This window comes from Lepidochelys olivacea (assembly GCF_965140295.1).
Source record: "Lepidochelys olivacea isolate rLepOli2 genome assembly, chromosome: 15".
Classification (NCBI taxonomy): Eukaryota; Metazoa; Chordata; order Testudines; family Cheloniidae; genus Lepidochelys; species Lepidochelys olivacea.
Window position 1 is genome coordinate 27,651,503 of NC_140425.1, and position 122,922 is coordinate 27,774,424.

The 122,922-nt window shown below is 39.4% G+C and overlaps 1 protein-coding gene and 1 long non-coding RNA gene across 3 annotated transcripts; one reads left to right on the top strand and one right to left on the bottom strand.

Moving 5' to 3' along the window:
- Positions 1-7,453: 7,453 nt before the first annotated feature.
- On the bottom strand, positions 7,454-87,006 carry ATP2A2 (ATPase sarcoplasmic/endoplasmic reticulum Ca2+ transporting 2). 2 transcript variants are annotated; one of them, XR_014714254.1, is made up of 21 exons: positions 86,671-87,006; positions 85,646-85,663; positions 85,463-85,545; positions 75,220-75,324; positions 64,173-64,311; positions 46,286-46,366; positions 40,600-40,685; positions 37,964-38,428; positions 34,487-34,575; positions 29,802-29,904; positions 28,603-28,734; positions 28,384-28,506; positions 27,957-28,175; positions 26,585-26,920; positions 24,150-24,370; positions 22,789-22,991; positions 21,504-21,589; positions 20,933-21,066; positions 19,705-19,822; positions 17,981-19,535; positions 7,454-10,515 (listed from the first exon to the last, which is right to left on the bottom strand). XR_014714254.1 is itself a non-coding variant. In XM_084649172.1 (20 exons), the coding sequence occupies exons 1-20, from the start codon at positions 86,786-86,788 to the stop codon at positions 19,266-19,268; spliced, it is 3,129 nt and encodes a 1,042-aa protein (XP_084505298.1). In that variant the 5' UTR covers positions 86,789-87,006; the 3' UTR covers positions 17,884-19,265. The 2 variants fall into 2 exon arrangements, 1 of the variants encoding a protein (XP_084505298.1); XM_084649172.1 differs by lacking the exon at positions 7,454-10,515 and having other exon boundaries at positions 17,884-19,535.
- Positions 87,007-87,054: 48 nt separating this feature from the next.
- Positions 87,055-118,392, top strand: LOC311531634. Its single transcript, XR_014714255.1, has 4 exons — positions 87,055-87,336; positions 115,185-115,434; positions 116,501-116,577; positions 118,127-118,392. It is a non-coding gene; the product is annotated as an uncharacterized lncRNA (long non-coding RNA).
- Positions 118,393-122,922: the final 4,530 nt, after the last annotated feature.

Below are 122,922 nucleotides of genomic sequence, written 5' to 3' on the forward strand. Positions count from 1 at the left end.
GGTATAACTCTGGGTATTACCCATTAATGCAGGTGCTAACTGGCCTGGAACAGCTGGATCTGAATTCCAGACCTGCTGCTGACTGAATGCCCAGAACTATTATCAACTGCAGAACAGAATGTGGAGATGGTACTCTGATCCTTTCTCCAGCTCTGCAGTAGGGTTTTTAATAGGTGTGTGGGAAGCTAGTTCCAATTAATCTTGCAAAGATTGTTCTGTAGAGGAGAATGTCACACTGCTAAAGTTTGTAAAGTTTTGACTATGCTTCTCCCCCCCCCCCCCTTGTCTCCATTTAAAGTCAAAGTAGTCCAATGTGTGGGCTGAACTGTAACCCAGGTCTGCCACATACCTGTTCTGTGACTGAAGGTGGTACCTAGCCTCTGGACTTAGTTTCCCCATCTGTGAAAAAGCAATAAATACATCTAGCCTGCCAGGTGTGGCTTGAAGATTGTCGAATGTTAACTCTTCTCTTGCTCCAATGGCAATGCTGATTTATTTTCTTTGCTTATCTCCATACTGGGATGCTTCTGCCAATAACACTCAAACCCTGGGAATGCTGGGAGAGTGTGTGCATGAGAGAGAGAGAGACAGACCGGTTTAACCCTTCTTCTGCTGCATCCTGATTGCTGCCAGACTGTTTCTGGCAGCAGCATCATTTGGAAAGGACTGCAGGAAGCAGGGTGAGCTATTAACCTAGTTTTAGTCCTGGTGATTTACTGTTCAGACTGTAAATTCAGAAAACCTTTCCATAGTAGAAGGTACATCATCCATCATCTGGCCTTACATAGGGGAAGAGACATTTACGATGGCTAACCCTGCTGTTGCTACTAGAATTCTTGGCCTCATATAGGAAATCGTGTTCTTGGGCATGTGGCCATTATGTGAAACGAAACATTCCCTCTCACAGGCAAAGAGCCTTCGATCCATGCTCACTCTGGGGAGAAGGAAAAGGGAGTGACCTACCTCCGCCCAGTCCATTCTCATTGTAGACCAGTGATGAGCGCTCTAGCCCAGGGCTGTATAACACATGCCACTAACGGATAGCTTTGTGTTATATTATCGAGGATGGCCACAAGACCAGATAATGGTGGTTGTCATGGGGCGTGGGTGCCTCAGAAGGGTACTATGATGATAAATGTCTGGGCAGGTAAGTATTAACCCAATTGAGGTATCGCTCCCCACTGATGCAGCCACTCCCCCTTTTCCTCTGCTCTGTGTAACTTCCCCTCATCATGGGTTGGTTGCACTCATCACCAGCAAGCAGTAGAGAGATTGGGATACTCCAAACTGTCAACACTCCAGGATTTGCAACTGAACAACCCTCAATGCACTTGTTGCTCTCCCCACGGGAAATGCTGCAGCAAGCTAGGCCCAGATTTCATTGTGGCAGGGTAAGGGGTGATCAGAAGTGGTGTCAGCCTGAAAGGTTGCCATGGGTCATCCATTTCTCCTCACACTGGTTGTGGTGTTTTGGGACTGGATGGCTGAAAAGACTGGAGATGGGATATAGAACCCTCCAGCTGGATGCTATAGGGTCAAATCCAGGCCTAGTAGCTCTTTGGCAGTCTGTGAAATGAGTTGGTGGGTTCTTAGGCCAGCTTCTAGTCCAAATCTCTGTCGTCCTCCCACTGGCACTAATTGCCCTATGTGCTGGCAGTCTCCTCAGAGAGGCTGTGGGCTGAATAGACCATAGAGATTGAATTATCCTTTTCCCCTCTGGAGATGCTCCCTGCAGCTCCCCATGCTGCACCAGGTCTGTAGATAGAGAGCCTCAGGCTGCCAGGCTGTCTAGGTGCTGCTCTTCACAGGTGCTAAATTGACAAAAACTAAGGTAAATACATTAACCTCTACTTTACTTCAGTGAAGGTCTGAAATCCGGAGGAGAAGGGTAGCAATGAATCAAGTTTATTGGCTAAATTTATCTTTGGTGTTGGGTTCAAGGTCTATTGGCCCAACTTACCTTTATAATGGGCCCAATCAGAAACACTCCAATCACGCCGAACTTGGAAAGGTATAGACTTGGCTCTGGCTTTCACACCCCGAAAGTCAGGTCTGTTCAGCTCTAGCACTGTGTACGTTTGCTTCAAATGGGCCCTGAGGTTCAGTGTTAAATGATTTAAGTGGGAAATGTTTCTGAGCCACTCACACCCCAGAATTTCCAGGGCCTGCTCAGTCATGTGCACCTCGCCTTTTGTTGCATTATTTCAGAGCCTGAGTGATGTAACACCTGGGTGTGGCTGGTAATTGTGCAGCCTCTTAAAGCAAAGCTCCATAGTTCTGCTGCAGCAAATTTATAACTTAGAGGACAAGCTGTAACAGGATCTGGGAGCTTTGGAAACTTGGCCTCATTTTTATGCACCTCCTATTGCTCCAGGTATTGACAAGTTGACTGAGTCTGAACTGCAGGGAATTTTTCACTGATCAGATAGATTTCTTTTGCACAGTGAAAGATTTCCACGACGCATTTACACAAGGGGAGTTTGGGCTTTGGAATTGCTACTTCCCTTACCTACAAGCAGTCTTTGTTTAGCACCTTTTAATAACAAACCTCCCAAGGTGTGTACAAGGAGCAAGGGCTAGGGCAATTTTTAAACGCCGATAGCTTGAGCCCAGTGCTGGTATTGTAAACTGAAGCATAGAGGCTCTCAATGTATAGCTTGTAAAGACACTGGTTACACTAAACTCTTCTGCACTAGGAGGGGCAAAGGTCACTGGATCTCAAGGAAAGATCAAAAAGTGAATGCAGAAAAATCTGCCCACAGTAATTCACTGCCTTCTGGATTAAGGGCCAGGCTTCTAATACCTGCCCCCTTTCTTGTGGGCATAGGTTTGTGTCTGCAATGAAGTGCAATTGTAGCTTTGTCCCTGCCAATCATTATGGGTGCACACCCTCCCACTGAGATATCGAAAGCAGCCTATTGTGCACACAAATCAGAGACTGAGATTTCTTAATTGTAAGACTTGTGCCTGTAATTTAGGCCCAAAATTAAATTGCATCCACAACAAGGAGACCACTGTAAAAATGCAGTACTAAAATTGCTAGTGGAAATGTGGCAAAACAGAATCTTTGGCAGGACTCCCTGGGAAGTTAAAGAACTCCACCCCCATGGCTGGGTTAGTGCCAGGGTTCAGTAGGGCAATGTCCAATGAACTATTCGCTCCCACCGGAGGTAGTCCTTCCTGGTCAGGGTGGAGGCACGTTTGAGAGAGAGATGGAGGTCAGGGGAGGCTCCCTATGTGTGTGGGTGTGTTTAGGGACTAGGAGCAGTAATCTGGAGATTTTTACCAGCATGCAATTCACGTGGAAAAAAAATGTTCTTCAAAGTTTATAAACTCTGTGGAGGGCGTCCTGCCCCAATGATTGCTGGGCAGGGCACAGGAGCGAGACTGACATGTTCCCTCTTCTGCCATCCGAACGTGTTGAATTTGTATGACTTGGATACTAAAGCACCAGCTTGCTGCGTGTTTTATGGCTTGCCTGTGATATTATCTTGCTCCATTATTAAGCAATATTCTTTGACTTCATTGTGTAGGAAAAAGTGAGCCTGCCACCTGCGTCAACAGCATGCGGCTTACGGCTTTTGTTGTGGTTCCCAAATTTGTTTTCCATTTATTAGGGTTGCCTCTCAACTTGCCTCCAGTAACTAACCCGAGAGAGAGACAGACTATAATGAGCCCGTTGCCAACTGTGCCCACATATCTATTCAGGGGACACCATCACAGGGCCTAATAACATCAGCCACACTATCAGAGGCTCGTTCACCTGCACATCCACCAATGTGATATATGCCATCATGTGCCAGCAATGCCCCTCTGCCATGTACATTGGTCAAACTGGACAGTCTCTACGTAAAAGAATAAATGGACACAAATCAGATGTCAAGAATTATAACATTCATAAACCAGTCGGAGAACACTTCAATCTCTCTGGTCACGCAATCACAGACATGAAGGTCGCTATCTTAAAACAAAAAAACTACAAATCCAGACTCCAGCGAGAAACTGCTGAATTGGAATTCATTTGCAAATTGGATACTATTAATTTAGGCTTAAATAGAGACTTGGAGTGGCTAAGTCATTATGCAAGGTAGCCTGTTTCCTCTTGTTTTTTCCTACCCCCCCCCCCCCCAGATGTTCTGGTTTAACTTGGATTTTAACTTGAAGAGTGGTCAGTTTGGATGAGCTATTACCAGCAGGAGAGTGAGTTTGTGTGTGTATGGGGGTGGGGGGGATGTGAGAACCTGGATTTATGCAGGAAATAGCCCAGCTTGATTGTCATGCACATTGTGTAAAGAGTTGTCACTTTGGATGGGCTATCACCAGCAGGAGAGTGAATTTGTGTGGGGGGGTGGAGGGTGAGAAAACCTGGATTTGTGCTGGAAATCACTTTAGATAAGCTATTACCAGCAGGACAGTGGGGTGGGAATAGGTATTGTTTCATATTCTCTGTGTATATATAAAGCCTGCTGCAGTTTCCACGATATGCATCTGAGGAAGTGAGCTGTAGCTCACGAAAGCTTATGCTCTAATAAATTGGTTAGTCTCTAAGGTGCCACAAGTCCTCCTTTTCTTATAATGAACTGGACAATGTGAAGCATTTTGTTGGCAATGGCCTATCTGTCCATCATTCAGAGTTATGCCCTGAATTTACAGGGGCACAGATGACTCCTGCAGGCTCACAGTTGTGACCTATGCACATGTGACATAGGAGCTCAGGTTGCCTGTACAATGAGCTTTCCGCCCCTCAGGCTCAGCTGTTATGCTTCTAAAGGCAGTAGAATAAAATTCTCTCAAATTCAGCCCTTTAACCAGCTCCAGAGGGCAGCTTCGCCTTCCCGAGAACTACCTTTACAGAAAGGAAAACTCCTCTGTTTAGAGCAGGTCCAAAGAGGCTGTGGCTATGCCAGCTTCCCCTACTTTCTCCTGCTATTGTCCTTTAACCTTGAACTACTCTGGTCGGGGGCAGGGGAGGATAGTTCTGTCACCGCAACTTGTTCAATCCTCGGCAGCTCTACAGAGACTGATACCAAGGGAGCCAATTTATGGTGCAGGCACCTGTTAGCTGAACTGGCTGTACCTTCCCATGTTAATGTCACAAAGGCAGCTAAGCAGCCCTATGGTTCCGTGGTAACATCTGATCGGTACCAAGACAGGCTTTGTTTGAGCTGGCAAGTTAGAGGGGGAAGAGCTCCAGTGTTCTGTTCCAAATCCCCTGATCTATTCAGTTCCCCTTCCCCGTTCTAACTCTTACCTGGACACAAGCATGGAATGGACAGGACTAGAGGAGACAGAATCTGGCACTACTTTTGCAGTTTGTTCCTGCAGTAGCAAACCAGGACACAGTGCGGCACAGATCTTGCTGGCATGGGGTGTTAAAATAGAACACGCTGTAGCCCTTCTTTTTAAGGTGAACTCCAGCAAAGCATGAGATCACTTTCAGCAGGCTTACGGATGTGACCTACTTGGTTTATTTAATCTCCCCTGTGGCCAGTCTTGAACCTGTCCCTTTTGTCCAAATAACCCTTGTGTGCAAGTTTTCTAGTCAGAATCCTTGACTCCCCTCTGTGGTCTTAACTAAAGCTGTGTGAAGAATCATTTTTTCAGTTTGCTGGCTGCACTGGAAAAAAAATTATTAGATTGGCACACAATTAAAACGTTTTGGCTTTTCTCAGCACGTCAGAACAAAAGTGATTTTCCACTTTTTGTTTTCAGGCATTTTTAATAACCTCTCTTGTTTGGTATGAAAAGCAAAGAACACTCTGAGTTTTGTGACTGGCATGTCCAAGTGAAGGTGTTGCCTGTCTGTCCTACTGCAATACTGCTCCTGACCAGGGACGTAGGAGACTCAGCTTCAAATTCCCACTCTGCCTCCTTGGGAGCAGGGACTTGAACTACCTATTGCAAGTGAGTGTCCTACCCACTGGGCTGTAATGTAGTCTAGGGTGGGGTTCTTAATCACTGCTGTGGAAACCGTTCTGTTCCATAGAAATAGTTAATTGGGGACTAAGAGAGACTATAACCTGGTGGCAGGGCACTTGTGTGGATGGGGATACACTGGTTCCTGTCGCTGTTACAATTAATATTTATTTATACAACACCAAACCGCTTCAACAGGAGAGACTGAGACCTGCCCCTAAGGACTGTGTGGCTGTTGGTTAGAGCACTCCCCCAGGCTGTGGAAAACCCAAATAAAACTCCTTGCTCCAGCTCACACCGATGGGGACTTGAACTCAGGTCTCCCATCTCTGGGGTGAGTGCTCCAGCCACTGGAATAGAAGGGGGGCACCCCCACCACCTCGCCTCAGTTTTGTGAATGGCATGTAACTCCCCTTCTGAATCTAGCCCTTCTCCCACATTTTTGGATGAAAATATCTGGTGAATTTGTGTAGAATTCATGAGTAGTTTTGGTTGACAACTGCATTTTTCATTTGCAGTGGTATAAGCCATGTTGGACCCTGGATATTCAAGAGACGGGGTGGGTAAGGTCATATTTTATTGAACCAACTTCTGTTGGTGAAAGAGACAAGCTTTTGAGCTACTGACCTGCAATAAAGCTCGTCTCTGTCACCAGCAGAAGCGATGATGACCTCACCCAGCTTGTCTAGTTGCCAAAAAATGTCGTTACGCAAATTGTCCAAAAAAGAACTTCCCCAAGCTCTAGTTTTAACTGCTGGTTATCGTTTCTCCAAAAGTCCTCATGCCAACGGAAAGGGGCAGTTCCACATTACTGCTAGTGTTGCCTGAGGACAGAGCCTTGACTGAAACTAGCACAGGGAGCAAATAATTTGGAGAAGACCTTATTTGGGGTTTAAATGCTATGGTAGTAGGCACTTGATAATCAGAGACGGTGAATCTTTGCTCTGTAAGGCAGTCTGATGTAATGTATGGGGGACCCTGCATTGGGCCAGGCTGATATAGCAGGGCTAGATTTTCTTGCGTCCTACTTAACGGTTAATATAGGTAAAATGCTAAAGATTTCTAATTTGTTTAAGACCCTGACCAAAGCTAAACACACCAAAGGGGAGTACTGCTTCCTCCTGCCTCTCTCCTCCCTTCAACTTTCCAGGGAAATTCTGGCTGCATTTTGGTTGGCTGAGGGCTGAGGCCTGAGACAATCTCTAAACTTTACCTCCTCCTCCCCTCTGCCCCCCAATCCAAGGTTCACGTGTGACTTTCAGTTCTATAAAGCAGTGACTCTTAACCTTTCCAGACTACTCTACCCCTTTCAGCTGTCTTTGTCTTACATACCCTCAAGTTTCACCTCACTAAAAAACAACTTGCTTGCAAAATCAGACATAGAAATACAAAAGTGTCATAGCCCCACTGTTTCTGAAAAATTGCTGACTTTCTCATTTTTACTATATAATTGTAAAATTGGAATATAAATACTGCACTGACATTTCAGTGTATAGTATGTAGAGCCATATAAATAACTAATTGTATGACATTTTAGTTTGTAGTGACTTCGTTAGTGCTTTTTGTGTAGCCTGTTGAAAAAATGAGGCAAGTATCTAGATGAATTGATGTGCTCCCTGGAAGATCTCTGCATACCCCAGGGGTACAGGTTCCCCTGGTTGAGAGCCAGTGCTATAAAGTGAAACTCACCCCTGTGGAGAGGACACACCAGGCTGCTGTTCAGCCCTTAGGATATAGTGTGGTGTGATCTTTGCACTGAGATGAACTTCACCCCCTTCAGACTGTTTTACAGTTAATTATTGCTCAGCTTCTATTGTGTCTCATGTGACCAAAACCCAGCCCAGTGGCAGCATGTGGTGGGATCAACTATTGGAATGAGTCAGGCTGAGTTATGTAAGCATCTTTTACCATGCTCACTGTGGCTCTGAGTGCTAGGCATCCAGCCGCCTCGCTAGCCTTTTGATAGCACGTGTCAGTGCATTCTCTGCATTTATATGAATAACTTTTCATGAGTTAGAGCTAGTTAAAAATACATGGGACTCAAAGTATGAGGGCTACAGCTAACATTTATTTTTAACTTGTTTTAAAAGCATTTAATTTTAAAAGTTTGACAATCTTGTTCTGGTCAGCAGATTGGTGTCTGTCTGTAAGAATGTTGATGTGATGTTTGGAATGTAACTTGCCATAACAATAGCAGTGTAGATTTTGAACCAGCTGTCTTCAGTATAAGGACTTCTTGTGTGCGGCACCCGTTGTAGTACTGGCAACTAGCTTTTCAAGTGTGTCCTGTCTATGTGTGGTACTAGTCAGAGGGCCCAGGTGTAAAAAGGGACTGCCACGTCTCACCTACTGATCAGTCCTGTCCAAGCCATCCAGGGATGGTAGTCCTGAATGGATACATCTCACTGGGGTACCACATGTATGTCACTTACAGCCGTTTTTATTTAACAAACTGTGATCCTTGTCTTTGGAACTAAGTGGTAAGGAAGAAACAATCTAGAGTTTAACATCAGCCTGGGAGTTAGTCCAGCCAAGACAGCAGTCGGATCTTGAGTTACCTTAACCAAGTAATCTAGCCAGTTAGCTTTAGTTTCACCTTTGGGGATCCTTGATTGAAAGGCATTGTGTAACTGCAATGTATTAGAAATGTAGCAACTTGGAAGCATCTATTAGATGCAATGATATATCTGTGTGCTCTGAAATTAGTTTATACAGGAGAGGAGAGTGAAGACAGACAGTTTGTAGATTAGAGCTGAGGGATGAACTGTCAGTTTTCTAACTCCAGGAACTGGAATTATAGTGCTCAATGTACTGACAACAACACTACCATAGTAGGAAATATTTCCATAAGCAGAGGGACTGCTAACAATTTATTTCAAAGTCTCCCTATGTATTAAAAATGTACCCAAGAGTTTTGCAGAATTTTATAACAAGTATTATTGGAACAGTGTGATCTCAGGGTTGTAAAGCTTTAAACACTGCACTGTTTGAACTGAAAAATCCCAAATAATAAAAATCACATTTGTTTAGCCTTGCTAGTGATGGGCTGGAGTGTCAAGCAATGGAGATTAGGGGGCATTACATTTAAAAGGTTACTGAAGCTCATTTTGGAAACTGCCTTAGAGAAGGAAACACTCTCCCTTTACCCCTTGGTCTTTCTAATGTTGCCTGGTTTGTTGTCTTGGCAGCAGGCCATTCTAGGACATTTTGGGAGAGCTAGATTCTTTAATAGCCTTGAATCCTAGTTTGGTGGAGGCCAAGACTAGTTGAGATAATGGCTGGTGTGAGCACACAAATTGAAGCTAGGAATCCAGCTGGCTGAGGCAAGAGTTTCATAGGTCATAGAGTCAGCTGGTGGCTAGAGGGCAAGTACAATTGATCACAAGGAACCCTTTTGGCCTTAATCTGTGGATCATGGGGAATATTAGTGGCCAAGGATAATCCTTATTTGCAAGATAGAAAAGGACCAACAAGTAAAAAAATTCATTGGGAAAAACATTTATTTTGAAGTTTCTCAGAGGGTTTTTACAAACAATGGAGAGCATTTAAAAAAATTAAGTGATCAAAGTACTCGACAGTGTCCCTTAACTACACACTAGCCCCTGCACAGAGGGAAAAAAAAAAATCACACCAGCGAGGAGGTCAATACTGCAGGAAGAGCAGCTGGCATCTGCATAGTTCTAGTAGGAAAGATTGCAATGCTGTTGCTGCTAGTAATTGTCATCCTGGCATTAGTATAAGACAGTGCTGAAGTATGTACACTTATACCTGCAGAAAACAAAGTGCATCAAATAACACGCCAAGTAGGTATTGTAGAATAAATTTATTTACCTGAACAATGAAATTGGGTGTGATGCTTATTCCTGTCAGCATTGAAATAGACAATTGATCTTAACAACAACTTCTAAAGGTCACATGCAGTTGTTATAACTGACACTTTGGTTTTTTTAGAGAAATGCATCACACAAACACTTGTATTGCACCAACATCTGTCTACTGCTTTTAGATTTAATTAAATAAGTTACATTAGTGCAAGAGAGGTATCTTTGCACACAAAAAATAAAAAATCTGAAGTTATGAACTGGAGGCTTACAGTTTAAACATTCAACATCAGTATTTTTTTACTGAATTTATAAATAGTATAGCATATTGTACATAGCTGTTCATAAAGTAGTATGTTTAGATGATACAATACAGAAAGATTTGGCTACTTACAACTGAAGGCATGCATTAGTTTATTATACATTTTATACAGAGAAATATGGAAACTTGGCTGACAGATCCTTACTTTTGGCCTAATGTTTAAGAATAAACAGTCTTCTCCATGCAGCAAAGAAACCAAACTTCTCTGGAGAGTTTTTTCCTGATTTGTTAAGCTATATTGCACATTTGTACATTTGTATAACTGAAGCCCTAATGGTACCACACATTTCCTCCACAGAGCACACAATGAGTTTTGTTTTAGGGAAAGCAGGTTTTTGTTGTTTTTTACATGATACATGCAGAGGTTTTGCCAGATGTGTTGGTAAGACACATGCACGCAACAAAACAACCTTACATTTCTGCAAAATTGTTTAGGAAGTGATTACTCCAGCATTGCTGAAAAGGAAAGAAAAAGGCATCAGTTAGTGAAAGGATGACTAATGCTATATCATTATAAAAGCAAGACTTGTAAGATCAATAGTGAGAGAAGAGAGAATGTTAAGTTGGATAACTGATGTTTTAATTGAAAGGACACTGTCAGGTTTAAAAAACCTAAGCTTAAACACCTTGAGTGAAATCCTGGCTTTATTGAAATCTGTGACAAAGCTCCCATGGACTTCAAGAGAGCCAGCATTTGTCACCAAAAGATTGAAGGTGAAATAATTAAAACCTAATTTACTTTCATGTAGTTTTTATTTCTCTGTCTAGCCAATGGAAATAGACAAGGCTCTTTTCACTTTCAGGTTCTTATGCACTGACTTAAGGTTTTAATATCTGAACTCACCCCTGCATGAATTTTAAAGTTGTTTTTTTTGTTTTTAAAGTTTGTCATGGAAATGTCTCTAGCAACTTTTTGAAATTATATTTTTTTTAAGTAAGCTTTGGCTCAAAGTTGACCAAAATGTCCCTTTAATTATCCAGGTTATGCAACTAATTCTGGAAGAAGTCATTAAACTATATAGGCAAGAGGGTTTGTGATAAAATGACTGCTTTACCCTGTATATACTCTAATTCCCTACAGAGTTCTTATGACTGCACTTAGCCCCTGTACATTATAGGTTATGCTGCTAAGATTTTTCAGAGTATGCTTCATATTAATGCAATTAAAGCTGTGATTAGCAGAGATTAGGGAAACAATGGTTAGAAGTGCAAAAGGTAAATGAGACTAGTGCAAGAGAAACAGACAATTTTGTATCAGATTTACCTCTTTCCCCCTCCCATCTCAGCAAATTCCACCATCCTTCTTGTTTGAGCTGTTTGCCATTATATACCACTTATCAGCTGTGTTCTTGGAAGAAGCTAGAGGACTGCTGTACTGCATTTTATCACCACAGATTAAAACCTCATTTTCTTACATTTACATTTTTATGCAACAGCCATCCGACAAACATTAGCCATATAGCAATTTTTGTAAATGGAATTGTTTTATACAGTATCTTCCACATTTGGTCTCCTGAAGTGTTAGGAGTAAAGTAATCAGATACCATTCATCTTGCATTTGTGTAGGTAAAATAAAGCATCCATTTAAATATGGTCAGGAATCGCTCTTTGGATAGCCTATATTATTGAAAGGAAATAGTGAGAAGAGTCCACACTATCAAGACATCAGAGTAGCCCTAGACTAGATGCTGGTGAAGTGACTTGTTCGGATGCATCTTCCCTCTAGCTAGAAGCAGCATTAAGTAAGATTTTCAGCATCCCACAGAGGGTACTCTTGTCCTAACCAAAGGGGTTGCTTTCAGATTTTGATGAACTTTTTTCCAGCATAAGCCTTAGAAAGGCACATCTTTCATCCAGCTGTCTTTCACCTGGCCTGCTACAAGCCTAGGTTCCCCTATGCCCCTCATGCATCAGGGATCAAAAAAATTAAGATTACCAAAGGAGAGCATTAAGGAACCCAGGGTACAGTAGCTGACAATGGAGAAAGCTCAGAAGTGTGAAAAGGAAAATGGAAGCAGAATCAAAAAGCACAGAAGTGTTCAAAGAAACACCCGTGCAGAGCCTGGAAAGGGGAAATGCAAGTTACTTTGCAGCTAACTACTAACAAGCGTCAACAAGATATTTGTATATGGGATTATGAAATATGTTAAATGGATCCCTTGTGAGTGAACACTTCACAGACCTGTACCTATTTCCTTCCCTCTCCCCACTACAAAATCTACCAAATTCAGTTAGAAAGAATGTGGAAATTTCTCTTCCAGAAAAATAAACGTGCAGTTGATCTGCTCCCCCAAGATAACCCAGGTAGTTGGGACTCAAAAGGAATTCTTTTAATATGAAAGTTTAAATTTTGGCAAGAAATTCTACTTTCTGAGAAGTAATGCAACTTAGTTTTGCCTAAGCTATTCCATTGTGGTTGTCAGAACCCTTTCCACTTCTCTTCCTGCAGGTCTAGCATGATTCTTTCGGCTAGAGACAAGATCCAAGCATATCAATGCTGCTTTTTAGTAGGGCTGTCAATTCATCGCAGTTAACTCATGCGATTAACTCAAAAAAATTAATTGATTAATCACTCTTAATCTCACTGTTAAACAATAGAATACCAATTGAAGTTTATTAAATATTTTGGACGTTTTTCTACATTTTCAAATATTGATTTTAATTACAACACAATACAAAGTGTACAGTGCTCACTTTATATTTTTATTACAAATATTTGCACTGTAAAAAAGAAATAGTATTTTTCAATTCACCTCATGCAAGTACTGTAGTGCAATCTCTATCATGAAAGTGCAATTTACAAATGTAGATTGTTACATAACTGCACTCCAAAACAAAATGTAAAACTTTAGCACCTATAAGCCCACTCAGTCCTCCTCCTTGTTCAGCCAATTGCTAAGACAAACAAGTTTGTTTACATTTATGGGACATAATGCTGCTGGCTTCTTATTTATGTCACCTGAAAGTGAGAACAGGTGTTTGCATGGCACTTTTGTAACTGGCATTGCAAGGTATTTATGTGCCAGATATGCTAAACATTCATATTTCCATTCATACATCATGCTTTGGCCACCATTCCAGAGGACATGCTTTAATGCTGATGACGCTCATTAAAAAATGTGTTAATTAAATTTGTGACTGAACTCCTTGGGGGAGAATTCTATGTCTCCTGCTCTGTTTTACCTGCATTCTGCCATATATTTCATGTTATAACACTCTTGGATGATGACCTAGTACATGTTCATTTTTAAGAACACTGCAGATCTGACAAAATGCAAAGAAGGTACCAATGTCAGATTTCTAAAAATAGCTACAGCACACAACCCAAGGTTTAAGAATCTGAAGTGCCTTCCAAAATCTGAGAGGGATGAGTTATGGAGCATGCTTTCAGAAGTCTAAAAAGAGCAACACTCCAGTGCAGAAACTATAGGACCGAACCACCAAAAAAGAAAATCAACCTTCTGCTCGTGGCATCTGACTCATGATGAAAATGAATATGCGTCAGTGTGCACTGCTTTGGATCGTTATTGAGCAGAAGCAGTCATCGGCATGGATGCATATCCCCCGATGGTGGTTGGAGCATGAAGGGACAAATGAATCTTTAGTGCATCTGGCACGTAAATATCTTGCAACACCAGCTACAACAGTGCCAGGAGAACGCCTGTTCTCTCTTTCAGGTAACCTGAACAAGAAGCGGGCAGCATTATCTCCTTGCAAATGTACACAAACTTGTTTGAGCGATGGGCTGAAGAAGTAGGACTGAGTTGACTTGTAGGTGCTAAAGTTTTACATTGTTTTATTTTTTAATGCAGTTATTTTTTGTACATAATTCTACCTTTATAAGTTGCACTTCATGCTAAAGAGATTGCACTACAGTATTCGTAGGAGGTGAATTGAAAAATATAATACAAATATCATATGAGCACTGTACACTTTGTATTGTGTGGTAATTGAAATCAATATATTTGAAAATGTAGGAAACACCCAAAAATATTTATTCTGCTTAACAGTGCAATGAATTGTGATTAATTTTTTTAATCACCTGACAGCCCTACTTTATAGTTAGCTAGAGAGGAACACTGTAGTCACGCGAGTCCCTCCTTTCTTCCTCACTGATTCCTTACGCTACACTTTTGCTCCCTGTGCAACACTTGCAAAGGGAAATTGGGCTGCCAGTGGGTCAGGATAGTTCACTATGGTATCTTAAAGTCTCTCTTTCTAATTCAGCATTCAAGCAGCTTTGAGCCATCCTGTTATTTCAGGCTGCTCAAAAGTTATTTTAAAGATTGCATTGTCAAGTGTGGATTAAGGAAGCATCTTAAAAATTGAAGCCCAGGGTCAGAGGCTGTAGAGACATACAGTAGCTCCAAGTTGGGCATCTGCTTGAGCTGGCTCATTCAGGAGGATGAAGGCAAACGTTCATCCGGCAGAAGGAAGAATCAGTCTGATGGACCTTGAAGCTTGGCAGGTCTAGGCCTCAAGCAGCTTAAGTCCATCTCTGGTGACAACTCTTGGAAGGATAGAGGGTAAGATTCTTTAGGCTTTAATAGCAGCTGCCTTTGAAATAGCAGAGATGGGGTAGAATCTGCACTTGCCTCAAGTATAATTTTTCACAATTAATGCTTACTACTCATTGAATTGTGCTTGCATGCTCCAACTTTAGATGTCCCTAACAGTTATATTGCTAGAGCCTCAGGTTTAAAGAAAAAGTTCAAGTCTACCCAGCTTTTTTCCCCTCTGTTCAGCCTGCAATCCAGATTTCCTGCCTTCATCCTTAAGTGCCTAGTTTTATATGATCTCTGTGCAGCAGCAGGGTTGCTGGTTCTAAAATCATGCAAGTTGGTCCTTGGAGATGCACAAAACTCCCTTAAGATGGTGGGTGGTCTGCTTCAGAGACAGAAGCTTCCAAAAAACAACCACCAAACCAACCTTTCAAAGTCCTTGTTTTGAACTGGACAATCTTTGCAGCCCTTAAAATGTTCACTGTTGGTGCACTATTTAAATTCACAATATTTAAAGGAAAAAGGCAAGTTTTGCTATTAACATCTAAATATTAAAGATGCTGACACTACAGAAAATCTTAAATGTTGTTACCCCCCCACACCAAAACACACACACACAAACCTCAAATGGATTTAGTTTTAAGTGATCAGAACAATTTCATGGCCTATTAATTTCTGTAAAAGCAAGTCATGTGCTCAGCGGATGGTTTAGTGAAATAGATGGAAAAGTCCCAAAAGCAAAGTTTTAATATCGATAGTATTCCTGAAGTTACACATGTAACCACAACCCACTGCCACTGGCTTGTACTTAAAATGCTTGGATTTTGTGTGCCCCTTGTTCCAGGATTTGTGGATCTGACATTCCAAAGGTTTAAAACCTATAGCTCCCCCTGAAGCTCTGGGTGCAGATAACATTTCTGGAAACAGGCCCTGTCTTTATAACTAAATACCTTTATAACATCAAGTTCAACTTTAGCAAATGGAGTTAATTAATTGTAGTTTTAATTATAAGAAGGCAGTCCATATTAGTGGTTTTAGTGACAGTGTGTGCCTTAAAGGCACAATCCAGAGAATATCATCTCCTATATTAGGGAAGTTGCTGTGGAAATTGTTCCCTGTCTTCCAAGAAGCAACTACTCCCTTCTGAATCATGAGTCCTGGTAAGGCATTCTAGGTTTACAACTACATCCAGGGGGCAGTGTAAGTCACTAGTTCTTGGGAAGGATGTGCATCCCACTGCAAGGAGAGATCCTTCCATCAGCCACACTAAGGGCATTCAGCCCCAAACTAAAAAGTACATTAGTTAAGTGTTCAGGGACCTGTACTCTCCTACCAGATGACACTGATCTGATGTAACACCCCACAGTGAGCCACTGACACTAAAAAGAAGAGGCTTTGCTGGCACACTGAAGCTGTGTCTACAGGGCATACCAGAGCACACCAGAAGAGTGTAAACTGTAGAGTGCTCTACAGTGCTGCAGTCTAACTGCCCTATGTACCCTCTGCTGACACACCTTAAAGGTTCCTAGCGCATGTTAACTAGTACGATTTCAAACAGGACTACATCATTGCTAAGGCCCTACCAAGTTCATGGTCCATTTTGGTCAATTTCTTGATCATAGGATTTTAAAAAATCATAAAATTTCATTTCAGCTATTTAAATCTGAAATTTCATGCCGGTGTAGAGATCCTGACCCAAAAAGGAGTTGTGAGGGGGCAGGCCACAAGAGTATCGTAGGGGGAGTTGTAGTACTCCTACCCACGCTACTGCTGGCAGCGGTGCTGCCTTCAGAGCTGGGCGGCCAGAGCAGTGGCTGCTGACTGGGAGCCCAGCTCCGAAGGCAGAGCCGCCGCCAGTAGCCGCGCAGAAGTACGGATGGCCTGGTACAGTACTGCCACCTTTGAGGGCCCAGCTCTGCAGGCAGCAGTAAAGGTGGAAATACCAGGTCATCCTTACCTCTGCGCGGCTGCTGGCGACGGCTGTGCCTTCAGAGCTGGGCTCCCAGTCAGCAGCTACCACTCTCTGGACGCCCACTTCTGAAGAGAGCAGCGCAGAAGTACGGGTGGCCTGGGTATAGTACTGACAGCCTTCCTTCTGTGCTGCTGCGGCGCTGCCTTCAGAGCTGGGAACCTGGCCAACAGCCACCGCTGTCAAGGCCGCAGAGCAGGAGTAAGGGTGGCAATACCATGACCGCCCTAAAATAACCTTGCAACCCCCCTGCAACTCCTTTTTGGGTCAGGACCCCCAATTTGAGAGAGACCTCCCCTGTGAAATCTGTACAGCATAAGGTAAAAGCACACTAAAGATCAGATTTCATGGTCCAGGACATGTTTTTCAAGGCTGGGAGTTTGGTAGGGCCCTAATCATTGTGCACTAGGAAACTCTGAGGACGTCAGCAAGGTCTACGCTGGCAGTTAAGCGTGTAACAGTACAGAGCGCTCTGCAATTTATACCCTCTGATGCACGTTGCCACGCTGTAGACAAGCCCTTGGTCTGCATATAGGAGGGACAACAAATAGGTGGGACTCGTGCTGTGATTTCAGAGAGGTTTTGTTTTATATTTATTGTATTTTGGGGACATTTGAGCTTCTGTATCTGAAGCCAAGTGAAAGCCTGGAACCGACATTCTCCATGTCCCTCTGGAGCAGCTCAAGAGTTCTTTGGTGCCTTGATTTAATGGATCAGGTACCTTCAACAAAGTAAGTTTAATAGCAGTTGGGCACTACTTTTCAACAGATTTAAACCAACACACTGTCTGCCATTTTACAAAGCCACTCTGCCCCCCATGCTGCTCTCAAGGGCTCCGCACTAATCTGGCTGAGGTTAACAGGAATGTTCCTTTTTGTCTTTTCACATGAACATTGTACAAAGAAAGCATTTCCATTCAATGGAAACAATAAATGGATTGTTTTGTTACAAAGTGAGCACGCTAGGTACCTGAGAACATAATTGGAATGGATACAGTCTGCTTGGAAGCAGCATTTCACATTTTCTGTGGTGGGTGTATGTCTTCAGAATAAAAAAAGCATTGTTTGATCATAAGCATCAATATATTTTGCATTAATGCTTGGTTATCAAATTTAGACAGCAGCTGTCAATGGGTTTGAAAAAGCTTACAGTTGACTTGACCTAAGTATGGGGTAAAAATGGGGCAAGAGCTCTAATTTCTTGCTGCACTGAAGCTGCTGGTCCCGAAAAGCACTGTGATCCTGAATGTAAAGCAACTTGCTTCAATAATTTGGGCCTCATACTATAGGATGCATAGTCTAAAATGGTGATAATAATGTAGCACAGCAGAGTCCGACAAGACGCAGCATGGAATGAAGGAAATTACTATTTATTCTTTGACATGTATACAGCATATGCCATTTTACAGCAAGTCACCACTGGGATGGTGAAATGGAAGAGAAATACTCACTTTAGTCGATGAATGTTGGAAGGCATTGGAGAAAAACACCACAGTTAGGACGGTTAATGACTTACACATTGATACAGGACTGAATTTGAAAACATGCTCTAACATTTATCATAATATAATGAAGCTGGTTAGTGCCACATTAAAATAAAAATAGTTCTATACAATATGTTCATTTGGTCATGTGCTATTTACAGATTTTACAAAAACACACACGAGCTTGTTATTTCTCTAAGTCAGGCTAGAACAAGGCCAGCAGAGTAACTCATAAAATGTGTAACTGATCAATGCCCTAACTAAAAGTGTAAGAAATCCAATTTCTAACTATGCAGTGCAAGTTATTTTTTCCAGGTCACATTACAAAAGCCCTGATCTAAGAGACTGAAAAACATCTGACACACGTAAATAAGGTATTAAAAACGGAACTTAAGCCATCTTTTAGAGTTAAAAAAAAGAAATAGAATTTTCTTTGTCCATTTAAAAGTTTAAACTAGACTGAAGTAGTGCCCCCTCTCCCCCCCTCGGTAAAGTGGGCAACACTGGCAAAACAAGGTTTGTTACAATAAAATACATTAGACATTTAAATAAATAACCTTAAAATACTACGTGTGTTGAAGGGATGGCAGAAGAACCCAGCAGGTTCCACCTGGAATTATATTTTCTGCACAAGCATGAATAGTCATACTCTACCTCTTACAAAGACTGGTGTAAACAAGATAGTCAGGAACCTAAGATGAGGGGGCACAAGGAGGGGCAAAAAACAAAACAAAACAAACTGACTGAGGTAGCAGTACTCTCTGCCCAGTGCAGAAAAATCGGCTTATGAATAAAAAATAAACTGACATCAACTTAAGTTCAGATGATCATGCAAAAGACAGACAGTTGCATGCTTTTTTAGTTTTAGAAAACACATTCACTCCCTAAAATCTGCTACCAATTTAGTTTGATAGTGTCCGCTGGCTCAAAAAAAAGTTTTGTTTTGTTTTTTTTACAAGGATGAATAGACTATTAAACAGAACACTGTACATGCTTTTCATCTACAAAAAAATATTTGCATAAAATAGTGTTAGTTCTCTGTACATGTCAATGGACACTTTAGTTGTGTATAAAAGAGGAAAATATTGCCCCCACTGGAGTCAGAAAAAGCAAAAACACAAAATTTAAAGTATGAAACCTCCATCACCGGCAAATATGTTCATGTGAAAATTCAGCAGAAATCGACAGTTGCTTTAAACCATAAAAAATTGATTAAGTTAAACATCTTTATGTAAAATCATCACTATGTCAGTCAAGACCAGAACATATCACTAAAGTTAGTGTCTGTACTGTAAAGCCAGATAAGCAAGGGCATAGTAATGAGCACAAATGGCCACGAAATCCCTTCGGTGCATGCTGATAAAGAACATGGTTTGGTGGCAGGCTTCTCGCAATCTTTACCAGGTTCCAGGTAGTTACGGGCCGCAAACTTAAGTGTCTCATCCAGCAGAATTACAGGTACTGAGATTTTCAACACCATCAGCCACTGTGTCACATTCAGAGGTGTGATTTGGAAGATTAGCTGTGGAAGAGAAGCCAATATTAGATCCTTTTACTTATACACGCTAAATAAATAAATAAAAAATCTCAGTGTTTTTTCTTTTTTGAAATTTAAGACATCATTACAGGCAAGTAGTTTTGCCACTCTTGTCTCTTCACATAGCTTGCACCCAATTAACAAGTTTACTTACCGGCAGTGGTTCTACATAAAGGATAAGAAAATGGAGTGACATGGACAAGCAAATAGAACCCACAAGCCAGATATTCTCCCATGGAGGCATCCTCATTAAGGACTGGTTTTCTGATAAACTGTAACAGAAACAATGCATACGTAAGACATCAGAATAGGACATACAACAAGGCACATTAGGCATCTTAGCAGGCCATAATTCTGTGCCTGTGAGGTAAGAGTATTTAAGAACAAGACAGTTAGGGGGCTGCTGACACTTTTGGTCATTAATCAGTGTTCAGATTATTAAAGGCTGTTTTTAAAGTAACTAGTTGCTGTATTAAATAAAAAGATGTTACACAATGCTACTAAACTCTAACAAGTTTATTAGACTAATGGTGTAAAATAGCAATATACTATGTACTTCGAAGAGCTAACAGGGTTCCACGGCTTTGAATATTACACTGCATTTTAAATTAAAATTACTGTCCATCTCAATTAGCACAGAGTTTATATAGGATTACAATTAGGCCCATTTTAATATACTTGTACTATTTAACGTATCTAACAAATGCTAACACTCTTGTTTAAATCCGTTTTCTGTGCAGGTTCAATCTATGTAAGTTTTGGCTATATCAGAGGAGGTTTTTGTGCTGCAATATAGGAGTTTAGGAAGAGAAATCTCAGATGTAGAGTATTTTAAATGTAGAACTAATGCACCATCCTTAAGTTTCAAGTTACGATGTATTTTTTAAATTTAACTGACCTCCAATTTGTTCAAATACCCTTGGCATATTGTGCTATTTAGAGGTTTCCATTTATAATTTAGTATTAATTAGCTGAGGCATGCTCCCTTAGGGCAGGAAAAACTATTTCCCATATATTTAAACAGTCTTATTTTAGGTCTCCTTGATATCACTTTATAGTAGAAATATGAGGGATAATCTGATTGAGGAGTCTTAAATTAAATAGTGGAAAATATTCTAGCAGTCTAATACCAAAGTCCCAAGAGTGAATTGAAGGATTTAAAATGATACCACTTTGCTTATAGGGTAAGATCTCAAATGTGATCTAGGAAAAACGATCCTCTGGCCTTCAATATACAAACTCAGGAATTCACCATTGCCTCACTGTTGTCTATTACTTGAACTGTCCATGCATTAAGAAAGGACACATGCTATATAAAACTTTATAATTTCAGGCAAAGAGCTCCAAGTGAATCTCAGCTTTCTACTTCAGACATAACTAACCTGTTGAGAGCATTACACATCTCTATGGTGACCAGAACAGAAAGTGCCATTGTCATTGGATATGGCGACTCAAAGACCACACAGTCTACATCTGTGAAATCTGGGTTGTCCTCATTGCACTGCAGGAAATGACTCTACAACAGAATAAAACAAGCAAGCACTCATTATTTCCAACAGTGATGATTACCTATTTACAAAAAAATTAAAGTGGAATGGTGCAGCACTAGGATTATACAAGCCTGTGCCTGTAGAGGCCAACATCAGGAAGAATTACTTTTGACTTCATCTCATTCAAACAATTCACATTAATTTGATATGTATAGAAATCTTCCCATAAAAGACACTTATGGTCCTTCAAAAACTGTTTAGAGAAAGTCTGGTATTCTTTCAGCTTTTTATAGCTATAAACTCTGAATAAGCAGGATTATTAAATACAATTAAAGACGGTTCTTCTGCAGCTATTCTTTGAAATGAAAATGTAGAGCATACAGTAAGTAACATATTATATTACACTCAGTAGGAGTTTATATATTTTTGCAGGCTTTTTAAAGTAAATTAAACTGAATAATACCAGCTGGTAATAGGTAACTCTTGGGCCACCATCAGCAGCAATGAACCACCACGCAGCAGCACCCACTGTCGCAGCTCCAACGTAACCTTAAAGAAAAAAAAAGATAACTTGGTTTTCTATATTACGAATTGTACATATGACATGGTCTTGTTAACCTCACTTGAACTTCCGCCTCTACCATCACTTGGGCGCACAGACAGACACAGAGTAGCCTTTGCCCATTTCCTGTAGAAGGAATCTGCTTTTAAATGGCCACGTCACTGTAATTGGCATCTGTCCAACTGTAAAGATCTTATGTGTTTATGGTAATTTAAGGCATACAGAGAATTCAACTATGGTCATGGCTCTGGAAAGTGATCAGTAAACATTTAATATCTTTAGCAGAAAATAAATCCTGACTTCTCACTTTCCAATAAAAAAAAAGTATGAGTAATTAACTCTGTTCTACAGAGACAAAGTGCAAATATGAACGTGCTGCAGAACAATTTGGTTAGCTGTTCATGACAGATTTGGCCAAACCATTGTCATTTGCTGATTGAAAAAAGGTTCTAGATACCAGGTGGGTAGCCTTCTACTCCAGATCTGGCTTCTTCATTACTAAGTCAACAAGCATCTTGCATTTCTCAACCTCTGAAGACAGTTAAGTAGCAATCCCAACCTGTCCTCAGCTGGAAGAGGGTATGTGGAGAGGAGAAGGAGAGATTGGAATGGGTCACAGGAAGGGGAAGTGAATGTTGTAGGAGAGGAGAGCATGTGCTAGCTAGGTGGAAACAAGTGTTCTGGACAGAGAATCCTAATTTAGCTTGAGCACATATGTCTATTGCGGGGTTCCTTCCTGTGAAGCATGTAGCACTGGGCACTGCCATAGACAGGATATTGGACTAGACGGGCCTCAGGTCTGAGCCAATGTAACAATAATTCCTACATTCTGAGATCGGATTATAAAAGGTTTAAGTATGAACCAGCAGTAACACATGATGTGACAGTATTAAGGAGCCCATACATGCACTGCTTTGCCCGATACCAATAAGACTTAAAACAAGGGCACTAGGACTACAGGAGATGTACTAAAAATATTGGTACATCTGTTGAATAACTGATCAACAATGAAAAAAGTGACCATCTTGGAACAAAGATGGAAGGGAGTATGCTAGTTCAGCAGTACACTGTGCTAGCCTTCAAGGCCCTAAAACATAACTGAAGACCATGTAAGTTCCAAATCAAGTTACTGTAAGTCATTCCGCATGCACAAACAGTTGAAAAGAAAAGCTAGTGAGCTACTCACATCCAATAGCCAGGTAACGGAAGAAGAGCCATCCACTGATTAAGGGCTCTTTAGGATTACGGGGCGGCTTATCCATTATGTCCAAATCAGGAGGATTGAAGCCCAGAGCAGTGGCAGGGAGACCATCTGTTACAAGATTTACCCATAACAGCTGGACGGGAATTAAAGCTTCAGGGAAACCCAGAGCAGCAGTCAAGAAGATACTACAAAAAGGAACAAGTACAAAATTGTCCTTGGCCATGTTAAACAGAACATATTATAAATAAAGTAATCGTAGATTAGTAGTTAAATAATTCTGTTCCTTAGTAAATGGCAAGGAAAATTTATGCTGTCTCTCATTGCAACATCTATTTAATATTGGAAGCTAAATATTCACACTGAGATAGCTAGGAATGTACATGCCATTTTATAGCCAACAATAATTGAATAATGTTTAAAGTTCTGAAGTACGTGCATTTCGTTTTGGTAGACTGAGGAGTTTTATTACTCTCTACCGGAGTAACCCTCACAAAGCACTAGGCTGCTTTCTGGAGTGCTTGGAGGATATTGCTTCTACAGATCTATGGTCTCTGAGTTGTGTGGCAAAACAAATGGACCTGATGGAGCATTAAAAAGCAGTTTTCCCCTAGTGGAGCCACTTCCTGAAGCCATCTATAAAGGGAGGCTTGCAGTGCCTCCCTAAAAGCCTGCAACTGTTGTAGAAGTACTGTAATTCTACAACTGAGGGGCAAGGTTCCATTGAACTGGATATCCTCCAGTCCTTGAATACATGCAACCTCCCTTTATGGCTTTGAGTCAGCATGGTTTAGAGTAGATCTACAGGAGTAGGGATCTGTAGCAACCACCACCAGAAGGAGAACTTTACACTATTCAAAATCAGAGTTAAAATAAAACCTGGACTACATTAAGCCCTCAGAAAAAGGAGAGTCTTATGGCTTAAATACAAAAATGGGACTCGGGAGATCTGGGCTCTATTCCTGGCTCTGCCACCAACTCACTCTGTGGTCTTGGGAAAGAGTCAACTTTTGTGTTAGATTTCCCAACTGTAGAATGGGGATTTGTCTGTTTCATAGGAGTCTTGCCACAATGAAGCATTAAGGACCAATATTAGTGGACATTACAGTCTCAAAACTAGAATTTGAGAAATATTAATTATTTCTTTGAAATATTTAACATCTGAATAGAAGTTTCTCAAAACAGTGAAGTATTTATATGCGTTGCAATGCTCCTCTCTTTTAAACACAGTTATTACTTCTAATAAACCTGTTCCCCAAATAGCATCTGGCAATATTTAGAAGTTAAAATTGACCAGCTTCCATTACAGAAGCGCAAAATTAAAACAACCACTTCTTAAAACTTACCAAACAACTTCTCCAACATTCGAAGAGATGAGATAACGGATAAACTGTTTCATGTTGTTGTAGATTGCACGCCCTTCTTCCACAGCAGCTACGATGGTTGAGAAGTTGTCATCAGCCAATACCATTTCAGAAGCAGTTTTAGCTACTGCAGTACCTGACCCCATAGCAATCCCAATTTCTGCTTTCTTTAGTGCAGGGGCATCATTTACACCATCACCAGTCTAAAATACAAAGTTTAATAGAAAACATGGGAACTTATATGCAGCGACTGGAAGAGGATTTTACACGGGGGGGGGGGGGCAGGCAAAAAACTAAAGTGGGTGAATAAGGAGGTGCAGAATTGAGATGGGACTTTAAGGTGAAGGAGAGGAAGTTTAAACTTGATTGAACTGACAGACACAGAAGATGACCTGAGTAGCAACAGTGTTTCCAGTGCTCTTATTCCGATTATGCCTGTAATCAACATGTGAACATTACAATACAAACACAATGTAACTAGTTGAGACATTGATTGCTGAAGTGCAAGGAAACTGGGTTCAAGAGAAACCTCTCCATTTACTCCACCCATACATCCACAATCCATTACACAATATTCCTTGCTTGTCTAACAAAATTGACTCTGAGATCAACTATCTTAGTTCTTCAGGCCATACACTTAAGTGCCCAAACCAAAAGACAGTTTGCTGATTTTCCACCTCTTGGGGCTATAAATCAAAGGCACTGCCATCTCCCTAAGAGATCAGAGATGTGCTCAGATGCTTGCGGGGAAGTGTGTGTGTGGGGGGGGAGGGGGAGGGGGAGGAAAAAGCCCAGTTTTACCAACTGGGTAAGTTACAAGTACCATATTTTGTCAAGGTTTTGGTGTGAACCAGTAAGATATTTCTGATGCTGAATTATGCCCACATGATACATTATTTTTGAAGTAATTTTCTGAACAATGCACTGCTGAACAACATTCCTAAAAATGGAAAGAGCAATTGATTAAAGCTATCACTAAAACTGATTCCAATTTTTCAGGCTAAATTTTTTTCCCATGAGCCAATACTTGCGATTATTTTACCCATTGTACTAGGAAAAATACAAGGGATGGTCCCTCCATCTCCAAGGTTAAGAGCATAAGAGTGGCCACACTGGGTCAGACCAAAGGTCCTTCTAGCCCAGTATCCTGTCTTCCGACAGTGGCCAATGCCAGGTGTCCCAGGGGGAATGAACAGAACAGATAATCATCAAGTGGATCCATCCCTGACAGCCATTCCCCACTTCTGGCATCCATCATCCCCGCCCATCCTTGCTAATAGCCATTGATGGCCCATGAATTTATCTAGTTCTTTTCTGAACTCTGTTATAGTCCTGACCTTCACAACATCCACTGGCAAGGAGTTCCACAGGTTGACTGTACATGGTGTGAAAAAATACTTTGTTTTAAACCTGCTGCCTATTAAGTTCATTTGGTGGCCCCTAGTTCTTGTGTTATGAGGAGGAGTAAATAACACTTCCTTATTTACTTTCTCCACACCAGTCATGATTTTATAGACCTCTATCATATCCTCAGTTAGTCATCTCTTTTCCAAGCTGAAAAGTCCCAGTCTTAAGCACTCCTCATATGGCAACTGTTCCATACCCCTAATAGTTTTTGTCGCCTTTTTCCAATTCCAGTATATCCTTTTTGAGATGGGGTGACCAAATCAGCATGCAGTATTCAAGATGTAGGTGTACCATGGATTTATATAGAGGCAATATGATATTTTCTGTCTTATCTCTTTCTTAATGATTCCCAACATTTGTTCGCTTTGAGAGATCCTTTGTAGCTCTTCGCAGTCTGACTGGACTTAACCATCTTGAGTAATTTTGTATCTACAAATTTTGCCACCTCACTGTTTACCCCTTTTTCCAGATCAGTTAAGAATATGTTAAATAGGACTGGGCCCAGTACAACCCCTAAGGGACACCACCATTTACCTGTCTCCATTCTGAAAACTGACCATTTATTCCAACCCTTTGTTTCCTATCTTTTAACTAGTTATCAATCCATGAGAGAACCTTCCCTCCCATGACTGTTTACTTTACTTAAAAGCCTTTGGTGAGGGATCTTGTCAAAGGCTTTCTGAAAATCTAAATACACTGGATCCCCCTTGTCCACATGCTTGTTGACCCCATCAAAGAATTCTAGTAGATTGGTGAGGCATGATTTCCCTTTAAAAAAACCATGTTGACTATTCCCCAACAAATTATGTTCACCTATGTGTCTGACAATTTTGTTCTTTATTATAGTTTCAACCAGCTTGCCTGGTACTGAAGTCAGGCTTACCAGCCTGTAATTGCCAGGGTTAAAAAAAGTAACTGAAATTTGTCAGATTTAGGCATTAGTTTGATGGGATATAATTTGTTTTAAAAGTAAAATCTCTTACAAGCCATGCAATCTTCTAATTACTTACCATTGCCGTGATCTCATCGAAAGACTGGAGGAATTCAACAATCTTAGACTTATGGGAAGGCTCTACACGGGCAAAGCAACGAGCATGTAGGCAAGCATCTCTCTGGACAGCTGGGGAAAGTTCATCAAACTCACGTCCAGTAAAAGCTTTTGAAGAAACATCCTCATCTTCTCCAAAGATACCAATACGACGACAGATGGCTACTGCTGTGCCCTTATTGTCACCAGTAATCATAATAACACGAATACCAGCTTTCTTACACAACTTTATGGATGAGGCTACTTCAGTTCTTGGGGGATCCAGCATACCCACACAGCCAACAAAGGTCAAATTGGTCTGAGACAAGAGGACATTGAGCTTTAGCACAAAATATTAGGAGATGCTTTTATTTCTTTGATAGGACAGTACACAAATAATTTTCACCACAAGCCAAAGTAGCTCAAACATTAGTTTATAAAAGGAAAATAGCATTTTTATCCTACAGTATCCAACAATTTTATACTTAATTTAGGCCTCTATAAACTTGCATGCCACCCCCCACCAACCCTCCCTCACTGTTCAAAACTAGTATGTGACAAGGTTCAACAAGTATGCCATGCATATCAAGTCAGATTTTTTTCCCCACTTATGGGGCTCTTCCAGACTCATCTCTGTATTTCAGCATACTCAGTCTTCATGGTATCTTGCCTCAAATATTCATTTCTCGTACTATGGTCTGAATCCAGACCATTTTGAAAAGCAGACTACAAGAGACACTGACGAAGGAAAGGAACTGAAACAGAACTGGGAAGTTTTGTCTCTGTAATCCTGACTTTGTGCTAGTGCAGCATGTTATGCAGCATCCTCTGGTTCTGAAACATAACGCTGAGAAGAGTCTCAATGGGTTAAGCATATGGAGCAACTTAAAGTGTGGTCCTACCCTGAGAAGTGACTATAAAAATGGCATTCTGCATTTCCAAATGTATCATCTCTCTTTGCCTTCAGCTCTAAGTGTGCTCAGTTCACAAGTTAAAAGGTGATTTAATTGCCAGCCTTGCAGATTCCACCTGCACTCAGAGTCTAGTCTTTCCTTCTCATGCTTACTGCTAGCAAGAGATTCTCCAAGCCAAATAATCTGCAACTTCCACTGTCTTCAAAAATGAAGTTCTAGTTATACATGTAATTGTATTGAAATATAATGGAGTTGTTCGGATAGTTGAGGGCAGAATCTTTACTAATGAAAATACAAGAGAAGGGAAAGAACCCAGCTTGACCCTCAGATTTCAAGGTGAGTTTGCAGGACAGGCAATTAACTCAATCTTAATAGACGTCACTACTCTTACAGAAAAACTGTTGAAACAAAGGAGAGAGTCAAGCTTTTTACTAAACTAACCTCATAATTAATAAAGTTTGCAGACTCCTCAAGGTTCATTTCTTCTCTTCTTGGTGGATTGTCATGTGTTGCTAAAGCCAAGCAACGCAATGTGTCTCTACCAGTACCCCACTCTCGAATGAGAGACATGATCTTCTGCTTAATTCCTGGAGTTAATAGTACTTTAGTGCTTCCAACACGAACATGAGTACACCTGTCAAGTACACCTTCAGGAGCACCCTACAGGAGCAAAGCAAGAAATGAGCAACTTTGCTCTCCATCACAGAACCATTTCACACAAGATAAGAAAGCAGTCCATCTCCAAAACTGATAACATTAGTCGCACATTTATGCTCATGGTTCAGCTACAATTAGTCTAGGCACAACTTCAAGAGTCATGTTGCTTTGTAGCCATTTCAAAACTATACTTCTCATATGCTGAACTTGCCTTGACAAACATCTTGCTCATGGATGTCCGGCTCGGTTTGTTTGGAGTACAGTAGACAGACATGGACTTTCTGTCCCTTGAGAATTCCAGAGTGAACTCTTTCTTCATGAGTTGTTTTATGACCTATAAAGAAGACATTAACAACAACATTGCATTCAGATTGCAACAAACAACATAACTGAAATCACATACTGTTTACAGTATTCTGGAAGTACTGACCGAGTTGCAAGCAGTTGCACGTTCAATTCTGGAGAGCCCTTTTAATTCTGTGTCGAATACATTCATCTTCTCAACCAGGCAGCTGAGTGCAGTCTCTGTAGCTTCTCCAACCTTTTCATACACTGCCTTAGCCTTCAAGTCATTTAAAAAATTGAGAATTATTATTACTGCTATAAAAACGTTGGCCTTTGGCAAGTCACCACAGTGAAATTTCAAGTGACACAATGAATGGAAACCATACTTAACAGATCTTGTTGCAGTTCATAATAAAAAAACATACAAAGAAATAAGTTTCTCCAAAATGTCAGATTTCACCAACCTTTTATCCTCATCTTAAAAGGAAAACTGTTTTTGCTACAGTAAAAGCTGTTATCCAGCACTTTACCAACTGGAAAGCTCTATAAACCAGCATTTCTGATCTTCATTGGAAGTTCAGTTTACAGTCCGGTTTATACTCTGGTTAGTGCGGGGCTGGCAGGGTCCCTAACTGGGAGTTGAAAGAACTCCCAGTTAGGGAGTTAGGCAGCTCTGCACACTGCCCCGCCCCATCTCGAGCGCTGGCTCTGCAGCTCCCATTGGCCTGTCTAGCCGCGCCTTCACCTAGGAGCGGGAGGGACATTTCGCCGCTTGTGGGGAGCTGCCCAAGGAGAGTGCCATCCAGATCCAGCATCCCTCCCACACCCAAACTCCCTCTACCTCTTAGTTAAGCTTAAATAAGTGGGGGGGGGGAGAATCTGGTTACCAGTACCCCCCATTCTCCCAGCATGCTGGATAACAAAGTTTTTACTGTATTTTCCTAATTTATATTTGCAATTTATCATTTCAAGATAGTGATTTAGGACAAGCAGGAAAGCCTAGCAGCAGTGCTTTCTACATTGCTGAGGAGGAGACAGGTCTGAGTTACAAATTAGTCTCACTCTTTTGACTCAAGTTGCTTAACAATGTCCTCTCTAGCCAAATAAGGAGTAGTATTAACTGGTTCTTAAGGGACTACGTGGTCTCCCTTAACCAAAAGAATAGTGGTTATAACATTGTGCTTTACAGGGAAATAGACTAGAAAGTCACTAACACCCTGAGAGTTTGCTCAAAAATGTGAGGCACCTCCCAACTTTGGGGAAAGATACAAAGTAAAATTAGACAAAAACAAGCATTTAACTTCATTCTGGTTTCCTCTTGTATTGTAAAAAAGATTGACTTGCCTCATTGTAATCCAAAGAAGAATCATTACAAAGTGCACAGATCGTTGCTAGTTCTACAAGGCCATCATACTGATGACATTTAACAAGTTTGTCATCTTTATGCCTGTCAAAATAAATAAATAAATAAATAAAAAACAAACAAACAAAAACAAAACATACATACAAGGACTGGGGTGAAAAGTTACTGAGCCATTTATCTATGCTCTTACATTTCACCCATTTCTTCCTTAGTTAATCCCTCAATATACCAAACGATAGAAAACGATGCAAATTCAGTGTTTAGTGAAGATTCTAAAGGTGAGGTTCTTTCTGAGCTATAAGACGTGGCACTACAGAATTTGTTTCAAAGAAACATTCTATCCCGCAAAATGCAAGGTAGAGCTAAAAAATGGGAGCACTGTACCTTTAAACTGGGCTTTAAATAAGGAGTATGGATACAAATTTCTGGATTTTACTTTGTGCTCCCCTCTTCAACAAGGACTTACGTTTTAGAGACATATTTCGCCATTTTATGTGAGCCCTTGTGGGAACTATGGCAGCAGATTTTTGTTGTTGTTGTTTCTTCCCTGTGTCACTCAGTTTTTAAGATACAATCTACATTTATGGTGCTAAATAAGATAGGAGCAAGGAATGGGTCTAAGAGTTCACAGCTTAAGACAAACAAGACCAAAGACAAGAACAGCTATGGATCAAAAGTTCAGATAAAAGAAGGTGTGGGAGTATTGATGAAAACAAGTGTTGGAAGGATTCCTGGAAGTACTGTTTTAGGGAAGAACTTCAAGGAGAAGAGAGGGTGCTAGATTTGAAGCTTAGGGGCAAAAAGAGTAAAAAGTAAAAAAGGTGAGCGTTTGAAAAGGAGATAAGCAAGTGTGGGAAAAGAGGATGATTATTTTTATTAACAGGTTTTATTATGGCTTTCGGAGTATCTAAACCCCTCATATAGATTAATGGATTTACCTTTACAAGTATTATCCCCATTTTACAGCAAGAAAATAGAGGACCTGAGTTTTAAGTGATTTGTAGGAGGTAACATAGGAAATCTATAGCAGTGCTAGGAACAGAACACAGATTGGACTGTGACTCACTCTTGTCAGTTCTTTAGTCATAAGACTATTCTCTTTTCTCTCTCTAGTTTCCAGTAGAGAGAAAATTATTATTTGTTTTCCAGGAGTGACCCACTCCTGATTATGAACATTAGCACCCACTTAAACAGTTTCATAGTGGTATATGACATTAATAAGATTACATTTTGCAAATGTTAATTCCATATATTAGAGCTACATCCCCTCTTTACTTTTCACACTTAGATATTCACATTAGAATGGTATTACTTATAGAGACTTATGTTATAGAACATTAGCATACCTCTGGTTAGCATGAAATAATCGAACCATTATGACAACTGCTGCTGGTACTTTTTTTTTTTTTTTTTTTAAAAATAAGCCAGTGAATACGGTCTACCCCCTAAACAGAAGCTGTCCATCAGCATGGGTCCATTTTTCTGCTGTGTACTTCAGTTCGAAAACAGACTACTGATACATAGTACAGATGCTCCTTGACTTATGCAATTGTTCCATTCCGGAACGCTTTGCGTAACTCAAATTTTGCGTAAGTCAGAAACGTATACCTGACCATTACGCGCAAACAAAAAAAACACCAAAAAACAAAAAAAAACTTCTATTTCTAGCTTATAGAACTTTTCCCATAAGTGTGGATTTGCGTAAATCGGGTCTTCCGTAACCTGGGGAGCGTCTGTACAACGTATCTTGTAAACATACAGCAAATCGAGCTACATAGCAAGCTTTTTTCCAGTGTTATTTTGTAGTACTATAAATTATACAAATACTGGAACCTGTTGCTGTATACCGTATAAATAACCAGAAGTGCATATTTGAAAAACAGTAATCTTAAATAAATAAAGTAAAATATATAGAATCTAAATGTAAAGGGTCATTCCTTCTTAAATATTTTGTATATTAAGTTACAGCTACGGGCAAAGATATAAAAATATAGGGAATTTAGTATAGATACAACAAGAATGTGTGTTATTAATTACTTCAAATTCTCTCAGCCCTCTTAATTTTCATCTCACATTTTACCTGTCATAGGTTATGCTCTTTTCTAATGTCTTCATTTGGGTAGGATTTCTATTTTCTGAGGATAACTTGTTTGGATAACCTCTGGAACCTTATCATTTAACAGCACTGTTTTTTTCTTGCCTTACTCTTCCCTGTGTTTCTGAGACTCAGTCATGGTGTGCACAAGTAGCCTCTATGCAGAGTCTAGGGCACTTTAAATTCCTCACTTTTGACTTTAGGCTCTTACATTAGTGAAGGAGATTTCAAAGAGAGAAATTTAAAGTTCAGAGTCAAAGTGACAGTTTTTGGCGTGATCACTCCCTCCAGGATAGTGAAGGTGTGCATAGGTCATATACACTGCTGCAGAGTAAAGTGTACAGAATAAGGTTTCTTCAGAAATGGTACGGGGCAAACAGAGACAAGAGGAGTATTACATTTTAATGACAGGTTTCAGAGTAACAGCCGTGATATGCATCTGATGAAGTGAGGTAGCTCACGAAAGCTTATGCTCTAATAAATTGGTTAGTCTCTAATGTGCCACAAGTACTCCTTTTCTTATTACATTTTAATATTTCAGCTCCATAGTCAATTTCATTAGAAAAACTGGTTCTACTGTTCCAACAGAAAACTTATATGCTTTTGAATTCATACTCTCAATGCATTTATTTTTATAAAGTTTTTCAGCTTTCAGAAAGCGCTAATGTGTTTCCTGAGTTAGAGAAACTTCATGAAGTACCAAGACTTTAGGTGCCTCCTTCCATCCACCTAAATGGAAAAAAATGGTTTCCTAGCCCTTAAACCCACCACCCAAAAAACTATTTCTTAACTTACATAGGAATGATATTATTTTGATGTCCTGGAGAATTATTTGCTTTAAAAATATTTTAAATTCAAGGTGAAGTCAGTTATTGTTCCAAATGGTTATAAACCATACACCCCCACAAACAAGCAAACAAAAAACCCAGTGGACTGAATGACAAAATCCTCTCCAAGCAAAGATGAAGATTATCAATCTGCAGTAAGGACCTGCAGATTCAACTATCAGAATTTTTTTTTATGGCAAGGTGACATACTGTAGAACTATGAAATGCACAAGCACAGTATCCTACCTGAGCTTTCTCAAGGACTCCCACATTTTGTTTACTTGAATGATGACTATATATATTTTATTTTATTAATAAGTCCTGACATCAGTCAATTTATGTTAACATTCCATATTCACTGACTGGTATTGGGTAAATGTAAATAGACATGTACCTGAAGATTCCTTATATAAAAAGGAAATTGCTACAAAGTCTTTCGGATGGCCCAAAATAACCTATTTCTTGACATGGAAATTCAAAGTCTTATTTGCAATTAACTTTTAAACAAAAAATAAAATATACAGAATTAAGCATTCTAAATATTGAAAACTCTATTTACTGCTGTGAGGGTTATCACTACGGACATTGCTAAAACCTATTGACTTTTTGGAGCAACGTATGCCAAACCTCAAACGGTGAAGTATATATTTCACCTCGTTGCATAGGGAAATTTTGTAAAAAAATCCTCATCAATTAAAATATATCCAAAAAAGCATACCCCGTCCCCCCAAGAAGGAGTTATTTATCACAGCTCCTTTTTTCAACTTCTCTGCTGAAAGATATTTTCTCTCTGGGGTACGATCCTAGGATTCTCAGAATTGTAAGGATGAAAAACAAAAAAAAAAAAATCTCCATCCTAGTAGTGTAACTTTAGGTTTATTAATATTTCCACTAGAGACAATAAAGCTATTCACCTTTTCAAAAAAGCCAGTGATTTAGAGCAGTGTTTCTTAACCTTTTTGATAAGGTTACAGGGACAGGCTTGCTGCTTTCCTAAACTGTGTCAGGGAGATCTCAGGGACCAGAGCCAGTCCATGGACAAGTTGATGAGAAACACTGGTTCACAGCGTACAACTTTAGATAAAAACCAAAGCTACTGTAGATACAAAGTAAGGGACCAATCCTTAAGCACTGATCTACAAAGTTCAAAGGGTATTGCATGTCCTGAGCATCTATTCAATTTTGGCTTGAAAAAAGGTGAATTCCAGAACAGAGTGCAACCCAAAGAGTCAATGAATTCTCAACTGTCCTCATAGGAGGCAATACTATTTGAGAGAGATTACAAGAATTTAAGATCTAGGTTTAAACAGGTGACTATAATTTCCATAAAGGAATGGGAATGTAGGTCCCATGCAGCATCATTGAGAGATACTTATTAAACTATGAAAATCTTTCAAAAAACCGTAAATCTAAAAAGCTTTCAACAAGATAAATCCCACAACCCTAATTCTTCATTTCTGGAAGATCAGTTGTCAAGTGAACAATGTAAAAAAAAAAAAAAATTTATATTTTAAAGATGCTTCATTAGATTTAGGCTTTGCAGAGTTTAACTTCCTTTTAGGAAGTTCTATTCTAGGCTAAAACAGGTCGTCTCTAACCTCAAATTTATATACACAATGGTTGAGAAACTTTGATACATTAACAAATGTTATCAGATACTTCAATGTACTGAGCTGCCGATCAGTCTGTACATGTACAACCAATGGATAAATTGGCAGACATTTAACATGAATGAGGTACTTACACTTCTCCCATGGGAGCATATGTTGACCCTGTTATAGTAAATTCATTCAGGAAACAGGTATCTCCTTCTACTTTTTCCAGGATGAATATCTGTAAGAAAAAAAAGTGTTTTAAAATATTAAATTAGTATAATCAGGACACTAAAGTTAAATGGACTAAAATCAGTTTGAATTTGTCACATTATATATACACACAAGTCAAAATTTAAGAAGGAGCAGTCAGTTCACAGAAAAGCTAAGAAACAGGCAAAAAGGATACCTATTTTAAAATTCATCCTTGACTACATAATTTTTATTTGCTCCAGATATTTAACCATGTGTGCATGTAACACTATTGTTATGCAAGTCAGGATTGTTAGTCCATCAACTGTGGTAACAGTGGAGCAAGTTGATCAAAAGGGCTAAAAGTGACTGGCTCAGCTTGAACTGCCTAACCTAGTCATGTGCCCAGGGGGTAATTCTAATTCTAGCAGAAGATCTTTCTGGCGGTATGTTCCTAGGCTTCAGGAACATAAATCCAGATACCAATTTTCTATGAATCTGTTAAAAGCACAGTAGTCCCAAGGCAAGAAAAAACAAACAATTGAAAGTCCGGAATGGATTTATCTGTACAGACCATATCAGGTAAGACAGAATCACAAAGTACTTCAGAGCAGTAAAGTCTGCTTCTAGATATCAGAGACCAAGAGAATTTAGGTAATGTCTGACTCCAGGGAAGTGACCTTTTCCTATGAGCCTTTGAGTAAGAGCATTCCTATCTTTAGTTTTTTACTAAAGAAATTTGTTTTCAGTGTATTACTGTGTTGGAGGGCATTCAAATAGCTCAAGTACCCCTGCAACATACAATGGAGTATAATTTCTAAAATAGAGAATAAACTAGTATTTGAGGGATGCAGACACTCCCCCCGACTCAGTCATCTTCATCCTTTAGTCCTCTGTTTCCACAGCAGATGAGCCACAGGCTGAACCAAAATCAGACAAGGGGTCAAAAATCTAATGCCTGAAGTTCTGATATTCCAAAATGACAAATGCCTTTTGATAAACTATCCAGCTGACAGAGTGGTCATGGTGGGAATAGTATAGCAATGTGATTGTAATTGGTTATAGAATATATTACATAATTGGCACCATTATATGAACCAGTCACAACATTCCCACAAAGTCATGCTGTTACATATATGACAGAGAAACAGGACATTAACTTTTTAGATTAAAAACAGTAAAGCAGTCAGTCATGTTTCGGTAATGCCTCACTTTTACTTTAAGCCTCTAATCCCATGGGTAGAAAAAACTGAAGTCTTAATAACAAGAGAGTCAATAACTGCTCTTTATGATGGCTGAAAATTATACAAAATAGTTAAAATTCAGAAGGCAGACAGGTGGGTGAATTTAAAAGTCTCTCCAGAGAATATGAAACTGCATCAGACTGAAGAGACAGTAACTCTTGTCCTAAATCTTTGTCATACAAACCTTTAAATTCCTACAAACATTTACAGGCTACAATTCAGCAACAGCACACTATATAGAAGATATAAATCTCACATGGAATTACCATGTCAAAGGCTTCTTGAAAAGCTATGCACAGTGCCTCCTTAAGTGAAGCCAGATGTAGCTGTACCACTTGTCTACATTAAAGTATGGCAAACGAGTTTCAGTTGCAAAATTTTAATGATTTGACGCTTCTGAAAACATGAATGAATCATGGTGCATAGGATCCAAAACACCAAGCCTTCTAAATATAAGAAAGGACCAATGTTGCATTCCAAAAAAAAACTTTATAAATGAATTTGAAAGTATCTGGATGTTCTTGAACAAGGAAGCGCTCTGCTTTTTGGCACCTGAGTGATGAAATGATCCCTATAAAGGTTTGGGCAGTTATGCAATACCACTGCAAGTAACCTCCTGCAGAATACTAATGAGCAGCTGCTTTGTCTCTCTTAGGTCGGAACACTACAACAACACTTAACTCTGTGTAGGACTAGCAATCTGGTTAAAAAGGAAAGAAGAAAAACCTGCCATTAATCAAGTGAGAATAAATAAAGAGAATAATGTTTAAGAGTTTCTGGGTTTTTGGGGGTTTGGGGGGGCTTCCCCAAATCTTTAATAGCACATTTATACATTTAAAATTCTGGTCTGGTACAGTAATTTTGAACAGTATTTGAGGTCATGTAACATAGCCAGCACAGTAGCTCCAATATCTGATAATCACTTAACTACCCTTCAAGAAAAGAAATCTTCATCTGAATCAGAAATGTATCAACTTGGAAAATACAGTTTCCAGAAAATTCCTGTTCAGAATTCCAAGTGGCAGGGCTGCACGAAAGATTGGAAACGGAACATGCAGCACAATAGTACGCAGTTATGGTATACTACTTTAAATCAACATTAGAAACTATTTTTTGAAGAACAAAATCAGTCAGTTGCTTTACTCTCCTATGTCTAGTATCAAAAGTGACACTGGCAATTGAGTCAGTACATGATTATTTTCATATCTGAAGGCATCTCAGATCTGAATTCTGGTCTACCAAATTAATCTTACAATACAGCATACCTGAATATTTCAAATCTCTGCATTATTGCAAGTATAAAGCTAGAGAAGATGGGATAAACAGAGGGAGGTACATCCTTTCATAGGATCTGATGCTATATGGTGGTGAAAACTCCTGTCCCCACCTAAGCCCCATCTATTACATAACAGCTTCCACCTTTGGAGTTGCAATGGGGTGAATTATGGACCCCATTTTTGCTAGTGCAGACAACCTCAATGAGGAAGAGCTGATGAATTACAGAATTGAGGTGAAAGTTAGAAAGGGGGGTGAAGGGGACAGTTTAATAGGACATGGAAGTTGCTGTAATTTGGTCATATTCCCACTGATGGTGCCTCTTTCCTTTTTTCACTTCTTTGACTATCTGCTAGAGTGGACATTTGAGAGTCAGTACAAGGTTGGGAGCAATGATGCCCAGTATGAAGTAAATCAAAAGGAACAACAGCGTACAGTCAAAGACAGTAAAATAATATTGAACACTTCATAGTCTGTAGCGTTCTCTCACTCTATGAAGGTCTCCAAGTGCCTACCTTCATAAAGCAAGATATCTATTCACTTTCCTTCTGATATACCTGTTCTATACTTCTGGACCTGTGGACAGATAGTCCTAAGGAAAATGGCCCTGTTTTTAAAACTGTGTGGCATAAGACAGTTAAAGGTATTTGCAAATGAAAAATGTTCCATCAAGTGCGGGTACAGCTATTTTTGGCCATAACTAAATACAGAAAAGATGAAAATCTTAAATATTATGTGGTGGAACGCTGAACTGAAAGTGGAATAGTACTGTAGCAAATAAAATAAGATTTTGACGGCATCTAAGCAAAGCTGATCACATTGTTTCATATAGGAATAGAATTTAGACAATGTTTAATAAGAGAACCGGGGGGGGGGGGGGAGGAGGAAATGCAGACTAAATTAATCAATCCACCATACCCTGCAAACTGACATCTGGTTGGTTGTGAGAGTACCAGTCTTATCAGAACAAATAACAGATGTGCAACCCAGCGTTTCAACAGATGGCAGACTTCTAACAATAGCATTCTTCTTGGCCATTCTGCGGGTTCCTAGGGCCAAGCATGTGGTAATAACAGCAGGCAGACCCTCAGGGATAGCAGCAACAGCAAGAGCAACAGCAATTTTAAAGTAGTAGATAGCGCCGCGAATCCAGGAGCCACCATGAACTGGATCATTGAAGTGACCTATGTTGATTATCCAGACAGCAATGCAAATGAGTGAGATGACTTTGGACAGCTGCTCTCCAAACTCATCCAGTTTCTGTTGGAGTGGTGTTCTCTCTTGTTCAGTAGCTACCATCTCATCACGAATTTTGCCAATTTCAGTGTTCACTCCTGTTGCTACAACCACTCCCATAGCTTTACCAGCAGCAATGTTAGTACCCTAAATTGGGATCGAAAAAAGAAGGGAAAAAAGATTCATAAGTCGTTCTGTGACAACATTGAAGTAGGCCTGTTACATACCAGATTCACAGATAACCTTTTCTGCTAAGACATTAAGTTCTATTTGAAAGTTTGTTCTCTGATTTTGGCTAATTTAAGATGCAATGCTCACGTGGTTCACATATTTCACTGTTATCAGTTCTTCAGAAGTTATTTTGGATTCTATTTTGACAGCCATTCTTTGTGAGGTCAGTAAGGTGGTATACATTAGTCCTTAGAGGGGCACAAGTACCCTTACCAATATTTATGTTCCTTATTACCCTGTGGAAGATCCAAATAAAACAAAAGGGGAAGCTAACTATGTAAGTAATAGTAACACAGTATGAAGTAAAATGGATAAACTGAAGAATTTTTACTCTTTTAGTTATAGAAATCTTAGTCATTTCATGTAACAATTTTTCCAGTAAGTAGGATTTTTAAAAAAGTTACTGATTTTCATTTAAGCTTGAAACTAAAAGTAAACCCAAAGTACTGTGTAGTCAATGAGCTTTCCATTAATAACAATTTGATGTTTTTTAGCTAAAAACAGACAAGCCAAAACAGTCTCTGTGGTGGAAAAAGGAAAAATGAGGAGAGGAATGCGTGAGACCTGTATATATATATATATTATCCTATCAGTTTGAAAAACACCTGCTTTTCTAATTTTTAAACTGTTCACTGCTTGATTCTAGACAAGTTGCTAGTAAAATTAAGCTAGATTCCCCAATGCTTTCACTGCTACCTGCTCTGAGTACAAGATAGACAGACACCTACAAAAAGCCTACTACAAACATTAATTGCTATCACTATCATGTAAATGTAAGATCTAGTTCATGCAGTACAGTATTGGAAATACAGAGTGAAAATGTTATAAGAGTTAATGTCAGCAATGTCACCTTTATCAAGAGATCATCAGTAAATCAAATGTGCTCTTAGCACCAGAGTGGCTTCCTTACTGTTTCGTAAGTTAGGAAAGAAGATTAAAACAGCAGGTAGGAAGTGAGTGAAAAAATTCTTTGCACAAAAACTTTGACGTGTTACATGAAACTTCAATAAGTCCTAAAACCTTAAGTAGGCAAGACTAAAACATGTTGCCACCCTTAACCATGTTAGCATTTTAAAACTACTTAAGATTTGTGAATCAAAATCTACTTTTATGTCCAGACTAGCCATTTATACCTACAATATCTATTTTTCTATATTTCATAAGAACCACCTTACTAAGTCCAGACTGCTTGGAGTTTGTTTCAGCTACATTTCTCTTTAAGTTTAACATTCCCCAATAAATCCAGATATGCAGACTTTCCTTAAAGGATGGGCCAGTGGAGATCTCTTAATATTGACTCATAACATGCAGCATGACAAAATTCTTCTAAGACCTATGTCCAAATTCAGTCCTTGGGTAAGCAACAACTCCACTCAAGTCAATGGGCTTACAGCCATGGTAGCTTTCACCCTTAAACTGCAAGGAAAGAATTTCATATTTTGCTAACTATGAGCCCACTTCTGCCACCTGGTACACACGCTGAATATTCCTGGGCTCACATGGGTGCCCTCATGAATATATTCAGTGAGAGTAAGAATGGCAGAATCAGACCTTGAAAAGCAAAGTTTACCAATAACCTAATAATCATTCATTTACTAATTAATACTTAAGCATCCTAAAGCATTCAAATTTTTTTTTCAGTCTGTATGAAGCAATGAAATGGCGCATAGACTAAAATTAAGCTTCTAGTTCTCACTGAATATTCAGACGCAATATACAAATTAGGGAAGCTCAATTCAAATCATTCCTCTTTATGAAATATTGCTAGTTCTTAAGATTCTGCACCAAAGTAGAAGTTACATTTCTCGAGTTTATTTGGATTGAGAAACCCTTTCCTTAAGGATTCATTTTAATAAAGCAGACAGGATTTCCTCTGGGTTTCTAATCAATCTGATGAGCTTGACTGCAGCCAGCAGTTTATGTTTGGTAGAGTACAGCAAGGTAGCATGTACATATTATTTATAGTGTTCTTTAACCTACATAACACTTGAAGTTCTAAGACTTAAAAAGCTCCACAAATGTTCATTTAGTAAGTTCTATATTGCTGTAAGTCACTAACTGTCATAACTTTAAAAAATATTACTTACAGAGAAAAGCATGTTCTTCTTGTCTTGGTTCACAGCACGAGGATCAGGAACAGGATCAGTATGCTTAATGACAGATACAGATTCACCTAAATAAAGGTTATAGTGTTAATGGGAATTTTTATGTATAATTTTAACTTTACTTGTAAACTGATCTAATAGGAAATACAATTTTAAGGAGTGTAAATTTATACCGTATTTATATTGTGTCATGGCACTTGCATATACTTTTCTTATAGCATTTCAATAAAGTTTTAATGGTATGTCAACTGTAGATCCCATCTTGCATTAAGTCATTCCTAGGGCACCAGATATTAATGCACAACTTGGCTAACACCGTGAACAAAGGGGTGTGTGTGTGGTGTGTGTGTGTGTGTGTGTGTGTGTGTATAAATAAATAAAAACACATGTATTTTGCCTCTCAAAAGGCAGTAAACAAATTCAAACTGTTTGCTATATGGCATTTCCTGTACAGTAGAATTGTATTTACTTCTGCTGCCTCTACGCTTTTAAATAGTGACCATCATGTTATTGTTTACAGAATTAGATCTTATCACTGCTTTGTCATTGGACATGAGTCTACCATATTCATTGGATGTCTGACAATTGGTAGCAGGTTGCATAACATTCGCTCCCTTAGTTGGAAAAATTAAAAATCAGAGATAGTTTTCTCAAAGCAAAAATACAAATGCTGAAATATGAATATACTGACTTTTATCTACATGTTCACCTAGCAATGGAAAGGTTCCTGTTCTGTAAGCAACAGATGTTAGTGGGATTGTGCCACATTAAAATCAATGGGAGGAAAGCTGTTGATCAAAGGTTTGAAGAACAGAACAAAATAACCTGATCATTGCAGAAATTAAGAGTTTGCCTCCTTAAAATTTAAAAATCATAAGATCCTTATGCTCTCTTGCTCTTAAACTTTGATAATCAAGTGGTTTGAGTCACTTTTCTTATTACTAAATTAAGTTTAAGAAAACTTTATCAAGGAGATTTAAAATGTGAATTTCAGGTTTCTGTTTGTGGTCCATTATTGGATTATCCTGATATTAACATTTGGTCACTGACAATCAAGAGGCACAGATTTCAGTGTCCTCTATAAAAAGATTTAAAGATATTTCCTGATAATTTGGAGGGCACCAATGACATCAGCTTACTCAACAGCAAGCACTGGATGTGATGTAGTTTTCTTATGCGATGTATGGACAAGACTTGGGATCTTACTCAGAATTTAATAATAATTCTTCCTATGTTATGCAGGACTGTAGCAAGGAATCTTTGGGTCTCACTTATCCTTGTATCTATTCCAAGTTCGTGCTGAATCATGTAATTTATTATTTTACATGTTTTTGGAAAATTCTTAGATCAGCTTATGCTACTAAAACAGATTTGCAGTCTTAGTGTTCTCTCAACTTAAACATTGTAATAGTGTGTTTGCTGAAAACTGAACAAGAAGCATAATTTTCAAATAAGATGTAAACATAGGGTAGAAGCCAGTAATGAAGTAATCTCCCATATTATAGATTGGGTGTGAGAGAGAGAGAGCGCTGGGGTTGGTTGCTACATATCTCACACACACACACGTAAGCAGCAAGGATATGCATTTGTTTCTATCTCTAGGACAGTTCAAAAGATAGAGCTGGTTATATTTTCCTTTTGATTTTATTTTTTAAACTTTGTTTTAGAAGTGAAAAGATTTTATACTCAAGTGAGTTCAAGGTTTTCCTTCAGGGGAGCATCCATTTTTAAGATTATAAAACATTCAGACCCCATGCCTGATGTGGGTTTTACACAACAAATACTACCAGAAAAGATTTTTCAGATGAAGTCTGGAAATATTGATAAGAAATTAATTCCATTCGAAGGTAGGAGTCTACACAGGATACTGTTAGATTAAGGTCCATTCTCTTTCCTTCAATTCCTCTTCCTAGTCTCCTAGCCCTAAAGGTTCTGTAAGTTCAGTAAAGAATGCACTTTTCTGCTGGTTCTCTTAACAAGAGCAGTTCAGTCTAATCTGACCTTATTCTTGCCTATGTAAAATTTCAAAGAAAAGATCTAAGACACCAACTAGAAAAGGGCATATAAATCTACTGTATTATTCATTACCATCTTTGAAAGGTACATTTTGATCTCCTGCCCAGAAATTCTAGATGGTAAACTAAACTTAGGTACTGAACAGTTTCCTCATGACGAAAGGTTTGTAGTTACATTTAGCATCTTATTTCTAAGATAAATCCTCTACTTATGAAAGAGCAACAGTTGGTCTCTTTATAAATAAATTCATTTGTTTTTTCCTTAAATCAAAAGTATACACTGAATTTGGACACTGCAAAAGTGATTCAACTAAGATCTACTAACTGAAATTTCTTGCCTGCTGTTCTGATATAAAATTCTGTAAAATTAAGAATAATTCCCTGTAAGGCATCAGGAAACTAACTGGACTGATGAATATAATCAAAAGCCAGACAGACAGATAGAATACTGTCTACTTCAGTGACATGAGAATTCACATTAAAAAAGCATACATAACGCAAGCTATTCATATTTTTGGAATAAGTACCACTAGATTTTAAGTAACATTTAGAGTTTAAGTGAGGCTCTTTAGCTCCCTGCTTTCTCTTAAAATAAACAGATCATTTTAAGGATTGACACTATTAATATTTTGTTTTTAAAAAAAGCTTTCATTTTCTTTCTATATTTATTTTGGGTGGAATATGATAATTAGGGAGAATGAGTTTTCTGAAAAAAGTCATCCAAATTTCAGAGGCCAGTTTAGCATTACAGTAACTTTGTGTTACGCCATATTTCAGACTGGCTAATGTCAATATTTTCAAATTTCTGTATGAAGTTTTATTAGTTGCCTTCAAATTTGAGAAACTGATCAAATAAAATATGTTAGAGATAAGTGGAAGGGCCAATTTATATTCCAGGATGTACCCTTCTCCCCTCCCCCTTAATGGTGTTACAAATCAAAACTATCAGGCTGCCCAATGCTATTCATTATAGCCCAGGACTTTGTCCTTGAGCATAAAGAGCCTATCATCTTTGTTGGGAGTGAGGAGGAAAAGGAACAGCCTAGAGAAAAACATTACAGCCTCAGAGGATGATAGCCACTTCAGAGGCCTAGATAATGAAGCGATGAATATTGAGGAAGGATTAAGAGGGACATTAGGTTTACAACATGGTAAAACTGAAATCCAAAATAAAAACAATGACCGACTATTAATTTGTCTGATCATTAACTGCTATTGAGAGAAGACAACCCAATCAATCATTTTTACACATCCTTGAATGGACTATGGACAAGTAGAGCTCATGTCCAGATGTCTAGGCATCTGCCAGAAACACCCTAGCCTCCTTTCCCCCCTCTATCCACTTAATACTTTTAAATGAATCCACAAAAGCTATAGATTAGAATTTGTATGTTTTCAAGTACTTTAAAGCAGTTTTAAGGGTGCGTAAGAGCACAGAACGCAATCAGTACTTTCGTGGGGGAGGAGGGAAGGTTTGGAGGAGTACAGTGTCCTTAGTTAGACAGTATGTTCTTGAAATCTACACATGGCCGAATGCACTTCTTTGCAAGGTCAATCTCTCTCATAAAAGCCACATGTTGCTGCTGCATTTAGTGAGTTACCTGTGATTTAAAGGTGTTAACTCTGGTTTATCACAAGCCTCAGGTGGTAGAGTGTAATATCTGGATTCCAGGGCCATATTAATAGCAGATTATAGCCTACTATATAAGGTTTGTTCAGTACACATTTTCAAAATGAAAAAACATCTTTACAAGCCACTGTTTGGACTGAGTATCAAAGCAAGTTTTGAAAGAGTTAGTTTACGTAGCTTTCAGCACTTCCAAGCTTACCACTTTCCCTTTCAGTTACAAGGCTGACAGCTGGGACAATGAGGAGGAGCTTCTCACTTTGTGTGAATCCTGAAGAAACACACTACAGTACCACTGAATTAAGACACTCCCCTTCATCTCCCTGACCAGGGTGAAATTTCTTAGTCTGGCTGCTCTGCTAAATTAGAAACCCAGAAAAGAAAACACCACAGTAGTCTGAAATTCACCCAGACAGGAAAAATTCATTTTATTGAAACATAGGGTCTCTTGAAGACAACTTAAGCAAGAGGTTCTACTAAGCCCCAGTTTCTGCTTCTCGTTGTCCTAGGTCAATCTGGCTAATAAAGTCTTAAAAAGTTAATCTATATGTAAAACTCCCCCTACCTCAAACAAAGGGTTTTGACCACAGTGTAGCCATAAAAGGAGAGGTGTAAACAAGTGATAGGATCTTCAGAACTCAGGGTGTTTGATCACATTTTTCTGAATTTTTGTATGTTTGCTTGCTATCATAAGTTCAATAAGACAATTTTGTTAAACCATGCACAAGACAGGCCCCTGAAGTCAAATATAAATTCAAATTTCCTTTTATAAAAGAGGAAAACTGATGTTTGGCAGAGACTCACTATTTAAGAGTACTACAGTGTCACATGTTGCATAATGTACTTCATTTATTATGAGCTTCCTTATCTTTTAAAAAAATTGTTACTTATATCTGGGTAATACACAGAAAATGCTTGATCACTTGGTCTGCACAAACTCCATAAATGGCAAACAATTGCTAGTGAGACAAGGTGGATGAGGGAATATCTTATTGGACCAACTACTGTTGGACAGAGACAAAAGCTTTTGAGCTTACACATGGAGCTTTTCTTCAGGTCTGGGAAACCCTTGCATAAAGTATCACTGCTAAATACAAGGTTTGAACAGATTGTTTAGCATAAGTAATTAACAGACCTCAAGGAAACATTCAAGGTGAAGTGACCTATTAACACTCCTCCAGAGGAAAGGGGGGACAGGGTGTTAACAGGTTACAGATTGGATTTATGGCTTATTACAACAGTGTGTCTGTTCAGTTCATGACTTTTACTGTCTAGTAAAGTTATGAATTTAAGATCCCAGGCTTGTCTTTTGAAAGCATTTTGCAGGTTTCCTTTGAGGATAGGTCAGATACAGTGATTGCTTTGTGAGAAATGTTCACCCACAGGTGATAGGGTGTTTTTGTCTTTTATTGTTTTCCTGTGTGAGTTCATTTGAGAATATAATAATTGTCTGGTTTCACCCACCTAACTGCTACTGGGGCATTTAGTGCACTGGATAAAGTACATCACACATTGTGATAAGTATGTGTAGGACCCATAGATCTTGAAAGCTGTGTTATGTGTTGCGGGGTGTTGATCATTGTAGCAGTGGAGGTATATCCGCAGATTTTGCATCTGCACAAAGCAATTGCTAGTATAACCCAGTACTTCATATTTTTATAGATAATTGGCCACAAATCAATAGCCCTAATTATGGTATCCTCTCTGATGTAGTTTCATTTTACATAAATGCATCTGTCAGCAATCCCAATAAAACTTCAGAAACCCCATAAAGAAGAAAACTCGTTAATCTCCCACAAATTGAGCCTATATAATCTAGTATTTAGTAGTATATGTTCATCATTGCAATATGAGATTGCAAGATCATATTGTTCAACAGGATCATTAGCCATTGTGATACAGTCACCAAGCAAACCACATTACTTAAGCGACTTGGGCCTAGTTTCCAGTGGACTTTTCAAAGAGACAGTGAATCAAAACCAATTCCAAACATATATGTACATAACTCAAAAATGATACAGCCTACCTGTCAGAATTGATTGGTCTACCCTTAGAGTTGTAGATTTGATAGAAGTAATTCTTATATCAGCAGGAACCTTGTCACCAACTATGGATTCAAAACAAAAGTTAGAAAATTTAGTTATTCAGTGATGATTTATACGCAATCACACTATATCATTAACTTTTTAGATGTTTGCTGGGTAACTGCTGAGTAAGTGTTCAGTTAATGATACTATCAGCATTTCCTATAGCGTTTGTAAGTTGCAATATTCTTTACAAAAGTGTTATAAAATTCACTTTGAGCTGCTAAAATAATTCAGACCTGTATAAGCACTAATAAATAAGTCTGTCTGGTACAAGTTTACAAGTCTCTGAAAAACAGAAATGAAAACATTTTATGTTTCCATGAAGTCACTTCTCAGAACACCTTGAGGTAACATGGACAGAGCATGGCCTACTAGAAGCAACTGGAGAATATACATTTCAAATCTTTTCCATGTATCAAAAAATCCACAAACTACTGTGGTTTCCAGGCACCGATATTGGCTACTGGCTTTGAATTTCCCCTCTCTAGAAATTCTTTTACGCAAAATCCTATTTGGCACAAAAAAAAATAGCTAAAGTTAGTCCTCAGCTATCCAAAGATGGGAAAAATACAGAGAATTTTCAAAGTTAACTTCAAATATTTTCCTTCAATACAAAGGCTGCAGTACCCACTTGTTAGGGACCAACTGTGAATGTAATGCACTTCTAGAAATGTGCTAGCCATTGCGAAGTTCTAATGCTATATTCTAAACCAGTGGTTCCCAAACTTTAACAGCCTGAGAACCCCTTTTACTAAATTGTGAAATCTCGTGAACCCCCTCCTAAAAAATTAATATTTCCAGGGATTTAAGTTTAAATTTCCTCCACACTCTATGGGGTTCCTGCTGCTGGATCCCGCTGACCGCCCCTGTCAACTGAGCTCGGGCTGCAGGTCCCGCTGACCACCAGGGCTTGGACTGCCAGCCCCAACTGCCCGGCCCTGCTCTTCCTGGGGTTGGGGCTGCCAGCCCCACGCGGAGGGCTGGGGTTGGGGCTGCCAGATCCCCCACTGACAGGGGCAGGGCTCGGGCTGCCAGCCCCAACTGCCCAGCCCCACTCTCCCTGGGGCTCAGGCTGCCGGCCCTGCGTGGAGGGCTGGGGTTCAGGTTCGGGCAGCCGGCTCCCCCAGTGATGGGGGCAGGGCTCGGGCTGCCAGCCCAAACTGTCCGGCCCCACTCTCCCTGGTGCTCGGGCTGCCGGCTCCCCCACTCACAGGGGCAGGGCTCGGGCTGCCAGCCCCAACCGCCCCACCCTACTCTCCCTGGGGCTCGGGCTGTTTGCCCTGCAACTGGGTCCCACCTGCTGCCTCCAATGCTTGGGGTCCTCTGGCTGCCATTAGTGAAATTTTTCTGGCGAACACCCTGTAACATTCTATGAACCCCAGTTTGGGAACCACTGTTCTAAACAATGTCATACAGTGCAGAGGTCAATTTTACATTTGAATAGTATATTGGCTTAATTTTTCCATAGCCTCAAAACAATACGATCAGCTAACCATTAAGATACCAAGTTCTGAATCCCCAATTGTGATGACATTCACATTAGATATTTTCTGTCCTGGTATTGACCTTATATATTCTACCTACTAGATATTAATGAAAACATTTGAGAAAATCCTTTTCATCTAATGCCAGGAACAGTTTTCTAAAAATGTAGTTGGAGAGGACAGTAAGTAGAGAAGATGCTCCTGAAGATGCTACAGAGTAATAAGCATGTGCCCAGAGCTATGTAGCTGGCTGTTCTCTAGCACCTTAATTGTTTTTTTTTCCCCTCTCCAGCATCTTCAGTGGGTTTTTTAATCCCAAATTCATTCCCCTTTCTACTCCCTCTTATTCTGCTATTCCTGGTTTTCAAGTCACAGCAAAATGAACTGCTGCTCTGTCACCACCACCATTTGGTGAATCAGCCCAAGAAATTGGTTTGTGGAGGCAAATAAGCTGGTTGAAACTTGTTAATTTGACTCACATTTCTGTACATCTCTTTATATGCTGCACCTAACAATTTCTAATTGGTTAGTATAATCCCTGTATAAAGTCATTTCTATTCTTAGTGTGGAAAGTCTCTAATTTCAATTATTGTGAAATAAAGCATACAAGTTCTGAAGGAAACAAAGAATCTGAATGCTTTGATCAGTAGCTAGTAAGAACTGATCTTGTCAGTGGATGGATTCATTACAACAGTCCCTCTCTAGTATGTCCCTGCAGTAAAAAAAAAAGCAAGCTGCAATTCCTGCAGGAACTGCTTATGCAACTAGAAGCAATAGTGAACATAAAGAGAGTAACAGTGTAAATAAGCCAGCAAGAATGTTACAACCTTATTCAGTGTATACCAGTTAATAAGCAGAAAGGCCGTGGTGGAGAGAAGTGGGATCTGAGGAGGAGGATTAAACGAACACTATTTTTAACTGTAAAAAGCCAATTTAAAAAAAAAAAAAGAATTCTGTGCCATATTCTCCATGATTGCTCACTAGGATAAAAATAACACTAATTGGAAAATTCTCCTTTCAGGTGACAAACATAGAAGAACTACACTAATTTACAAAATGTCCATCACATCTTTGTATGAAAAAGGCCAATAAACAGCTAAATTCATTTTCCATTTTGTACCATTATTGCATGTGAAAACTAATCTAAGCTACAGTGCCCTTGAGCAGTGAGAGAAAATAGCATTAGACAAACAATGACCAAGGCCAAAAATGGGAAAACTATTTGAATATGCTCCCCGGATGTCGTGATGAGGTTTATATGTAGACATATGATAGCAGCTGGTTTTCAGCTATCACAATTCCACAAGAACAGAAGGCTAATACCTCAGTACAATGTGGTACAGGTCTTGTCAATCTGTATGCGTACACTATTGCTGTACTTTCAACAGCTGAGCATCTACTAGTATCTCAAGTGTACCAATACATTTGACAAGGCTATATTAGAAGACTGGATCTCTTTACCCAGAACTTTACAGTGACTTTCTGTGTACACGTAACCACCTAAAGCAGCACTTAAAAAAAACAAACAAAAAACAAGACCGCACATTTTCTTTTAATTGAAAAGAACATTTAGAAAAATATACTTAAGTGTCTTTATCTACTGCTTTTGAAGTTCTATAAATTGTTCAGCAAACTGGTCATGGAAAGCAGAAAGTTGATGAAATTTAAACTTCAGGATAGAGCTTTTGTCCGCTAGATTAATGATATCCAATGACCTGATAATCCATGAAATTAATATTTACTTCTAGTCACTAACAATTGTTTTAGGCAAAAGATATTGTGACCAAGTTAACATTCATTTTGTTGTTCTATAGTTTGCCAGCCTGTCCAAATAAATTTAAGACAGACAGACACCATATACACAAACATTGAGGTTATACTAGTGCCACAATACAGTACATAGATTTAGAAGAATTTGGTTTCCTCCTCTATAGTCACAACCTAAACCTCCAATTCTTCCTCTTCCTTTAGAGCACAAACTTTTCTATTCTGCAAATAAGCTAACAGATTTTAAAAATTACACAGAATTGACATAGCTCTTTGACAGATGGTGCAGAACTTGGAATCTGCACACATCCACATGGGATAGGTAAGTATTATTGCCATTTTACAGACAGGAAAATGGAGGCACAAAGACGAGCAACTTGCTCTAGGCCATAGCCCAGTAGTAGCAGAGCCAGCATTAAAACTCAGAGGACTTCAATTCCTAATCCGGTGTCCATTCCTCCATCTATTCGAATCCACCTGTATGGCCAGTCACATAGGAAGTTTGGATTACAAGCAGAAGTGATTCAAAGCTTGTTGCATTTTAAGACCACAGTCACATCTCTAAGTATGTATTGCAGTTTACACAAAATTAGTCCGATGGACAGCCCCATACAAGTTACAAGACTGCATTTCCCACTCACCCATTCTCACTTTCTTTCAGTGAAGGCCACAATCAAGGTTCGAACCAGTTTACATAATGACACTAATGCAAAACCTTTTTATGATAAAATTAAGCTTTTAAGGCATTGCCTCTGAGCTGTTCTAGTCAACATGATGGTTAAGACACTGGTAGCCACCTGGAGCACTGATGGAACACTACCACCAGTGCAACTGAAACTCTGGTAGTAATCACAAGAAATTTTTTGGCAAAAAAGTCTAGTATACACAATGTCTCCGTCATTGGTAGCTTCCATCCTCTATATCATTCAACACTGGAAAGAAACCAAGTTCTAATATTTCAGCTGGTTTCAGATCATCCATAGAAACCATAAAAGTATTTCAGAAGGACCAAGATATATCCCTAGGCCACAAACTAGGGTTGAAGCAAGCCAACAAGAACCTGAACGCTAAAATATTTGGAACAGTTTTTGGCTGCTACAGAACTGCCACAAAGTGAGATACCATAGAAATGGCTAGGCTTAGTGTTTGTGAGAGAGGAATTCCACTATATTTCCTCCAAACATCTAAAGCCACTATTAAAATTTAACTTGATTATCTCACACCCCACCCCGGGGGGGGGACGGACAGACGGACGGGACAAAACAGAATTACACTTGTGTGTGGTTTTTAGTTCCAAAAGTAGATTGTAGGATTACAATGCCTCACTCTTGAGGACTGAAAGATTACCTAGTCCTAGAGATAGGGGTTTTAGACAGTGCCCTGATTTATGCATCATTTCTTTATAGATATTGGCCCAAATCCTGCTTCTCTGCCTCATACAAGCAGTCCCACTGACTTAAAAATGGGTTCTATAAGTAAAGAAAGCAGGATTTTGCTCAGAAATCTTTATTCCTCTTTGTGCCACCAAAAAAATGAAATATTTTTCAGTAAAGTTTTAATATAAATCCTGATATGTTTTTAAAAACAGATTCTTTATTACATATCATTAGCCAAAATAATAAGAGGTTTAAGTACTGCTCTAAACTCAATTTGAGTGTGGATGTATTTTGAACTGAAGTGGACAATTTAGGACATTCAGATTTAAATACAAAAAACTTTTGTGCCAACTTTAAATTTCAAATTCATATTGCAACTAAAAATACTGATTCATCAGATATGCAGATCCTGGAGCTTTAATCAGAATCTGGTTCTAACTTGTAAGTACCTGAAACTACTGAGTATTTCAGTTCATTAAGGTAAGATTGCCTTTTCTAGTGCCATCTATTTTGCTTTCGATGTATTTTATTCCCAAGTTTAAAACTGGTTTTCAGGTTACTTAATTTGTTTTGCATCTCATCCTCATTCCTCCGTTTGCTTGGTCTGTGTATAGTCTGATTAACTTTGGGCCTTGTACTGCAAAGATTTACACAAATGTAACTTTAAGCATTATAGTCAATGGGACTACTAATGTTTCAAATTAAACATACACAAGTGTTTGTAGGCTTGGGATCTCTGATTTTGAGATCCTAGAGAAGGGACTTTCTATGAGACAGAAGAAAAAGTGTTGACTCTATAAACAGTAACAACTATAATCAATTGCAATATCTAGGTACTTTGGGGATGATCACAGATAAATGATATGGGATTGCAGCCTGTAAGTCAAATGGGAGACATTCCATTAATTTCAGTCAGGCCCATACTGGTTGAAAACTGCAGCATTATTACATTGAGAGACATTTTCAAATCAGGACATAGAATTTTACCATGATACATCCCCAAAGTTTTTTAGCCTTAACCCCAAAGGTCTTGGGTGTTGTTTAACAACCAATTAAAAGATGTACGCAACTAACACAACTTAAAGATGCCAGGTTGGCCATCTTAGAGAGCGAATGTCTCTACGCACAACACAATTGAGTGTACTGACTTCCCCACCAATGTACCTCAACCTGAGGAACCAACCTGTGGGAAGAGAAGGATTTTCCAGTTTCCACAAACATTCAGAATTGGCATATTTGTTCACAGTCAATGTGACGGCTCCTCTGAGAACTGGACTAAAACCACAAATCAATTAGACATAGGCCAGATGACTAACTGTAACGTCTGTAGGTCATTATGAATTTGGATTACAGTAAAACCAACACTGAAGAGCTATATATCCCATCAGTCGAGGGTTCCCACTACCACCACACTTTCATGTTCTACCCAGAAAAAACTCTTTTCATTGATGCAATGCTTTGGATAAAAAAAAGTTCCCAATTCCAGTCTATTCAAACCAGAGACTAATAGCATTTTAAGCTAGAATATCACCTAGCAAACCATGTATTTAACAGTTAGTCTGAACAGGTTTAAAGTTCAATATAGATGGGGCCAAAAAAGTAATATTAACACTTTGAACTGTAGTTTGAATTCCAGACCCACATTACACTTTTGGGGTGCACACTGAGTTAGGCGGAGTCAAGCTAATAAACTTTCACTAGACTGTGGGGGAGCCTGCTTAACTCCCAAATCCTGCATATTTTAAACAGACAGACATTCTATTTTTAGTGTTGGTTTACAGTGAAAAGGGATTGGACATTCAGAATGCCTTAGGAACAGCCATTTCACCATTACAAAACATAATGGCCCCCAAGAAAGAAGTTGTTTTATGTATTGAGACAATCTTCAAACACATTAGTGAATTTTAAGATACATCATCAGAGCTGTTAATGTGTTCAATTAACCAGATGTCCCTTACCCCTGAAACGAAAGCTTGCCAAGAAGAGAGTCAAGGTTTGCATGCCTCCGTACTTCACACAACATTAAAAAAAAAAAATCCCACAAATCCTCAAAGTTGAATGGTCGGTTAGTTTGAGTGCACTAATGACAAAATAGCATACTGAATCCCTGAACTTGCAGCAACACTGATTTCATTATGGAATAAAGACGCCTTTTGAAAAGAACATATCTTATTTACAATGCTAAGTGTAAATAGTTTAGTCATTTCAGTCTCTGCAGAGAAGTTCAAATATGCCAAGTACCATCATAAATATTTCTTTTTTTTATTTATACTCAGTGTTAACAATTCTAGGTCCATATTAATTCTGACAGTTTAAGTGCCCATGGTATCAATTAAAAAAAATTGGTCCCTCTTACAGGTTTTCATCTAAAACTGCCAATAATAGAATGTATGTGGGGATCTTTAAAGCTTTTAGAAGTAAAAAAATCTTCATGGTCTTTACTGCATAAAAGCAATTCTATGCCTACATGCTACAGGGAACAGCTTCAGTTTCTCATGTTTGCATATTCTAGCTGTTTGCAAAATATTTCCTATACACAGAATAATGAATGCTATTAAAGTGCAGAAACTGTCATAACAAGAAAACTTAAGTTTGCCCACTATTGTACAATAACCTTTCACAAGAGGCTGAACTTAATTCTTCTTCTTATGAACGAGGGGAAAAGTCATTCATGAATACGCAAGGTCTGAGCAGAGGGAATATCAAGACTTAACCTGGACTATTTATGATCAAGTAATAAGCCCACCAAAAATGTGGTCTTTTGGGGAAGGAAGGAAGGAAGGAAGGATAAAAATGAACAATGACAGTCCCTTCAGTTCTAACTATGCTAATATTGCTTGCAATTACTACCCACGCAGACAAATAAAAAACATCATATGTTTGAGAGATATAGAGGTAGGTGCTCTATTACATTTATGATAATATCCAATGTACCATCTGTACTGGCTTTGTACCGGTGTTATTTATAAATTATACTACAATTAAACTTATACAATACATAGAGAAGTCTGATTATGATATTTGAGTATGTGTTTTAATATAAAAGGGATGGGATTTTTGGGAAAGGAACAACGGTAGAACGCACCTATAAGTTACCTGGAACCCCAAAGCAATCAATATAGCCTAGTGACAAAAGAGCAGCTTGTTTGTTCAGGAGCATCAGGCCAGAAGGGACCACTGTGGTCATCTAGTCTGACCGTCTGTATACCGCCCAGAGGGCTTCTCAGAATTAATTCCTGTTTGTAAATCGAGACTGGATTTTTTTTCCTAAAAGACATACTCTAGTTCAATTTTCCAGTGAAGGAGAATCCCCTTTCTTCACCATTGGTGAGTTGTTTCAATAGTTACTGACTATTTCAGTGAAAAATTTGAATCTAGATCATTCAGACTGCAAATAAGAAACAGTTTCCAGCTATTGGATCTTGTTATACTTTTGTCTGCTAAAGTGAAGAGCCTTCTATTATCAAATTTCTGTTACCCATGGAGGTAGTTATAGGCTAAACAAGTCACCTCTTAATTTTCTCTAAAGTACAGAGTAAGGAAGGGGAGAACAATTCGGATTCACCTTATGCCAGACCAGATAAATGGATGACACTGGCACAACTCAGTACTGAAGCAGCAGCAAACAGTAGTTACATCTATTAGCAAAGTACTGTATGTGTTCAGAAAATGAAAGGTAAACAACTGATATTTTATCAGTGTACTCTAGTTTTGAACAGCAAGTTTTCGTCACCCTAATAAAATGTACCAGGGCACTATGGTATTAAGAGTTACCTTGATTTTCAAGAATTTTGTTTAGTATTGTTTGTGCCCTGTTGAAGCTTCAGTTCTATTCAGGGTATACGAGAGCAGGTAAGTTCTGAATCTCATCAGTCAGCCTCATTCTCTCTAGCTCTGCTTAATAGTTCAGTAATTCACAAGGGAAATGCTGCAAGACCGAGAAAATGCATATAAATTCAATATTCCCTTTATAAATTCTTAAAGAATGTGTGTTGGAAGTGACACTAATCTTTCTGGATGGCTTCAATCTCATACAATTCAACTGATTTCAGCGAGAGTGTACGATGAGGTTAGGTTCAAACCCCATGTCTCAAAACAGCCCCATAAATATTAGAACAGCCTTTGACACAGCCAAAATTCCCTGTTGAAGGGTGTGCAGACAACTATGGGTATTCATTGTCTGCAATTTTAGAGATATTTAGCTTCTGAGAATAAGTATTTGACTTAAGATCAGTGCTCTATGGAAGTAAGATAAATGGTTTAAGAAAAACCCCAATGCTATAACAAACTGCTCTATCACAAAAGCCTAGATTATTTGCACCCCTAATATTAAAAGGTGAACTGCAAATCTTTTCCCAAATACCCTCAACTGTACAAAGATTGGTGGATTTGTTTCATATTACTACAGTTGAATGCATCTGGAAAGCCGGTTAGAGACTGCTTTTAGAACTCATTACAGCAGGCATTTTTACAACACACTTTAAAACATACACTAAATAGTACATACACTACAATCAGTAATCAGTTTTCAAGAGTTAACACACTAATTGAGTATTTGAGATAGCAGAATGTAATTTGATTTGTTCCAGAATAGATATTTTTAGAAATTGCTTTTTAAAATATTGGACTTCTATACAATTCAAGTTTATAGCCATTTCTTAAAGATTAATTTAAATATTAAGATTGGTTTAATATGCTGGAACAGATAGATAAGGTATGTTTGTTGCACAGAAATACAATGCATCACGGTAGTATTCTCTGTATAGTCCACTTTATTTTGATAAAAGATTAAGAGAGCTGAATAAGAACATCAACCATTTCACTGATTCTGTTATAAGTTTTGAGGGCTAAAACCTGCTCATCCCCAACAGCAAACAGAGGGATCTGTTAAGCAAAAAGTGGGGGAAGAAGATGGACAGACTGACTACACCACAAGGACTCCATGCATGAGAGAATGCAGGGGCTTTGACGTGAGTGGATTTGCAACACTGTGGATGTCCACTGGTCATACCAAAAAGAGGTGGCTGGGACTACTGTGCTCCTGCAGTCACGGAGCAGCCTCTGGGAGGATACTGCTCAGATGGACCCCAAACTCTAACAACTGAAGTAGTTGTATCAAAATGCACCTGTTAAACATTAGAATGATCACTTGGCATAGTGAAACCAAACTAATTTTAACATTTTGAATAAAACAAAAAACTTTAGTCTATTAAAATGGACAGCAATTACGCAGTAAGAAGGATGCAATTTCCAGGAAGCTTGACTGTCTTAAAACCAACAAGTTCTATAGCAGAGCAGTAAAGTTAAAAAGCCATTTGAGGATAACATCTGGATATTTGTTCTGTTCATCAACTTTTGGTTACTAAGCTACACCAAGTTTATTTTCAACACTAGAGTACTGAGAACTGTGCCCACCAGAAGTCAGTGAATAAACCTTAAGGCATATGTCCCAAACACATTAACTCAGTCCTCCAGATATCTGATATACAGTTACTATGATAATAGAGCAAGATAAAATTGTATTATTTTTAATGAGCTTTTAAAAGGCTCCCATATAAATGCATCCAGTCTCACAAAATTATGCCTTTTTTCCACTAACTCTGCTTAACCATGTCTGAAAGATGTAGTTTTCATGAAACAGATACTGCTTTAAAAAATTAATGTTTATAGAGGCTTCAACCAGATAAACATGTGGGTCATGGTCTCCACTGTTTCACCTGCCAAGAGCATCTTCACTTAGCCTCTAAGTTTACTTAATCAGCTGCCTTCCTTTTTTTTAGCTCACTTTATTTCACTTTGAAAGGATATTAAACTAGTCTCAGCCCCCTCTCTTCTCATCAGAAACCAAACATCTATTTCAGCTACCGTAAACTTACACCCAGGTGACTCCAGAAATCCACCAATATAGAAAAAAAATTACAAGAAAAGGTAAGTGACCTCTTCATCCTCCCCAATGATTGTAAAGAAGTTGGCTCCTCGATCATCTATTTCTAGGTGTGTCTATTTCACGTAATCTATCATTCATTGTCTTTAGGGTAACCTTCTAGCCCACAACAAACTTCACTAGAGAACAGTTCATTTAAACACCTCAGTACTACAAAATTCTTTTCAAATCATTCTCATACAGAAAATTAAGTATTTAGCTTTTTTTTTTTTAAAATGGTATTTTAATCTACAGCTTCCTGACAAGACTTCTAAGTTACGCCCAAATACAAACTAACTGTCAGAACTCCTCTTGACAGAAAGATATTGTAGGGCTAGTCAAAACCTACAGAAAGTATCTCGAATTTAGATGCCACTGACATAAGAGCGAAACCTACCACCTGGTTATTTACGCCACTCAATGGTGAGAGACACTTGCCTGGACACACAAACGTCATTGGCACGCTGCCTAGAATTTCATGCCCAGATATGTATCCCAGTATGAAGTGCTCGGTCACTTCCCTACATGGTCATCTTTTTGCAAACACCATGTCAAAGGCCATCCAAATACTCTTACACTTGAGACAGAGGCATGCAGACAGTTTCTCTCACCTCCAAGTCTTGACACTATGGTATATTATATTACCCTTCTCTACCCATCCAGGAGCTTTCCCTTGTTTGAAACAATTTAATGCATTGTTTTCTGCCATTTAAAAAGTACAGAATATATAGCTTACATATCTGAATTCATTTATGCTGAAGCATTTATTCTTACAGCTTTTTGTATTAAGCCTGTGTCCTAAGGGGAGAGATCTTGGATGTTCATTATAACTACTGCAGTCACCTGAATTCAAAATGTATTCAATAATTTTTGCTAATATCCAAGGAAAGCAGCTGAAAGCAGTATTACTCAAAAAAGTCTGTTCACAGAATCTAATGCCTAGATGTTCATTTAGTTTAAAATATGACACGTTGAGAGGCCAACAGAGTACTTAAGTCACAATCTATAAGAGGACTGTTCTGCAAATCAGATGTAAATATAATCATACGACAAGTGACTAAATTTTAAAACGTTTCCTAATATTTGAATATGCTGTTCTGTAAACAACTACCAATAAGCTTAACATGAGTTTTCTACAGTAACGGGGCACAAAAAAAAACTTTTAAAAAAAAAACACAACAAAACAGTATTCCCGCTGGTACCTGTACATGCATGCTATTCAGTAGCTGCAGTAAGGTATCACATTTGTTGACATTTGCAGCTACTGTACTTGACTCTCCCAGCTCACTTCTTTAAGTTCCTTTTTAATGATCGTCAATGTATAAAAAGCCAAATATCAATATTATGTGCAACTATAAACAATGTGAAATAGTGGTCGAATTATGCCTAGTTAGTGCAATTATGCTCATAAGTGACACACACAAATTGAATAGATTATAATTTTTAAAAAGATGATCCTACTCCTAAACTCTGAATTATATCATGCCCTTTGCTTTTATTGTTGGGGGGGGGGGAACATGCTTCTGAAGTTAAATTATGTTTATTTAGGTATCAAAGGTTGGAATAAAGCTATTATAAGAAACAAAAAAGGACTCAAGTTAACTAGCACCTTAAATCAGTGCTTTAAAACGTTACTTAGTATCCAATCTGCTATTCTTGATTGGGTAGATTAAATTGTACTATAAGGGACAGCATATGCAAAAACAAAGGAAAAAAAACCAAAACCTAGACCCCACCATCAAACCCTCCCATATAAAAGACAACCTCCTACCCAAACATTCACCACAGTAATCTTGTATCATGAATACATGCAAAAGCCTCAAATAATTTAGTGACCATATTTTCTGATAAACATGTTTACTGCAAAAATAGGTCTCTAGAAGTATAACAGTTCAGGCACACAACTGCAATTGCAAGAGTATGTACTTGAGCACTTAGTTTGCACCTGCAATTACAAATTTAGCCAATTATGGCTAGATTTTCAGAAGAGCGCAGCCTCCATAAGTGGGGCTGGATTTTCAAGGGAGCCTAGCACTCAGCAACTCCTATCAAGAGCAGAGTCACTGAGTAGGCATGCTTTTAGACAAGATGAACCTAACTGCACAGCTGGTTATGCCCACAAAACCCAATTTGCACATTTGTGGCAACTGTGTACATGAACTAGGCTTGCAAATGCATGATGTGCAAACACATGTCTTTTGAAAGCAAGGTCTTTAAAAGCTCTAGTCCATCCTCCACTACAGAAGAGATTCAAAAAAGGCTAGTTGTCATACTCCCATTATTTGTGATATTTTGGCTTGAATGAGAGCTTCACTTACAGCCCAGCCTCACATCTCTAGACAGATTTTTGTAACAAACAGAGTATGAGTGCATCAATCATTGCCAAGAAAACAAGCAACATCAAGTTTAGCAAGACTACTTTCACTTCAAGTTCGAAATGCTCAGAGTAGTCAGAGTTGGATGATGCATGCCTTTGTTTAAATATATCTTCAACAAACCTCAAAATGTCATGAGAAGAGTGGACAAGTACAAAACTATTTGCCTTTTTTTTTTTTTTTTTATGTCTAATGCATTCAGAACATTCCCATAACTCTGGTGTCCTGTAATGATGTCTGTTTCCTGTAACTGATGTGAACCTTCCTGCAAACGTTAGATGAATCAGTTAGACCACAATTAGAATAAAACTAATTATTGCACAGTTTAACATTTTGTTTTTAATTCAAGTTGCACATCAGTGTCTGTCACTTTAACCACCAATATATACTTTCATACTATAACATGTTTATGGCCTTAAGAATTCTCAAGCAGTTGGCATATTCGGAAAAGTTAATTTTGTTCCAACTGCAAAAATCGAGCAACTACTGCCTTCTATTAAGAGAAATCCCCCACTAGAGTCAATGAGGCACAGAAAGGAGATCTTGTAGTGCTGTAGAAAGCCTGCTGGCTCCTCAGGTGTTCCATGTGTAGTTTCAGAGAGTCCCCCCTCACAGGGACAAAAAGAGAGTCAAGTAATATGATCCCTCTGTCTTCTCCATTTTACAAAAGTTGCTCAGTTGAAAACAAGCAATTCAGTTTCACCTGCACTCCAGTGAATTGGCAATACAGTTAAATCAGTCAGTATTTCCCTATAATTGGATGCGCCAAACTACAATACATACCCTCAGGCTGATTATCCACTTGCAATTCTATTAATAATTCTTTATAGTATAATACCGAAGTAATGTGTCCCCCTGACAAAGCAAATTGCTTTCGGAGATTACTATTCTATTTCTGGCACTTCAAGTCAGGTCCAAAATTGCTGCAGTAAGCTTCTAGCCCCAAAGCCTACATCACTTTTGTGTGCCCCCCCGAGACAAAACAATTAAAATCAGCGACTTTTTGCTGTTGAAACAAATACATATAGAAGAACCTTGATTTTACAAATACCCATCTTACGAACGACCAGTTATACAAATCACTTTTCCTAATGAAAGTTAAAAAAACGGGAAAGCAGTGTCAAAGAACAAATCAACATTCTTTCATGTTCCGATGACGTCAATGAAATGGAAGTCAGTTTGCAGTGCACCATATTGCCACTTCTGCACCATACCCACTAATTTTGAGATGTTCAACTTCATGAACTTTTCATTCCCAATTAGTTTGTAAAATAGGAGGTTAACAGCAAAAAAGCCTCTGTTTAAGTCAGAGTGTGACTGTAGAACACCAGAAATTACAGAAAGTGACATAAGAGAAGTGTGACACTAACTGAAATGCATAGACAGTATGCCACTTCATAGTTTATTAAAGCAGTTAATATAATCAGCAATTGATGTTTATATCTGCTTTTGGCCAAGTGTCCCTATAGGTACTCCACATCATGGAGGTGCGTGCCTGTGCATTCGAGATTGGAGATATTCTCAGTAGTGTCTGGGGGTCTGTCCCTGCATCCCAGACATCCTTGTGCTCAGATATGAGGGTATATAGAGAGCAGGCAGACCTGCCACCAGGTTAATTCTCTCAACCACAAAAGTTCAGTGAAAGACTCCAAGGCAGAAAGGAAGGCAGGCAGGAAGTGGGGCACCCACAGGGACACATCTCAAAGGACTCCAGTTACTGTAGAAGGTACATTTGAACAGTTTTTTGGTTGAGACAGTCTGTCCTTTCATACATTCTGCAAATGAGATGAAAAGCCTGGGTGAAGTCCTAAAGACTCCAAGATCCCCCACCCTCCTGGCAGAGTTGATGGTTATGAGGAATGAGGTCTTAAGGGATATATGAAGGAGGGAACAGTTCCTCATTGGTTCAAATGAGGAATTTCCTCAGCACATTGAGGACTAAGTTTAGGTCCCATGGCAGAACTGGTTCCTTAACATGTGGGAAGAGGTTGAACAAGCCTTTGATATCCCTCATAGTGGTTGGGGGGGGGGGGAGGTAGTGGTGAAGACCGAAACCTCTCAATGGGGGAGTGAAAAGCTGTGATGGCAGCTAGGTGAAACTCTGCAATAATCCCATGATTTTTAAATTGAACAGGTAATTGAGAACGTGCATTAGACTAGAGGCGGCACAGATCAGGGACTGTACCAAGTCTGGAAGAGTTTCCATTTCTGCAGGTAAGTTTTCCTTGTCAAGGGTTTTCTGCTATGAAGCAATACCGTCTGTACCTCGGGAGCAGTCTTGCTCTATACCAGAGAGCCATATAGTATCTACGCCTTGAGGTGAAGCACTGAAGTTTGGATGGTGATGGATCCTGATTCCTGAGTGAGAAGATTTGCTGTCAGGAGAAGATGGAGAGAGTGGAGTCACAGAGACATGCGAACCTGCCCTGGGAACCATACCTGTCCTGGCCACGATGGTGTTTCAATTTTCTTCAGAACTTTGAGCAGGAAGGGAGTTGGGGAGAAGTGTACAGCAATATGTGAGGCCAAGGAATGACCAGGGCATCTCCCATCGAGTTGTGATCATGCCCTCCTCTTGAGCAGAAGCCTCTGTACTCCACATTGGATGATGTCACAAAGAGATCCATCTGTATATGACCCCAGGTAAGACCTCTCTTGGAATACCTCATTATTCAGCTCACACTTATGGTTGATGCTGAAAAACCTGCCAAGGAAGTCCGCCTCTGTGTTCTATAGTCCTGGTAGATAAACTACTGAGATCTGTATGCAGCGTGATATGTACTACTTCCATAGTTTTATGGATTTAGTGCAAAAGGACCGGGATCTTGCCCCTCCATGAAGGCTGATCTATTATGTTGCTGCTCTGTCATCCAGCATTATTCTGATTGGGTGGTCCCTTATGATGGGTCGGAAGTGCTGACAAGTGGTTCGTTACAATAAACCAATATGGAAGATTACCTCCTGAAGGATCTATCTGCCCTGACTTGAAAGGTTTTGGAAGTGTGTCCCCTGGCCTATCAGAGAGATGTCTGTAGCAAGTACCTTTGTGGGAGGAGACTCCAAGAACAGAACTCCCACACACACCTTTTGTGGAGCCTTCTACCAGTTTAAAGAACCAATGACCCTCAGAAGTACAAATACTCCTTGGATAGACCTTGTCTGTTGGGGGGGTAGGGTGAGGTGTAGAAAGTTCATGCCCATATTCTGGTTTGTGGGCTCTGTAGTATTGTTGAGATGAGGCTGGACATAGTGGCAAATTTGTCCAGGGACAAGTATGCTCTGATGTGGTGGAGGAGTCCTGAGTGACCCCGATAAAAATCTATTAATTGAACTGGAGTGAAAGTAGACTTTTCAGTATTGAGGCAGAGGTCCCACTGAGTACAACAGCAATAGGTTTATGCAAGTTGCTCTTTGTATCTCAAGGAACAAGTAACCTTTCAGGACCCAATTGTCCAGGTAGGGAAAAACTGTACTCTCATCTGGCGAAGATGGGTTGTGACAGCGGAGAGGATTTTGATAAGATCCTTGGCATGGCGGAGAGGCTGAAGGGTAGGACACAATACTGATAATGGTCTCTGCCTACCACAAAATGTAAGAAATGTCTGTATCCCTCAATATTTTGGTGACTAAGACATGGAGGTAGATGGGGTACTGTTTTTATGAGATCTGTTCTTGAAGGAGAAGATGATCTTACACTTGGCTGGTATATGGGTGTCTCCCAAATAGAGGCACCGAAAATGTCAACCATCAACAGTGATAGGGTCTCAGAAAGAAAGACAGCACTTAAAGACTGAGGATTCCAGCATACCCAAGAAACATCAATTACTGTTAACTAAGGTCACTATAACTGCATGCTACCATGTACAAGACAAGCTCAGGACAGGGCTAAGGAATTTTAAAGTTTCTGAATGAGTAAAACCTGGGCCAAGAGCCAATGCTTACTTCAGTTTGAGAGCATACTTTCCCTGCATATTAAAAAATAGCAGGATAGTCAACTTTAAGGATACATAGTTATCTCCCCTCTGGATGGCTACTCTAATAACTAAATCCAAAGTAGGAGGAAAGATCAGAAGAAAAATTGATGTACAGCTTAAATTATTTTAAAGGATAGCCATCTGACTGCCAGTAAGGCCTACAAAATTGTGAATACAACCATTTGTGACATATTTTCAACAAGATCCACCTATGAATTTTTCGCAGAAACTAAGTAGCAAAATCCTTAAAACAAAGGGGGAAAAAAAGAAAGAAACCACCACTGATAGTCCAGTTAGGAGTAGACAACAATGTATTTTCACTTACAAGATGTCAGTCTCTCCAAAGTATAAGAGAATGTTACTTGTATTTTTTAGGAAGTGATGAAAGATTAGAAGTTGAATACCAGTGTTTCAATAGAAGCCATCTTGCTTTATTAAAGGCATTTTTTTAATCATTAAAAAGGATGCTCAATTAAAAAAATTGAAAATTACCAACTATTAAAAATAACATTTAACATGGTGACATTGGGAAGATTAAAGAAAAATTTGGTTTTGTTAAGTTTACTTTGCACATTGTGTTTTTGGTTTTGGTTTTTTCCCTGTCCCCATTGCTGTGTGAAAAATACAAACAAAAAGGAAAAATAACAGATACTAAAAATCTGTAATCCAGTTAAAGCAAAAGATGTCCTTCCTACTATTGTCTACCAATTTAGAAGGTAATAGTAACTTAAGACAATTCAAAGATAAAAATACTCATTTAATGTAAGGTAATTACAGATGAAAGGAGGAGCTTGAATTTTCAATAATGCATAAATGAGGTGCCTAACTTGCATTTTTTAAAAATCCCACCCAGGGCCTCAAACTATTAAAATTAACCAAGGCCTTTTAGACATATGTAACCTGTATTATTAATAAAAGGTATCTCACCAGCTACTTCCACAATATCACCAGGGACAATGTCTCTTGCTTTAATCCTTTGTACACTTTTTCTGTCTTGTCGATATACTTTGCCCATTTCAGGTTCATATTCTTTAAGAGCTTCAATAGCGTTTTCAGCATTTCTTTCCTGGAGGGGTGGGAAAGGAAAAAAGGAAAAATAAGATGTGAGGTTTTAAAAGCTAGAGGTCCTGCCAATTCTGACAGCTAGAATAGTCACCTTCTAGTTTTCTACATATAGCACTACATGAATACTACTTACTCAGTTATTCAGTGTTCATTCACATAGAAGATAATTATTCGACCTACCCCATTATGTGGTTGCAACTTCAAGGTGAAGTTGCAGTCTGGAAAGCACGACAATAGAATTCAGATATTAGTGAGCCTTTAAAGATCTAGAAGCCATTGCCTTAAAATTTGCAGTTACCTCTCCAGAACGTCCATTATGTTTTGGTAGCTGGAGCTCACACGAACTATAGTTTAAGGGATCATACAGTTATGTTTTGATGCAAAGCAACACTCCAGCAGAAACATCTATTAAAACTAAATGGTTGTACCCTAGTTCAGCTGTGCTTTGCTAAATAGAACACCTCCTTTGAGAGTCAAATATATCTCCATCCCACATCAGTCTGGTGTTTTCACTAGTTATTGATAGAAATTAAGATAGTGAAAAAGACCCAATCATTAAACTTCCTCCAATACTGTTCTTGTATCCCTCCTTTATGTCTTTATGCCACATTTGAACCATGTCAGATTAAGAGGCATGGACATATCCACTTACAGCAGCTCCTTTGTTATCTAGCTTGGAAATAACTATTGTCCAAAAGCTCTTTTCTTTGCACTTGTAAAGTAAGGATACTACATGACATTTCACACCCATTACTTGCCAACAAAGTACCTACAACTTCCCAGATATAGTGCCAAAGCTAGAGCTCCAGAAAAGAAGGCAACGCACTTAAGAGTACAAACAGAAATTGTAACTATTTTTAGCATCGATACACAAAAACACAAACGTGAATCTTCTTTCCATAATTAAGCTAAGAATGAGTTACAGCAGATTGGACCTTAAACTTTATTATTTTCTTAAAGCATCTATGGGTATGTCTACAATGCAGCTGGGAGGTGCAATTCCCAGCTTCAGTAGATATACATGTCCTGGATTTGACCAACCTAGTGCACTGAAAATAGCAGTGAGGTAGCAGTAGCACAGATCGATCACTAACACCTTAAACATAGTATTGTCTAGTTTAGATGACCCAACCAGTAAAACACCAGCAGCTTATCTCCTGCTGTTCCTGACACAACCAGTAAAACACCACCAGCTTATTTACTGCTGTTACCACCAGGGAAGTACTGTGATGAGAAATTAAGAACAATATTAGTACAGACATTTTAAGTCTGTTGAGTATAGAAATTTTAAGAGGATGCATTTTACGTATACAAAACTTTTCCAGACTTACACCAGCTGCCAAAGGTTCTCTAGTCTAGTAGATGTCAAAACTGTATAAAGGCAGACAATTATCTTTGGAAATTCAAACCATGAGCCATTAGAGCCTAATTTTTCAGCAGGTAACACATAACTGATTGCTCAGGGCCAGGTCTCTGTGTAGTACCAGTTCCAGCAGGCAACAAAACATCTTAAACTACACACATTACATCAGCTGATCTGGTGAATGTTGTGAAATAACTGGCAGGGGGAAGAGATGGGGACGCCATAAATACTAGCAGCTACGAGCTACCTTAGGTATAAGGAAGCTGGGGAGTATGGCCTAAACCCATGGCATTTCTCCTCTCCACTAGATGAAGAGCAGAATTTAAGCTCTTGCTCATTAGTATAGGTTACTCTGCATATACAGATAGGTAACTGGAATCTTAATTTCCATTAGGCCCTGAGGTCTGCTAAATTTCAATGACCTTATTAAATTTGAGGGCCAAAGAAATTAGAATTATCAAATCAAATATAGAAGCTATCTGATAGGAGATCTTAGTTAATGCAGTCTTCAGAGTTAGCAGCTCAATAAATTAATTCCATCTTAGAGAACAAGATCCATGGGTCATCAGACATAAATAAATGCCACATCAGAAAAACAAGCCTCCCCCCCAATCTAATATTTGAAATTGCCAAAAAGAAATTTTACTTCACGGTCTAAAGTCAGCCCTTCAAAAGTTTAAATCCATTTCTCCAAACTGGTTCTCTCTGAAATATCCAGAATGTTTGTTTAGTATGTCAACAATTGCATCTCCATCACCCACAAAACAAAAAAAAGAGAACAAGACAGAGTTTCATGAGAGTCAAGACAGAGCTCCTGCCTGGATTCTCCATTAGTATTATTTAAAAACTTTAAAGGCTGAAAGAGGAAATGTTTTTGAAATTGATTAAAGACAGATTAATTTAAACATGTAAAGTTTCTTCCAAAGAAGAACATAGTACTGGGTAAGTCACATCTCTTTATACCCAATACACCCAGGATAGGTTATTCTCTCATATTTCTTTTTTTGTGTTGAATTACAATGTTCAAATATTAGATAATGAATTAAAGCTATTTAATTACTTTTTTATTCTGCTCTTTTAAAAACTCAATCTTTTTGCAGTTTTTCCTGACTGCACAAGTTCATTTACTTTTTGAATTTTTCACCCTATCACCAAGTAAAAGTTTTGATGTAGGGATTATTGCATTAGGATAGGATACTTTTTATTATATGTGCATGTAAGTGAGTATATTGTAGATTTTAAAACTGTATGAAATGAATGGTTTTGAATAGATGAATCACCTAGAATCAGATACAGGCACTAAAAAGTATAAACATTTTTAATCTTTTAAAATATATTATATAGTATAATCCCTCCATCTTCCAGAAAAAAAGATATCCACCACCAATTAATTTTCTCTGCATTTGAGGAGAATGCTTGTGGGGGAGGAAGACATGGAGAAGCAGGAAGCCAGACTTTAGAGGACACACCCACATATGAAGTTTTTTCCTACACTGACTTTATCTTGGTCTCAAACAGATCCAATGATTTCTGGTTTTGGACTTTTAGCACCTAGAAACCATAGAAACACGCACTGGAAAAAGAAATCTTGAAGTTAAACTGCAAATGTTATTCCTCTAGAGTAAATATTCATATCAATAATACAGTATTATAATCCACCTACCCACAGCAGTAATTTTCCAAAGGGGAAGAAAATATTTATTGAATTTCCAAGAGATATAATGTACACAAAGTTGTTCTTTTTAAAAATTAAGTTGCTGAAAGTCCAGTTACCCCTATAAATGGCATCTAGCAGAAGCAACAAACTACTTTTATGGAGGATAGCAGTCTTCTCTTGCTCCCCACTTGTGACCTTAAGGACAAAAAAAGGCAAGGCAAAAAATGCGCCCCGTAACCCTTACCCCACCTAAAGGGTAAGTGAGGATTTTTAGCTTCCCTATAAATTGCCAACAAAAAGCGGAAGCCAAGGCAGAGATTTTCAAAACTACTTAAGAGATCTGGAGACCCTGTTACCATTAAAATTACAAGAATTGGATGTCCAATTTCAATTAGGCACCTTTGAAAGTTTCAGCCCTAAAATACAACAGCTCCCTCTCATCAAAATTCCATTATATCACTCTGAAAGTCTGCTCACTTTCAAAAAGCTCTCCTCTTCAACTCTCCCTTCTGGTTTACTTGGGACAGGGGGCAGTTCAAAGTGGCCTTCTCTTGAGCTTACTGGATAGAAAGTACCAGTACCACGGCTGGTCAGAAGATATCACTACCTATCCCCCTCTTACAATTGCATGTGCGTTGATTATTCTGTCACTTGCCTTTTCATGGATGGGGATGAAGATTCTAGTATTTCAGGACCACACTGGGAGGAGAGGTATGGAGATTCTGCACGGAAGAACCACATTAGCCTCACTGGGATTTACTCCAAGACAAAGGAGCTGCTCTGATGAAGCAACTTCCATAGCCCTCCCCAGTCTCACTTTTCAGCATACAAGAGTACCTGCAGGACACAGCTCTTTCCATCCTGACCACTGCCTTACTCACAGGGACTATTTCCTTAGCAGGTATGGGAGGTTGAGGGACTGTCACCTTCTTCCAGTGATGCTGCTGCAAGGAGCTACTGCAGTCAAGAGCGGGGATTGAAGGGGAGGAGGAAGGTGGCACAATGACTGTCATAATGTATCCTACACTTTTTTTTTTTTTTAAATTAAAGTGGGAGGTATGTAGGTGTAAAGATACCAACTGCCAAGAACAAGAACTCAGAGGCTCTGATGAGACATCATATTTTAGTGTGAAAAATATTTTAAAGACAATTTCTTCACATGAAAGCGCGTTTGATTTTATTTTAGAAGGTTTAGATTAGGCAGAGGACGCAGAGTTTGTAATATTTATTCTGCCACACAGAAGTTAATACATTCATAGTTCTGCTCTAACTGAAAAGTTTTTTGCATTGAGTGAATTAAAAAGTCATCTGTAAATATTAACTGATTTTCCAAAAATGCTATTTTTGGTAGGGATTAGAGGAAAGTAATTTTATAGAGAAAGCAGATCAGAAGGGGTTGTTTTCTTTTTTGTTAGGAGGTTGTGGTGACACAGTCAGGCTGATAATGGGCAGGATCTTACAATCTTAACTTTGAAGGCTTAGTTTTTCAAAGCAGTGCAGTGGATTTACTCACACATTCCATTAATTTCAGTGGACATATCTACTGAACTATATATGTAAAGACTTGATATTCACAAGAGTTTTATTTATTTAAAAAAAAAGCCACAGCAAGAAAAGTTTGAATATACCAGCAATGACAAACCGTTTATAATTTCCTGGCTGTTTTCCATTAGAGTAAACGCTCTCATGATGGAGAGCTATTTTAAATCTATTATATGAATTTAAGAGAATTTAAATTTTTCTTGGACAATTCTCCAAATGTACAAGTTATTCACAAATCTAAGTCAAAAGGCATTATGTAGGTGCACTGACTTCAGTGCAAGCCTCTTGGGGTTTTAATAGCTTTAAACAAATCAGCACACAAGTGTAACCATTTAAATTTATCTAAATGGTTCAAAGAATGCCTTTGATTCTTTCAGCATGGAAATCAGAAGGTTTCTGATCTACAGCCTTCAGCTGAGTGCCCATTATACACTTTGGATCTTTTTCTTTGAATTAATTTTGTCATACTTGCTTTCCAGGTGAGTAGTTAACAGCAAAGTCTTTGCTGCAATGTATACTAACAGAAAAAAGCTGGTCTATTAGGGAGGCTTCAATAAACAAGGGTATTTTACACATTAGCTTTTTCTCTTGCTAAATTAGACTTGTGCATTCATTCGAGAGTGGGGTAAAACCCAAAGCATAAATATGGTTGCCTTGCTAACCTGCAGTAAACTTTATTCCCCCATCTTCACTAGCTTTAGTTGGGGAGAGTTTTAAACCAACATTAAGTATTAATTTATTCCAATCCAACACCAGAAGAAGAGCTTTTATATTCCTTGCAATTGTTTTTATTTTTTTTTTTTAGGAAAAAAAACTCTTTTAGGACTGTAAGTTCTTTGTGGCAGGAATTTGGTCTACCTCGATGTACAGTGCCTATACAAACCTAATTGGATAACTTAGTTATTAAAGTAGTAAAGACCCTAGATTTTGACAAACTTGAACAAAGCTTCCAAAAACAACAAGTACTATGTCACTAACATCACTTCAGCTTTGAGAGTGAGAGGAAAAGGTGTAAACAACTGCTCTATTGGTATGTTCCACATAAGTATGCCACATCAGATAACTCGTATTCAACTGAGACACCTGTGATATTAAAATTTTTGAAAAATCTGACATCACAAAAATAGCTACAGTACAACACATGAGACTATGCATTTTCTGAGACATGCGGACTACAGTGTCTCTTCAAAGTTGTAAAATATTTGAACTACGTAGGTTTTATAAAACTTTAGAATTAATCTAGCAGGGAAAAGTTTGAAGGATGAAAGGTAAAATCTGCAGCAGCATTTGCATGTCACCATACAATATTTCCCTTCAACTGTCAAAATCACTGAATTCCTGAACATTTTCAGCTGCAAAGTAATGTGTTGAATATTTTTATATTATTAAGAGCATGCCTCTAAAATAAAAAAAGTACCCAATAAAAGTTTACCCATTTGTAATTTAAGATGATAAATTGCTTTGGGCAGCATTTAACCAGAAAATTAGAATTGTGCTGCCAACTGAAATCCCTGGTTAAGAAGTCAAGTTTTTTGCCTCTGTTAAATTTGATTATCTACAACTAAAATTTGGACATTAGTTAAAAACCCTGAAAGTTTAGATTAGTCAGCTATTACCATTAATTTGAAATTGTAACTACTCAAATCTCCACATCAAAGCCTTAAAATCAAAACCAAATAAAAATTAAATAATAAAGTAAACTAGTATGGCTATTTGAATCCAAGTAAAACAATACTGCCTACTTAACTTCAGAGAAGCAACACACCAAATTTAGAAATGCATACTGTGTGTAGTGGACCCGTATTTTTTACTAAATACAAATGTGAAGATTCAGGTTTTCATCGTAGTATGGAATACAGATTCACATTACTCTTTATATTTAGAAAGATCACTGAATCAGATAATAAAACTTAATCTTGTATATTTAATAGTATGCAGATAGCAAATATCCATACAATAAGATTCCAGGATTGGCAGTCTAGAATATGAGTCAGTGTGAAGCGATGGAAACTGCTACAATCATGACTGAAAGTTCTTTGTTCAGAATATCAATAGGTTGAATCACTAAGTTTTGCAGTCTGTTAGAGCCCAATTTTTAAGTTCTCAGCCATTTTGACTTCATGAATTATACCTGTGTGGTATACAGCTAAAGTAAGCATGGCACAGATATATGCCTAAGAGTCCCAAATCATTGTGATATCTGAGGTAACCACCAATCCCCAACTTCGCTCTACATCTTGTTTTCATGCAACAATTTCATTGGTTGTATGAGAAAAACTGCTTAGATAATAGTTTACCTAGTCCAAGTCCCAAACCTGTCCAACTGCATGGGCTTTAAGCTACTATATTATGGAAGCACTCTGGTGGTGACTCCATAGATAGGTTAAGTTCTAAAACAGTGGTGGGCAACCTGCGGCCCATCAGGGTAATCTGCTGGCGGGTCACGAGACAGTGTTTACATTGACTGTCTGCAGGCACAGCTGCCCTCAGCTCCCAGTGGCAGTGGTTCACCGTTCCTGGTCAATGGGAGCGGCAGAAAGCGGCGCAGGCTACAGGAACATGCTGGCTGCTGCTTCCTGCAACTCCCATTGGCTGGGAGTTGTGAACCATGGCCACTGGGAAATGCGGGAGGCCATGATGCCAACGGTCTATGTAAACACTGTATCGCAGCCCAGCAATGGATTACCCTGATGGGCCACATGCAGCCCGCAGGCTGCAACTTAGCCACCACTGTTCTAAAATGACCTTGAGGTGGATCATAAACATCTTGTTTTTCCTCTAAAAGCCACTAGCCTTTTAGTATGACATTTCATATAGGGTTAATATTTAGGCCCTTTGTATTGTCTATGTAGTTTTGGTTTTCCTTCATAATATATACTCTTAAATAGAAAAATTTTGAAATGTGGTTCTGGCTGAGTTTTTTCCTTCATAGTACACCATCAATTGTCAACTGATCTCTAACGTTATGTATCTACACAAAATTTGTTAGAGGGGTTGGTCCTGAGTAGATCTGGTAGAATGTAGTTTTTCTATGGAAAAAAGTTTGGATTTCAGATACTGCTGGTCAAAATTTTTGCCAGAATATTTGCTGATAAAAAATGTACTTTGCACAAAAATCAGAGTTTTCCCACAAATAAATTGATTTTATAAAGGAAATTGATTTTTTGACTGGGAAAATGGAAGTAACTGTTCCCTGGCTGCCCACTTAGGACAGCAATTGTCAATTTCACTTTCCTGGCAGGCTAGCTCAGAGATGGAGAGGAAGAGCACTACCAGGGCTCCACCTTCCCACAGCTCCGGTAAGTGAAATTGACAAAAGCTTTATTGGGGGGGCAGCTGGGAAACCAAAAAATTGTTTTTCTTTAAATTCCTTTCCATAAAAAAATGTCAGTTTCAACATTTTGTCCAGATTTGGGAGGACTTAACTCCCCCCTGAAAGGGATTCCCTTCTTCCAGCCAGTTCTAATTTCAGGTGACTTCTGGCAGTTCATACTAAGCAAATGTTTAAGCACGAACAGTTGCCAACAGAGAATTTATGTATAGCTCCTGGCATGTGAGGATACTGGTGCAGCAGCTATTGGTGCATAAAAATCTGTCAGCAGCTGCATTTTACACCCACCCCATAAAAACCACCTCCCACTTTTGTCCAATACCAAGCCCCCACTAAAACATTAGAGAACTGGGAAGATAATATACAAAACTGTTGTGAAGTAGTTAGGGTTGTTACACACGTAAACCTCACTCAAACCCATAAAAGAAAGGAAAAATTAAGCCACCTAACAGAACATAGCTTCTTCGTCCACATGCACACATTTTACCATAACTGCAGCTACCATACCCCTCAGCCTTGACTCTGCTATGGATGCCATCGTTCCACCACACTCTTTACTACACTACCCCATGACAATACAACACCACAGCAAACCTCCACAAGTAATACTATTAGGAAAGGGTAGTTTAGGAAAAGGGCATGTGGAGAAGGAAAGGTTGAGGGGGTCAGAGTTAAAGCTGTGATGTGTGGTTAGTGGTATACTGTAGTTTTAGTAAGGCTTTCCTGTGGTAAAGAGGGTATGTCCTGTTTGATGACTTAATTTTTCGTTTCCTTTCTTTTGTGGGTTTGAATCAGGTATGTTGTACATGTAACAATTCTAACTGCTCCACAATTACCAAACTAAGTTAAAACAAAACAAAAACAACACCACTTTGTAGCATTTTCTTATTCTGTGTGTTCCAAGTTCTCATAAGGTGCTAATACTATCTTTACAAGTAGAAACTTCAGTCACTTGGTATTTAGATTCCATTTTTAAAGTGACATCACAGCACAAGCTGCTTTAACACCCAAAATACTGGGTGTGGGCAAGTCAAGAAGTACTAAAATACTTAGATCAAATAACTGAAACAAGATATGTTTTATGCTCTGTTTTTTAGATTCTACACACCATTACATCAGTGACGTACCAAAAGACATACTAAATATTTTAGGTTTCAGAGTAACAGCCGTGTTAGTGTGTATTCGCAAAAAGAAAAGGAGTACTTGTGGCACCTTAGAGACTAACCAATTTATTTGAGCATGAGCTTTCGTGAGCTACAGCATCTGATGAAGTGAGCTGTAGCTCACGAAAGCTCATGCTCAAATAAATTGGTTAGTCTCTAAGGTGCCACAAGTACTCCTTAAATATTTTAGAGAACTGCATCCATTTTGGTTAGGCAAATAGGCTCAAAGCTGATAAAATAAGGTAACGCAAGGTATTTGTTTCTTGACATAGATAATCTTATTTTGAAAAACAAAGATTAATTACTGCTATTTCTAAGTCTACAGGACAGTAATCATCTTGCTGTAAAAAAAAAAAAAGTATTTTTGTCACTGGCAATGTGGTAATCAACTGGCAAGACTGAAATCTCTATGTTGTTTTTATGTTGGCTTAATCACAAGTCACTTTAGAGCAAAATATTTAAATACTTTTTAAAAAATATTAAAATTTATGATTAAGCCAATATTGAAGTAGGATGTGATTGTAAAGTCTTCATCACCAAAATGCCAGTAACAAAGTTTATTTTACAGCATGGTTTCTTCTATCATAAGCAGGCTCAGAACTGTCAACAGCAATTAAACTTTATTTTGAAAAAACATCTTATTCCTGGAAAGAAAGGCTTTTTACCTTATCAGGTTTTAGATTGAGCTGCACAAAATGGTAGGTCTTTATTGTAAAAAGACCCTTTGAAGTCTCAAAAAAGTTGTTCATGTCTGTAATTAAAGTTCCGAACCAATTTTAAGTTTCTATTTGAAATTCTAGTATATTTTCAGATGGAACTTCCAGTCAAGTTTCTGCATGGATAACATTCATGTTTTATCATCTGAAAATAGGATTTCATAATAAAATGTAATCCCATTATTTAGCAAGAGTAAACAAACACTTTAAATAAATGTAAAGCTCCTGTTAACTAATTTATCAAACCCTCTGTACTTAATATTTCATTTTAGCTATAACAGTCTCCTCTTTAAAAATATTCTGTCCCTTACTAATTCACTGCCACCTTCAGCCATCAGTATTCGCATACATTCTCCTCCCACTTGCCCCCCCACATTCTCCTTGTCATTAAGGCTTCTTTTCCTAATCCAACCCACCTCCACTGGCAATGTCATAAAGCAAACTGTAAAGGATTTTAGGAGTCAGAATTCCAGTCTGAACCACTGTAAGTAACCAATAACTATTCAAAGATTTAAAGTAATTTCTTTAGTTTTTAAGCTGTTTTGCCATGAGCAGTGTAAGATGGAAAACATGTTATACTGTAGTCACCCATATGGACTAGCACACACATTACAGGAGCTTCATAGTAAAGCTAACATTTTCTCAATGAAAGACAGCTACAAAAAGCTAGTTACACAATTTCCCCATCCTTTATTCAACTGCAACTTTAAAGATTTTAGTTTTGCTATCTGGTTTTGAAGTGATTAATATTTGTTTCAACAGCAAATAAAAAATATTCAAGAACAGAATCAATTTAATGAATGGTTTCTACTACGAACAACCTCTTTCCTAAAGTGCTGAAAGATACAGAAAGCAAGACTATGGCCAAACACATCCATAAGGTATTCTGTGTTGTGTGTTTTAGTCTACCCATGTGTTTAACATTTCTGTAGCTTCCATTTTTGCTTTGGGTCAACACTTCAGGACAGAATTCACGTTATGATTTTGGTTCCAAGTAATTTAATGTTAACAATGTATATAGTACTTTTAGTATATTCCTATACTACTTATAAAATCTGTACTGTACAAACATCTACTGCTACTAATCAAGAGCCTAAAGGGTTTCTGAGGTTTGGTATTACAAAAATGTTTGCTTACCTGCCACACACCCACAATTGCATTAGCAACTAATATAAGTAAGATTACAAAAGGTTCTACAAATGCTGTGATTGTTTCTTCACCTTCTTCAAACCAGGCCAAAACCTGCAAGAGAAATCACAGTTAATCTAAATACAACAGATACACAAAACATGGAGTGGTAGAATTTTCACAGAAATATCTATGACGTTATCACTAGGGCTGTAGATTAAATTGTAGTTAACTCATATGATTAATGCAAAAAATTTAATTATGTTTTAAAAAAAATTACTCCCAATTGTGGTTTTAATTGCATGCTAAACAACAGAATACCAATTGAAGTTTATTAAATATTTTGGGATGTTTTTCTACATTTTCAAATACAATGATTTCAATTACAAACACAATACAAAGTATACAGTGCACACTTTATATTATTTTTATTCCAAATATTTGCACTGTTAGTGATAAATGAAAGTATTTCAATTCACCTCATACAAGTACTGTAGCGTGATCTCTATCGTGAAAGATCAACTTACAAATGCAGATTTTTTTTTAACATAAACTACACTCAAAAACAAAATGTAAAACTTTAGAGCCTACAAGTCCACTCAGTCCTACTTTTTGTTCAGCCAATCACTAAGAAACGTTTGTTTACATTTATGGGAGATAGTGCTGCCCGCTTCTTACTTACAATGCCACCTGAAAGTGAGAAAAGGCATCACATGGCACTTTTGTAACAGGCACTGCAAGGTATTTACATATTTAAAAGATTACTGCAACTTTATACTTATAATCTGATTGGACTTTTTTCCTGACTGGCCACTGGTTTGTATTCTGGCACAGAACCATGCCATCGACTGACGATATCAACGAATAGTTGTCCCCCCATTTGTAAATATCAGTTTGTGGTGGGGATTTTCTACTAATACTAATACTTATTCTAAAGACGCCTCTCCCCTGCTGCGCAGCCCTTGATAGCCTGCTGCACAGCCATGCAGTTTAGAGGGAACTTAGATGCCTGCCTATAGTGCTCCTCTTAAGCTTTCCAGTCAGGGTACCCAACAGTCACATTAAAATGGCAGATCACGGAAGCAAAAAACTCTTAATTAAAAAGTGGGGGTGGGAGCTAAATCAACTTGGGGAGGTCTATGTAAAGATCTAACAATGTGGCTTTTTCCTCAGCTCAGCTTTAATACATTCCCAAGCAGGAGGACAAGGCACCTAATGATTCTATACTTGTAAGGCTTCAGATGAAGTCTGGGGATTCTTTAGACTTTTGTCATTTACTAGTCTCAAGCACTTCAGGAACATATGGAAAAGGCCTATTCACTGAATAAGTTCAGGCAAAATTCTGCAATAACTGAGGAGACAGTCTAATTCTTTAAGCAACATGTTGAGCAACAGGAAGCCTGTTAAATGACAATAAATGGGAATAATGTGTAGAAATAATTAGTGCCACTAGTCAGGCAACACCAGTATGAGTCACTGACCAACTCAGAAGCACCTTACCAAATAGGCCAAAAAGCAAGCAGTTACTAAAGACACCATCATTCTGCTATCATGCTGCACTAGAACTACTGCTCAATTGTGAAACACTCCAGGATTTTAAAAAGGATGAAGGAGCAACAGCACAAGAGCCTTGAACAGAAACAATCTGAACCACCAAGCAAGACCAATATGAGAGTAGATTTTATTAGGATAGAGGAAATGTCCAATATCGTGACAGGCAAGGCAGCATTGTGTTAGGCTCAGTATCAGTACACTGATGCTCAATATCAAGTATCTAAGACAGTGGTTCTCACATTTGATTGTGGCCCCCCCTTTTTTGTGTCTGTAGTAGTTTAAGCAGCCCCGCCACACAAGTACATATATTGATTAAAAAAACAAAAATTAAAAAAAAAAACCACCATGCAACTCTCATTCAATATTAACAGTAAGACATTGATTCAAACAAAGCCAACGACCCATTGTAATAAGAGCAAAAGCAAAATTGCGCTTGTGACCGATGCTTACAATTAAATGTGCACACCATGTCGTAGCAAACAGATTAAGATACAGATGGCAATGATGTTGTATAATGCTGTGCAAGCTTAACAGAAATCCATCAAAATGCACAGCGCCATCTACAGTCAAATGCACAGTGCCATCAGAGGACCCGGTACGTCTGGAGGAATCAGCTTTGCTAGTTATCCATTGCTATGGGTAAAACGTATGCAGTACTTTTTTCACCTCTCTAAAGCCTCTCTTCCTCCTTCCCCTCCCCCCCCGAACACATTCCACACCCCCAGGTGGGCCTACCCCAACCTCTGCTCTAAGAGACCAGCCGAAATTCAGACAGAGATCATAAGAGAGCAAATGTGACAGCTTGTTTTAAGTCTTAACCACAGGTGTACTGATACCATAAATCAAGCCGAGAGCCAGATCAAAATCCTTAAGATGTTTTAGAAGCCCAACAACTGCGGTTCCCAAAACATGAACCTTTCAAAAACATTTGACAAGGGTAAAATTTAAGTGTTCCTATTAATTCGAACTACAATTAACAAGAGAGACTTGTTAGCAGAATAATTCTTGGGGTCTAAAAATGAGAAAATTTTCCTATACAGTAACTCCTCACTTAATGCTGTAGTTATGTTCCTGAAAAATGCGACTACAAGCAAAACGATGTTAAGCGAATCCAATTTCCCCATAAGAATTATTTTAAATGGGGGGTTACGTTCCAGGGATTTTTTTTTTTTGGGATAAAAATTTTTTTCCCTGGAACCTAACCCCCCCTCCATTTATATATATATACACACACATATACACACACACACACATATACACACACACACACATATACACACACACACACTATAAGTTCTAAACAAACAATTTAATACTGTACACAGCGATGATTGTGAAGCTTGGTTGAGGTGGAGGAGTCAGAGGGTGGGATATTGCCCAGGGAATGCCTTACTGCTAAATGATGAACTAGCACTTGGCTGAGCCCTCAAGGGTTAACTCATTGTTGTTAATGTAGCCTCACACTCTACAAGACAGCATGAATGGAGGGAAGGGAGACAGCATGGCAGACAGAAAGAGACACACTGTGTGAGTGTGTGAGAGAGATGCGCATTTCCCCTTTAAGTACACTGCCACTCTTAAGTACAGTACACTACCTTGTTAAGTTAATCAGCAAGTTGAGACACAGCAACTGCTGCCAGGAAGTTCCCTCCCTCCTGAGCCCTGTCATGTGTCCCCCCTGCTCTATGGAGATGGGGTAAGCGGGGTGCAGGGGGACACCCTGACATTATCCCCCCCCCTTTCTCTTCTCCCCCCAGCAAGCAGGAGGCTCTGGAGAGCAACTCCAAGGCAGAGGGCAGGAGCAGCACATTGCAGTGGGGGGAGGGACAGCTGAACTGTGGGCAAATGATAGCCTGCTGGGTGGCTGCTGCACAGGGAACTTAAGGGAACCGGAGCTGATGGGGGGCTGCTGGTCCACCCTGGTTCCAAGCTCCCAGCTAGCTGCAACGGGATACTCTTCCTGCAAGCAGTGGACAAACAGGCAGCTGCCAAGCGACCTTATAAAGGCACACTTTAAACAAGCATGTTCCCTAATTGATCAGCAATGTAACAACGAAACAACGTTAACCAGGACGACTTTAAGTGAGGAGTTACTGTATGTCAAGACGACTCTAGTGATTGTACCTGTGCAAAGTTACAACAGGAGTCATTCAATTGCAAGTGTCTGATCTTTTGTCACAACAGGTTGTGGGAGAAAGTCAAAATAACTTCATGTACATTTGATACAACAACTGTATAGTAGCCTAGATTTAATAAGCACTAGCAAATGAACAGGGATGAACAGATAAATAGCAACACATTAGGTTTTTAAAAAAAGATTACCAACATCTTTTTTGCTTTACTAAATAGAGGAACAACAGAAACCAAAGTTTGGCAAATAATAGAATCCATAATTATTTATTACTTGTTTTATTGTATTGCCTAAGGGTCCTAGTCACAGACCAGGACACCTTTGTGCTAGGCACTATACAAATGCCTTGCTATAGTGGCAAATAGTTCCATCAGCAAACCTCAGAGTCTTACAACACATGGGATATTCAATTTAAAATAAATAAATAAAAAAGACTGAAGGGTCCAGTGATATAATGACCCCTTACTGACAGAAATCTGGTAATCAAATCTTTGTAGCATTCATAACCACGAACATGATTAAGATCAACCACCATGGTATTGTTTTAAGACAATACTGTTGATAAAATTAGAAAATTCAACTAAAAAAAATTCTCTGTATACCTAAGAGGCTAAAAAGCAAAGAAAAGCAAAATGTGCTTTTGCATTTTTTTTGTTTAAGTGGAAAGGAAGTCCAGAGACTAAGGGAAATATCTAATACAAATGCTCCCCTGACACCTAAATGGCGAGAACAAATCTAGAGGGCAACTCTGATTCAACAATATTTCATTTGATTGCTCAAGCTGTATTTAATTGGTTTAACTGTTGGCAGAAGTCTCTTAAGCAAAGTTTAACAAGGATGGGGCCATGCGACTTTTAAAAGTAGAAACATACACAAAGACTAAAAATTACACATGCAACGACAAGCAAGGAGTGCTTGTGGCTCAGGGTCACTAAAAGAAGCAGAGAGGCTGCACCAGTAAGCTAGCCAGCAATAAACAGAATGGTCAAAAGTGTTAGAAAAACCAGAATTAAATTAATAATACTATGCAAGTATTTGTACTCCTAAAAAAGCCTCACTGTTTCAATAATTTTTATACCAGAGCACAGAGATTAGTCATTTGAGACAATCATGTTATTAGGAAAGATGGAGGGAACAGCATTCTGAAGACAACAAAAATAGAATACAGTATACAAAGAGTGGAAGTTCTGGGATGAAATCCATTGCTCGGGAGATTATACTTATGATCCATTAGACAAACTAGATTATGTTGTCAGTGACCAAGAGGCAGGTTTTTTTACTTAAGAATGGCAGCTTAGAGGCAAAATATGAAAATCAAATGTTATCCTACCAATAAAAGGTCTTAGACCAATTAAAGTGGGTTCTTATACCTGTGCAATCTTCCTGGAATAAAAAGCTTGTTCTCCCAGGCCACTGAGATTTTTAACATTTAGAATATTTTGGACAAACCAACAGTGCAGACTCCCATTATCCTTTTTGTATTTCTCTAGAGTACAGTTTAGACTCTGTTAAAAATGCATGTTTTTATGCAAATGTGTCTATTATACTGGATAGGACATGTTTAAATTTAAAATTAAACAAATAAAATATCCCTTTTTAAGGGTCTTAACAAGAAATTATTTCAAGCACAAAGGAATTGCCAACCAGAGATTAAGATTCTTTCATTTCTCCCAAATTTAGTTCCATTACTCATGATGAGATCAAAACTCTCCTTGCTAATTGTTACTGAAAAATAAAACTCAATGATGATTATACAGGGAAATTGAGGTGTTATTGAGTTAACAGACTGCAACTACCTCAAGTATTTCAGTGTTTCTGAATATACAACTGCTTTGCTATATACTTGATGGTAGCAGAACTAAAAACAGAAGCATCTGGCAATTTAAGTTCTTACCTAGCTATATAGCACCCTACTACAAGGGAACATTTTTAAAAGCTACATAAATTACTTCTTAAATCTCTGCGATCTTTCCCCATCAGGTGATCTTTTAGGTGACATTGCATAATCTGAATTTTGCTGACAGAATGCCAGTGTAATATACCACCACTATCCCTATCTTATGCAACGTGTAGTCATTACTATTCCAGATCTAAGAGTCAGGTTGTTCCCAGGATGTTTTAGGACAACCCTAAAGTCCTTGCACAGAAAATTCTGATAAGACATTTTAGGAAGGGTTCATGCCTATAGAGTCCTTTATAGGATCAAGAGTATAACTTAACTTTTCTTCTCTCCAAGACATGTATTTTAAGTCATTAGAGATATACTGGAGGCATATGACAATGAAAATGGTCTACGAATACAAGAATGAAATGTTACAAAAGTATGTGCATCTAAGGCTGTAGAACAGCAATTCTCTGACTTTGAGATCTAGCATACCACATATACAGCTCAAGTACTTGGCATACCATCTTAGTAATTTAAATCAGTACAGATATAACAGGTTATGATGTTAATACTGTACAGCACCCTGTGTACTACCTGACTGCAGCACACATACCACCAGTTGATGTACAAACTACAATTTGAAAACCACTAATGTTACTGTACGATATTGAAGAAAAGGTACGTAATGCACCTACATAAAGGTGCAGAGGCAAGGTGTCATAGGCAAGCTTAACTTTCTCAATTCCTTACTTGAGTGCTTACACATGCAACCTTAATATATAGAGTTTTAAAATGGAATGTGTGCATGCACATACATGTGCAATATATAATATACACTCTTCAAAGAAGAAAATATTTCATAAGGAACCCACTATCCCATCTACCTTGCAAGGTCTACCAGGTGAACCTTAGGAGTTGTGCTGTTTTTAACCTTACAAGATGAGCAGTGAATGAACAAATGCTTCTCTGGAGCTCTGCCGCAATTAAAAGTTGCCATCATTAAGGTTTTTACTGCGCAAGTAATTTAGCTATGCACACATGTCCTGCCAGGCCTCATTGAAGGCAGTGAGATTTTCAAAGACCCAACTCAATACCGATTTTCACCAGAACACTCAAACACACTTCACAATCAGGACTATTTCCATGCCCAATTCCAACACTCAACTTCTAAGGTGATTCAGCACTAATGCAATTCAAACAAGAATCTTCAGATTTAAAACAACAAAAAAAAGTCTTTACAAAGTATATTCTTCTAATGCCTTTGAGTACATGTGTGAGGGAAGAAGAATTTTGTTACAAAAACTTTCTGAACATTTAATTTTTGGACAAAGACCAGGTCCATAAAATTTCAGCTGAGGTGAAAGTTTCATAAAGTTACAAACTGAAAACAAGGATTAGAACAGCAGATATTATGCAACCTTAACTATACTTATTGCTACTGCTATACAAGGCCTTATGTTATCCAACTACTATAGTCGTAACAGTCTCCCAGATCAACAAGATTACAGAAAATATTTTAGGGTCACTGGGAACACAGAATCCAAGTTTGTGTAATTTGGTTCTGTTCTTACTCCTGCTGAAATCCATTAACTTCAAAAGAAGCCCTATAGTGCTGCCAAAGATTAAACTATACATAACCAGGGCTTCTGATTTTCAGTTTTAACCGAAAGACACTGCTAAAGCATCCCCAACACAAGAAACAAATTTGTGTTTACCCACTAATCATTGGAAAAACACCAGAAATGGTTCCTTGCATCTAAGGGCTTGCCTACATGGAGCAGAAATGCAGACTACAAAGGCATGATTCCTAAACCACATTAATGTGTTGCATATTAATTGGTTCATGTAGACTCTGCTTGTGCGCAATAGAAGTTCCCAAGTGCGTTTTAAAGTAGTGGTGTTTGATACAGTATTATGTTAAAGAGCAATATGGAACATCACAAACAGATTACTCATCCCAGAACTCTATATGCAAAGAGAAAGTGCCCCCCCCATCAAATTTTTGGAGATTTATAGATATAGCTCAAAAATTGCTAAAAACAACCCCCCCAATTATATTATTACATCCCAAAAAGCAAAGCCCTACACATTAACTTAAGACCAAAGCAACCCTGATGCACCTCATTTTAAAACTAAACATCAATTAATATGCTCTGTGTACGCTCCTTGTAATCTTAAAAAAAAATCTGGTGATTTACACATATATTATTGAAGTAGTGGTCTTTGTAGTATTACAAAGCCTCATTAACTTTTCAAGATTTAGCCGATCCAGTTATCAATGATTACACATTATAAATTATGCTAAATCATCCTTATGATACAGCAATCCAATGCTAAAGGTTAATTTTACCTCAGCTGTATACACAATTTATCTTTCCATGTAACATTTAAATTTCTCTGGATGGCAGTTATGGGCCACAAGCTTCACACTTGCTATATAACTGAAAATGAGTGCTTTCAGAACTAATATCGGAGTTTAAATTATGTCGATCACCTTGAATATTTTATAGAAACAAATATATTTCTATGTTTGTACGAGCTTAGCACAGTTGCTTGAAATTACCAGAACTAAATGAAAGTCTAATATAGCTTTTATAAAGAGTAAATGTCAAGCTGCAAGTGAAAAAACAGAAGAAATTACAAGTTATCTTTGATCCGAATTCAAAACCCAAAAGCAAACAAAAACAAGAGTGAACTGCTCATAGAATAACTCCAATAAAAATTATTAGCAGCATTTCTATTTTAGCTAATGATTTTCAAGCCAGGGGCTTAACGTGTTTTTCAAGAAGGAGGATAAGTATTATCCCCGTTTTTAAAGCTGAGGAAACTTGAGGCATAGAAAACTGAACTGAGTTGCCCAAGGTCCGAACAGGTCAGTGGTAGAACCGAGGAGAGAACCCAGATATCCCAGTAGTGTACCCTGTATTACACTGACTGCCTAATTTAGGCAGAATAATTTCAGTAAACTGGAAAATGGAGGCTAGTCTAATTGTTTAATAAGTTCAGTAAACATACTAGCAAAGTACATTTGGTCATGTACATTATTTGACCTGTCAGTTTAGCACAGTGTTGAATATGGAGTCAGCACACTAGACAATTTCCAATTTGCTGAATTTGATCTTTACCTTCACCCATTTGGTTGGAAATTAAGTGGGATGTAAATTTCTAGAAATAGTAACTCATGCACTATAAAATTCCACTACCCTTTATTACTATCATTCTTTCCCCCTCTACCCTCATGAGGGATGCAACTTTCAGACCCTTTACAAAATGCTAACCCCTGCCAAAAAACTAGATGTTCACCCATTTCTTAAAATTGCTACTGCCAGCCATTTTTCTCCCAGGACATATCAAAGTGACTAGAATGTGTGTCTCCACAGGCAAGCTCAATGCCAATCTCTGGCCAGCTGGCAATTATATACACACACATACCAAAATGGAGGCCCTCTTCTTTGAAACTGAGTGTCAGTTTTGTGATATCAGAAGCCTTCACTGGCCCAGAATCAACAACGCAGTATCCTGCATCAGGCATAACAGATGAGAACCATCCTCTTTTTTTTTTTTTTTAAGAATAGTCTTAGTTTAAGATTGATCATTTGCTTGAGTCTATAGTCATGATCAGTTTAACTTTGGTAGATGGAAAGAACACTAGAAAATCAGTACAAAATCCATTTTTTTATTTTTAGCTTATAAAAGACTAATGCCTGTTTTTCTGGACAGAGTTAAGCTACAATTCTTTAGGTGGAAGTAAGTCTGTTTGGTAGACTTCACTAACAATCTCTAATGTTCTGCACTTTTTTTTTTAAATAAATAGAAAGCAATCATTCTGTTCTCCAACTTGTCAAAAACAGACCTATCACCTTCCTCCTGTGCTTAGTCTTCAATTCATTTCTCCAGTTCCTTAGCAACCATATATCCTATACACACTGCATAAAGAAACTATCCAATTAAACATAAATTAAAAACAAAACAAAAACCAGAGTCATTTAGTGTTTCTTGTCCTTTCAATCCTGTATGCAAGACGAGGGGTCCACTTTACAGAAAGACTATCCAAAGGTCAGTTACCAAATTTGGTCAACAATGGTGCCATCACTGCTGTCATCATTCTTGTCACTGTCAAAAGCAACAACTGTCACCTTGCTATTATCAGGGAGGGAAGGCAACTGAAATATTCCTCATGCAAATTCTATTTACAGTTTGCATTGTATCCAAAAACCACTTCCAGTGATCATTCATTTAGCTTGATAAGGATTAACTCAAAAGCAAAAAGAATGACCAGTTCAACTCATAATGGAGGTTGGTTTTAAAAGCCAACGAAAAAAAAGAAGGGTTGGGAAATCCCAAATCAAGTAGGTATACAAAAAAATATGATAGATTATAGGTGTGCTTTTTATAGGTCTCTGTGTCTAGTTTAATTGTATTCAAGAAAGAAGAGAATTATATAAACCATACATGAAGTGAATATGGAAAATTAATGCCTAAAACATGCAAAAGTTAACCTTAGCGAGATAACCAATTTAAGACTCTGCATGCAATTTATTTTTTCACATCATAAAAAGAACTAGTGCAAGCAAGAAAATAACTTAAGGAATAACCCTGTCCATATATATAAATAATGTACAGTAGTCTCATTTGGTCCATGTGGGAAAAGTCTGAAAAAAACCCAAACATTTTATACTTACAAAAGATATACAGGCTGCCAGCAACAAAATTCTAACTAATAAGTCTTCAAATTGTTCAATCACAAGCTCAAGTAAGGATTTTCCTGCAAGATATAAAAGGCAGACATATTGCATCTTACATATCCACAGAAAGATGTGAAGTATGGATAAAAAAATATTAGAAGATTGTACAAGCTTGCTTACCTTCTTCAGCTGGCAATTCTGCAGGAAGCATAGGTTTTCCCAAGGAGCATGTCAAAGAGAAAAGACGGTTAGAGAACTACATTAGCCACACTAAAGCATCCATAATTAAAGATCATTTCTGAGCTAGCTAAAATGCTACAAAATTAAATTCTACCCGATTTTATGTATATATGAAATTCAGATTTTAAGGCAATGCTGAGTAATGCAATTAAAGTGCCTCCTTTCAACAAGAATTGGAACGGGCCTTGCTAATTCCACAGTTTATGTCAAATACATTTTAGCAGCAATCTACTAAGGTTACAATTCAGCCAAGTCATCACTCATGCCTGCTCTGTTACTTCTGGTGCTGCTGCATACAAAGGATCACAAGCTTCAAACATTTTTCAGACTCCAGCAGAACACTGATTTCCCTCTACATCCACTTTACCAAACCATAAGATGTATAGCCAAATACTTCACAATCTCATCTTTCTATTTAGGAATTGCTGTCTCCCCATCTGCTATTTATTACTCCTCTCTGTAAGCCGTTTCTGCAATACAATTGGCACAAAAGAAAGCTATAAAAATAAAGCTCTGCCCCATTGTTTTCTGAACAATTTTTTTAAGCCAAAAAAGCCCACCTTCTTTCAAAAGAAAAAGAACGAGGTTTGCGTGGGAGGGTTGGAAATAGCGAAGAAAATGAAGGTCAAGTACATAATAAAAGGGGCTCTTTAAAAAAAATCATGTGCTTTCTTTAATGATAGAAGCTTATTTCCCATCAAGGTAAAAGGAAACGGAGGTGGCACCCTCCTTGCTTAAGCAGCCCTGACCGCTTAGGGTATAAAAGAAACCCACGAGGTGGAGTTCAAGTCAGCCATCTTCTCTCTCCCTCGCTCCTATTCCGGGTCCTGAGTCAGATGCCGGCTTTGCACACATAGGTTAGGCCTTGAAACAGGGCCCTAGGGAGGATGAGAGGGAGAAAGAGGATCCCAGCACGCAGCAGCATCCCCCCGGCAGCGGCTGGCGTGGGGGGTTGCTTCACCTACCGTTGGCGCCCCATCTCTCCTTGAGCTTCTTGACTTGCTCCAGGCTGAGCCCAGTGCTCTCGTTCACGCCGAAATAAGCCAAAACTTCCTCCACCGTCTTGGTGTGAGCGTTCTCCATGGCCGGGCCGGCAAATGGTGTCTCTCCCCCGCTTCCTTCTTCTCAGCAGCAGCAGGAACAGCAGCAAACCCTCCACTCAGCCCGCTCGGTGCCTCGCTCTCTCCCCCTATGGGTCCCCAACCGCCCCCGGGTGATTCTCACCATAGACCTAGACAACAATAGGGATCCGAGGAGCGCTCCCCTCCGGTCACGGCACCTGCACGCCCCCCCCCTTCGCTGCGTACTGGCGGGGGACTCGCCCCCACCCCCTCCCACCCCCTCGGGAACACGCCCGCCCCCCTTCCTCTCACGGAGCTAGAGCAGGGGCTCCGCTGCACCCCCCCTTCTCCGGCAGCCGTGTGGGGGCCACGAGACAAAGTCACCCCCCCTTCTCTCAGACGTCAGGCCAGTGCCTGCCCTCACCCCGCTCCGAGAGGTACTGCGGGGGGTGCTAGGGGAACAACCGCCCCCACCGGCACCGTGGGGCGCGCGTGGAGGGAATTGAGCGGTCCTCTTGTCTCCTCAGCCGGAGAGTAACTGTCCCTTTCGCCGCTACGAGGGGGAATAAGGTAATTTATCACCCCCCGCTCTCCTCTGAGGGGTATGAAATGCCCTGTCTCCTCTAGGGGGCGTAGCTGCCCTGGGGGTCGTGCCCACTCGTCCCTCTAGGGAAGAGCGTGAATTGCCCGGCGGGGTGGGATCCGCTCCCGGCGCTCTCCACCGGGCGGTGTAGCCTAGGCCGCTGTCTCCGGCTAGCCGGTGCCCTGCTTGCCTCCTGCTCCGTTCCCGCCCCAGCGCGAGCTGAGCCAGCGGCGGCTGCTCTAATAGAATTTATCGGAGCCAGCTCGCCGCTGCCCCTCTCGCGGCCGCAGCATGTGGACGCCGCTCATTGGCCGGGAGCAGGGAGCGGGGAGGAGGGAGCAGCCCCGCCCGCACGAACCCGGATCCGAAACGCGACAAGCAAAGGGGCCCGCCCGCGCCGCGACTCTGCGGAGCGCCGTACTCCACGCCGCTGGTACACGTATGCGGGCGGGCGCAGGAGAGAAGGTCTGGGTGGAGAAACGTCGTTTGACCACTGCTCTGTGAGGCGGGAGCAGCCTCCAGTGGGCTGGCGGCCTGCCCCGGCGTGACCCCCGGGCAGCTCCCTGCCCTGACGTGAACCTCACTACGGTCGGGGCGGGTGGAAGGCTGTCCTGGCCTCATGTCCTGATAGGACCCGGGACCCGGCACGGGGGGCTTGGCCTGACAGCCCCACAGCACGGTGTGCGGGATGCCCCTGTTCTGACTGGACTCGGACCCCAGCGGGGAGTAGGACGGGGCTGCTGCCCCCTGTCCTGACAGGCCCCTGTGCTGACAGCTCCCCCCAGCACGGCAGGGGTGGGCTGCCCCCTGTTCTGTCAGGCCCTCAGCATGGGGGGGGCTGCCCCTTGTCTTGACGGGCCCCTGCGTCCTGACAGGCTCCCCCCAGCCCAGTGCAGGGAGCTGCCCCCTGTTCTGTCAGGCCCCCAACCCGGCGCAGGGGCTCTCCCCTGTTCTGGCTGCCCCCCGCCCCAGCACGTTGGGGGTGGGCTGCTCCCATCCTGACAGGATCCCCAGCTCGGGTGGAGCGCAACACAGGTGAGAGAAAGGGGACCAGTGGAGCAAAGAGGGAGGTGTGATGGAAAAGTGTCTCCCTGCTCCCAACCCATCACCAGTTTGATTCTCCCCAGCCATTATCGCAACATTAACTAGGTCCCCACTGACCCACTCAACACCCCTTTCAGAGCCTCGATTCCCATCCCAACACTAATGCACGCAGTGGCTCACATGTACACACATAACAATGACTGACCTAAAAACTGACACACATGTGCAACGTGTCACCAACTAACACTCACCAACTATCTCATGCACAATATCAATGACCAACACCCACCAACCAACCTCTAACTGGCAACAGTGATACCCACACCACATCATAATTCACAAACTTCAAGTAACATTTAATACAGGACATTGACTGACGCACACCAACTCCAGCTGATCTGGGGGTATGTCTACAATGCAATCACGGGGTGTGATTGCAGCTTGTGTAGACATACGTGAGCTAGCTTCAGTCTAGCTAGCTCAGGTATCAGGGCAGTGAAGTTGCAGCCGCACAGGCTTCAGCGTGGTCTGGACAGGCTTGCACAGAACCCTGGGTAATTATTCAGCGGCTAACCTCCACTGCCACATGTTCATTGCTCTGGTATCCAAGCTAGCTAGTTAAATCTGGCTCAGATATGTCTACACAAGCTACAATTACAACCGGTGATTGCAGTATAGACATACCATGAATGACGCACAATATTGACAGTGTGAATTTACATGCCGAACAACACACAACCACACACAATGTACACACCCTACAAGTACTCAGCACCAACCAATATAACGTACATATATATTGACTCATACGTGTATACATAAAACTGCTACACACAAGTTGACACCAGCACGTTGTACACACATACTCTACACCAATTTAGACAATATGTGCACCATCACTAATACAGTATTATTTATTAATTCTGAAGCACCCAAAGTGCAGAGATGCAACCACATAAGAAAGGTTGTATGGGACCTGCACTGAAAATACCTCAGTCCTGCAGCCACATTGAGGGAGAAGTCAACATGAGAATAAAAAGTTGCAAGGGATATGTCACCCTCATTTCCTCTAGCCATTACATCTATGCTGAAATGTGCCAGATTGTTTGCAGAAGTGTAGCTGTTCCCCAAAAAGCTTTCAATGTAAATAGACAGTGTCCAGGGAGATATAGAATGTGTCAACTTGACAATTTACTTTTTGTCTTGTATTCAGTTCTTTATTACTTGCCTCAATTTTTTTATGCACACATGACACCAGCCAAGACAAATACATAAAACACAATGCACTTGACACTTACCAGCACACACAAAAAAAGCACACAGCACCGGCACCCTACACCAATACACACACACACACACTGACCAACACATGACACAGACCTAACTGATACAAACTCCACCATTCAATATCAATTGATACACACATGCACATACGTGATACAGGCCAACGCACCTGTATTCAACATAGAACCCAAACACACCGCAACATATGCTCCCAATGTTATGTGCATACATGATAAGGAGTGATACAAACAATTAATGATATACACAGCTCATACTGACACACACCAGTGAAACCAACCACATGTGTAAACACACTCCAAACTGGGACACACATAACACACTGACCAATTCACCAACACAATACACCTCACACCAACACAGCATGCCAGCATATATCAATCTGACACATGGCGCAGACCACAAATACTTTCTATATATAGTACTATATATATCTGGTGTGTTGAGTGTACCTGTCATATATATACACACAAATGACAGGTACACTCAAACACTATATACACACAAACATGTAACACTCACCTTCACACATCAGAAACACTTCAAAGCCTCTGACAAGATTGCACTTCATTTTCTTACCTCCCTTTCAAGTGAGCCAATAAAAGATAACATCAGTGACAATGTCCCCAATAAACAAATATTAAAAATAAAATCAGATCATACTTCATAATGATTCCTCCCTGTTAAATAACTCTACACATAGTTATAAGACTACCTTTTGTGTGTTTGTTTCTCCAAAAAGCTCATGTGAGCATCTGTTAATGAACCTGAAACATGGCAAGGGCAGTATAACAGGATAGCAGTGGGCTCCTGAGGACCATACCTGTTAACAGGTGTTAGCCCTGCTAGGTGATGCTGAATCTTGTAGGACTCACTAGTTTCAAGTATAATTTGCTCACCCTAACCTGTCCTGTTGATATCCCTCATTCAACATGACTGCAGGACGTTCCCCCTCGTCCCCTGCCCCCATTTCTTTTGCACCTTTGGGAAACAGATATATGTAAAACTGACAATAAAGCCCAAGTGGCATCACCTCATACTGCCTTCCTTTGATCCAATGGAAGTTCCATGGTGCAAACTGTGTGCTGTTGGGGCTCTGTGAGTTTTGGGAGGCATGAATGGGTTGATGGTGGCTGTGTGTGTCATCCTCTTTCTCTAAAGCTACTGAATTCAATGTGGTTCACTGCAGCTTTAATGACCAACTTTCCAATCTATTCACCCTCTGTCTTCCCCTTTACATGTGTGGGGGATGGGCAAGGTACACATGTGGCAAGGGAACAAATAGCACCGGGGGTTCCAGAGAATAGTATGGAGGGGCTGTCTGTGCAGATCACCCCAAATCCATGGAGATCCTGGGATAGCTGCACATTTGAGGTGCAGCTTCTGAAAGGATGATACTTTGGGACCTCATGAAGTTTCCCAAGAAATGTATCCCCCTCACATGGTAGAAGATGATCTTAGCCCAAGTCGGTGGAGAGGCACCTAAGCGCTCCCTAAGCAGTGCAAACGTGAAGATTTCAAGCGGATTAATTCATCCAGCAGGTGCAGAGCAAAACACCATCCATCTAGAAGGTAAAGGGAAACTGATTTATTTCACCATGTACAAAAAGTGAAGTTAAAGTGTGTAGTCAGAGTGATACCTTAAAAAGGAACACAACTAAATGTGCTGTTAACCCTTGTTGAAATTCCATTGATTTAATGGAAGTACACCATGCATGAATTTTTCCCACTATCTTTTTTACGGTTATATATTAGGAGAAGAAGCCTAGGAATAGGGCAGCAACACAAAAACTACTCCTGCAGTCTTTACTAATTGAAGTAAATGGGAATTTGGCCTGAGTGAGGACTGCATGATCTGGCCCTTGAAATTCACGCATCCACATTGCTGCAAGGCAGAGTTGCAGTGATGTTGCTGGTTATATTAAGGATGGTACTTTCCATACATAAAACCATTGTGCATTGTGGTGCTCAAATGTCAAATAAAGAGACTAATAGCTTTGGCTGGAGCTAAGCATAAAGCAGGAGGGTACTACACAAATCCCTAGTGAGCTCAGCCAATGCACCTGAATCATGACCTGCAATACCCTTTCTATTTTAGGCTGGGCCTCTCCTAAGCAGACATAGGCAGTGTTTTACCACTGTGTTAAACTATGCCAGTTATGTGATGATTTTTGCAGACTGGCTAATTGCCCACTAGAGCCTCGGTAGAGACCACCAAACTCATCTCACTTGTTTAGTGGGTTAGATTCAAAGTCAAGTGAGTGAAAAACAAGGGCATTGACCCCACACTGTACTACTTTATTCCTCTTAAATTACTGTTATTAAAAATGTTGTACAGTTACAGTCTCTTAAAATCTGCAAAACATATTAAAATGCCACAAAAATGCTTTACCAAAGTGGAATGGTTTGAGAACTGCAGTTCTCTGATAGGATAATACAGTTTAAATATAGTAACTATTTTTTTCCAGTTAGCTTGCTCTTTGATTTCATGGAATATGTCAAGGATTTTTTTTCTCTCCCTTTAAGTAGCTTATAGCTTAAACAGCAAAATGCTTAAAATATTAAGATGAAACAGTTATATAAACCCAGTAGAAAAATTATCAGTGATTAAATGTGATTTTGAATTTGAATAATTAAGTTAGTTGACTTCTTTCTTTATAATTTTTATTGGTAGGCAGTGCGTATTCTTGGATCAGCAGCTGGTAGGATTTCACTACCACAGAGACCCAAAGACTGTGAATACAAAGGATAGAGTTGCAGTCAGGAGATTTCTAGAACTGGATCATTGTTCCTACACTTAGCAGCTGTCTCCCTCCTTGACAGTGTAAGTAGAAGAGAGACAGTTGGCCAGATTCCAATATCAGTGAACCTGGGAGTAAGGGATCAGAATCAGGCTCAATAGGTTTCTTAATTTATTTTTGTGGCTTGTCACTGAAGACTCCATTGGAATAGCTGCCATAGCCACCTCAGCGTTCCTCTTTGGAAAAATCTTGTTGTCTATTCTAACACTGATGTCAAAGGGAGATCTGCACATATAGGAGCCGAGACCTGTCACACACATCTGAGAAGAGAATTTTGCCCTTGCTTTGCGGTCATGTCATTTCTCTTAAAGGGAAATCAGCTTGATTGCTATCTTTAAAATGTGCAACAGCTCCAGAAACTGGCCCATGGAGGGTAGGATGGTCTTTTGATAAAAACTCAGGACTAAGGAAGGCTCAGGAGATCTGAGTTCTGTTCTTGGCTCTGCCAAGAACTTTCCATGTGAATTGGGGTAAATCACTTATGAGAAGATTATCAAAGGCACAAATGGCAGTTAGGTGCCTAACTCTCATTAGATAGGCATCTAACTCATTTGTGCCTTTGAAAAGCTCCCCCTTAGCACCTCTGTGCCTTAGTTTAACAATCTATAAAACAGGGGTAGTGATACCTACCTACCTGGTAGGGATGTATGAGGCTTCATTCATGTTTATAAAGTGATTTGAGATCTTGATTGGAAGGGATTATAGAACTGCAAAGTATTATTTTTGTAAAAACTTCGTGGCCATTTAGAATGTCATACTTGTCACGGTGCTGCATACCATAGCCCAATAGAACTTCATGGCAACAAGGGGAATAGAACTTAGATCATCATACTCCAGAAACAGGGGCTACTACCACTTAAGCTGAAAGAGACTATTTTAGCTGTTATCAGTGGGGCCTGTAATACTCAGCTGAACAGTTCTCATTTCCAGTGCGGACACAGACATGCACACAAACCACTTCAGTTTGTTGTTATATTATTAAAACTTTAGATTATATTATTCTGGGGGATTTCTTGTTGTTTGTACCAATGTTATTAATAGAAATGCTATTATATTACATGGTGCAGAATTCCTTACCAGGACAGCAGAATCTCTTAAACAGATAGGGCAAATCTTGTTCTTTGCACAGTCATCCCATTAAGATGAGTTAGTACCATTCCTAGAAGGGTAAGGGCAAATCCTAGAAATCCAAGACGGAGATATGGTGTGGAGGGCTTAAAAGGCAGCAGATCCAATGCAATTCCACTGTAAGTGAAGGAGGAGCGAACTCATGCGGGGGCTATGTTCTCTGGGCTATGCTTTGTGCGGCTCCATCCACGATAGCATGGAGAGGGAGTTATGACAAGCCAAGAGAGACTTCACAGATCTATCAGCCAAACTGCTTCTTCATAGGGGTGATTACAGTAGTCCCTGTGTGGCTGTAGCAGCCAGAGAGTGGCTCTGGGATGGCAAGTTTCTGTCTCCTTACCCCCTGTAGAGCAGTTGAGCATACAGCCTGTTTACTCAGACATAAGGACATAAGAATGGCCATACTGGGTCAGACCAAATGTCCATCTAGCTGAGTATCCTGTCTTCCAACAGTGGCCAATGCCAGGTGCCCCAGAGGGAATGAACAGAACAGGTAATCACCAAGTGATCCATCCCGTGTTGCCCATTCCCAGCTTCTGGCAAACAGACTTTGTGTAGTAAGAGAGATTTGAGCCTTTCAAGGGTAGATCCTTGGGTATAAGGAACCACCTAAAATTGCTTACCCTTAAAAAGATTTGTCAAGCAACTGTCTACCCCAGTCAGAGGTTACAGTCATAGTCTTATGGTACTACACAACAAGCAAACCCACTCCACAAAGAATGGCCTAATAGGGAAAATCAGATGGGAAACTCAAACTGCTTGTGAGCTTTCCAGGTCAAAAGAAGGACTTGCAGATACCCTTAATGTAGGCAAACAGCAAAATGCAGGATCTAAAAGCCTTTCTATGCACTGGAGATTGCATAATTTTCAGTCATTCATTGGGAACTAATGGCACATTATTATTATTATTTATTATTATTTTATATTGTTGTAGCACGACACTAGTTGGAATAATTTTATATGGACTTTGTGGAGTATTTTCTCCAAACTCATACATATTTATTTACCAGCATCATGAAATCCATAATTAAGTGACATTCTTGGGTTTTCACATGTAGACAAAATCCTCCTATGTCATCAAACAGTCTCTTTTATTAGCAACAGAATTTATTAATTAAACCTTCCAGGCTATTTTTAAAATACTTTAATACAAAATTATGCAAAAGATAAAAATCCTGCTTTATTCCATTCACCCTCCCCTGAAATAAGATAGAATTTGTCAGAGATCACAGCACAAATGTTCTTTTTGGTTTGATAATTAAATTCTAACAATTTGATCCATCAAAGATCCTTGCTAGAATTATTGACGCTTAATGAAACACATGATTTTTGCTCTCAAAAGGGAACATTTCTGTAGTAAGATTAATGGACACACTTACTTCATGTCTGTCACCCTCCCCTGTCTTTCCAGGGGGCATTGCACCTGTCTCCAAACTATTTTGATTCAGGTCAGAAAATAATAAGGAACTGTTGGGCTGCTATGCCCCTCTAATAATGTAACTTCCTAGGCCGAGCCTAAGGGCATCTTTCTTCAGTGGAAAAACTGATTCCTTGATCTTCTGTGCTTCCATTTTCTACTTTTTTTCTACCTTCTACTATAATCTATTATAGGTGCTTCATAACAAGTGGTGGTTGCAGGGGCTTTCATCTTATACGTGACCAGCAGAAGTTTTTGGTCCCCATAAGAACAAAATTCTTAACATGAATCTGTCAGAGCTCAGGGCTTCCAGACTATAGGACATGTTTTTTTCTTTTGCTTGTGCATAGTTCCAATCTATGTCAATGGAAGTTAGGTCCTAACTGGAATTCTGACCTTCAGTACCCTTTCTATTTTAGGAATCTATGTTTGCAAAAGACTATCTTACTCCTGCTTTTTTCAGATCTTTTGAGGAAAACACACTGTTGGGTCATACCTAACTCTTTTTGGAGGCACTTGTAAAACTCTTGAATTTAGCTTTTCCTGGAGCCACTTGTAACTCCTAGGTCAGAAAACATTATTGAAAAGACATCAATTTTCACCACCTACAATCACTTAGTCTGAGAACTCTAGGCTTTGTCCACACTGGGGTTGAAACCATGCGAATAACATTCTTGTTACTAGAAGTATTCTAGTATGGTTTTCCTATTGTAGACAGTCTTTTTTTTAAAATTAGACCCACGCTAGTAAGATTGCTATAATATGATAATATAAATACTAAATACTTTGCATTCATAGTGCCTTTTACTCAAGGATCTCAAAGCACTTTACAAACCTTAATTAATTAAGCTACACAACACCCCTGTGAAGGTGATTACTACTATTATCATCCCCATTTTACAGAAGGGAAACTGAGGTACAGAGAGATGAAGTGACTTCTCTAAGGTCACACAATCTATGGCAGAACTGGAAATAGAAACTGGGTCTCTTGGCTTTTCATCCTGTGCCTTCACCATTCACCCTAAATACTCTAAAGCATGGTTTTGTAATACATTCACTGTATGGTTTTCAAAAAAATATTCTTGTCCATGATGGTAAGGCAAACTATGCTAAAAAAACATGTTTGAGCAACCACCAATCTACCAAGTTGTTGCTAGAATGCTTTTAGTCTGAATGCAGACAAGGCCAAGAGAACATATATTTCACAAGTTAATCCTGACCCAAGATACATTTAAAATAGATAATCAACAGAGTTAAAGATTTTCTAAATAATTAATGTACAACAGTGTAATGGAAATGAGGTGTTCTGTGATTTCCCTAGACACTCATTCTGGATGTATCATGTATATCTTTGTATATCTCTGATATCCGTACAAAATTCAGATGGGAAATTTTCAGAGTGCATTTGTACTGTAACTGTACAGCTCTTAGAAAAAGTGAACAAGCTAGATAATGAATTACCTTTAAAATGGGCAAAATAACAAGTCCAAATGCATGGCAGATGCAGACTCCTTCTAGATTATTATGGCTCCTTCTTCAAGTGTTGACAGTTTTTATTAATGAAAGGAGCTGATATGAGTATGTCCACTATAGCCTTCACAGACATTATGTTGATAGGCAGACAGACAGATAAATATGGAGAGATCGTACAGGATGATTAAATTAAAAGCTGAAGGGGATGGAGATATTCAATGATCTCATTCTATTATATGTAGTGGAAGAAGCATGTGAGTAAACTGACAATGCAAAATTCTGCTCCTGGTTACATCTGTGCAACATCACTGACTTCAATGGAATTGCAAAATGCAGGAAGGAGTAGAATTTGCTTCATTGCAGAGAAAATAGGTCTTGTTTTCCTGTATGTGGAAACACAAAGCAAGAGGCCTTAGGAAACATTGTCCTGGTTTATCCTGACTGGAAGTTCAGAGATATGTTTCATATTTCTGGCTGAAATGGAAAGTGCACCTGGCTGTAAGCTACTGATCTATTCAGACAGCCTGTCTTCCCAGGTTTCAGAGTAACAGCCGTGTTAGTCTGTATTCGCAAAAAGAAAAGGAGTACTTGTGGCACCTTAGAGACTAACCAATTTATTTATGAGCATAAGCATTTACGAGCATAAGCTTTCGTGAGCTACAGCTCACTTCATCGGATGCATACTGTGGAAAGTGTAGAAGATCTTTTTATACACACAAAGCATGAAAAAATACCTCCCCCCACCCCACTCTCCTGCTGGTAATAGCTTATCTAAAGTGATCACTCTCCTTACAATGTGTATGATAATCAAGTTGGGCCATTTCCAGCACAAATCCAGGTTTTCTCCCCCCCACACACAAACCCACTCTCCCCCTGTTGGTAATAGCTTATCTAAAGTGACCACTCTCCTTACAATGTGTATGTATGTTAATTGGATACAATTAACTTAGGCTTGAATAGAGACTGGAAATGACTAAGTCATTATGCAAGGTAACATATTTCCCCTTGTTTTTTCCTACTCCCCCCCCCCCCCCAGACGTTCTTGTTAAACCCTGCATTTGTGCTGGAAATGGCCCACCTTGATTATCATACACATTGTAAGGAGAGTGGTCACTTTAGATAAGCTATTACCAACAGGAGAGTGGGTTTGTGGGAGGGGAGGGGGGAGAAAACCTGGATTTGTGCTGGAAATGGCCCAACTTGATTATCATACACATTGTAAGGAGAGTGATCACTTTAGATAAGCTATTACCAGCAGGAGAGTGGGGTGGGGGGAGGTATTTTTTCATGCTTTGTGTGTATAAAAAGATCTTCTACACTTTCCACAGTATGCATCCGATGAAGTGAGCTGTAGCTCACAAAAGCTTATGCTCAAATAAATTGGTTAGTCTCTAAGGTGCCACAAGTACTCCTTTTCTTTTTGTCTTCCTAGGAAAAGCTATTCTGTCTCTCTTGGAAAACAACTCCCAAAAGACAGATCTTGCTATCTGTATGTTCCACTGCACCAGGAAGGCTTACGACGCTTAACTCTTCACCTGTTGAGACGAGCTGCAAAATTAGGGCCAGATTGTAGCTTCATTTGGCCACACAGGGAGTGAAGAAGGAGCACTGGGTACCCCAAGAGGAATTTTGGCCATGTCAGCTAGAATAGACAGGATTTCTCCAGAGCATCTTGGAAGTCCCACCCATTGTCTGGGTGCAGCAGGCTGACTCAGCTGCATTGGCTGTTGCTGTGGGCTTATCCTGCTTTCCACTTGGGGAGTCTAGTGACAGCACTAGACTAGTGCAGTACTCATGTAGTTATTGACATCGGTGAAAAGTGAGTGTAAATCATCACCATTCTGATTTGGTATCATTTTACATCTACATCTACCTCATAATGCTATTTTTATCAACCTAATAACCCCCATCTATTTTCACATTTAGCCATGTAAACAAGTTCCTCGCATTTCTGACTTCGCTTCTTCATGTTCAGTCATCTATCGGCAAAGTTGACTTTCCTTCAGGCACAAGCCTTAGGGCAATATGTTGAGTTCATATACTATGCCCAAATGTGACTATTTTGCACATCACAGGGTTTTCACATTATGTAAACAGGAAAGAAAAGAACAAAAAGAAAGAAAGAATGAAATTCCCTTCATTATGGATGATAAAGACTTGTCCTACAGCACCTGTTCACAAGAGCTGGAGTATGTGATGCGAGTACGAGCCACTTCATACTTACAGTACAGAACACTCCCAGTATTTTTTGTTGAATGACACTCATGGCTTAGCTTTATCCATCCAGAAACAAGCAGGTTCAGGTACTAGTTTCATCAGACCACGCACAGCCCAAGGTGTAGCAATCACTTATATCTCCTTAAAGAAGTTCTCTTAGAGACTGTGAGGGATACTTATCTTCCACCAGAAAAGTTTTCTCAATGACATACTCACTACTGGTCTCCATCAGATGCTGAGCCAAATCCTGAGATATGCTACTTGGGTCTATAGGCCCCCAAAGTATCTCAAAACTTGAATGCCCCTTGCACAGCTATTCTGTATGACTCACCATGGAGATTAAGATTACAGTGAGATTCATTCCTTAGTCCACTCATATCTTGTAGTACTTCCATAGTAACAACTTCTGCCTGGCACAGACACCCTGGTTAGCGGGAGAGAGGGAAGTTTCCATCCCTCAGCATTGTAACATTTTTATGCAGAACAAAGCCCATTTACTCAAGTTGTGCTCCATTTCCAATTCCAAGAATTTGGTCTTTTAAGAGTGACTGGTATCTTAAAAGACACCACATACATGTGTTTACTATTCACCTATCTAGATGCTAGGTGGCAATATACTTCCTAGAAAGGCAGACTCTTTGATGGGATCACTTAGCTGCAAAATGTCGATCATTCTTTGCTTAAGGAGTTGTGATTGTCACCCAAAAGCATGGCCTTCTTCTGTTAAGTCTTTCCTTTATTTCCTTCTGTGTGATTTGTTTTGAATCATGTCTTGTTACTGTTTCTGTCCATTTTAATTCCTTCTGAGCCATCCAAATAACTGGCCTGCAGCTCTTCCTTTGGATACAAGTGCTGGGCAAAGGCAGTGCTGGTAATTTCATTTTCTGCTATTTTGAATTAAGAAAGAATCAATTCAATTATTATAATTATTTAACATTCTTGTTTAAATTCCATCCTCTCTTCAGAGGATTTTCTTCCTGTCTTGATAACAAAGGAATAATACGCAGATATTGAGTTCTGTTGTGGTGAATATCAAAAATAGGTTGCTCCAGGGTCCATCGTGATGATTATGTTTCTTGGTCCAAGCATCCCTTGGTCCTGGGGATTTCTCAAAGGAAGGATATATTATTTCTGCCTTGTGTGAAGAGGACATAAAAGGCTGATAAACCCCTCAATTACCTTGGTGCAACTTCTTTTGACTTATGTGGGAATTGCACCAAAGTCACTGAGAAGACAATTTAGACTGAAATATAACCTACAAAGGATATTAAAAATATTAAGCTTGCTTTTTTTCCTTTGAAATACCAGGTAAGTCAAGTCTGATCTTCCACCTGTTTTGCTGGAGGACCTCTTGATTGTCTTGGTGTTTGTTTATTGTGTGCTCTCACATACAATATTAACAGAAGTTGAGTGAAAAATAGTAAAGACTTCTTTCTGCAGTACACTTGTCATTGAAGTTAAGTAGGTATTAACAAAAACAAACAAGAAACAAAGCGTTTTTAAAAGTCTGACTGATAATTCCTTCCTCTCCTAATTGCTTTATTTTCACTGTCTTTGCTCTTGCAAAGTCATCATATCACTAGTTCTCCAGTTGTCATAGATTCTTCCAGAGTGGATAAAACTAGAATTGCTAATGTAAAAACAAGCAGAAAAATATATCTTTTAAAATACAACAACAAAATCAACTTCCCAACCCTCTTTATACGTCATAAAGAACCAAAAAAGGGGTATGAGTCCAATTATTTTTTCGTTTCCAGGTCACCTTTAAGTGACTTGGCCCAGGTTTGGGGTTCTAGAACCCAGAACTTCAGTTCCTGGAAATGTCATTTTTAATAAGGGCCATGGCACACAACATCTTTTGAGGTTTACACTTTATGGATCTTGGCCTGTGCATCATCACTGCATCCTCAAGGAACTCTGCTTTCTGGGGATACCTGGAGCAGACTCACTGATCTCCTGCTGCAAGAGGCTGGTCTTTCTCTGTATGTTAAGAATATACTAATATCTCACATCAGTGTGGCTATTTCCTGCAGGCCAACTTGAATCTCATTATTATTATTAATTATTATTATTATTATGATGATTATTGTCATAGCACCTAGGAGCTCTAGCCATGGACCAGGACTCTATTGTTCTAGATGCTGTACAAACATCATGCTATCTACCAACAGAATCATTGGCTTTTGCTATCCTCACAGCCTGGTTGAATATCATGATGTTGTCCATCTGCATGAACTATGCTAAGCTCTGGTACAAGGGTTCTACACAACCTAGGTCAAAATTGTTTGAATGACAATAACTACTTCGTTAAATACTAAATTACATAGGGGGTCTGTAGCTGCATTTTTGTAAATGTTTGGATGTTTTCATCAGAAAAATCTGCACATTTTTCCATTATAGTCATGAATTTCAAAAGTATAACATTTATTCTGCTTAAGAAAACATTTTGAATGGGAGATATACTTAGAGATTAAGGGGGAAAACCAGGCCTTATTATTCACCTTTTCAGACATGACTAATAGCTGCAGCCAGTCAGGATATACTCATTGCATATGCAGTCAGATTAGTTGGCATTGCTGTAGATCTCTCTACTATTGACTTCTGAGAAGATAAATTATAGAAATCTAGGTTTCAGAGTAACAGCCGTGTTAGTCTGTATTCGCAAAAAGAAAAGGAGTACTTGTGGCACCTTAGAGACTAACCAATTTATCTGAGCATAAGTGAGCTGTAGCTCACGAAAGCTTATGCTCAAATAAATTGGTTAGTCTCTAAGGTGCCACAAGTACTCCTTTTCTTTTTATAGAAATCTATCATCTTATCATCACTATTTTCAACAAATCATGAGTCAGGATTATTTTTACATATCTGAAACATTTTTTATTTTCTCTGATTTTTTCCTCATCCAAGTATCTCAAAGTTCTTTAAAAAAGGAGGACTTGTGGCACCTTAGAGACTAACAAATTTATTTGAGCATAAGCTTTCGTGAGCTTATGCTCAAATAAATTTGTCAGTCTCTAAGGTGCCACAAGTCCTCCTTTTCTTTTTGCAGATACAGACTAACACGGCTGCTACTCTGAAATGTTTCAAAGTTCTTTAAAAGCAATTATTTTCACAGGTACACTGAGAACAAATAAGTAATATTGTCTGCATTTTACAGTCAGGGAAAACAAGGCACAGAGAATTTAAGGCCCAAATTATCCTCTCAGCCAGACCAGTGCAATTTCCATTGATTCTGATTGAAATGACACTGATGTAATTGGCCATGATCCAGCAAAGTACTTAAGCATGTGCTTAACTTTGCTTGTCTTTTGTTGGATTGGGACCACTGGTTGCATGCGCTATAATAAAATCCAGAATTACTGAATCCCATTCCAGTGCTTTATACAGAGGGGATGTCACAGGGCCAAATCTTGTTATATAAAGGAATACAGGTGTGGTAAAAAGATTTTAACTGCATCATTCTGGGGTGGTTCCATATTGATTCATGGGGAATCTACAAATGATATATGCAGGTCATCGCATATGTGTACCGATACAATCTATACCATACATAATGTAATAAGTACATACCACACATTTTATAGAAAAAATAGATATTTTAGAGAGATTTAAATTTTTCATTGATAATTTTTTAATCCCTCCAGCTACAGACCAGGTGTTTTTGTTATTATGAGTCCAGCTGCATGAGGTTCAGTGGTAAAGAAAATCTATAACTAATAAAATTTTATAAACTTCTAAAAAAGCTTTTCTATAATAAAAGTGTAATAGATTTAAAGTCTCTGATATCTTAGGACCTTGCAGGGCTAGAAACAAGTCTCATTGGGAAGATAGGAATCTCCCGTTTCAGATGGCATAAAGTTTCCATTTTTAGCTTTACAATGTCATGAGATATTGGGCTTTGCAGCTGTCACTGGTCCAGGACTGAATATTACTCATTCTGGACCTCAGGCCACTTTAATTTTTGAGGTTAAATTCTACATGGGATGGGGAGAAGTAAACATTTGTATGGGAAGTTTATTTATTTTTTAAATAGTGGCAGTTTGAAGAAAACTGAGTGTTAAAAAAACAATGAAGACAATTTAAAATAGGCTGAAACTCCCAACAAACCATTTAGCTTTCTCTTAGCTGGGATCATATAAAAATAGAAAATAATTAACTGGGGCCAAAATACACTTCATACTGAGTGTGCATGAGCGACAGGTTTGGAAATAATTAGGAGCAAAAAAACTGTTAATATTCCATTTAAATGTCTGTTGCCCGTCTGTCCAGTTGTGAAAGCTCAATCTGTTGTATTCAATCAGCTCTCATCTGCTAGTTGCCAGCAGCCTAATTCCCCAGTCTTATCTCTGCGCCATGTTTGTACATTCCACTACCCACTAAGTTAAATCCTGGGCCTATACCAGGATTTCCAGTGCTGTGCCAGTTTACATGCCCATTCTGCCTATGGCCCCAGTCATGCAAGCGGCTTTGTGCAAGCTGATCCTTGTAGACATACAGCGCCCCATTGATTTCAGTGGGGCTCCCCATGGCTGTAAGGGTCTACCTGTGGAGAGCAGCTTTCAGGATTGGGGCCTATGTCAGTTTACACTATACCCTGCATGTTTTTATCTGACTTTTTCATGCAGTTTAGGTCTTAATTCTTCCTATCATGCCATTTGCAAGTGATGTAGTGGATCAATACTGAATAGGCTCTTCGTGCAAACCCCTGTGAACTGATGTAACTGAATCTTCCTCTCAAGTTGATGGATGTTATGTCTCAGGTTTCTGGGCACTCCTTACATTAAGGTACTGAGATTTAATAGTGACATACATAAATATGATATTTATTGCTCATATCTATACTGCATGGGTGTTCACACAGCAATAACTAAAATCCCAAAGTCCTGGCCCAGCACACATTGGTCTCAGTGCCAATTGTGAATTAACTCTCTGGGGCAGTCTCTACTTAGTGGTTGTGGTCAGGAACCAGTGGGGGATATCTCCGGGAATTTACAGTGACATATGAAGTTTTCAGGATGAGGGTCAGTGGAAGCCTATAGCTGTAGAACCGGTTCTTTACTGATAAGACTCATTTTAAAAAATAGCAAGACTGTTGCAAAGGGTTTTGGAAGGTATTAAAGAGTCATTCACTGACCTTCCTGGATTAAATAACCCATTAATATTGTGAGGAAGTGATACTGGAGTAATAAACAGCTAATGTAAACAATTATCTCATTAACCTCTCAACACTGGCAGTCAGGATTTCCTGATACTAAGTACTCATATGTTTTGTCCTAGAATTAAGCATTGGGAAATCCCAGCATCTAGTGCCAAAAGCTTAAATGTTCTCTTGGCATCTTGAAAATGTGTTTTCTGTGACTTGATTGATCTGAGGTGATGATAGATTAGTTCTCTAAAATGATGTAAGTTAATGTTTAGTGTGCTGTATGCTCTTTTATATGGTTTTCAAAGGAGAGTACATTCATGTCGTACTAGAAAGAGGGATCAAGGTTTAGTGGTTAATACACAAGACAGAGTTAAGAGATCTCTGTTCTCTTCTCAGCTTTGCCACAGATATTTGACAAATCAGTCACTCTGTGCCTCAGTTTCTCCTTGAGTTAAATTGGGACAATATTTACTTCACAGGGGCATTGTGATGCTTATTCTTTGTTTGTAAACCTCTTTGAGATCCATGGATGGCATGCAGTAGAGAAGGGAAAAGTATCATTATTATTGCAGAACTTTTATATTAAAGAAACAGGAGCAGAAAGTTCAGATTATAACCACATTTGTAACTCAGAATAAGAATAGAGTGGAAATCACACATGTACTTTCCTCAGTGTATGATGGTTGTTGACAGGAAGGAATTTTGCCCCTGGACATATTGGCAGGGAATTTGGATTTCCCTCCTTCCTGTGGAGAACTAAATCAAGATAATCTGTTCGGGATCAGATGGATATATCCCATATCCATGTGATCCACAAGTAGAAGGTGAATTAGTGGGTCTCAGCCTTCCCCGTCTTCTTTTTCTATGTTAAGAGCATCTTTCAATTCATGGGATTACCCTCTTTCTCTTCTCTGTGGACCCTGTCTATGTTCTGTTGTACTGGAACAAACTGGCTGTGTTCCTGCTAAAAAAAACACTGCTCGATCTACCTCTTTGTCTACAAGAAAAGATTTGGCTCTGCATTACAGTCTTTCTGAAAATATTCTGCATTACAGTCCCTCTGAAAAAATGCCAATTATGAGGAATGAAAATTAATAATAAAATGTTTCTTCCATCAACCATAAATCTAGAGCTCCCCACTTTGTGGCAGATGAAGAAAGAACTATTAGAGCACCTAGATACAAGCCCCATGTGCAGGTAGGAGTGAGTGCATGCCTCCCTTTATCTGAGGACAGTCAGATAGTCCATCTCAGGGACTTGTGAGGTGGTGCTTGAAGAAATAGAGTTGGGCAAGTTTGAAGTTTCTTGATGCATCCAGACTCCATTTAGCTGTGGTCGACTCCTTCTCCCAACCTTTGGATTATCGAGAAACCAAGTAGACCTAAATTACAGATATATTAGTGTTGTAGGTTCTAACAGTAAAACAGATAAAAACCCCAGAAAGTTGCATTTTTGGGGCAAAAATACACTGAAAAAGGACAACCTATTCAAAATGGTGAGAAACATTTTTTCAGAAATATGTGGCCTATTAAAGTACAAAAGGTCATGTAATGGAATGGTCTCTGTTAATGTTAGAATGTAATAAAGTGACCTCTAATTTTGGATGCTTCAGTTTTTGGGTGCCCAACTTCAGACATCTTGGGCCTGATTTCAGAGGTGTTGAGAATGTACCTGTGAGCTCCTAGTGAGATCAGTTGGAGTTTTGGGTGCCCAGATTGTTTTAATGTCATTATCCAAAATTGATACACCCCAAATCAGTGGCTTATTATGAAAATTTTGGTCATAGGTAATAAGATAGAGGAACCAGTTATAGTGACATGAGGAGAAACTAGATATTATGGACCAAATTTATACCTGGTATAAATCTATTGATTTCACTGGAGTTATATCAGGGTTGAATGTGGCACTATATCTATATTACACACAAAGAAAGATGCAGGAAGTACATTATTAGGGTTGCAAAGTCAAGCAGTAAAAAGTTAGGAAACACCAGAATTAAGGTTGCCTATGCAACCTTAATTTGGCTCCCCGTGCATCTGTATTATGATACAGTCTTTATGTACATGATCACATACTGTTTTTTCCAAAGGATCCCAGCCTCAATTCTGGCATTTTCTAACTTTTGAGTGCCTGACTTTGCAACCTTAATAGTATTATTTTTACATATTGAAGTAAGTGTTTATAAAAGATCATCAGTGTATAAGGTTCAATCCGGGGAAACATGGGTTTGTTAAAATAGTAACACTTTGCACATCTATAGCACCTCTCATCAGTGAATCTCAAGGGACTCTACAAACATTAATTAAGCTTCACAAGCTTATGGGGGTAGATAAAGAATAGAGATGGATCCAAATTGCAAAATTTGGCGCAGAATTCAAATGACCCTGGAGTTTAGTGGGTGTGGTTAAATCTAGTGTCTCAGTTCAATTCCAATCCAATTCTGTGTTTGGTTCACCAGGGCATGGGGTCTAGTGTTCCAGTTCAGACTAATCTCTAGTAAGTATTATCTCTGTTACAGATAGGACACAGAAGTTAAGTGACTTATCCATGGTCCTGCATCAAGTCAGTGGGAGCCAGGAATAGAGTCCGGGGGCAGATTCTCCATTGCACTGCACCTTGTGTAGTCATTTACTCCAGTCCAAAGTGGATGTAAATTATTGCCATTCTGTTTTGATAGCATGATTCTGGTAGGTCCAGCCCAGAGAGTGGAAGTTCTCAAAGGTCCACGCTATATATACTGAGGCTGGGTCATTTGGATTCTCTTGAGGCGGTTGTCAAGTTTTTATTGACTGGGGAGCACCAGAAGGCATCCCATCTGCTGCAATAACTGTAAAAAAACTTGAAAAGCCACGTTGAAAGGATGTATTGACCACATTTGCCTCCAGTGAGCTATACGTGTAGCAGGATGAGGGACTGCATTGAAAGGAGCAACTGAGCACAGCTTTAAATATGCTATTTATTGTTACTGCTCCCTTTCCCCTCTCCCAGTTAAGGATCCATGTATTTATACTGTGCAGTTGTTAACATCATAACTGACACATAGTGGTAGATGAGAAAGCAGTTACGTAAATATTGTAAGCCTGATTCCGCACTGCCTTGCACTTTGCATGGTCAGACTTGTGCAAAGTGGGTGTAAAATATTACCATTCTGCACTCATTTTGTGCTGTAGTGAAAGGCAACACAAGGTGTAGGGCTGTGGAGAATCAGGTCCTGTTTGTCTATAAGGATTACACTTTGATTTGGTTATATCTAAGTGTTCACAACAGAGATGCTTTGAGGACCCAGGAGTCTGTGATGAGTTAATAAACTGACCGCCTCTCCAGATTCAAAGACTCAATTACTACAACATAGACCAAAGAGGAATATGCATTTTGGCTATTTAGTGACCTTTCACAAAGCCTAAGAAAACACACTTCAAATTCTGCACAGCTTAGTTAGGATTCATAGAGGATCTCCATGCAGGAAGTGTTTTATGTTTTGGGTCTCATGCAAGTGAAGCTGTATATAGAGATAGGAGCAGTGGGTTACTTTCTCTGGACCTGATTCTCCGCTGCCTTGCACCTTGATGTAATTCACTATGAAATCTGAATAGTGGCATTTTACACCTAATTGTGCAGGTGTAAATGACTGCCCAAGATGTGAGGCAGTAGTGAACCAGGACCTTTCTGGTTTAATTGCACAGTGATGATATTACACCACATTAAAATAAAAGATTCAATCCTCAGCAGACCTATGGATTAGCTTAGCACAATGGAAGGAAGGAAAGTCTAACCCACCTTTTTGCTCTCTTGATGATGGCCTGGCTGGAGGCTGAAGTTTTCCGCCAGATAGCTTAGAGCCACCTAAAGGAGTTCCAAATTATGCTGGCTGCAGTGGTCTCATATGGACTACTATGCCAGCTGAGGATCAGCTGGAGCACTAACCACTGGGTCCCATCCCCTCTAGTCCTCCATGCAGTAGTGGGTGGTAAGAAAGCATAATTAGCTCTACACTAGCCAAAGATTCCCCTGTATTGGGGGAATCTTCAGTTTCCCCTCTAGGACAAATTTCTGTCTCCTTTGTGCTGTGAGACTTGGGGTGGAGGATCTGGTCCACAGCTCAGTATTTGGTAGGAGAGGGGTAAATACCCATAGCATGTTTTTCCTTTTTAGCTGATTAATTTGAGACAGAGTTTTAAACCAGGTATTGAAACTGTGACATGATTTTTTGTGGTAAGATCTGGAAACAGCAACAGCCTGGCTTCCATAAATAATATTGGAACTTAAACAATGGTTTTAAAAAAGGCCAGAACATAGTATAAATAAAGCAGAAAAATTCAGGAAATCCTTAGGTAACAAATTATTTGTTTTAAGAACTGTATGCTTTCCTCCTCGTATCTGTAGATGCTAAACTGAGGACACTAGATTAATTTTCCTCTGACTTGAGCAACACATTTTGACAACACTGAAACATGGCTTGTTCCCAGGCTTTTCGGAGTTAATCCAGAAGTTCATAGCCCTGGCAATAGCCAAGAAAACAACGATAAGATCTATTAAGAACGGACCTGGCTCATTTCAAAAATCCATTGGGATGCTCCACGTGCCAGTGCCAAACATCACAACACTTGGCAACTGCAAGTGCTTCCAGTTGCCTAATATTTAGAACTGAACAATCCTGAAGGATGCTTTAGGCATGTTGGGCCAAATTCAGCCAGGAGATAACTCTACTAACTTCACTGGAAATGTACCAGGAGTTTGTCCCATTTTGTTGTGACCAAAAATAAAATGTTCAGGTTTCAATCCAGGTGCAGTTAAAAAGTTATAACCTCCTTCAAAAGAAAATCATGTAATTATTTTCAGCTAAACCAAAGAACCCATTCAGAAAGTCAGTCATAACTCTTTGTGAGCTGAGGTACACTGGGCAGTCTCACTTGGAAGGAAGATCATGAGCTCAGAAGTAGGAGGAGGGGAAGGGGCTGGCTGGAGAAGTTTGTGCAGGTAGCAGACATGGGGGAATGTTGACATTTTGCTGGATCTGTGCCCTATTTAATTCTTAATCCACCCCCTCTCGATTTAGAGCCTGTTTACGTCACAAGTGTTCTTATTCTGTCTAAAAGCATCATCTCTGTCTGGCACTTGCCAGCTAGTTCAATGTTCTGAACAACTTGTGAGTGGGCACAATACCAGATGAACACATGGTTGGGGCTTGAGGCAGCCAAGAGGCCACCAGAAAGTCTCTGAGCAGCAAGTTGGGTTTTTTTTGAGACCACAAAATCCTAACCAGGAAAATCCACATTCTATTCTATTCTACCCTCAGTCCTTCCAGTAGTGCATTAAGTGCATACACATCTGGCATGTGTGGTTCATTCTTTCATTCATCCATTCCTGAGGGTGAGACTTACATTTGCAGTGCCGTGTTTTGTTTTGGTAGGATTTGGGGTGGGGGTGTATATGCTACTATATGTTTATGTTAGCAAAGGCAGGTTGAAGAAGTGTGCCTTGCACTGGCCCTGATCTAGTCACCTGATCTTGCACTGGCCCTGGAGGAAGCTCTGTCTCCTTCACAGATGAGCTTTATCCTAGAATAGTAGAAAGTTCCACTGTGTTGAAGGAGTGGAATTGTCAACCCTCATCTTTATCCTGGAGCTTCCCATATGCTTCCCAGTTTGGGCATCTTCTGCTAAAGAACCAGTTTTACAATGGAAAATTCAGTGTGTGAGATCACATTCATCATTGTGGACCAAAACCTAGTTCTGGCATACAACCTGAATAAAAAGGCTCAGCGTGGGGATACTCCTTTGACAAATCTCAAGGAGCAGCTGCGTAGCCACACTGTGGCCATTATAACAACCTCTGGACCACAGTAGACTCCTCAGCCATTGGGCTTCCCATCTGCCACTTAGGAATTTTGTTGTTGTAGCCATATAATTATAGATCCACTCCCCAACCCGCCCCCTTCCACCTCCACTTCCCTCCCAAATCACTGTGGTGATTTGTAATGCCCTTTGAAATTTGTCCATAGAAAGAAAGATTTGCCCCATGTTCCAAATTTCCACTCAGGCTCCACCCAACTTCTAAAATTGTACCAATATGTTTTGTGCAAACAAACAAGCCCTAATTTCCCAGTTTTCTCTTGCAGTTGTAGATGCAAACAACTGAGCATGCAAAGCAGTGAGTGCTGTTTTAGAGGCTATTAATCCTTACTTAAATCAATTTAACTGGCATTGGCAAATTACCAAATTAAGCCAAACCAATTTAAATGACGGTTTAACAAATTTAAGTACATCTACATTATGGTTTGCACTGGTTTAGATCTAGTTAAACAACTGGAACTTCTGTAGAATAGATTGGCCTGAGTTCAAACTGAATGAACTGCAGGTGTTAGTGAGAATGATGCCTTTTAATGGGGCTTGGTGTCGCCTCCTTTGGAGAAATATTTTGAATATAATTTGTTTTGGAGTGCCGTCCAAGTCAAACAATCTCTTTATGAGTCAGGGATAAAAATCATGTCTCTAGGAACATAAGAATAGCCTTACTGGGTCAGACCAATGGTCCATCCAGCCCAGTATCCTGTCTGCCGACAGTGGCCAGTGCCAGGTGCCCCAGAGGGAGTGAACCTAACCGGTAATGATCAAGTGATCTCTCTCCCACCATCCATCTCCACCCTCTGACAAACAGAGGCTAAGGACACCATTCCTTACCCATCCTGGCTAATAGCCATTAATGGACTTAAATGCCATGAATTTATCTAGTTCTCTTTTAAACCCTGTTATAGTCCTAGCCTTCACAAGCTCCTCAGGCAAGGAGTTCAGCAGGTTGACTGTGCGCTGTGTGAAGAAGAACTTCCTTTTATTTGTTTTAAACCTGCTGCCCATTAATTTCATTTGGTGGCCCCTAGTTCTTATAATATGGGAACAAGTAAATAACTTTTCCTTATTCACTTCCTCCACACCACTCATGATTTTATATACCTATATCATATCCCCCCTTAGTCTCCTTTTTTCAAAGCTCCTTTTTTCCCTCCTTACTCCAGTAGGAATGCTTTAGGAGAATCATAGATGGGAATGAATACCACCAGAGGCAAGGAAATCCTCCTCACCCAATCTTCCCCTTTATTCCACACACAGTAAAAAGCCTTCTTCGCCTTTTGATTCTGCAAGAAGAATCTGTATGGCTGTGGTCAGTAAGGAGTGCAAATCGGCCTTGAGAGGTTAAGTAATCCCTGTGCAGGGCACAGTAACAACTTCAAGTGATGAAAGCTGATCATGGACTCTATTAGTGGCTGGTTTTCTTCTGAATATTGATGTTCAGTGTGACATTCCACATTCCTCAGGACACAGCCTTAGATCTGTTATTTTTTCTTTGAAATTTAGTTTATCCAAAAAGGTGCCCAGGTCTGAGAAATCTGCTCCTAGCTGAGACACAGAGGTTGTGGAAAGGTCAGAGAGAAAGGCATCTCTCTAGCTTAGGTAAATAAACAAGTTACTTCTCTGTGGTTGGGAAGCAATGTTTTATTAATAGCAGTAGATTTGGTTTCGCATTGTGGTGCTCCTCCTGTTTCATCACTGTAGAAGATAAGCAAACACAAAATGTTCTGTCTCCCTCCCCATGAAAAATCAAGCCAAAAAGCAGGGACTATTATGTTTAAAGATATTACTGAGGCATTGACTTGGAGAAAGTATACACCCAAGTTTATATTCGGTATCTATTGACTACTGCAGTTGGTGATATGATAAACTCAACATAGTTTAATGTCTTACATGTGAGAGGTTGCAAGGCAATCTCACTACAATAGAAAATGCCTCAAACTAAAAATAAGGTCTGTGTCTTGAACAGATGGAAGATGCATTTTTCCTTTGACATTTTCCCCATTTAGGTTATTTGGTTACAGTATGAAATATCCACTTTTTCCCCTGTATCTTAACCCGTTTGCCCATCTGTTGCAAGCTGTTTTCCTTCTGCTCACAGATCTGGAGCTATTCAGAACTGTCACTTCAGGATATTGGGATTGAATAGAGTTCCCCCAACCAATTCCTGATAGGAAAAGAGTTCTGAAATTGTAATGACCTGTACATTGGGAGGGTATGTGATCTGATGGTGAGAGAAGGGAACGGAAAGGCATTACTGCTGGGTTCTGTTCCTCAGTCTGCTACTGACAGTGTCCTCTTGTCAGTAAGTCACTAAAAGCTTGTCTTCGTGGCAAAGTTAACTCAGATTATGACTTGAGTATTGTCCCTTCATACACAGAAACCCTTAACTCCAGTGGGATCGTGCTTTTAACCCAAGTTGGCCTAGCACCACACAGACACACGAGTGCAGCAGCACCAGTGCAGACACAGCAAGTTTGAAGGTTACATTGAAACTAGGCGAACTCGAGAGGAGTTACTCACGTGCAGGTAACTTGAGTTACCTCTGCAGTGAAGACATACTCTAGATCTTTCCATAACTGTTTCCCTCTCTCTAACATGGGCATAAAAATGGTAACCTACCCGTACCATGGGACTTGTCTACAGATGGAGTTATTCAGGAACAACTATTCAGAAGAAGCTAGTCCTGAACAACTCCATGTGTGGACACTCTTATTCTGGAACAAGATTTTCCTTGTTCATGTAGCTTAACAACTAAACAGGAGCAAGGCACTTTTGTCCTGAAACAAGAGTGTCCACATGTGGAATTATTCAGGACTAGCTTTTCTTGAATAAGTCCATCTGTAAATGAGCTCTTAGAGTGGTGTTGAGATAACAAATGTTTGTAAAGCACCTTGAAATCCATAGATGACAAAAGCTATGGAAGTACAAATATGTGTTTACTTGAACTTTTTATAGCTCTGACAATTTTAGATACTTATTCATAGAATCATAGACTTTAAGGTCAGAGGGGACCATTATGATAGTATAGTCTGACCTCCTGCACAACGCAGGCGACAGAATCTCACCCACCGACTCCTGTAACAAACCTCTAACCTATGTCTGAGCTATTGAAGTCCTCAAATTGTGCTTTAAAGACTTCGAGGTGGAGAGAATCCTCCAGCAAGTGACCCGTGCCCCACACTGCAGAGGAAGGCGAAAAACCCCCAGGGCCTCTGCCAATCTGCCCTGGAGGAAAATTCCTTCCTGACCCCAAATATGGCAATCAGCTGAACCCTGAGCATGTGGGCAAGACTCACCAGCCAGACACCCAGGAAAGAATTCTCTGTAGTAACTCAGATCCCACCCTATCTAACATCCAATCACAAGCCATTGGGCATATCTACCGCTAATAGTTGAAGATCAATTAATTACCAAAATTAGGCTATCCCATCATATCATCCCTCCCATAAACTTATCAAGCTTAATCTTGAAGCCAGATATGTCTTTTGCCCCCACTGCTTCCCTTGGAAGGCTGTTCCAGAACTTCACTCTGATGGTTAGAAACCTTCCTCTAATTTCAAGTCTAAACTTCCTGATGGCCAGTTTATATCCATTTGTTCTTGTGTCCACATTGGTACTGAGCTTAAATAATTCTTCTCCCTCTGTGGTATTTATCCCCGTGATATATTTATAGAGAGCAATCATATCTCCTCCCAGCCTTCTTTTGGTTAGGCTAAACAAGCCAAGCTCACCAGTGCCTTGTATAACGGTACTAACACCTCCTTATCTCTACTGGAAATACCTCGCCTGATGCATCCCAAGACTGTATTAGCTTTTTTCATGGCCATATGACATTAGTGGCTCATAGTCATCCTGTGATCAACCAATACTCCGAGGTCCTTCTCCTCCTCTGTTACTTCCAAATGATGGGTCCCCAGTTTATAACAAAAATTCTTATTAATCCCTAAATGCATGACCTTGCACTTCTCACTATTAAATTTCATCCTATTACTATTACTCCAGTTTACAAGGTCATCATAACCCCACCCTGGTCAATCCTTTGTTTACATAGGGTGGTCAGAAATGGTGGATATGTTAGATGGATAATTTAAGACAGAGAAAAGAAAATGTCTTCCCTGTTTTTTCTTTTCTCTATCTGTCACTAGCAGGAAGTAAAGAGGAGAAGAACTCAAAATTGAAAGAAAAAGAGGAAACAAGAAATCTTTTATTAATCATTTTGATTAGTATCCCAGTTTGGAGTGCCCTTCAGCTATAGTGCTCCTTCAATTGAACCGTAACCACATTCTAGAATATGCCCTATGAGGAGGTAGGTCTGTATGATGAAATAGGAGGGACCCGCTGAAGGTCTAATTTCTTTAATAAGATCTGTCTTCCAACCATCATTTTTCTAAAGCAAAGGAGCTGGAGCTGGATGTATGAGAGGTCTCAGAGCTACTTTACACAGCTGTGTTAGGTCCAAAACCTGTGGGGTTTAGGACCATGTTGAGGCAATGAGAAATACTTCAGTTCTCTCCCTTTCTATCTTCACACTAGGGCCTTTTCTTCTGTAGAAAAGGGTGTTTTCACATGTTAACTAACACATGTTAAAAACAAAGTATAGACAGGGCAATTTTAATTTTAATATGTGTTAACTGAGAGAGGTCAACCCTGTAAGGGAGACTAGGGTTTATCTTGATCAACCAACAGACGTTAAACCTACAACTTACCTGTCAACAATAGGATTTTAACACATAAACTAATGGTTGTTAAAAACACATCTTTTTTCCCTAGTGAGACACATCTAGGAGAATCTAAAGAAAGATGTGTTAAGTTCCTTGGCCAAATCTCTGATCATGCATCCATGGACATACCTTCATTGGAGAATAAAACATTTAATCTAGTGGCAAATAAATCTTTTCAGTGTACCAAATTAATCTATTCCATGTGCAAGCACTTCCTGGTTGAGATCATACACACATTCCTGTTCTGACTGCGTGTTTTAACTAGCTTTACCTTTTTAATGAGGAATGCTCTTTTTTAAAAAGAAAAGGAGGACTTGTGGCACCTTAGAGACTAACAAATTTATTTGAGCATAAGCTTTTGTGAGCTACAGCTCACTTCATCAGATGCTGTAGCTCACGAAAGCTTATGCTCAAATAAATTTGTTAGTCTCTAAGGTGCCACAAGACCTCCTTTTCTTTTTGTGAATACAGACTAACATGGCTGCTACTCTGAAACTTTTTAAAAAAAAGATTGTTCTGTGCTCATGACATGATCATGGATTTCTTGTGACTTTGCTTCTCTAATCATACCACGCTTATCAAGCTGCCTGTCATTATCATGACACATTTGCCTTGCTTTATTTTTGGAAAGCTGCCAAAGTAAGCTTCATTGCTGTAAACTCAACCTCCTCATTCACCCCCCCCCCCCACCCCAAATCCTCTTCTTTTCCAACTTCCACTATTTCTTTTGCATCTAGACATCCAGACCAACTAGACAGAGGCATAATCCTGTCCTGATTATCATCCTGGCTGGAATCTGAAGGAGTAATTCTTACATGGACTCTATTCCTCTCCAACCACCATGTCAGAGATGGAATTACATACCATGGTACAGTGCATGAAGCCAGACCTGTCCTGAAGGGAGTATATCACATCATGTCCGCTGAACCCTCTGTGCCTGACAGTACTGAAAACAACAAGCAAGATCACAAAAGCAACTTATTCTGGGTTGGTAAACAGTCAAGAAGTTCAAACAAAATACATAAGAAATCATGGAAAGATATATGGGCTTACTAGCTCCCAATTATTGTCTCTCTCACCATAAGTGACATTGCAAGATGGTTTGCAAGTGTTCAGAGAAATTAATGCTGTTTGTAGTTATTGAGTCAAAAAAGATATCAATGCTCCAAGTTGCAACTTCTCTACAATTTAAGAGCAAACCCAACTGTTAACTCTAACATATTTTGGCTGAGTTAGACTTGAGAAAGAACTTCAGTTAGACACTTACATTTGGTTCTCTTTACTATGACATTTGGCAGAACATAAACCATAGAACGGGAGTAAAAAGGCCTAAAATTGGGGCAAGGGCCTTTGGTTCTTAAGGACCCTGCATGGCTCAACAGGTTACTGAGGTACATTAATATAGTAGAACCTCAGAGTTATGAACACCAGACTTACAAATTGAGCAGTCAACGATATACCTTATTTGGAACCAGAAGTACGCAATCAGGCAGCAGAGATCACCAAAAAAAGCAAATACTATACAGCACAGTACTGCGTTAAGTGTAAATTACTGAAAAAAATAAAGGGAAAGTTAAAAAAAAGATGTGACAAGGTAAGGAAACTGTTTCTGTGCTTGTTTCATTTAAATTAAGATATGCATTTTTCTTCTGCATAGTAAAGTTTCAAAGCTGTTTTAAGTCAATGTCAAACTCTTGAAAGAACAACTATAACATTTTGTTCAGAGTTATGAACATTTCAGAGTTACAACTTCTATTCCCAAGGTGTTTGTAACTCTGAGGTTATACTGTAAATATAATAGAATTTGAAAGTGTCCATTTAAAGAAAATTAGTATGTCCTTATTTTGTGCCACTAAGATTTTCCGTTTCATCTGTCCTAAAAGTCATCAACACCATCTAGTGAATTAAGCAGATATTCTAAATCAGAGTAGAATTTCTATGCAAACCACTTTAATTTCAAGCGTAAGTTACTAAAAGAGAAACATTTTCTTTTACTTTAATAGGCAAGTTGATATGAAATATTAAAGACAGATGTTGTGCATTACATTTATAGGTAGACTAATGGAAAATAAACACTAGAAGCACCCTGCACCACTCTGCATTCTTCCAAAAGCATCAAGACCTTAAAAGGCAAGTAACATTAAAGATAAAAGCTTAATATGTATGGGTATTACAGGGACATGTTATGTATAAACTTCAATACTGATTCAATACAGTCCTTCTAAAAGTAGATTGATGTAAGACATTATTTTGAATCTTGGCTTGTAGGAAGTGATTTCAAGAAAGGTCAGCCTGATTGTATAACCTTAAAAACACACTCCTAGAGCACCTGGTTTTTTCTTCAAAACACAATAAAAAACAATAAAATTGTTCTCATGTTATTTAAGCAATAATATCATTGCTCTTCTGTTTGACTAGGTCATAATCAGATTCTTGAGTGGGTAACATATGAGGGAATTAGATTACTGCCAAGGAAAACAGAGGTACAACTGTATTATCGTTTTTCTCCCCCCCCCCACATTTTTCAGTCACTTTCAAGAATGTGATATATCCTTCTTTTTGTAGCTGGAGAATGGTGGCAGCTCAGGTCATTCTGGAGATTGATGGTGTTACCAGCTGATGATCTGATTATAGATTATTTGGGCCTTCTCTCATTTACATCAGTGTGACCCCACTGACTTCAAAGGCTTTAGTTCTGATTTATATAATTCACCGTAACTGAAAGGAGAATCAGTCCCTTTGATCACAGAACAAAATTATGGCTACTTTACATTCTCATTAAAATATTGTAATATTTCTTATGAATACAAATTCTCATTTGCCCAGGACATTTTGTGGGTTTAAAAGCATTATGCTTTTTATACTTCACATAACACAAGCACTAGGGGTCACCTGATTAAATTAATAGGCAGCAGGTTTAAAACAAACAAAAGGAAGTCCTTCTTCAAACAGAGCACAGTCAACCTGTGGAACTCATTGCCAGGTGATGTGAAGGCCAAAACTATAACTGGGTTCAAAAAAGAATTAGATAAGTTCATGGAGGTTAGGTCCATCCATGGCTATTAGCCAAGATGGTCAGGGACACCGCTCCATGCTCTGGATGTCCCTAAGCCTCTGACTGCCAGATAATTGCCCTGTTCTGTTCATTCCCTCTGAAGCTTCTGGCACTGGCCACTGTTGGCAGCATACTGGACTGGATGGACCATTGGTCTGACCACTATGGCCATTCTTATATTCTAATTATATTATCATCAGTGGCTTGGGGATGTGTATGTGTATTATTAAACTCTAATGATAAACCTCAGGTTGATGAAAATATTTATCAGAGAGAAATAGACCAGTGTGCATGAGTCCTTCACCACAGGGCACTGTAAACACTGAAAAGGTGTATGTCAAAAGCATGTTATTTTCATGCATAAATCAATCACGTGTTTATACATAAACTTATCAGATGTTTGAGACATAATGAAGCAGGATTTATTTGCATGCCATTTTAAAAAATTATTTCTTGTTTAAAAGAGATTTGCAAAACGTTCTGCATGCTTCAATCCTGAATAATACAACAACCTCGGTGGTGTTCATTTCATTCAGATTATTTGTGGGTAGGTATAATGTTCCAGGTTAGGTGTGCTCACCTCTCTCTTTTCTTTTTCTTTTCCTTTTTTGCATCTGCGTAAAGGTGACTGCACCAGTACATATCACCTCAATTTCAAACCAAGGGTGACTGCACCAGTGCAGTTATGAAGAGAGTGGTCACTTTGGATGGGCTATTACCAGCAGGAGAGTGAGTTTGTGTGTGGGGGGGTGGAGGGTGAGAAAACCTGGATTTGTGCTGGAAATGGCCCAACTTCATGATCATTTTAGATAAGCTATTACCAGCAGGACAGTGGGGTGGGAGGAGGTATTGTTTCATGATCTCTGTGTGTATATAATGTCTGCTGCAGTTTCCACGGTATGCATCCGATGAAGTGAGCTGTAGCTCACGAAAGCTCATGCTCAAATAAATTGGTTAGTCTCTAAGGTGCCACAAGTCCTCCTTTTCTTTTTGCGAATACAGACTAACACGGCTGCTACTCTGAACCCTGTGCAGAGTGTCTGCATTGGATGGTTGCTCTGCTAAGCCTGTATTGGAGCAAAAATCCCTATTGTAGATAAGCCTTCAGTCTCCATGCCCATTCTGCATAAGGCACAATCCTACAAACATCACGGCCTACTGCTCTGAATTTCACTTGTTTTAGGGGAATTACTCTCAGTAATAAGCTTTACGCCTTGTAGTGAGGGCTGGTCAAAACATTACCATCAAAACGGATTTTCCAGTAAACATACATTTTCAGGGAAAGTATCTGCTTTCAGTGGAAAATGTCAACATTGGGCCAAAAAAAAAAATCAAAAATTTTCAGTTGAAAACCAAAAACTTGGAGTTTGTGGCTAAAAATTGTTATATTTTTTGTTTGTTATAAACTAAAAAAAAATATAGAAATTTTTGTTTGGTTTCATCAAAATTTTCCACAGGGAGAATAGAAAAACCTGACTAGCTCTACCAGTAGCACGTTTGCAGGGTCAGACTTACAGTTCCTAGTTAAGGCCATATTCTGCTCTTAACACCAATGTACATACAAGGTAGCTCCACTGAGTTCAGTGGGGCTAACCTGGATTGTGCCCATGTAAATAAGAGCGGAGTATGACCTTTAGTGTCAATTGTACTGTTGATTTTGTGATAGGGTCTGCCACAGGAAAGGGCGGAACACCACCAAATTAATCACATTTGGCCCACTAAGGAGGCCTTAGAAGATAACAGCTTTTGGTCACTCCAGACTAGGGAAACAAACCAAAAATGGAATTCCATGTCCCTTTACCAGTGCTCTGAACCACCCAATTTCCCTTTTTGTTTTCTCTTTTTCTATTACACTCCTTTAGCATTTGAAAAGACAGTACCAAATAATGCAGGGAATGAAGGGTTTCAGGAAAAGTCAGTTCTGCTGTTGATTTTGCAGTTGATTAGCTACTATTTGCTCTTGCTTATTTAATTAGTGCACTTCAGCTATGGCACCGGTTAGATGTTCACAGAAGAATGGAAATGTACACAGGACAGACACTCCTCTCAAAAATACTGTCTGTCCCATAAAGTTAAATACATCCTTTACAAAAGAGAGGCCTAATTCTACAAACCTTACTCACAGGCATAGTTCCTGTACGAACAGAGAGTGCTTCTGATTAAGGCTTAGCAGTTTAAAGAAGTCTTAAAGTGAGGGAAGTATAATTCATACCCAGCTTTAGGTACCTTTACACTGCTCTGGGAGCATGCATGGGCCTTAGTGACAGTGAGAATCAGGCCCATCGTCTGGTTGACGTCAGTGGGATTATTGTCACAAATAAGAATTGCTTAAATTTGTAAGGGCTCCAGGAGGTTGGCCTAAAACTAGCAGGTGTCTTTGCATGCAATTGAATAAATAGCTTTACTATATAAAGCACTGCAGGTAGTTCTGATGTGATATCTTATGCACTGATGTTCCTTCCACAAATGTTACGATTTAGTCTCAATGCCGTTAAAAATTGGCTTAATATTAATATTTGTCTGAGTTTGTAATTGGAGTCAATACAAAGTTTTTACCAAATTAAGTATCATCCTGTTAATCTGCAGATGATGAGTCAGCCTTTAAAATTATTTACCTTTTATGGAGTGGTAGGCGGCCTAAAGGTCAGACCAGGATACTAGAAGTTAGGACTCATTGGTACTGGATTCTATTCCTGGTTATACCTCTGACTCACTTTGTGAAGCTGGATAAATTACTTAATCTCTTTGTGCCTTTATTTACCTATCTACAAATAAAGTTAATAATTTTTACTTACCTATCTCACATGGTTGTTCATAGGCTTGGTCCTGTATAAGTGCCAAATATTATTGATTTTGAGCTAACTTAGTGAGTAGTACATGCAAGCACACACATGGATACTCATGTATACGCACCTTGATTTAAAAACAGCTGCCATGTTTACAGGTCCAATTAATTGTGGCTAGTGTTCATAGGTGGGAGCCCCGAAGGGACTTAGGCATTGCAATGCTGAGCATCATGACGCCTAGCTTTTAGGTGCCTAGAAAATCACAGGAACAACACTGTTGTCCACAAAGCCTGAGTTAGGCTCCTTGTAGAATGAATGGGGGGAGACAGACTCTGAAAAATGCTATCCACAAAAGCCAGAATGCTAGGCAGGAAGCTGCCTAAACTAGCCAATAGGAGAAGCCAAAGAGAAGGATGTGTGTTAAGCCCTTGCCCTCTCTCTGCTCTAGGTGCCTAAATCCATGCTGTAGGGAGGCACCTAGCTCTGCTTAGTGAATCCAAGTGGCTTAGGTGCCTCTTAGAAGACTTAGGCGCTCCGCACAAAATGCTCAGAAGAGGAGGTGCCAATTTTGTTATGTGCTCCAATAGGGAGGTGATGTGTGGTAGAGATGGGGCTGAGGGGTTCAGAGTGTGGGAGAGTGTTCAAGGCTGGGGCAGAGAGTGTTGGAGTGCGGAGGGGTGCGAGGGCTCTGAGTGGGGGTGCGGGGTCTGTGGTGGGGCCAGGGATGAGGGGATTGGGGTGTGGGAGGGGGCTCAGGGTTGGGTGCAGGAGATGAGGGCTCTAGTTAGGGGTGAAGGCTCTGGGGTGGGGCTGGGGATGAAGTGTTTGGGGTGCAGGCAGCCCAGAGCTGCGGCAGGGAGAGAGGACCCCCCCCAGCCCTCTCTCACCGCAGCAGCTCGACACTGGATGAGAGAAGCCCCTCCCCAGTCGGAGTAGTTCCAGTGGGGCTGGGCTGGGCTGGGCCGGGCTGGGCTGGGCCGGGCCAGGCTGGACCGGGGGAGGGGCTCCTCTCCCTGGCAGCTCCGGTGTGTCTGGGCTGGGCCAGGGGAGGGACTCCTCTCCCCGGCCGCAACAATTCTGATGGGCCTGGGCTGGGGGCTCTTCTCCCTGGCAGCTCCGGCAGGCCTGGGCTGGGCCGGGCTGGGAGAGGGGCTCCTCTCCCTGGCAGCTCCGGTGGCCCTGGGCTGGGCCAGGGAAGGGGCACCTCTCCCCACCTGCATGGCCTTTGAGAGCCTGCTGCATGGCCATGTGGCCACACAGCTTACAGGGAACTTAGTTCACAACAGTAAAACAGTGGATTCTCTGTAACTTGAAATCCTTAAATCATGATTTGAGGACTTCAGTAACTCAGCCAGAGGTTAGGGATCTATTACAGGAGTGGGTGGGTGAGGTTCTGTGGCCTGCAGCCAGCAGGAAGTCAGACTAGATGATCGTGATGGTCTCCTCTGATCTTAAAGTCCATGAACTGCATTATTACTGTAGTAAGCTACTACTTCTTCATAACACACGGTTAGGCTGAAACAACAAACTAACAAACAAATGCAAATGTATTGACTGGATATAAAATTAAGTGCAAAAATGTTTAAATCTCCTAACTGAGTGGATGCAACAAAGATTTACGGATACAACTGTAAGACTGGCCAACTGAGGAAAGAAAAGCAAGTGATCTGTCCCAGAGTAGATGTACACAGGCCTTGGCACATAACCTTGCTTTTTAAACTTGAAGCTTGACAAGCAGTATTTCTCCTATGATCTGGACAGGTGGCAATCCCATCACAGAGCATTTGCCAGCATTACCACTGTCCTCATTTAGACTTTACATCAAGTCTGAGTGAGCCCTGGCTTGAAATCAGACTTTTGATGTCAGTAAGCAAAGGCTAATTCCTAGTTCTTATTTTTAAAGAAACTAAAATATTACATAAACAAGCACTGTACAATTAAAATTACACAGAGTTTTTGATGAACAGCAAATGTGCACCAGAGAGTCACTTGTAAATGTATTTGGAAGTAGATTGTTGAATATGAAATATACTGATTTTGTCCTAAATAGATCAGAATGGCTGGCAAAGTACATACTACAGAAAAGCACAATTCTTCAGTACAATATATTACCAAAACTGTTTTGCTGTTTGTGTGTTTAGAAAAACGTTTGCTGCTTATAATTATTCACTTAGATCAACTGAAGTCCTAAATTGGAAAAGCAGCTCTGTCCAAGGTCGCCTCTGTTGTTTCCAAAAATATCTTGAAACAAACGCAAGAGGGGCACTTTGTTGGATGTTATCTAGACATATATAGTTTCAATCAAATTCTTCAAGAAGTGTCAGAATAAAAGTTGAACATTTGTTTGACATTGCCAAGTCACTAGCAAGTGAATCCCTTTAAAGGCTGAAAATAGCTTTGACAACAGTGGTAAGGACTATAGGATGTCCCCCCTGATTTAAAAACATTAAAGTTGACGTTATGCGAAGTGTAAACATTTTTTAAACACGTCATGAAAAAGTACCATATATGTAAGTTGATCTTTTTTAGCCAAAAGCTGGGAAGGGTTACCAAGTTGTGTTAGTGATGTTGGGAAAACTTTTATGATGATTTTTACACTGTAAGAAAGCTTACCATGTACACAGTTAATATTTT

Excerpts from the sequence above, each read along its gene's own strand:
- ATP2A2 (XM_084649172.1), bottom strand. The coding sequence starts at position 86,788 with ATGGAGAACGCTCACACCAAGACGGTGGAGGAAGTTTTGGCTTATTTC. Across the intron at positions 46,367-64,172 it reads TGATATTGTGGAAGTAGCTG|TTGGTGACAAGGTTCCTGCT; the intron begins GTGAGATACCTT and ends TTGAATCCATAG. Across the intron at positions 28,176-28,383 it reads TGAGCAAGATGTTTGTCAAG|GGTGCTCCTGAAGGTGTACT; the intron begins GCAAGTTCAGCA and ends TTGCTCCTGTAG.